Below are 144,179 nucleotides of genomic sequence, written 5' to 3' on the forward strand. Positions count from 1 at the left end.
TACTAAATAAGCCAGCAAGTTGCTCTTCAGTGACCTGAAAGAGGCGATTTTCGAAAGTGACTTCACCGAATCAGAATGAAACCGAAAAAAGGAAATCACTAAATGGTGCCACCGGTTAAACTTACATTATGATCAATATCAGAAACATATACTGTTTACCTAATACTATCATCTCGCTGAGCTCGAAAAGCTTTACCAACCAAATAGTACACAACAGCATATCAGAAAACCCAGTTACCATTGTTCTGCAACTAGTTGCTTCTTCAACCGCGTCTACCACCGAGTTTCGACCGTTTCAGCTTTCGGGGTTGAAGTCTTTTGACCATCGTCACCAGCCATTGGGGTTTCCCAGTTGAAAACACCACATACCCCATAATCAGTCCAAAAATAACTCCACATCCATATCCTAACACTACAACTTTCCATCCGAATTCAAACATTGAACCTGATGAAACATTTTGTTGTCTTGCTGGACGATGCTGTGTTTCACTTGGGTTGCACACTTTGGACAATGGAAATCCGCATAATCCCGAGTTTCCTAGATAGGACTCGTTTGAGAATGTATTGAATTGCTTCCCCTGTGGGATTAGTCCCTCAAGCTTATTGTATGAAAAGTTCAGGACTTCAAGGAATGTCAGATCCAACAATTTCTGCGAAATTCTGCAAGAAAGTTGATTTGAAGAGAGGTCTAACCATTCCAAGTTTGTCAAGGAACCGATCGATGATGGAATACATCCCATGAGATTGTTATGGGAGAAGTTGAGGCCTTCAAGCGACTTAAGCTTTCCAATGTTGCTTGGAATTTCCCCACTGAAATTGTTGTTGGACAGATCAATGGTGGTGAAGATGGTAAGAATTTTCTCCATCTTAATATAAATTCCTTTAATGGTAACCTTCACATCATTCTGATAGTAGTCGTGTTCAGGTCCCACATATTGCAGTTTCCGTAGTTCATCGCTGCCCACGCTCAACATAGCTTTTAAATTGTTGAAGAACCTCGTGGGCAATGAGCCTGTAAATTCATTGTGAGAGATGTCCATGATTCGCAACATAGGAAAGAAATGTTTGGCTTTAGAGCTGACTATGGCACCATGGAACTTGTTGGATCTTAAGATGAGAACCCGAAGCTTTGGAAGAGCTCCCAACCAGTGGGGAAACTGACCACCAATTTTGTTGTTACCAACATCAATAACTTCCAATTTTCTACAATTATGAAGAGAATGCGGCAACGATCCCTCCAATTGGTTCCCGTTCAGGGCAAGAGTCGTTAAGCTTCTACATTCGACAAATTTGATAGGGATTACCCCATGAAAGTTGTTCATCCGCAGATCTAACACCATCAACGAATCGCTGAAATTTCCCAAACATTGTGGAATTTTGCCATTCAAGTAGTTATTGGACAAGTCGATAACTGAAGTAAAGCTGTTGTTGCAGATTGAAGGAGGAATCTCTCCTGTGAACTTATTGTTCGAAATCAAAACAAAATCTGCCGAGTGCACTGCATCTGGAAGTGATCCTTGAAGTAAATTCGAGTGGAGATCAAGCACGGATAAGCTATTCCATGGATGAAATCCTTGGAAACTTGTGAGAAGGTTGTGTGAAAGATTCAGATATGACAACGTATCCTCTCCAAGTCCCCAAAACCACTTTGGAAGAGGTCCCTGAATTTTGTTGCTCGAAAGATCTAATCTTTCCACATACTTTGAATCTCTCAAGAATGCGGGGATTTCTCTTAGGTTGCATGAGGACAAAAATATGTGAGTAATCAAGGGGAAGGATAGATTCTGGTGTCTCTTAGGAAGGCTCAAGGAAAAGGTGTTGTATGAGAGATCAAGATAGGTAAGATTCTTGAGTTTTGAAATCACCTCTAGATCAAGAAAGCCACTCATGTTATTTGACGAAAGTAAGAGATTCTCCATGTGCAGAAGCCCAGAGAATGACCTTGGAATTGGGCCATGGAGCTTGTTGTTGCTCAGAACAACGTGAGATAGCTCTGATTTATTCACTTGGAAGTCATCAAGATGGCCGTCAAGTTGATTATAACTAAGATCCAGCACTCTTAATGATGGGATAGTAAACAAGGAAGAGGGTACTGTTCCAGTGAGTAAGTTATGAGATATGTCGAGAAAATCCAAGCCTGAATGACTACTTATGCTAGTTGGAATAGGACCCGTCAGTTGATTATTTGAAAACGAAACTGAAATAGGCTGTGTCAGGTTGAATAAAAAAACTGGCAACTGACCATTGAAATTGTTCATCATAAGATTTAGGACAGACAACTTGGTGAGATTAGTGAATGCATTTGGAATTTGACTAGTGAAGTTGTTATCTGAAAGATCTAAATAAGAAATATGTTGAAGTTTGCCAATTGAAAAGGGAAACTGACCTTTGAAATTCCCACTCGAGAGGTGAATATGAGTGATTTGTGTAAGGTTTCCAATGGATGCAGGAATAGATCCTGTGAAAGAACCTAGCAGAGTCAGGGACTTGAGCGACACTAAATTGCCAATGGAATGGGGCAATTCTCCGGAGCCATCAACATGCAAATGTTCCAAAAACTTCAAACCCCCAATAGAATCCGGTAATCCTCCTGAAAATTCTGTGGCAATTACTTCTAAGAACTTGAGGGGAGCAGTCCAATTAGACTTTGGAAAATGACCTCTCATCATAGGATTGTCCGATAGCTGGAGCGATTCCAAGTTTGGTAATTGGAATATATGAACCGGAAAATCTCCTCCATTAATTCCGCCCAGATAACACGAATGTAGATTGAGAGACACTAAAGAAGAAGACAATTTGGCCAGAGAATGAGGAGCAACATCATACATGTCCACCCCATCGAGCAACAATTCCCTTAAATTGGTCATGTTTCGAACCGATCTCTTCATAGCAGGATTGTCCACGTAGAGACCTAGATTGGAAGAGAGGTCAAGGGAAACAAGTTTGGATAAATGGGATATTTCTTGAGGGACCAAACCAGAAAGACCAGACCTAGATAAGTTGAGATGTGTCAAACTAGCCAGCTGCGAGATTGTTGAGGGGATTTCAGACATGCAAAAGGCGTTGCCAGCCAGGTTTAGCCATCGAAGATGAGAAAGGTGAAAAGGAGTGCCGCCGAAATTGATAGTGCCATAGAGCTGGCAATCCTGAAGGTGGAGGCCAATCACATTTCCGGTTACATTATCACAGGAAACTCCATCCCAGAAGCAACAATCACTTCCTTCCTTCCAAGAAACAATCTTTCTTGGTCCGCTCGTAAATGGATCTTCAACCGAACAGTTACTTAAAGAAATTGCAGTCTTGAATTGGAGCAATGCAAGGTTCTGATCAGGAGGGCACAAGTGTGATGAAGAAGAAGACAAAGAAGCAAACTGGGAGAGAAAAATTATCAAAATAAGAAAGTGGAGAAAGTTAAAGAGAAGCGGCATCAAGACTATCTCCATCTTCCCGTGAATTTAACAGTTGAGAAAGTGTGTTATGTATATAGTTTCTAATGAAAGTATATTTATAACCATTAACCATAAATAAAGTCTTCGATCGTAAGCTATCAAACAAAGAATACAAGTCAAAGTCTTTGTCTGCTTCTTTAATTGGTTTTCCTCCATGCAAATCTAATCGTCTTCTTCGGGTTGGAAGTTTATTTATTTCATTAATAAAATATTTAATAGACTTTTATTGGATAATTTATAAACCTTACGTACTCGGAGCTTGATGTTGATGCTTATTTCAAATGGTCTCCCGACTATATAGTGCGTTGTTTTGTTGAGTCTCCCGACTATTAAAAGTTACAAAATTGACTATAAGATGTTCGTTTTGTTGAGTCTCCACTATAAAAAGTTACAAAATGATCATCTAACTATCCATATATATTCCAAACTCATCTTTTTTCGTTAAAAAAATGATGGTAGTCTGAGCTAAATGTTAACATGTTGACTGAAATACGATAAAATCTAATTTCAGAACCGTTTGAACTATATTTTTACGGATCAACTCTTCGTTTACATGATGTCGTCGAGTCAATGCTTGAAACATTATATCACAAAGCAAATGCTTGAAAGCAACAGCGGTGTCAGTAGACATCATTAAGATATGATTTTATCAATTTTCAATTAGCATGTTAACGTCTAGCTCAGACGATTCTCAATGTTTTAACAAAAAAATGACAAGATTAGAACATATGAATAGTTGAATGACTTAACTTAGCATCACCCAATAATAAGATGACCGTTTTATAACTTTCAATATACTTTCAACATCTAATACTTAATTGGAGTGATTGACGGATAATTTATAAACCTTACAGTACTCAGAGCTTGAAGACCCGCCATATCTGTACAGTTCCTATGGAATCGTCTTCTTTGTGCTTTTAATTTGTTGTTTTCAATGAACATGAAGACCCGCCAGTTAACTTGAGCAATCCACGGCTAATTGAGATTTGATAGCAAAGATTATAAACGTTGTTATGTTATCATAGTTCAACACCACAAAATCAATCAATGATCCATCACACTGATATGGATATTATTTGTAAAATAGCTCCGTTGAGTCTCGTATCGGTTATAGAACCAATTCCTATAATTATGAAACCCATATGAGATACGGAGAAATAGACTATTCTTCTTTTTTAAATTTCGTTGATCAAGAGATGTTGAAGTTGCAGAAATTATTTGTATTGTACCCACTATTATCAACCAGGGGAAAATATGGAATGAGCATGGGTAATAATTCCATATTGATATGAACTAATCCATATGCTCCCCGTGGGTGTCTGGTAACCACATATGTAAGAGTATAATCGGCGATTTGACAGCAAAAGTAATAAGAAATCCAATATAGAATATTCTTTCTAGTGCGACAAGATATGATTGATTAACTAATGTTTTAAAATTTAATGTTGGTTCATTAGAACTGTTAGGTATGGCTCATAAATATACTAGTAAAGAGGACAGGAGATGGAGTGGAGTGAGCGAAGCGAACATCAACTGTCCTTACAAAGAAAGTCTCGTTGTGGGGTTACGAATTATGTGGGTTGGGGGTGCGGGGGCGCAGCCCCCGCGGTACGGTACAGGGTTAATTTTGTAATTATGTACCAGGGTTTTCTATTATAAATAGAGATGTAACCTAGACCTAAAATATCATTGAATAAAAAAAAAACTTCTAGCGCCGCCTAGGCACCGAGGACGTAAGCACATTGCCGAACCTCGTAAAATTCTCGTGTTCTTTTGTTTTCTTTACCCGTTTTCGTCAACAAGAACCGTATAAACCGATCCAAAACTCCTATTAATAGAAAAATGAAACCTCTGCAGTGTACAAAATAAATTTTATAGCCGAGTACAAACGTTTCTTCCCCCCTAACATAGATAGAAGTAGATAAACGAGAATTAATTCGAACTCCCACATGATGAAAAAAAAGTAAAAGGTCTCAGGAAGAAAATGATCCTATTTGAATTAAAACAACATCAGTAATAAATAAAATAATTTATTAAAGACATTTCTTGATTATGGAATGGTTTCAACGTGTGTTATGCCTTGAACCCTATACACTACACTAAACACGGAACACTTTAAACCCAGTAATTGTAGACTTTGCGCTAGTCCACTACGCAAACATCCGGAAATTCCTAATGTAATAACGTGACATTATGCATATGATGGATGTGATGGTGGTTTTAGACCCTACTGTACAAATAATTAATTGATCTAATGATATGAGACATTATATCCTTTAAGTAAAATCAGATGTTCGAGTCCAAACATTATAAATGGAGTAAATAGGGTTGAGAATGTCACTTTCATAATAAAATTCTACAATATTCGATCTGAATTAGTCGAATAATAAATCAACTACCTATAGCTATATATAAAAAAATTAGTAAAGGAGTTTATGAACTTATCTTTCATGTCCATGAATCGACATCAAAACAACTTAACGCATGTCGACCAAGAAAGGTAAAGCTTACATCACTCAGATACATACGTACATACGTACATATAAGTGTATATATATACACACACTCTTATATATATAAGTATGTATTTATAAATATATATTAGTACATAAGTATAACATATATAAGCATATATATTATAATATATATATATATATTTATAATATAAATATAAACTTAAACTTACACTTATACTTATGCTTGTGTACATAAGACTAATCAAATTATAATTTAATCAAGTTTAATTTTTTAAATAAAAAATATAATTATGAAAAAACTAAATTAAAAAAATATTATATATACATTATACATAGATTGATAAGGTGGCAAAATAATCAATTTTTTTTCTTAAAAGTTACATCACATTAACTGCTTCCTTTATCTTAAGCAAAAGAAAGTCAAAGATCCCCTCCAAAGATGAAGGCATCGACGATAAAACATAAAAAAAAAAAAAAAAAAATTATCGTCAAGCTTTTCAGATTTTAAAACATAAATTAGACTTGTATTTGGGCTTAATATATATATATATATAATCATATTAATTATTATAGTTTGTTTTAACTTTTAAAAAGTAATATTATTAGTTATCATAGTTTATTATAAAGTGAAAATAATTTCAGTGACCGAAAATGTCTTATAATATACGATTTTAACCAACTTTATTTAGATTTGCGAAAATAATCAATAAATTCGCAACGCGAACTCCAATTTCGCAACACAATTTCCAAATTCGCAACTTAAATTTCTTTTTCGCAACGTGATTTTCCAAATTCGCAACACAGAAGTCAAATTCGCAAAGCGCGTTTGTTTTCGCAACGTGAATTTTATTTTCAAATTTGAAACACAATATTAATTTCACAACACAAATGTAAATAATATATCCCGTAAATCGCAACACATAACCTAAAACCCTAAATCGTAAATCAATCCCATCTCCATATCTCACTCTCTACGACGACATCCCTCCCCATCTCCAGCGACATCCGTCCCCATCTCCGGCGACATCCGTCCCCATCTCCGACGACCCCCATCTATCTTCATCATCAAAATTCAGGTATTGAACAATATCAAAATCATTACACACGGGGTCTATTTCTTCTTCTGAAACATCATCAAAATCTGAGTATTGACCAAGATCAAAGTCCGAGAATTGACCAAGATCAAATTTCGAATACTGACTAGTACTCACATTTTTTTTCTGTTGGCTCATCATCGTCTAATTGGTCAATACAAAAACCGGAATTTGGTGCTGAAAGTTTATTGAGATTTGGATTAGGGAAAAGTTGTGGGTTTTGAGATTGTGTTTGGTATTGGAAATGTGGTGAAACAAAATTTTCTTGGTGATGAAATTGTGGTGGAACCATTAAATTTTGAGGTTGATAACAACATTGTACATTGTGAGCACCATAAACTGGGGCTGAAGAACTTAGTTGATTACTACCCTCTACTGATCCAACTTCACTACTTCTAGGTTCAACAACATACAATGTAACATCATCTTGCGAAACACTAATGTAAGTAATGAATCGTTCAATATCTTCATTGTCGGTTAACAAATAAACTTTACATTTTCTCTGATAAGATAGCCTAAATCCACTTAGAGGCTCTAAATTCAATTTCTTAGAAACACGTAACATTAGAGTTTCATAAGTTAACTTTTAATGACAGTTTTAGTTGAAGATTCATGGGTAAAGTCATTTATTGTAAAACACCATTAACATTCTCCCATGACCCTCCAAAACACAAATCTATCCAAACATGATCAACATTAGATGATTTCATTCTACAAATTGTAAATTAATTTACTAAACAAACGAGCTATAAACTAGATATCATCGCTAACTTAGAGAAAAACATACATTATTAAGTTGATAGTTGATAATTTGGGAGAGAAATCATTGAAAATTATATAGAAATAAAATTATGTAAAAAAAATTAGAGATGGGGAAGGATGTCGTTGGATATAGGAACGGATGTCGCCAGAGAGAGTGAGAGATGGAGATGGAATGAGTTACGATTTAGGGATTTAGGTTATGAGTTGTTGCTGCTGCGTAGTTTATATACCTAAAACATTTGTGTTGCAAAAATAAAAGCTGTTGTAAAATTAAAATTCGTGTTGCGAATTCGAAAATCGAGTTGTGAAAACAAAATTCGTGTTGCGAATTAGAAAATCTTGTTGCGAAAAGGAAACTTGTGTTGCGAAAAAGAAATTCGCGTTGCGAATTCAGAAATCGAGTTGAGAATTTGAAATTCCGTGTTGCGAATTTGGAAATCGCGTTGCGAAAAAGAAACTGATTTGTGAATTTGGAAATTGTGTTGCGAAATTGGAGTTCGCGTTGCGAATTTGTTGGTTATTTTCGCAAATCCAAAAAAAAAGTTGGTTAAAATCGTATATTATAAGGTATTTTCGGTCACTGAAGTTATTTTATCTATTATAATTTCAAAATCTCACATTTTCATCAATTGTAACTTTTAGGTAAATATCAAGTTAAATAAATATCATATCAGTTTAATAATAAGTCGAATTATTTACAGTTTGAGTCAATTATATATCATGTTCACAACATGTCAGGTTGATAACAGATTGAGTAATACCAATTATTTATCAGGTTAATCTCGGGTATATGTTCATAACAGTTGGATGCAGGTCGAGTTTAGTTATCATATTATCGGTTCGATTCAGGTTTAGATCATTCTCATATCGGTGTAGGTTGAGCTCAAATCTATAATTTCTAGGTCCAACTCAGGTTCAAACCAACATTAATTCGGACTCGAATTGATTTCGGATCACCATCACCTCAGGTCACAAATAATTTTAACTCAAGTCGATTTCAGTCAGTTTTACAGGTCGGATCATCTTTTTACATCCCCACCCTTACTTGCGCAAAGTTACTCGTATCAAGAAATGACTTTGTGTTGTATATAAGAATTTTTGACAATAGTTACCTATAGATTTGAATGAGCGGGACCTTTATTATTTCATGATATGATGCATAGTTTCACAGTTTTTAAATTTTAAAACTTTCATTTTCCTTTTCGATTGAGATTAATACTCATCTCTCCAAAACTTGGCATACTCTCTAATCAATCTCGTTTCATCTCATCACGAGTCAATGTCACGATTGATCATTCTACCTTACTCATTCATTGGGCAATTGACGTAAAATTAAACAATCAAAGAATTGCTCTGATATCACTTATCACATGATCACTTATCACATGATCACTTTTCTTTTTCTCAAAAGACATGTCTAATCGGACGTGCAATGCCATTAATTTTAAACTGCAAGATCTCTTTATTTATTGTATCCTTTTTATGTAGAATTAACGTCGTTCAACTCTCCCTAATATGGTATCCCCTCTTTTTAAGGTGTGTATATACATGTTTTATATTTTTTATGAAATATTTTTAATTCTAAAAAAACATAAATCATAATAAAATTTAAAATTTAAATATATTATTGCATCAAATTTATTAATTATCAGAACAGATAAATTTATTATTTTTTAGAAGACTGAAAAAATACTCTATAGTCATAGGGACTATTTACAAATTATACCCAAAATAAATTTAGTAACTCAAAATCGTAGGTGAGTCGGACTCGGATACTCCGATTGGATATCTATTTTCTTTTTGTACGTTCGATTCAACTTTCCACACGTCAAACCATCAAATCGAATCCAAAACCCTAATCAGCCTCTCTCTCCCTCTTTCTCTCCATTGAATATCGATGGCACCGAAGCGTTCAAACCACATTGAAGTCCCACCAGCTGCTTCTACTTCTGAAGAAGATGAGGAGGCTAACTCCGAGGACGAAGAGGTTGGATCTTCATCGGAGGACGAAGAAGACAACGATGAACCCCAAACCCAGTCTACTCCATTGATCCAAAAGAGCCCGCCTCCCAGGAAGCCCGAATCCGCAACAGCCGCTGTGGGGAACGAAGGGTCCGAGTCGGGATCCGGGTCCGAGTCGGAATCCGAATCCGAATCCGACACTGCCATGCCGAATGTCAGGCCTCTCGCGACGAAACCCATGGATGACGCGAACGTGAAGAAACCCAGATCCAACAACCCCTTGTCTTCTTCTCCCGTCAGAGCTTGTTCGTCGAAACGGCCCGGCGAGATGGAGCTGGATGCCAAGGAAGCGAACCGACCCAAGAAGAAAGCCGTGGAGGAAGGGGATAACACTGTGGCTTCCGCCGTCGAGGAGGTGAAAAAAACCGGCGAAGATGCGAAGAAGCAGCTTTTCCAGCGGTTATTCAGTGAAGACGACGAGATTGCTCTGTTGAAAGGTATGTTGGATTACTCTGCTAAAAGAGGAGTCGATCCTTGCGCTGATATGAATGCGTTTTATGATTTTGTTAAGAAATCGATTCATACCGATGTTACGAAAGCACAGTTGATGGATAAGATTAGAAGGTTGAAGAAAAAGTTTGAAAACAATGCTGGGAAAGGTAAAAAGGGCGAGGATCGAACTTTTTCTAAAGCCCATGAACAGAATGCTTTCGAGCTGTCGAAAAAGATTTGGGGCAAAGAAGGGATTAGTGGTAAAGTTGAGTCTTCAGCTGCTAAATCTAATGGGAAAACCAAGGCAAATAACAAGGCAGTGGTTGCATTGAGAGCAGAGTTGCATTCTTCACCTGATAAGAAAGTAAATGTCGGGGTACCGATGGAGGTCGATAAGGTGCCTAAGAGTACGGTGAGTAGTGTGTTCGATAAGAGGTTCGGTGTGTCGAGCTTGGAAGAGGAAGTTCTAAAGCATGGTTTAGATATGGTTGACAGCGAAAAGAAGGCAACTTTGGAGGCCAGATGGAGGAAATTGCAAATCTCAGAATTGGAGTTGTTCATTGAGCGAAGTGAATTGGTCAAGGAGCATGCCAAGTTGTTGCTGGAATGTTATAAGTCCGAAGACAGATAGAGAGCTAGTATAATAAGTGATCGACATTTTCATGTGCATTTTGAAGAATGTTAACTTGTTGCGCTTATTAGATAAGCTTGCTTTGAGTATCCAATTGTATGGTATCTGTGTTTTTTTCGGTTGCTTATATGCGTAATAGCAAGTACTTGAGCATATATTGTTATGTTTGGATTTGATTAATCTTTTTAATCTTGTTTTCTTTGAAGTGAATTTCTCTCATGATTTTTATTCCATCATATTTATGGTTTTATTCGAGAACAATGTTTCTAATGTTGTGCTTTTCAGGATGGTGGCTTCTGATGTTTGTCTTTGTGCAATTCTTTTCTTCCCTTATTTTCTTTGTTTACTTGAACTTGTGTGAACTGATCCTTTCATGAACATGCCATATTTTCCTTTTGATCCGATATGACTGTATTATGCCATGCTCCTCCTTATAGCCACAATTGTGTCTTCTTTCTCAAGAAACATGGTCTAGTCTAGTTTTCTTGTTCGTGCCGGGGACCTCGATGACAGTTTATCCCTCTGATTATCAATATGGTTTCTAAAATTGAATGCTACAAACATGTTCTCTTAGCTATATGAATGTGTCTGATAATTGTTGCATTCTCTGGTTTCGGTTTTATTCGATTGTAGTTCCATTTGTTTTGTCATGCTCTGGCATATTACATTGTATCTATATATGCAATATTTATCTCCCTGTCATTTTAAACCTTGAACCATATAGCTATGATGCAATCTGAAATGCCTTGGTTGTCTCCTTGTGATACTTCATGAACATCACATTTCAAGTTGAGGCTTTTGAAGGCGAACATTTTGGTTTGATTTTCTGGTGGCTATTTGTGTTAGATAATAAACGGGCAAAAAGGTATCAAATGTCCTTATATTTTTGAAAAAAATCAATGTGGTCCGTGTGTTATTTCTCTCTCTCAATATGACCATCCAACTCATAAAATAAATTCAATATGGTCATTTGACCACTTTTTTTCGTCGTTCACTGTTACGATGCAAATGTGCTAATTCACAGTGTTTACATGGCAGTTTAGGGTGGTAGATTAACATGGCGGATGACATGACAGATTGACTAAATTAGTTACTCAAACATGACAGATGAATTGTCACACATCAATATTGTGGATTGTAACGTTAGTATGGTAGACTGTCACGTAAGTGCCGTGAAATGACACACGAATATTGTAATGGTCAATAATGAAAAACGTGGTCAAAGGGTCACATTGGGTTTGTTTTAAGAGTTGGAGGTCATATTAAGAGAAAAAAATAATACGAGGATTACATTAAGGATTTTTCAAAAGTATACGAGAAAAAAATATGGTGTTCTGATGTTTGAACCATAGAAAATTAGTTTATATTTGATATGTTATTATTATAAACCGTATAATTTCATCTCCCTTTATGTAAAATGAAGAGAGAAGTAAAAGAACTGAAATCTTTATTGCTGGTAACAACTCATGAAACTCAACCTTAATCTCATCATCTGCAGTCAATAAATTTTCCAGGAAAATTCAAAAAAGAAAAACAGATGGAAAACAATGTAAACAAGGCGAAAACAGACACAATATTGCTTGCAAAAAACGTAGCAAAAATCGTTGCTTCACCTAATCTACTTATTCATGTCATTAAATTAAACCATTATTGAATCCCCTTAAGCAACCATTTTTAGAAACCGAGCTGTTCAGTTTCAATTTGTCTTAGCCATTTGCACGAGGAGCAACAGCATCGAGCTTTCGAGTTGCCTCGAATGACAAAATTTCTCTTTGCCACACATTGGTGATGAACATGTCCGTGCTCCTTTAACAACTACGTCGTCGCCGGAATCACTTTCTTCCTCGGCTATGGTGGCCAACGTTTGCATTAACGGACGCTTGGAAACATAGACAAACCGAGGAGGAGCGACTTCATTCTTGAACCGTTCGAGGTTCCGGGACTTACCCATTGTTGTTTCTTCCATCGGACAGGCGACAATACCAGCAGGTTAATGGATTGAAAATGGATGAGAGTGGGGGAGACAGGTAGGGGTGTAGAAGAAGGCTCGTATAGGGTCATAAAATGTGAAGATAAAGGTTGAGATAAGATAGAATGATTTATGGACTTCATAAGCACTAGAGGCTTTGAATTTATATAGCAAGAAATTTTAAAATGCAATATTTGTTTAAAGATAATTTTTAAATGATTGACATTAAACGATCATATTTCTACAATTTTAGTGTTCAAATTCAGGACCTCAAAGAATAATATCAATTCTTTTATTACTAAAATCACTCCATTCATACAATATAAGCAAGATTTGAGATGGAACCATGTCATTGGTTATTCCTCGTGCATCCAAGCAATGCCTTTACACGACATGTCTTGTCAATAGAAAACTGACAATTGAGATATTAATTATAAAATATATCGCATAAGATTGTTTTGGCCATGGGGAAGGGACCATATTTCCTTCGAGGAAAGGGCTTGTGTCACTCAACAACATCTCATAATATTTAGGGTAAATTATGTATTTAATATATAAATTATTAGTTTTAGTGCCTAAATTTTTTTTTTAAAATTCATATATAACATTTAGTTTACATTTCATTTTAGTACTCCGCCTTTAAACTTAACACATTTTGTACTTAAATTATCAATTTTGATCCGTTTTAATATCCGGATTTTCAATCTTTTCAAAACTTAACATTAAATTTTGAATGAGATACTAAAATGAAACAGAAACTAAAATTTTTAATGGCAGAATACTAAAATGAAACAAAAACTCTTTAGATATGATTTTGAAAAAAAAAATAGATACTAAACAAATAGTTTTTATATTAAACGCATAATTATCCAAATATTTATAATCATTTTTATTTCAAACGTTTAGAGTAAGGGTGTTTATTAACGGGTACTTGCATTTTCGGATATTTGATTCTTCGAGTAGTAGAAAATACAATATGTATCTTAATTCAAATTATATTATTTAAAAAATAATTCACATGAAAATATAATTCACATTATATTATTTAAAAAATAATTCACATGAAAAAAAAGTAAAACTAAAAAATCCAAAATGCATAATCCAAAGGCCAATTTTGATGGGACAAATGAAATACATTTTAGGTAAATTACACATTTAGTATCTAAATTATTAGTTTTGATCTGTTTTAGTATCTAAACTTTCAATTTTTTTAAAATCATACTTAAAGTTTAGTTTTTGTTTCATTTTAGTACTCTAGTTCAAAATTTAACGTTAAATTTTGAAAAAAATGAAAGTTTAGGTACTACTCGCGTTAAGTTTTTAACAGCAGTGTACTAAAATGAAACAAAAACTAAACGTTAGGAATGATTTTGAAAAAAAAAATGAAAGCTTAAGTACTAAAACAAATCAAAAGTGATAGTTTTAGTACTATGTATTTATAGTTTACCCATAAATTTTCTAATAGAAGACTGCCCAAAGCGCAATGGACATGTACTGCAATGTACAGAGATGAACCTTATTGCCAGACATGATTGCAGTATTGAACCGCAAGGACTGAACGGTTTTGAGTCTGGGCAATTTAGCTACCGTCCAAAGGAGGTGTTATAATGTGCCAATGGAGGACATAGGGACCAAAAATACTGTGGTTCAAAACTATGACTGCATCAACACGTCGTTTGGGAGGGCAAAAGAGGGGACCAAAGCCAATAGTGGGTGTCTTGGAATTGTCGATCAAAAGTTTTTGTGTTTTGGGTCTTATTTCAAGTTGTTTTCACCATTGCCGCCCTTTGAATGCTCATCGTGGAGCTTACTTTCCATGCATGTTGCAGTAAATGATACGTAGGGCAAAACTTTCAAGGACAATAACTCTAAGGTAAGAGAAGGAAAGTTGTTGCTATGTAACTTCTGATTTGTTGCTACAAATATAGTTCATTGATCTTATACAACTCTCTATTTTGTTGTCTGATCAAATGATGATTAACAATTGTATTAACGTAGCTTGATTTGGTGTGAGCGTGTGTTTCTTTTACAACTTTCGTCATGTTATTATATATTCTCTCAATTTAGTCATACTTTTAATAAATTAAAATAAATTTAATCCTCCAATCGAACGATCCCACATGTCATGCGAGTAAAGTTGTTAAAAAATAGTAGACCCGATTGAGTTGACCCATCGACCTGCGGACCTAGTTAAAAAAGGCAAAAGTTATGGGATAATGCTTCCCACTTTTTTTAATTACCAAGATAATGCACCCAAGGAATTATTTTCCAGGGACAGTAAACCGTGAAGACGTCGTGACATGTTGAAGACTGCTGGATTTCTACTCGTCTTCAAGCCACCACACAAACACAGTGAAGATGCGGTGTAATCCTTGCGTTTGGAGGGTGAAGACCCGGGGATTACTATACGTCTTCAAGCATTTCCTTGCCCCTGCAAACAGCCTGCACCACTGTCGCTTGTGCATCCTTCATGCATGCAGCACGGATACGGAAGGCTACGTCTGTGCAGCACAGTTGCCTGCAGCATGCCCGTGATGCACGTGAATGGGCATGCATGCAAAGTTGGCGGCATAAATAAAAAATTGCAGAAATTATTGGTTTGGTTTGATTGGGTTGGTGATTGTTTACTTACCTGGTGAAGGCATAAAAAATTGTGTAGTTGAAAGAGAAGAAAGAAATTGGGTGTTGAAGAAACCAGTGAAATAAAACAAGTGGGATATCAAGCACATTTATTTAGTTGGTAATTATCATTGTTTGGTGATCGGTATATTCGTTCAAAATATTGGGTCGTAAGTATAGTTTTTTTTTAAACTTCTTTTATTGTTATGTCTTAATTTATATTTTTTATTCAAATTAATTTAGGTTCAATTTTTTATGAGATTATTCAAATTAATTGTTATATCGTTTGAGATTATGATATTAAATTTTATCATATCTCAATCAGTAAGTTAATGTCAAACTCAGATTGTCGTCAATATTTTAACGGAAACTACTAGTTTAGAACATAATAAATAGTAAAATAATTTTTTTTATAAATTTTAATAGTCGAAAGATTTAATAAAATAACTTTTTATAATTTTTAATAATTGAGATACTAAATAAAATAATAATCTATTTATAGAGAAATATTACAAATTAAGTGGCTCTCCAAGTATGTAATATGTTCGTGGGAGTCTACATTTTATCTTCCACAATCCAATAAGTGGCCTTCCTCCTCCAATTCAAGATAACCAACAACAACCCCATTTCATCACAAATCAAGATCGTCCCTTTCTCTTCATCATCTCAATTCTCAATCAAATTTCAACCCAAAGTTTCAATCTTTCATCCATGGCTTCCCTTCAGCAACCATCAATCTCCCTTCAATCAAAGCTCCTCCCATCTTCCCAACTCCCTAGAGCTGTTCCCTCCCTCAACCTCTCCTTCTCAGCCACTTTCCCTTCCCTCAAACTCACCACCTCTCGCCCTCTCCACGGCGGCGCCAGAATGTCCGCCACAGCCGCTTCCAGCTACGCCACCGCTTTAGCCGACGTGGCCAAGTCAAACGATTCCCTCGAAACCACCAGCTCCGACGTCGAAAAAGTCGAGAAAGTCTTCTCCGACGCTCAAGTCCTCGATTTTTTCGCTAACCCCACCGTGGATATCATCAAGAAGCGTCAGGTCTTGGACGAGATCGTCAAATCATCGGAGCTTCAGCCTCACACTGCAAACTTCCTGAACATCCTGGTTGACGCCAAGAGGATTGACCTCATCAAAGAAATCGCCAAGGAGTTTGAGATGGTTTACAACAAGCTGACGGATACCGAGTTGGCCGTGGTGAGTTCGGTGGTGCCATTGGAGTCTCAGCATCTGGCTCAGATTGCTAAACAGGTGCAGAAGCTGACCGGTGCACAGAACGTAAGGATTAAAACCAAGATCGACCCAAGTTTGGTAGCTGGGTTTACAATCAGGTATGGGAATTCAGGGTCAAAATTGATTGACATGAGTGTTAAGAAGCAATTGGAGGAGATTGCTGCTCAGCTTGAAGTGGGCGATATTCAACTTGCTGTATGAGTTCTGCATTCGTTTGAGAATTTGGATTGAATAAACCTTTTTGTTATTATTGTAAGTGATATTGATACTCTTAATGTATGAACTTTTTCAAAGCTCAAGAGTGTTTGATCTAGGAGAACCTGTTAGTAATCACAGTCTTTTGAGGTTAAATGTAGCTAAAGGTGAAAACTTTGAACTGTATTTAGCTGTGGAGAATTTTTCAGTTGTCAGCCATGGATTTCTACTTGAAGGTACATAAACTTGGGGGTATGGAATCTATAGAAGTAAAGTTATCCTAATCTCACTTTCAGAACTAAGATCTTTAACGACCATTTAATTGTAATATTGAACAATTTCGTCACAGAAAATATGTCATTCTTGACAAATTTCTTTCAACACTTTCGAAATGTGTAATGGTGACTTATTTCTATTTAGTCACTCTTTAAGTAATAATTGTGACAAATTTAAGTGCATCACAAGTAACTCGTCACTAGTAGTGTTTTATTATGACAAAAGCATGTTGTCAAGTATCAATTAATCACTAATTAAATGTTTGAATCAACACTAACTTATTTTTTGTGAGAAAATTGTAATAGTGACAAAATATAAAATAGTTAATATTATTATTCATAATTGTGACGAAAATATTTTGTTACTGGTCTTAGTTAGTGATTTATGACGATAATTGTTTTTGTCACTACCGAAGTGAATAATTGTGCCGTATTTCTATTTGGTCATTAAAAAAAATGTTTCAATTGACACCAACTTCTTTTCACAGAAAACAATGTAATAGTTAAAACATATTAAGTGATCACTGTTATTATTTATAATTGTGACAATAATATTTTTTTACTAGTAAGTGTATCATTTTATTTTATTCTATTAAATATAATTTAAGAACACTTGTTATTATCATATTTAAATCTTAATATTTTTATGTTTATATTTTAAAACTAATCTAATTATTTTTTATATTTTCCATCCACAAACATATTTCATATGATAAATCATAAAATAATTCATTTAAATATTATAATTATAATTAATATATTTTCATAAAATTTAAAAAATAATTCCAACAATAGTTTAGCCTAAATATACTTTTTTTGTCAAAAGCTTATATTTCTTTCTTAGCATACTGGTTAGACGTTGCACTCTTTTCCTGAAGGTCTCAATGTCTAAATTTTCTTATTAATCTATTTATGTCAAAAAATGTAGTCACAAAAATCATAATTGTGACAAATTTCATTAAAGTCGCCACTAATATAATAGTGACGGGATTATTAGTGATGACAAGTGACGATTCAAAAATTGTCACTATGATATTCACCGACTAAATTTGATATTTTTAGTGGCAATTCTTAATATCACTTAAAATACATTTTCTTATTTGATATTTTTAGTGGCAATTCTTAATATCACTTAAAATACATTTTCTTATAGTGCCGATAAGATTTAAACTTAAATTTTGTTTTAGGCATTATCAAGTTTGTTATCATTCGAACCCAATAGACAAAAGTATGATTGATTAAGCTAATGGGTAACTGTATTCATGTCATGGGGTCTGGGTTAGGCTTCCTCTGGCCTATGAATCATATGCGAGGATTCTAGTGAGTCCCGAACAAGAAGGAAAAGGAAGTCAATGCAATATTGAAGTGAGGACCATTAGCTAGATAGATTCGAATTGATAAGGACACTAAAGTAGTTACTTAAAAGTCATTTCAATGCTTGAATTGGACACATGATAAATGGAAATGGAGAGCCGGTAGTGAAATGAAATTCATGCATAATGGGAATTTGATGGGAGAAGGAAGAGAAGCATGGAAGATGGTAACCAAGCCATAACACCAACCATGTGTGAGAGAGAGAGGCTTGTTTTTAGTTAATGCACATAGGAAAGCGTGGCCTGCATGCCTTGAATGCCATTCATTGATTGCACCCTCTACCTCACCTAAACCCCATTAATAAGGCCATTCATCCACAACACTACACATATAGTTTCCGAACCTAAACCCCATTAATAAGGCCATTCATCCACACCACTACACATATAGTTTCCGAGTAGAAGAAGGAGGAGGAAGAAGAAGGAGAAGGAGAAGGAGAAGGAGAAGGAGAAGGAGAAGGAGAAGGAGAAGAAGAGAATAATGGAGAAGAGTATTGAAAAGGGTAATGGTGTTCCTGCTGGTGCTGCTACAACAAGGTCTCCAATGGCTTTAATGGGGTTGTCTTCAAGAAATGGAAATGAAGAAGAAGAAATGAACACTAGCATGAGAACTACCGAGACCAAGCTGCGGTTGGTGCCCATGGCTTTAGGGGTTGCTGCACTCGTTGTGATGCTCAAGAACTCTCAGTCGAGTTTGGCTCGGTTTCCTACTCGGATCATGGAGCTTTCAGGTTCTTATTTGTACCCTTTTTCTCACTATATAAAGATAAGACATAGAATTTACTTAAAATTTTACAAATTCATATGATTCTCCGGTAAGTGACTAGATAAACAGCACCCACTGCACTTAACACTACCAAGAACTTGAGACTTCCTAAAGAGAAATAGGGCATTATAACCTTGAACCCAAGTCTTTCACTAAGGTGTTAAATAAAAGGGTAAATTATACGATTAGTACTAAATCACTTTTGATCTGCTTTAGTATCTAAACTTTCAAAAAAAAATTATATCTAAAGTTTAGTTTTTGTTTATTTTAGTACTCCCGTTCAAAATTTAAAGTTTAGGTATTAAGACAGACCAAAACTAATAGTTTAGGTACTAAATGCGTTAAGTTTTTAACAACAAGATACTAAAATGAAATGATAACTAAACGTTAGGTATGATTTTGAGAGAGAGAAAAGAAGAAAATTTAGGTACTAAAACGGACTAAAATTGATAGTTTAGGTGTTGAATACGTAGTTTACCTTAAATAAAAATCCACAAGGTCAATAAGGGGCCAACTATAGTTTATATACTATCCAATTTAGGGTTATTAAGGTGATCAAAATATTTTTTAACTTGATTTAATGTTAAAATTTTTATTTGATTTGAATTGATTTGTAATTTTATAAATTTGCCTAAATTTTTTTAAATGAAGTTGAAGTTATAAATATGACTCAGATAATTCGAAATTTTTATTAATCAGCTGATTGATTTTCAAGTATGAGTCAAGTTTCATAATTTTGATGATATATGTATATAAAATATGGAAAGAAATAAAGAAATACATGTGCATACCGTATATGATTTTAGAAAGTTATTTAAATTAGAATCAATTAGTATCATAATATTATAAATTTTTTTTTTGAAAAATGGTTACTTTGTATTAGAATTCACAAAGTACACCACCCCAAGGATCTCATTAAAAAACCTTTCTAATCCTAAGTAGAGGAAAAAGAGTGAACCTTGGGATGGAAGAAGGTCTAACATGAACCCTAGAACGACAAGAACAACAGCCGGGAACTACACCACTAGAACAGCCCGAAACATACTACATCAATGTAGCTACACACTACCCTCTGAATGAAATTCAAAAAGGAACTACACACATAACAACATACATACCATACCCCCACCCTACCACAATCCCCAATCCGACACAATATGGAACCAACACAAACTGACCGACAAAATGAGTGGAAGCCTAGCAGGGAACCAAACGCATACAACAAAACCATCGGATGAAATTGTCCGAGGTAGAAGGATCACACGACAAGATAGCGGCTAACATGAAACATCGATTTAACAATGAACTCCAATCGCACGAGCACCCTCTTCCTTGAGGCTCCAAACTGCACCACCGGACTCTAACAAGGCCACGGCAGAATAAAACTCCTAAAAAGAAAGGAATAAGCACTATGTTAACCGAAGATACGAAAACAAAAATCTAAATGATTTGACCTCACTTGAATTTTATAAACTCGATTCGACTAAAAAATTTAAATAAAATTTGAGTTATAAAATAAGATTCAGCTTGACTAACTCAATTCTTTTGACTTGATTCAACTGGATCAAATGCTTACTTTAGTTAAGACTTGCCATATATGTATAATGGTGAAAATGCTATTTTAGAAGGCTTGAAATTTTAAATTTAGATAATGGTAAAATTACATTTTTGGTCTTCATATAATGATAAAGTTTCAATTAAGTGTGAAAACGCTAATTTCCCATCATCACATTTAAAAGAATTAACTGGGGTTTCACCATTTTCAGGTATCTGGTGCATGCAAATGGAATTTGTGCAGGCTATTCCCTTCTTTCAGCTGTTATAGCAGCCAGGCCTCGTCCTCCACTATGCCTAGAGCTTGGACTTTCTTCCTCCTCGAACAGGTCATCTAATTCAACTCATTTCTCATTAATCAAACCAACCATTTATCAGCTAAAACCTCATAATGGATGTTTTTCATCTGGTTTTTTATGTTCCTGCAGATTCTAACGTACGTAATCCTGGCTGCGGCCGCCGTTTCATCGGAGGTGCTTTACTTGGCGAACAAAGGGGACTCGGCCATCACATGGAGTGCTGCTTGTGGCTCATTTGCCGGTTTCTGTCACAAAGCCACAACGTCTGTGATCATCACATTTGTCACGGTGCTTTGCTATGCGGCGCTGTCACTGGTCTCTTCCTATAGGCTTTTCACCAAGTTCGATGCTCCGGTGAACTACATCAGCAAGAAGATTGAAACCACCGTCTTCCATGGTTGATTTATAATGTTATTATTACTGATGACTTTACTTAGTTTCACATAAGGACTGTAATAAAAAAATAAGTGTTTATGCCATATGCCATGGAATAATAACAGTGTTTACAAAGATGATATGAAATCTGAATAGTTTAGAATAATTTCTAAAAAAAAATATTTAGATTTTGGATGAGGGCTTCTCTTTCAAGACATGGCTCCTTAAGCCAGGAATATGGACATTCACAATGTAATCCTTCCAGTCTATTCTTTTCACATCATATCCAAATTTCTTCTTCTCCTCTTCCGACATGCTTTCTATCAAACCTCGGGTTTTATTGTCATCCAACCTACCAATCATTTTTTGTAAATGAACTTAATTCCTTGGATGGTTAATACAGTTAAAATATGCATACTTTTTATCAACAAATATGGGGTTGTATCAGCAAGTATGAAAGGCGTAGGGCAAGTAAATGGGCAATGATATTTTGCTTCTCATACTCTCAATCAACATCTCTCCCAGAGCCTTTGTAAACCCATAGGTATTCTGCCACTCATATTCTTTTTCCCTGTTTATTCAACACTTAAATTATTTTATATATTCAAGACAGGCATCATCACCTTATCAACCCTAATCGTTTCATCTTTGGAACCACTTCGTTGGGTTTGACAAGTTTCTTGTAATCCGAAGCCCACTTCGTCTCTTTCTCCAACACGGTTGTTACAGACAGAACACATACTTGTCTTCCCATGCTATCTGTCGGACTAAAACATTCCTTTTCCTCCATGAATCTTCCTTCTCTTGAATATCTTTTAGCAGAGCCTGAAAATTTTCTCATAACAAACAACGTTCCACTTTTAGATATCAAAAGAATAGCAAAATATATATTCTTTTCTTCATACCTGATGATGTATGCACGAAAAGCTCGATATTTCTGCACTTGCTGGCGAAATTCAATAGTTTGCAAGATCCCATTGCAGTTGCTTGAAGAGCAACATCGTATCTGCAAAATCATTTCACTTTGTTATTATCAAAATATATATCGTATCTTCCATGTCCGTTTTATGATCTAACCTTTGATCGAATGCTGTGTCACCTGTGATGTTGACAATGATTTGGACATGTTAGGCAATTTCAACAGCTAAATCTTGTAGTATCCCAAGAGTAGGATGGGCAACATCTCCGGCCACAGGAACTAATTTACTCCACATGAATGCTTCGTAGTGTTCCCCATGTTTTTGCTTTAGACACTTGAAAATCTCTATTTCCACAATCTAATTGAAAAAAGTGAATGATTCTCAAAATGGGAAAACTCCATATCCACAATCTATAAAAGCTATTGTTGAACATAGTATATACTTCTTGTTGGTAATGCTCAATCCCACATAGTATTGGAAACACTATTGGAAATAGTATTTAAGGCTTGGCTTTCCCACTTCCTTGTTGAGTGATAGAGAACAAGGGGACTCTCACGCACCGCCGCCGCCGTCCGTCCGTCTCGACACGGCTCGGCTCGTGGTCGTGGTAATACGTATCTTCGACACATCCGCTCGGATACTATATTTTTAGAGAAAATTCTTGAGGAATTTATCTTTGAAAGAAACAAATGGAAATATGTGAAAGATTTCAACTGATATTTATAAGCTACTGAGGACTGTTTAAATTTAAATGATAACAGCTGGTTTATGACAGTTATCAGAAATTAAACAGCTTTTCTTAAATTAAATCAAAAACGTTAAGATGTATCTGGACTGATTTCCAGCTTTGTACAGAGGAGACAAACTGTTAATATCAAGAGTTACAAGAGTTATTTGATTTAATTGCAGGGTTTACATGATATAATTTCGGGAGTTATAACAGCTGAATAATGATGCAATGAAGCTGGACTATTTTTGAGTCAGATTCATCTAGACGTTTCAGCTATTACAAAATAAGAGATTTAATCCTGAAATTTTATAGACGATTTTAACTCTATTTCTAGCCTATAAATAGAGGGTTATATTCAGCTTCTCAACTCACTCTCAACATTCAGAATTCACTCTCCAAGTATTTTCTAAATATTCTCTCTGTGTGCTTTCCGATAAGAAGAGCAATACCACCGGCAGTCCACTCCGATTTCGGGTGTACGGAATTCGGAGCGACCGTGTTAACCTCGGAGGACGGTCCGCCTACTGCAGCGATTACACACATCGGGGCGAATTCGTTTCTAAGGCAGTGGTTATACCACGACACAATTTACGAATCTGTTCCTTTTAATTACTGTTTATATTTTCAGTCAGTGCTAACGGTGTAGTTTTGCAGTATATTTTACCAACAGAACTTATAATATTTTTATCTTTGTATGCCTACTTTGTTTACAGGTTTTATGAGTAGTTTTAAGGTTACTAAAATTGCATGTGCATCAAGTAAAAAGTGAAGCTTTAAAGTTTCAAATGAAGTTATGAAAGTAGAAGCATATCTGAATGTGAAAAATGATAAACCCCCAGGCCTCAAAAATGGTCTGTTTTGGGCTCAGCTCTTTTCGGCCACAAATGTGTATGGTTAGAGTGTATGCTATTCAATTTGGATATGACCCTGATGTCATAAACTCTATTTGGTAGCAGTCCATTGACCATTTCTTAAACTCAGAGTTAATTATTGCAGAGTATGAAATTCTATAAGCTTTGGCCCCAAGTGATTCTAGATAGCTGAAGCAATTTTTAAGTTATAGTCATTCTGATAAGGGGTGTAAATGAACAAGGTGTTCCTATATATTTTTATTCATATTCGCGAACAAGTTCGTCTATCGACTCGTTTACAAGTCCGTTTACTCGGTTTCCCTTTCCCTTTTAATATTTATATTTCAAATATTGGTGAAAATAAGTATTAAATTAAACATAATGTAAACTTTGGAGTTAAAAGTATGAGGTGAAGGAATTTAAGGATTAGCGGCGAAATGTCATTATTTTCTTTGGCTTGCAAATAAAAAGAGAGTATTAGTTGCTAGACATTAAATGAAAATGTTCGCGAACACTAGACAAACAAAAATGAACGACTTCAAAAATAAATAACTGAATATGAGCACGATTCAAACATGAACGACTTCAAAAATAAATGAACATGAACATAATTTTATCCATTCAAACTCGGTTCATTTACCCCTTACTTTTGATAGAATGCCTATGCCATTGAACCGTTGCTTCCAAGGTATGTATTTCGTAGATTACTGCTTAATCTTAATCGTTGAAGTTCAAGTTTATTGTCTTTTACAAAATCCCGCATTAGTTTTTAGTATGTGGACTATGACTGCACATCATCAGCATGTAAAGCAAAAGATGCATATACCATAAATAAATGGCATATGAAACAAATATCTGAAGTGCTTATAGGAACTCATGATGAAGTGGTAAAAATGCATTAGACCTTAAGCAATTAGTGCCTATGAGTATTTTCCTTTCCATCTATTAATGATCAGTAGTAATTTGTGATGATGTATGTGTCCTCTGTTTACATTGAAATGATGTCTCTTTGGTCTGAGATCAAATCACTCATCCATGTGTTTGATAATATGCATGATAGAACTGTTCAATACTTTAGCCATGTAAACGCAAAGTAGTACCCATTGATGGTTGTAATCATGTTCTTCTTTAGCTTTGTTTTATTCTCATGAACAGACTTTGTGGAAAGATAAAACTATACTGAAATCTGGGGAATTTATGAACTTTCACTGCAGTTGCCATCATGCTTGCAGCCTTACACTTGCTGGAATGATGGCATTCTTCAAAATGAAGGCAATCATATTTGACTGAAAACATATTCCTTTTTTAATGGTTACACTTTAACCACCCATCGCCAAGATTTGTGTTTTGCAATAAAGTTATCCATGATGGTATGAAATGATAGTTATTGTGGGAACTGATATGGAAAGGACTATAAAATAGCAAAAAAAATAAAGTGAAGGTATAAAGCATCACTGATAGTTAAGAATACTCCACTTGCTGACAACATAGTGCATTCTAAAATTTAGAACTTTCATGATATTTAGTTCTTTGACACTAAAGTTATATGCCAATATTCCCTTTAGTTGAAAGTGTTCTATTCATACAACATGAACAAATGGTGTTATGTTCAACTTCTTTTACTTTGTTCAAACTTTACCTAATTCTATCTTTGGCAGGCTATGTTATTCGATCTGGGATGAATGTAAGAGTTCTCGTACTCGATTTTGTGTTTAATACATACATCGAACACGAATATTTTAAAGAAAAGCCTAAATCCTAAACCTTTTTGCTTCATTTAAAAGCTTTTTTACCTATTAAAAGTTGACTTGGTACTTGCATATATGTACTGTTGAATGCCTGTGTCAGCCATAGAATTGATGAAATAATGGGTTGAGTATCTTTCTATTAGGTGGGCATGTTTTGAGGATAAGAAAAATCCCACTTTAATGTTATTATTCAACATTTCTTTTTTGATCCTCCCCTCAAAGCAGCCTTGCACGCACTAAACTCCTCTCTGTTACCAGTAGGCTTAAAATAGGCCTTAAAGTTTCTTCGGTAGCATTAGGCATGAGAAAAAAACAATAACTTTGTTTTACGAAAATGGGAAATCATCTGCATGCGCTTCAACACCTGCAGTAGCACTCTTTCAAAGGCATATATTCTCTGAAGAAAAATCACCAACCTTGATCTTTCACCCATTTCATGGCATCAAAATTAATGTGTATTTATGTATTATTATTTTAATCCTGAACTTAGTTATCAGTGATTGAATGATTGTTCTACAATATACACCCTTCAACTTTTTTCAATGTCTCAGGCTCTTAAACAATACCTTATAACTTGTTTCAAGATTTTGTTCTTTGGCTTTGAAGAAAGGTATAATTGGAACCCATAACTTCTAGCATATAGAGAATTCTAGGCCTGTAAACGAACCGAACGCACACGAACGGAGGTATGTTCATGTTCATTCATTTAATAAATAAACGAACATAAACGAACACGAACATAAACGAATAATTTTTTTTGTTCATGTTCATTTATTAAGGAATATAACTTGTTCATGTTCGTTCATTTAATAAATAAACGAACATAAACGAACACTAACATAAACGAACACGAACATAAACGTTGGAGACCCTACCTAGGGGTGTAAATGAGCCGATTCGAGCTCGAGTATTGCTGAGCTCGACTCGAACTCGAAAACTTTCAAAGTCAGCTCGACTCGACTCGAAAACTCTCGAGCTTAAAATTATCGAGCTCGACTCAAAATATAATATTGAAACTCGACTCAAACTCGAAAAAGCTCGAACTCAAAAAAAAATTTAAGAGCTCGATTAAAACTCGAGACTCAAGCACGATTGAAGCTCGATTCTGAGCTCGATTAAAGGTCGATTCTGAGCTCGATTCTGAGCTCGATTCAAGCTCAACATTGCCCCAAGTGCAAAGATGCTTAAACCTATTCTCCCCCATCTTCTTTTATATAAGTTACCAACCCCGAGCTGCTTGTTTGCTACTGATGTGGGATTGCATAACGTTCCTCCACTTTCTTTCTTCCTCTCTCCTTCAACAACAGTCGAGATGAACACAAATTGTGTTTCATGTGATTGCCGACCTTAATCCTTGGGGATCAAACAAACATGTCCTTAGCTTCGTGCTATGTAGAAGTTGAAAATTGGGAGATGAGAGAAGTAGGTTGGTTTATTGTTCACACCAACTCATACATCAAAAACCATTCTTTCTGAGCTGGCTAAACTTCCATATCCGGATGGCGCACAAAATTTGTTTGATGAAACGCGTTAAAGAACTTCTCAACCTATGGAATAAGGCCTCACTATTATTGGGTTCTTGAGTTCAAAGTAAGTTGACTTGAGTTGCTGGTTGATCACTATTTACTTGTAAATTCAAATACTCCATTATATATGAAAGAAAATAAGATTATTTGAGTAGAAGAAACGGTGCTTAATACTTAACATCCCTTCCGGAATCCATCACATTTGGACTTGGTTTCGAAAGCAATCGGTTTCTGGGGACTCCTCTTTGCTCATCGGATAACCAACTGGTGACGTAGTCACATAGGGTTCCGGCGCAGTGGATGTTGACGGTGCTAGGTATGCAGCTTATGGATCGTTAAAAAATAACTAAACCATGTTAATATTATTGGGTTTTCCAAATAAAATTAGGTTAATTATGGAGTTGATCATCAGAATAACAGATTAATTAATATTTTTAAGATACTTACAAATTGGTCCCAAAATTGATTTAAGAAGATTGGGTTAAACATAAATGAATGAACATAAACGAACATAATCGAAATAACATAAACGAACATAACCGAGCGTAAATGAACGATCGAGACATATGTTCATGTTCGTTCATTTAATTAAATGAACACAAAATCTTGTTTATATTCGTTCATTTAATAAATAAACACACATAAACGAACTTCCCGCCGCTCGATTCATGAACAGTTCGCTGAACGTTCAGTTCATTTACAGGCCTATCCAAAACTATATATATCTGATGCATCATGGTCTGCTATAGTTTTTTTTAGGAAAAGAATGATGACTGGTGAGAAACAAACAGATATTTTTTTTGTATGCCTTGCTGTGTAGAATAAATGAGCCTTTCATTATTACAACATCTATGTCTGCTTCGCTGAATAATGAAAGGGTCCAACGGGTGGGTGGGCGGGTATCTAGCATGTGTCATCACTGTCCACCATTTCATTATAACACTGAGGGTCAGATTTGAATAAACAAAGCCAGTGGGTCTGATTAACAGAGAAGTCAGGTAATAATTAAATACCATTCATGGCGGATCCCAATTCCAAGGCCCCTCTTGTATTTATTAACCCACACCCTCTTCTGTTGTTTTCCATATGACCCTTTTGGCTTTTCGTTAAATATAGGCAAGCCTAACCCTATTACTGTTAAAAAAACAACAGGTTGTTACCATGTCACATGATAGATAGAACTTAACAATGTTGTCTTATCCTCGTGCTGATACATAATTTGAAAAAATAGGGCCTAATAGCCATAGTTGGTAGTTTTTATTTGTAAGTTTCCAACTATTTCTAGAAAAGCAGTTGATAATATAGAAAAAATAATAAACAACTTGCTGAAAACCTGTTATGATAGGGCCCATGACTTTTAACAGGTAGCATTTAGCATCCTCTCCTATTAGAAGACAAAACACCAAAAATAATTCCCTATCATGTGAAAGATAAACAAAAAAGTAGATGCTAGAGTTTAATTATATTCACATGCTTGAAATTACCTTGCACCTTCCAACATGTTTGATTGATTGAATGATGAAAGATGTTTCATCATTTGATGTAATCTTTAAGATTTTGCACTGATCCTTCCACTATAAGGAGCAAAAAATAAAGATTGATTAGACAGATAACAGTACCATTAAAGTGGGGGCAGCTGGTCAAGCTGTCATATAGCTAGATAGAGAATTTGAACACTGCATAAACACAGTTTCTTTCAATATATATATATAATGAGTGCAGAAAAGCATGTTGATGTCAAAATCATCTGGAGTTGTGATTTTTATAGGGACAAGAATTTTGCATGGTCCATTCCATTATTGGTGGTCCAAAATCTTTGCCCTCACCCTCTGCATATGCATGGTGAATTGTCTATCGGGACAGCACAATATGTTATTATCATGCATTTGTGATGCTGGACAAATAGTACCATACATATTGAGATGGCTGATTCTTTTGTAATGTCATCTTCAACTCCATGCTCATGTATTTGACAATGTTGGGATGTACAGCTTTGAAAGAAAGGGGGGAAAAGACAAAAGGAGACAGAAAATGGGGGTAATACAGATGAAAAGAACATAGTACAGACCATTTATCTTTTTTCTTGAAACCAGTCATTGCACTTACATCAGGAAATCACTTTAACATTTTTAGGTGTTGTAGCTGTAGTCTGTCCAATCCAATAATATTAGAGTATCCTATTCAATGCTTGTTAGGTCAATTAGTAAAGAGACTGCGACCACTCAAGTAAGATCTCTAACTCAAATATGGTGAATAAAATAAATAAATTTTATTGTAGTTTATTATCGGAACGAAATCTAACTCAACTCAACTTGAGACATTTGTGCTATTAGACATGAAGACCTGTGTTTGTTAGATATCATGTCTGCCAACTTTCCTTCACCCCAACAAAACTACGTGAATGATTTGTGGTTGGATTTTTACAATGGTTGCCTAAGGTTGACAAGATGGAACTATTTACAAACATCTTTTAGACAAAGCTTCCACGCATGAATAATGATAAAGAGAGGATATATATATATATATATATATATATATATATATATATATATAGAGAGAGAGAGAGAGAGAGAGAGAGAGAGAGAGAGAGAGAGAGAGAGAGAGAGAGAGAGAGAGTGAATCATGATGATTTTTACCCAAGGAGGAGGGAGTTTGGCTAGCATCCACAACCACCGAGATCCCTGTGGTCATAGGGCACATGGATTCATTGAGTTAGTGGATAAAGCTGATGTTTACACTTGCACAACAATCTATCTCATTTGCAATAAATAAGTGCCTTTTTCTCTAATCTTTAGCCTTACTCCACCCAATGGTGATCCTATGTATAAAAAAAGGTAGTCTCATGGCATTGGCAGGTCATTGAAATTCCCACATAAAGGGCATAAAATAAAAAAGGATGTCATTGTGTTAGATATGATTTCAAGGTGAATGGTTTAAGCACACTTCCTTTTGGGAGTTTGTGGGATGCCATGACCCACCAATTCCTTATCAAAAAGAAATTCATGTAACCCGGCACAATTCCTTGTTCAATCAAATTAGGGTTTTAAGAAACCCTAAAAAATTGCCATGATAACTTGAAAGCAAAAGTTCCCACTTCCCACCCAACAAATAAATGCCTTTGAACCTTTCAGGAAAAAAAATAACTGCCATTGAAGATTGGACCTCCTTTCTTTATGCTCCCTACCATTGACAATGAAGAAATGAGCTGTAAAATTAATTTTATTCCCATAAACTCCATTGTAATATTCCTTTGTTATTCTGAACATCAATATAATAAGCTTTTCTTTTCCCATATTTGTGACTCAAGTTTCTCACTTATTAAGAAATAATTCAATGGGGTCCATCCCTACTTTAATGACCTAACTTTGGTCTAACGATTATCATAATTCACAACTTATGAAATATGGATATATGGGGAATTTAAGGATGTGAAATCATGTAATCGTTCAAGTTTCATTCAGATTCTATTAGGTCATGTCAAATTGGATACAGGTCATGTCAGGTCAAATTGATGGTTCGACTCAGATCAGGTCGGGTCCAGGTCAAATCAATTCGGGTAATTTTTAAGTTGATTTTAACATCAGATTCAGTTTCGGTTTGAATCGAGTTAGATTCAGTTTGGATCGATGGTAGTTCAGGTCTGAAACAGTTAAATTCCTGGTCAATTCAGGTTTGGATGGACTTCAGGTCGGTTCTCGTTTAGATCGGGTGACATCATTGACAGACAAAATTCAGGTCGGATCTTACCGGGTACGAATTGACTTCAGGTCAGGTAATTTTTGGGTTAATTATTTTTGTGCTTTTCATGAACGACGAATTGTAATTTATAATTGTATATGTTGGAGTAAATTAATATATATATATATATACATATATAAATGATTGTGAGTAAAATTTAATAAAAATATAATTTTTAGGAATAAATTGAACAAAGAAGAAATTACAAACAAAAATATAAATAAATTAAACAACACACATGTATAAGGGATCAAATTGAAATATAAATAAGTATGGGCCAATTTGAAAAGCTCATATAATTTTAAGAACTAAATTGAACAAATATGAAATTACAAATTAAAATTTAACTAAATTACAGAACATGTAGGGACCAAATCCAAATAATTGTAAAATATAAAATTGGAATTAAAAAAATGAACTTAATTGCATTCATTTTAAAAGTTGAGGAAAAAATTAAAACAATTTAAATATATTATAATCTTCAATTTAATGTTATTTCCAAATAATTGTAAAATATAATGTTATATTTATGCGTATATTATACGTATATACTTATATAAGTATATATATATATAAACTAATATAAGTATATTATGCATACATTATAAGTATACATTAATACTATATACTATATATAAACTATAAACTATATTATATATAAACTATATATTAAACCCTAAATCATATATACTATAAATTGTATAGTTTATTTATATAATATATATAAACTATATACTATATATAAACTATGTTATATAAACTATATATAAATTATATATATACTATAAACTATATTATATAAACTATATATATACTTATAGTTTATATATAAATTATAAACTATAATGTATTATAATATATAATATATAATATAATTTTAATTATAATGTATTATAATATATAATATAAGTATAAAATAAGTATATAGTATATATTTGTGGGACTAAATTAAATAAATATAAAATTCCAAGTTGAAATTAAAATAAGTTAGGGGATTAAATTAAATTAATTTAAATTATGGAGACAAGGATACTATCTTCATAAAAGCACGGGCGCCCAAATTATTTAGTGTAAAAATACTATTTTATGATTTCTATTTTCACTTAATTAGTTCATTTTCTGATTTCTCTCTAGATTTCTTCTCTCGAAAAAAAACATTTCCAATCTCTCTAGAAAACACATTTTTCCCAGAATCTTTTCATTTTTTCGATCAAACCACAAAAATGAATTGTGTTATTCAGTTGCTCATTCCTAAAAAGTCCATTCGATCCAAAATAAACACAATTCTTCATTCCTTTTGTGTTTTTTGGATCAAAACACAAAAACCCATTTGTGTTCTTCATTTGTTCATCCTTAAAAACCCTATTCAATCCAAAATAAACACAAACCTTCCGTCGATTTCTGTTTTTTGGATCAAAACACAAACCCTAACCTTATTCTTCCCTAAATAACATATTCGATCCAAAATAAACACAAATCTTCCTTCGATTTCTGTTTTTCTCGATCAAAACATAAACCCTAATTCTAGTTATTCATTTATTATTCCCTAAATAACCCATCCGATCCAAAATAAACACAAATCTTCCTTCTGTTTTTGTTTTTCTCGATCAAAACACAAACTGTTAGGATTTTCGGAAGCTCGAAACGACAACCGGAACGATTTGCAAAGAGGGGTCGGAACGGTTTTGTGTTTAGGGAGTAAGGAGATTGAAAGATAGAGAATTGCACAGCGATTTATAGTGGTTCGACTTTCTCAATCAAAGTCTACGTCCACTACCTTAGCTCCTCACCAAGGATTTTCCAACAAATTCACTAATTTGTTCTTTCTTTTGAGGACAAAGAGATAACCTTACAACTCCCTAGTTTTTCCGGGCTAAACTAGAACCTTTCCCTAGCTTTTACACGGGCTAAGCTATAACCTTTCCCCTTTACAAAATGATAAAAGATGTAAACAATAAAACCTCTCTAAGGTAGGTGTTTACAAGAATTAAGCTCACAAGAACAAAATATTTACAAGAGAAAGATGAAATAAGAATGAAAAACTCTTCTCTTGTGTTTGATTACTTGGATAGTTGTTCTCTTTCTTCTTCAAGTGTCCTTAGCTTGTATTTATAGCTTGAAATGTGTTTGAAGTCATATCTAGCCGTTGGGGATGTTTTGGAGTCGTTTGGGAATGATTTTTCTGCAAAAATAGGCTGCCCAGAATGGGGGGAATCGGTACCCCTTCATAGGGAATCGATACCCCTTCATAATATTCAAATATTATGACCGTTGGGCTGATGAACAGTGAGGGAATCGGTACCCCCTTGGGGGGAATCGGTTCCCCCTTTTACATACTGGAATTTTTGAGCCTCGGGGTTACTGTTCAAACAGTGATTTACTGTTCAAATAGTAATTTACTGTTCAAATAGTAAATTACTATTCATAAAAACATTTTTGTGCTCAATTTTAAATTAAAAGAACTTTGAATTATTTTTGTAAATTTTGAATAAATTCAATTAAGTCCAAATACATTTTGTAAATTCAATTCAAGTCCAAAAACCATTTTGCCTTAAATTGTTATATCGAAACATAGTTCAACAATCTCCCCCTTTTTGATATATTTAAACATTTGAAAAAATATTTTTGGCAAAAACTCCCCCTTAATAAAATGTTTAATGAAAAAGATACTAGTTGTTGGAAAACATCAAAGCTATGACGGATAGATTCTCTATGATTGTCAACGATCTCAATGGATATGGAGAAGTAATCCCAAATGAGAAGCTTGTGAGGAAGATGATTTACTCTCTTCCAAAGGAGTGGCAATCAAAGAAGACAACCATTATCGAAGCAAGAAACCTAAAGTCTCTCACTCTCGACGAGCTAATTGGTTCCCTTCTCACTCATGAGATGATGGTGAAGGAAGATGAAGAAAGGGAAGAGAAGAAAAACATGAAGAAGAAGAAGAAGAATGAGGACGTAGGCATCAATGAAAGCTATCAAGATTCAAGTGATGAGGTGGGTGAAGACGATGATGAACAAAAAAAAGAGATGGTCAAGCTCTTGAAGGAACTCAAGAGATTCATGATTTCCAAGGAAGTGAAACATGAATCAACCAAGAAGAAGAGTCCCCCGGTATGTTTTGATTGTCAAAGAAAGGGGCATGTCATGTATGAATGTCATCTTCTAAAGAAAAAGGGGAAGAAGGCATTTGTTGCATCTTGGAGTGATGAAGATGATTCCAATGATGAAGATGAAGTAGTCAACCTATGCCTCATGACCACTCAAGAAGAATTCGAGGTATCTTCTAACTCAAATGAATTTAATTCATTTACTTTTGATGAGTTACAAGATGCTTATAATAGGTTGTATTTGGGATTTAAGACCATGAATTCCAAATATACGAAATTAATTTTAAAACTCAAAATTGAAAATAAATCAATTTTGAAAGCTAGAGTTGATTTTGAAAATCAAAATGAAATTTTGAAAAATGATTTAGAACTTTCAAAAATCAAAATAAATGATTTAGAAAAGAAAAATTTTGAGTTAGAAGTTAAGCTTAAAAGCTTAACAAAAGAAAAAGAATTAATTTCTAAAAACAATCTATTATGTTTAAAAATGGCAAAATGCTCACATTGCCATTATCATGGTCATATGAAACATACTTGTCCTTTGAAGAAAGGAAAACATTTTAAAATTAGGCAAGTATGGGTTCCAAAAGGAATAAGGGGCATTGTAACTAACGTTCAAGGATCCAAAGCAATTTGGATACCAAAATCTACTTAAATGTCTCTTGTAGGTGTGTGGAAGCAATTGTGATGAAAATGATGATATTCAAGATGCTCTAGCCACACATGAAAAAGGAATGGGTAACCTCTAAGCTTAATGCTTTTAATTTTGGTTATTTGGTTTCTCATTTGATTTTAAGCATGCATGAGTTTTGGTTTTAAATGATTATGCATCATTGTTTTAATCTCATGTATGTTAAAAAGATGATTATGATGAACATTTATTTTTGAGAATTTTTAGTTCATCATAATTAATTTTGGTCAAAATTGGTTTTAAATGCTAATGATATCTCTCTAACAATTGATATCAAATTTCAAACTACTTTGATTTTATAAATTTTAATTTTTGGCCTAAATTTGAATGTTTTTGCATGTGGTCTAAATGAAAATGATATCTCTCTAGCAATTGATATCAAATTTTTAAAATTGCATAACATTTTTGGAAAACTTTATGCAAATGCACTTAATTTTAGCAATTGGTATTAATATCAAATTTCAACAATTGGTATTGCATAAAGTATTTTAGACTTAGATATATTGAATTTCATGTGCTACAAACATGTTTGTTATTCTTTTTAGAAATTCAATATTTTGTTTAAGTGTCAAGATCTTAAAAACTTAATTTTGTTTGGAATACATTTATTGAGGGGGAGCTTTGATTTTTCAAATTATTTTTAAATGTAAAATTTACTACTTACTCTCCAAAGTTATTTTAAACTTCAAAGATCGAATTATTTTTGATATAACAAAAAGGGGGAGAAGTTTAGTTTGAAAAATTCAATTTCTTAATGAAAAAGGGGGAGTTTAACATTTTCATATGTTTTCCAACAACTAGTATCTTTTTCATTAAACATTTTATTAAGGGGGAGTTTTTGCCAAAAACATTTTGTAAATTCAATTCAAGTCCAAAAACCATTTTGCCTTAAATTGTTATATCGAAACATAGTTCAACACAAACCTTAACCCCTATTATTCATCTATTCTTCCCTAAATAAATTATTCGTTCCAAAATAAATACAACTCTTCCTTCGATTTCTATTTTTCTCGATCAAACACAAACCCTAACCCCTATCTTTATATGTTAATCCCTAAATAAACCATTCAATCTTTTATTGACCTTTTGTTATTTTTTGTTGACTCTTGACCATCTGTAAATCCTAAAATAAGGACAAAAAACCCTAACACCTCTTTTTCTTATTTTTGACTCTTGACTTTCTGTTATTCTTTGTTTCAATCTAACCTTTTGATTTTTTTTAAGGTTCGATGGATAGTCATTCTTATGAGTTAAACTTTCCAGGTATATTATTCTATTTTTTATTTTCTATTTTTTTATTTTTATTAAATATTCTAACAAATTATTTGTTTATTGTACAAGAGAATTACAAATAGATCAAACTGAGCAACGATCCCAAAGAGGTATATTCTTAAGAATTATGTTGTATATTCTGGTATTTTATTTCTTTTTTTTCGATTTCTATTTTTGTTCATTTATTTTCGGTTTATATTCTATTTTTTATATTTCTATTTTATAGACCATGAAAATATTGCTTTATATTTTTGTTTATATTATTTGAGTGTACTAATATAGAAGAAATGTGTTAATATTAAAAATGACATTAACTTATAATTATATCAATTAAAACAAATTTCTGTTTTTTATATTCTGCTGACCATGTAAATCTCTTATTTTTGTATTATATTGATTTATGTTTTTTATGTTTATGTTTATGTTTTATATTCTATTTTGTATTTTTTTATTTTTGTTTTATATTTGGTTTTATATTTTGTTTTTATTGTTTTTTATTGCTGTTTTTTATTTTATTTTCTGTTATAACAAATATCTATTGTTGTTATTTGTTTGAAGATGATATAAATGACCAACAGTCCACAGTAGTTGATGACATTATTACTAGTAAGAGGAAAGTTGCATCAGAATTTGGGAGAAGAACTTCTTCTGTTTGGAACCATTATACCTTCATCAAGCCTCCTGATTGTGGTATTTATGCCCAACGTAAGTATTGCAAACAAAAAAAGTATAAAGTTGATTCTTATATTGGTACATCTAACCCTAAAAGGCATATTGATAAATGTCAAGCTTATAAGGATTTCCTTGCTGAAAATCCTAGTATGGTAAGTTCTTTTGATAAAAATAGATATTGTTAATTGATTGCTGAGACTATTATGTGTCATGGTTATGCTTTGAGTATTGTTGAGCATGAAAAAGTTAGGGTTTTGCATCATTACCTTAATGTTAACGTGAAGGATATTTCGAGGTATACTATTACTAAGTATTGCATGTTAGAACATGACAAGCATAAGAAATACCTACTTGATTCAATGCATTCTATTTTAAGTCGAACCTGTTTTACATGTGATGGATGGTATGTATGCATTTCATGTTCTTATTTTGCTCTAACTACACACTATGTCGATAATAATTAGAAACCGTAGTCTAAAATACTTAATTTTTGTTGTTTTCCTCCACCACATGATTCTGAGTCAATTTTTAAGTTTGTGAAAAAATTATATGCGGGTGGGATCTTGAAAAAAAAGCTTTTACCATAACTCTTGACAATGCTTCTGTAAATGATAAAATGGTTAAAATACTTAGAGATGATTTGCATGTTATTTCTCCTCTTCCATGCAATGATAAGTATTTTCATATAAGGTGTGTGCCCACATTTTGAACTTGATAGTTTAAAAGGTTTGAAGGTAATTGATTCTTCTATTATTAAGTTACGAGAAATTGTTAAGTTTATTGATTCTTCTTATTCCCGACTTTGTGCCTTTGAATTAGATGTTAAAGACTGCAATTCTTCTTTTCATGGTAAATTATTAATAGATGTTCCCACTCGATGGAATTCTACTTATTTAATGATTCATAGGGAACTTGATGCTAAATTAACCATTAACTTGTTTGTGAATAAGGAAAATTACTTGGATATGATTACTGAATATGAGTGGGAAACTGTTCAAAGAATTTGTGATTTTCTTGAGCCATTTTATGAAATTACTACTATGTTATCTGGTTCTAGGTATCACACCTCTAACTTGTTTTTGGCCAATGTTGTTTCAATTGAAAAGTTGTTGTGTGATGCCCACAATGATTCTTGTGAAGGCATTTCTATAATGGTAGGACCCATGCTTAAATTACATGAGAAATATTGGTCTGATCATTTATTGATTTTGTCTATTGCTGTTTTGTTGGATCCTCGATATAAAATACAACTTTTGAAGGAGTTGTGTAGTGTTCTTTATGTAGAGGACGAGGTTCAATGAAGGGTAACTATCATATATAATGAGTTTGTTAATTTATATATATATAATTCAAAATATGCACTTTCTAGCTCTTCTTCTTCTGTCCAAAGTAACACATCTCTAGAGACAAGTGGGTCGAGTTCTTCCAATTGGCTTTGAACATTTAAAAAAATATGATCTATTTCAGGTCAATTTTTAACTTTTCATAAGTTTAATTATTTTAATTTTCTTATTTTGTTTTCATAATTATAAATTTTTTATTTATCTTTTCAGAGTTTGGATGCCAATTTAGTTGCTTCAATGACTGAAAAATTGGATGTTGATGCCTACCTTAATTTGCCTCTTATTCCCCGTAATGAAGAAGTTGAATTTTACATTTTGGAGTATTGAAAATCACAAAGTGTTTCTTATCCAGTACTCTCTCGCATGGCGAGAGATATATTGGTCATTTCAATTACTTCAGCTGCTTCTGAATCTTCATTTAGCATGGGTGGTTGAATTTTGAACAAGTTGAGAGTGAAACTCTTACCTAAAAATGTTGAGATTTTTATAACAACTCGAAATTGGTTGTATGGTTTTGAATCGGAAGACAACATTTAGATCATTTGAAATAATTAAAAGCTCGATGAAGAAATTTCTGGTAGTAAAGTCAAGCTTTCACGTAAAACTTCTGTTATAAGATCCGAGAGTTTAAATTTGTACATAAATTTATTTACTCCATTTAATTGTATTATGGTGTATTAAGTTGTAATAAATTTAATTTTTACATTTACACATTTTGTTTGTTTCAATATTTATAAAGTTGTTAAATCTTTAATCTCATATCTTAATATTATCATAACTAGAATCATGTTTAATATATGTAAGTTTTTAATTAAAAGTTGAAAAATGATTCATGAATCATTTAATAAGATTAATTTTATAGTTATAGTTACTTTTTTAATATTATTATCATAATATATATAAAAAGTAAATTTAGTAAAATAAAGTAAATTTAGTAATATAAAGTAAATTTAGTAATAATATTATCTTAATTACTAATTTGTTTTAAATTTATTATTAATTTTATCAATTTCAAGTCATTCATTTAATAAATTTTTTGAATATATATATAAGTTACAATTTATAAACATTAAAATTAAATACATTGATTTAATTATCATAGTTAATCACCTTTTAAAAAAATTATCATAGTTATTATTAAAAATTCATAATTTCTTCACTTCATTAATTGTAATTTACAGGTAAATACAAGTCAGATAAATATCAGTTCAGTTTAATAACAGGTTGAGTCAATTACAGATCAGGTTTATATCAGGTCAACTTGAAAACGGGTAGGGTAATAACAGTTATTTACCAAGTTAATCTCGAGTTTGGATTCATATCAGGTCGGATGCAGGTCGGGTTCAGTTTTCACATTATCAAGTTCAATTTGGGTTCAGGTCGTTCTCAGGTCGGGTGGATGTCAGATGCATGTCGTAAATTTCCAGGTCCAACTCGGGTTCATGTTAACACTAGTTCGGACTCGAATCTGTTTCGGTCTTAAGAGATAAATTCTTTTTAATACTATTTTATTATTTAAAAAGCTTCTAAAATTAAAAAAAATGAAAATATTTAGAGAAATTAGGAATGAAGAAAAGGGACATTTCATAATTCGAATGTCTCTTACGAAAGCTGCTCTCAATCTGGTATTGGGGACAGTCTACTATCTTACATCCCCTTACCCCATACATATGAGAAAAAGGGACAGCCAAAGAGGAAGGAAGAAAAGCAACAAAAATCAATTCCAAATGATGGAGGTAGTGAACAAAGTGAGTGCCCCTTTTACAAAGTTAGGGTTTCCATCAAAGGAGTGGTCCATTATACTTGTTGATTGGATCAATATTCTATGCTTTGTAGTGTCCATTGCTGTTCTTACCCCACACCCAACTGAGTAATTTTAGAATATGATTTTTTTTCTTTCTATTTTTATCAATGAAGAGGACAACTTATTTGACACATCAATTCATGATACTAAATCTTCAACACCTTTAAACAAATAAAAAATCTTTAAATAAATAATAAGGGTAAATTACATGTTTAGTACTTAAATTATCAGTTTTGGTCCATTTTAGTTCCTAAACTTTCAATTTTTTTTAATTATACCTAACGTTTAGTTTTTGTTTCATTTCAGTATCCCGTTAAAAATATAACGTTAGGTTTTTTATTATTATTACGTAGTCTATTATTAATTTTTATAATCAAAAGAGTTAATAGAAAAGGCGATATAATGCAGTGATTATTTATGTGTATTTTACCATGAAATATAACAATATAATAAGAATATTTGAGATTTAATAGAAGAAAAAAGTGTTTTGAAACGGTGCGTTTTTGGACTATGAAATACGAATGGGGAAGTGGGGACTAGTACTGCTAAAACAGCGGCAGAACAAACAACAGCGACATTTGCGCGCGTCTTACGTGTCAGCTTTTGCCTCACACGTTTCTTTTTCGGTCATCTCCCTCCTGGTTGACTCCACGCTTTTCTCGCGCGTCACCCTACGCTCCTATCTAACTTTTTAGCCTTTATTTTTCAAAGCATCTTCTTCCACTCTGTGTCGGGTAGATGCCCCTCAGTCTGTGGGTCCCACACTTGTTTCCCTTTTAACTTATTTTTTCTAACACGCGCCTCCCTAATTGTTTAAAAAAAATATTTATAAATGTAATTTTCCCTTTAAAATCTTAATCTTTGAGATGTTAATAACAAATAAAAAAACAAAGTAAATGAATTCAAATGATTTTTTATACAGATTTTTTAAAATTACAATAATTTAATCCAAATATTTAACAAAATTATTAAATTTCACTTATCTAATTCAAATTTTATTAAAATTTAGAATTAAAGTTATATATGGTCAAATTTTGATCAATTCAACACTCCATTAATAAAATCACATAGATATTAACAAATTAAATATAATTCTGATTATATAACGACTAACATTAAATAATCCAGTAACCTCCACAAAAACCTCTTCTCTCTGTCGAATGAGACACTTTACGAAATGATAAAAGAGTGGTGAACGAACCAAACAATCTGACAGACTGCTTTCACTATATAATTCTAATTATATCGGTAAACAAATTTTTTTATCAAAGAGATAATCTGACTATACGTGACCACCGATAAATCAATAAGAAACTAAATGTCGTAATGATTCTTGTGCGAACACCAAAACAACCACAAAATTATGCGAAAACGTACCAAAAATAATAAGAATTGTGTCACGAGCATAGAAAAATATGTCAAAAGGACGAACATTCTTATTCAAAATTAAAAAGACTAAAAAATAAAAGATATAATATAAAAAATAAGAGAATTAATAATCAATATTAATAGACGTTAAGATTTATGTATATTGAAAATGGTATGTGCCAATCTCTGCTCTGAATATTTATATTATCAATGAAATTTATTATTTATATGATAAATGAAATTTATTATGTATATTTGTTGAGATTTATATATGCTGGATTATATTTATGAAATCCATAATATTTAATAAAATATGATTTCGAATGTGATAAAATATTGAACTAATTAAATAGAAAAAGAATTAATCTAATTAATTACAAAATTTTGGAAAATCTAACATTTTTCTTGAATTGTGTGGGTATTTTTTGCGGGTATAATGAGTTTTTTTTTTGGGGGGGGGGGGGGGGGGGGCCTTATGCCATGTTAACATGGACACTAGCATCTTTAGAGGATTTACAAACGGGGCAAATATGAACCGACGACCCGCAAGTAGTACACAAGCACAAATGCCTGCATGGTAACAGCAGCACACACGATTCCACCTTCCCGCAATTCCTACACCACCGCCCGCCGGCGATGCCACCTTCCTCGGCGGTCTTTTCCGGGATGCACTGCTTCTCAACTTCCCAATGACTGCTTCCGCAACAAGACTGCTCGTCATCAACCTCGTCTCCAGCCGCTTCCGCCGCGGCAGCAGTCTCCTCTACGCCACGAGTACAAGCGGCGGCGAGGACTTGTTCTAGGTTTGTCCGTAGTGCGTTGGCCGTCGCTTCGTTGGTCTGAGCCATGTCTCGCCATATTTGATTCTCTATGCACAGCGACTTCACCCTTTCTTCGAGTGCCCAATTTAATTTCCTTATCTTCTCGATTTCTTCCTCTTTGGCTCTTAGCTTCTTCACTACACCGCCTTCGATTGCCTCCATTATCTTCCTCACTTGCCTCTTCCTTTTCTCCTCCATTTCCACTCTCATTCTCCCCATCTAAAAAACAAATTCCCAAATGCCATCAATATCAAAACATGAAGAAAAAAACAAACAAATTCCATCAATATTAGGCAAAACACTCACATGTTGGGAGACAAGATGGTCAATATCCAACTGTTGCTGCTCCATATGAACGGAAACATCATGACCCAGAAACGAAAACGGAGAGCAAGTTTTACTATTGTTGATATTGCCATGGGGTTGCTGAACAAGAGAAGGAAACGAAAGGATTGGATTAATGGAATCCCTTGAACGCTTTCTAGGTAACGGAAGAACATTGTTGTACGTCAAACTACTCTCTGATTTCATCACCGCCGCCGCTGCAGCTTTTTGATCTTTAACCAAAGAGTTATATAAAGGAAGCAACCCTTCCGCCTCCGTTGGAAAAACGTATCCCATCTCCGGCGGATACAGATTCCCGTTTGCTTCAATGGGATTCATCATTTCCCTGTAAACAAAGAACGATTTCAGAAGAATTTTCGTTGTTCAGAGAGTTTGGGTCTGTTTAAAACGAACCTGTTTCCTAAGAATTGAGGAGGGAAAAGAGTGAGATGCCTAGCTTCAACAGCCATGGAAATGATGGCGTTTGAGTTGGCTTTGCTTTGGCTTTTATGAAGGGTGAAATGAAAGGGTTATAGAGGGTGGTGGACCGGTGGTGGGGTTTATTTAGGTCGGTCCGGCTCGGTTTTTTTTAAATATATCTGTGGAGCAAAAATCTAAGGTTATATAAAAATGCAGATTTGTTTGTTGTTTTTGGTATTTTGCCTATTTTAGGATTTGTTTACCAAATTAACCTCTTATTCTCCCTCTTATTTCACTCCAATATGCAATTCAATCCAAATCAAATTATAAAATGTATGGCTTAATTATGCTCCAAATCCCTGTGCTCTTTTGTATTTGAAATGTAATCTCTCTAATTCTAAACAATATCATATTTAAAATTGAAAACCTTACAAATTTTATATTTAATATTTTTATTTGTTTATATAATATTTCATGTGTATAATATTGGTCATACGAATATTTTTGAAAGACATGGAATCCAGTTCAATTGAAGACTTTTGACAACATTATTAATCGAAATTAGATTGATAAATCAAGAGATAGAGGACTAAATTAGAGGAATAAAAATAGAATGAATTACTTTCAGATATATAAAAAATACAGGAACTAGGACTGAAATTAGACCAAACCTATAAATGTAGATTCTCGGTATTTTTTTAACTATGTAGGGGTATTTTAGGGATGTTGGTCCTAGAACCGGGTTTACCGCCTTATTCACTTAATTGGTTGTGATGGAAAGATTCAATAACAGACAGTCAGAGCCTCTGCCACGTAAGCATAGCGATGGGTGTTTTCTTTTTCCTTGATACCCTCTCCTGAAGGCTGAAACAACGTGAAAGAAAGGGCAGGGCTCCACTAGTACACGTGTGGGACAGGGTAAGTTAATAGGGTAAACTATGAGTTTAGTGTCTAAACTATTAGCTTTAATTAGTTTAGTATCTAAACTATCAATTTTGATCTATTTTAGTATTTAAATTTTTAATTTTTTTAAAACTATATTTAGCGTTTAGTTTTCATTTTAGTATCCGTCGTTAAAAATTTAACACATTTAGTATTTAAACTATTATTTTTGATTCATTTTAGTACCCAAACTTTCAATCTTTTCAAAATTTAACGTTAAATTTTGAACAGAGATACTGAAATGAAATAAAAATTAAATTTTTCAACGGCCGATACTAAAATAAAATAAAAACTAAAATTAAGTATGATTTTGAAAATTTTGAAAGTTTAAGTACTCAAACAGATCAAAACTGATAGTTTAGGTGCTAAACTAATTATTTATCCTAAGCTATAAGACGAGGACAAGCTACGCGTCCCACGCTCATACACTTCCCAGCGTGGCAAGTGATGGGGCCCACGTTGCAGATGATCAAATATAAGAAAAGACGCTAAATTCTGCATTATACTATTGAGGTTTTATTGGATCTTCGATATCTTAAATTTGAGTTTCGTTCTGTTTAAATCAAATGAATATTTTCAGTTAATTTTGTTTGAATTAAACCATTTATTGATATAATTATACATATCAATATTTATAAAAATTAAATATAATATAAAAAAATCTATAACTCGTGATACAATAAAAAAGCATAATTAGAAAACATATATTTAAAAAGTATTATTTAAAAGTTGAATTTTAATTTGATAATATCTATTATTTTTTTTACAGAACTCGATTAATCTGAATATAATAGAAATATATCTAAACTCGATCTTACATGTGATAGTTATATACAATAAGGCTGAAACATATGACCTTAATCTCACTACAAAGTCAAATGCCTCATTGGCTATAATACTAAATTCACGAAACTTAATTATAGGGACCAAAGTCTGAAAGTCAAAATAGTTTGGGGATTGGAGGCAAAATCAGACCGAGAGGCCTATGATTTTTTTTTATAAAAAAATAATTTATCTTGGCAATATGAGTCACATGTAGGCATATGTTGAGAATAGGTTTGGTTTAATTTGTAGGCATATGTCATTAACGTCTTTTTTTTTATACAATTCAATTAATTATAGGGTAAATTACATGGATGAATGGTCCCGATTATATGGTATTGGTTTATTAAGTCTATCGACTAGTAAAAGTTATAAAATGATCTTCCGACTGTAGAGTGTTGCTTTGTTGAGTTCATCGACTATCAAAAGTTACAAAATGGGCACACGACTATTCATTATGTTCCAAACTCGTCACCTTCTGCTAAAAATTTGACGGTATTATGTGTTGAACGTTGACTTGTTGTCTGTGACGTGATAAAATATGATCATGAAATCTCAAACAACTATCACATCTCATTCATCATGTTAGCGACTAGCTTAGACAACTGCCATTTTTTTAAACGGGAAAGGACGAGTTTGGAACATAATGAATAGTCGGATGACCATTTTGTAACTATTGATAGTCGGGAGACTCAACAAAGCAATATTCTATAGTCAGACAATTATTTTGTAACTTTTAATAGTCGATGAACTTAATAAATCAATATAGTCAGGGGATCATTTGTGTACTTTACCCTTAATTATATGAATTATCATAATTTCTTGAACCATAATATGACATATGTTTAAACGCATTGAAATTCGTTGTTGAAGATTGGAATTTGAGGGGAAAAGAATTTTCATAACAAAGTCTTGTTAAGATTGTTGTCTACTTAATTGTTTTTATGTTGAAGATTGGTATATTCTAAAGTATATTTATATTCTTTATTTGTATTGACAAATTGTTGCTTTGGATTTAAGATCATTTTTAATATAAAATAATATTAGAGTAAAGTATATAAATGGTTCCCGATTATAGTGTACTATTTTATTAAGTCTCTCGACTATTAAAAGTTATAAAATGATCCACCGACTATAGACTATTGCTTTATTAAATCCATCAACTATTAAAAGTTACATATGGTTACCTGACTACTCATTATATTTGAAACTCATATTTTTCATTAAAAAATTGACAGTTGTGTAAGTTGGACGTTAACTTAATGACTGAGATAAAGTTTTATTACATCATAGTTATCATGTTAACGTTTAGCCCATAATGCCGTCAAATTTTTAACCGAAAAGGACGAATTTGTAACATAATGAATAGTCGGATGATCATTTTATAACATTTAATAGTCAATAGACTCAATAAAGCAACACTCTATAGTTGAAAGACCATTTTGTAACTTTTAATAGTAAAATGAATTAATACAGCAAAACATTATAGTCGGGGACCATTCGAGTACTTTACCCATAATATTATTACAATTAGTATATGGGAAGAAATATGCTATGGTGTATAGTAACATAACGGTATTTTACTATAAATATCAAAATTTTAAAGATTCAAAGAGTTTGAAGCGCTCAATTTCTGTTTAAAAAATATAATAGGGTAAACTGTTTGTGTGATCATTAAATAATGATAGTATTTTTATTTTGGCCACTCAATTACTTTCTAAATAAAATTGCTAGTAATGTTACGTTTTGGTTCTATTTTAATCATTTGTTTTTTTTTTCTTTTTTATTGTTGACTAGACGAACACTATGACATTTAGGGATGGCCATGGACCCGAACCCAAATTGGATCAGTTTTTTTATTTAAAAAATTCAGTTTCGGGAAGGGTCGAGTCATGTTCTTTTAGAGATTACGTTTGGTTTTAGGTTTAAGGTGAAAAATATCCGACCCGATCTAAAAATATAATATTACCTTATATATTTAGGGATAATTACAATAGTACCCATATATATTTCAATTAAATCCTTATTTTATTGAATAAAATAATATTTTTTTAATAAATATATAATTTCTGATCGGGTTCTGATTTTATCTTAAAAAGTTAGATTGGATTTGGGTTGGATGGAGGGTGTATACTTTTCGGGTCAGGTCGTGTCGAGTGGAGGATGTATAATTTTCGGGCCAGGTCGGATTGCCCATGACATTACCTAATATAATGAAAGTTTTAATCCTAAAAAGTTATATATTCTATTAATTTTATCTTGATTTAAAATAACTAATACATTTATTTTAATTCTCAATATTTAAAACTTTATCAATTTACCTCATTTTCACATTCTTCTTCTCCACCATATATCCTTATTTATTTTTAGAAAATATGAACAACCATCTTATTGTATGTGTCACATGATAACAATAATGTACTAATTTTATGCTTCCAAGGCAAATCTCTATCTTCAAACTTAATATTTGAGCAATCTCTCTCTCTCTCTCTCTCTCTCTCTCTCTCTATATATATATATATATATATATATATATATATATATATAAATTGCAAGATTTTAATCAAGGAGACATCTTGGTTTTACTAAGCTAAGTTGCCAACTAATTTTCAGAGATTGTGCTGATTTTGTATTGCATGATTCAGATTTCAGACATCTTGGTGAGGGAAAATATATATATATTTTTCATCATTTAAAATAATATATTTTAATTTAAATAGATTATTAAATATTTAATTAACATCTACCCACATGGGTTTATATTCTTTACCGAACTAAATGGTGACCTTTCTTTGGTAGGGCAAACGTGACTGTCAACTTTGCATGAATAATGCAAACGGCAACCTAACAAAAATAAATAAATGGTTTCTGGGAGATTTCAAAGGAAGATATGGGACTGAAATGGCAATTTATTTATTTATTTATCACTTGCAACATCAATGACACGTTTCCCAACCAATTACTTAGATCATTTACGTTTATTTTTATCATCCTGTGCATGCCTGATGATGTCTGATCTGATCATTTCCCATGTGCATATTATCATACTCTCGTCCCACCTTCAAGACAAAGTCATTTTCCACATTCATTTCCCCTCACTAATCTGCTCACCCAAAACCAGTTCCCAATCGAAGGGACATGCGGTGACAATTGTCTTTTGAAAATTTAAATTTATCGTATATTTTAGATTTTTTTTCGTCTATGAAATTTTATAAATTCAAATTCATTCTCTTTAAAATTTGAAAAAACTAAATTCACCATTTGATATAAAATCATGTGTTCGTCCCGATCAATTACAGTCCACAGGCAGATTTGATCTCATCATTCATGAATTGGACCTGCAATTTTCTTTTCTCTTTCGTTTTCTTGTGTTCAAGGACAATCCATCATGAAATAAAAGAAAACAACAAACAGATGTCCAGCTGCTTTCAGATAATATTGCAGTACTGCATATTTTGACAGATTTTAATCATCATCATGTAGCTTCACAGCTATACCCTATATTCATTGTGTGACATTTTCATGACAATGTGCTGACAGCAAGCTTTTGTTTTTTTTCATGGATTATTTAAATTTGGAAAAATAAATAAATCTTTTATTCTTGTTGATGAGAACTTACTATATGGTGGAGGGAAATAAATAATTTGATGTATTTAAGTTTTGAGAGCATTTATCATATAGTTCGGTAGGTAGCCAAAGGCAAGCTAATTCATGAATATAAATGGACTGTACATCAACACTATTATGCTATGTAGGTCAATAGGTGGAGCTGGTGAAGGTGTTTTATTCACACATTGTAAAATAAAATGAATTAATTAATCATGTATATTTATTATTTTTTAAAATAATATTTTTAGTTCTTTTACTTTCCAAAAATTTAAAATTTGTATCGTTATCAATGGGCAATAAATTATCAAGTACTCAGATTATTCTATTTGACATTATATTGATGATGAGGTTGTAAATTCATTATCATTTTCTCTATGATTTGGTCATATTGTACATATATCATTTAGGTCAAAATTGAAATTATAAAACTCAAAAAATAAATGGACTAAAAATAATCAAATTAATTTATATGAACTAAATCTTCAACTTGTGCATAGTATGAGGACTAATGATAGAATTTGACACACATTTAAGTTAATGATCCATTGTTCCAAAAACAGATGGCTCTTATTCCTCCAATTTATTCTCTACAAACTGAAAACTGAAACAGTGGGATAACTTAAGAAACAAGAAAGAAATGAGCAAGGAACTTTGAGACAAAGGAGTGGAAAATTCCTAAAATCTAGGTCTTTACAGACAATGCATTTTTACAGACATGTTTAGTGACTTGTGTCTTATTTGCTAATTGAACAGTGAAGACCATTTCAGTTTATGAAGGTCTGGGGTCTCGGCAGGGCAGCCCTGCTGCTTGCGTCAGAAGGAAATCGAGATTGATTTCCGCAGAAATGTATGGCAAGAATTGTCCATTCAAGTAGAATTCGGATCCAGAGACAAAAAGATATCAGTAGAAAAGCTCGTGTCATGCATAATCTCCCAGCTGAGATCTTCCAAAACCAATTGTCATGAACAAAGCTCCTCGTGGATAATTGCGGGAAGGAAACTGCATGGTGGTTCCTGCAGACAAAAAATATTATATAAAACTCATTCCATTCACGACATTCAGAAGACCGTCGAAGGAAAAATACATCCGACGCACTTTAGTATATATGAATGCCGATTCAAAACTATTTTCATTAGTGTTCAAAATGCTCAATGATAAATCCAGCAAAATTCCCATGGTGTGAGTGTTGGATGCACGGTTAATGCCAATGTTGTCAAGGGCGCAAGAGGCGCACTCTAGGTGCTTAAACCCTTATGTTGCCTCGGGCACAAGGCGCAAAAAAGGGCCTAACCTGAGTGAAAAAAAATAAGTGGAAAAAAAAAGAAATTAAAGAGCATGCCTAGGCGCACTGTTCGCCTGATCAAATGGTTCTGGCCTGAAAGGGTCTGAGTCGCTTTTGTTGAATAGTGTGCAGGCGCGCTAGGCGCACGCCTTGACAACACTGGTTAATGCCAAGAACTTGAAAACTAAACTGCATTCGATGAATGCTTGCATGGCAATGAAATAAACAAGAGATGTACAGTTACAGTTTCCCGACTGTTGACTGGCCTGTCCTCCAGGTTCCGTCAGGCTTAATTCCATATCTTGAGTTGCGGTCCAACCAGGTTCATATGCTTCAAGAAAACCAATCTTAGCCTTATTAGGCAGATCGTGGGGGTGAACAAACGGCACTCCATGTGGCCATCCGATCTCCAGCACAAGGACTATCTAGCGCATGAATGTGATTCTCACACTCTTTTAGGTAACAAAACCGTAGTTTGATGCCCTTCTTATCCAAGATTTCCTGAACCCTTTCCTTGAGCACTCGTTGAGCCTCGAGCCGTAATCTCTTGGAAGGAGGCAGAGGTTTGCATCTCGTATTATTCTTCCTCCTTCTAATCAAGGGCTTCATGGACCCTGTACCAGCATTTCATTATCCAAGGACCTTCTGTTAACAACTTCTCCCTAAGGCTACATGGACACAAAAAATAACAGAAAAGATAATCCAACATCAAGAAGTCTCGGCAAACCAAACGGAAAAATGTTATGGTTTGGATCAAACTATTGAAACCCCTATCTCCCCCTTGTTGGACTTTTCAGCTACTGACACGTTGTATAAGAAAATACTGCATACGCATTGTGAAATACTGCTTACCATCTTGGGCTGTGGGGAAATTAAAGCTCGGGAAAGTGTTCCGATTAAAGAGTTGATCCGTTGGGTGAGATCTCTGCATGAAGTCATCCACCGGTACCGGAATCTGGAACTGAGCTTCAACCCCGTGACCAGCTGCTCTCATCTCCGAGCAACTGAGGCTGGTCATGGAATTGGGCATGAGTTTGAAAGCCAAAGAGCATCGTCCATACATGTTATCCCGAATATTATTAATCTCCATCCTATGCAATGCAGGATTGACATAACCTGCAGTAGCTTGATAAAGTGCCAGACCAGGATAAACAACAGCTTCTAGAGGACTAAGGTCCCCATCGACAATAAACCACCGACCATGAAAATCCCTTACATGCAAACCTGCTTTATCCGACTTAACGACAGATATCAAGCTTTTATCAACCTGGTGCTCGTGGTCAGGGAACATGATCAATTGTCCATCATCATGTGTTGTTAAATTGTGGTGTTGTGCCCCATGAAAAGAAGGCCTTGCATGACAGCACACCGATAACACCGAAGAAGATATCTCCCTGCTTCTTAACGGTACGTTATCGAGTATTTCAGTAAACGGCGAGCTGCGCAAATTCAAGTAATAGCTGATCGCATCAAGTATGCCTCGTGCTGCCTTACCAAGCAAGCCAAATATGTCAGGCAAACCACCCGGAGGAAACTCCATTCCATTCCCGGGCTCTAACAGAGTTAGGCCTGGCCTGAAATCGTAAGTTTCTTGCCAAAGCTGAGGATCGGCATAGTAACCAGACGTTTTACACCACTCACGAGAATCATTCGTGTGAATCATGTCTGCAGGTGGGTAAGCTTCCCTTTGATGGAAGTAAAAGCGAGCAGAATCCAAACCGGATCTCAAAAGGGCTCCATCCCTAGCTGGGAACTGAATGATGGAAGCAGAATACTGAGCAAACGATTGCGATAAAGTCGAGACCAAGAGCTTGTAAGAGTCCGAAGGAAGGCCCTCGGAGGTTACGAGATCAGTGAGCTTTACACGACCCAGAGATGGCAGGCCATCTTCACCGGCGATTAAATTCTTCCAATGTACCTACCAGCTATAAGCTACCTAAATTTTCAACAAACAATAAAGATCAGAAGTGGCATCACTCAAAGGCCATTAAGGCATCATCTAACCAAATCCAGAAGAAACCATATAACCCATCCTATCATAAACCATCAATCGTTCCATTTACTAAGAAATAACTCACACAAAATGAACTTGCTTTAAATTTTGAATTTTTATAATATATAGAAAAACCCAATTCATCAAATCAAAAACTAACAGAAACAAATACCCAGAAACTTGTATAAAACCCAAAAAATCAAATTTATTTATGAAAAAAAAAATTGCCTTTGGTTGAGTGAAAGCGCTTTCCTCCTTGTTCTACAGCGAACTGAAAGCTGAAATGCTAAAAAGCTGCGACTGCGAACAACAATTGAGAGTAAAAATAATAGAATTTCCTCGCGGAACAGAAAACAAAACAACACCATTTTTCTTTTCCTTTTTGTTTATTCATAAAAGGCTTAATAGAAAAAATAGCCCCTAAACTTTATTCTGATTACCATATTGGGAACAAAAATTCTTTGGTTAAATTATGTATTTAGTACCTAAATTATCAGTTTTGATCCGTCATAGTATCTCAACATTCAATTTTTTAAAAATCATACCTTATGTTTAATTTTTTTTTTCATTTTAGTATTCCGTTGTTAAAAATTAACTCGTTTAGTACCTAAAATATCAGTTATGGTCCGTTTTAGTACCTAAACTTTTAATTTTTCTAAATTTAACATAAGTTTTTAACAAAGCTCTTAAATAAAATAAAAACTAAATATTAAGTATATTTTTAAAAAAGTTAAAAGTTTAGGTACTAAAAGAACTAATGCTGGTAGTTTAGGTACTAATACATTGTTACCCAAATTCTTTTTTATGAATACTTCAGTAATGAGTAATTATCTTTTTTTTATATTATTTATGACTCTAATTATACTATGTGGGTTAATTATACTAAACGAACTTAAAGTGTTAAATTAGGTAATTTAAAGAATCTAGAAGGCTAAACCTAAAAATGTAGGCTCTAATATTAATTCTAATCAATTATTGAATAGAATAATCGAAATTGATCCTCGAACATTTTAATGCAGGGCCAAATTAAATTATTCTCTAAATTAAGGGACTAAAGTAAATTAAATTTAAAATAGAAGCTCTAATTGTAAGCCCTAATTAATTTTAATCAATTATTAAATCAAATAGATTTAACCCTCACACATTTAATGCGAGGACAAAATCGAATATCCCCTGAATTTTTTATTGTACATGGGTTGAGATGGGCTGGATTTTTGACCGACCCGAATTTTTGGGTAAAACTCACATTCGATCTAACTCGACACAAATGTATAGATATAAAAAAAAATCTTATTTTTATTCGATAAAATATAAACTTAAATAAAATAAATATAGAGAAAGAGGAATATTCAATGATCTTGGATGACTTTGAATATGGTATTAGAAGGGAACTGATGGGGAAGAAATTTCCAGTCCGTTACTGCAATAAAAGAGGGAAGAAAGAGTTGTTTACTAAATCACTGTTGTAAATTACTGAGGTTAACTCGACCTAGTAAAGTTACAGAGTTAAAACATACAATTTTGCAGCCTTAACTCCATTAAAATTTAGGGTCCCAAAAAGGGTTTTTCACTTTGGTTCTTCAGTGCTGGTTGAAGCTTCGGAACGCCTCCGCTTGGCTTCATTGTCGCCCAAATGCAATGAAACGCAAAGATCTTCATCGCAGCCGTTCCTTAACGATGCAAGATTTTCAGAGACGGCCTTGTCGGAGAAGTTTCTATGCAAGGGAGATCGCCCGATGAAGCTTGGAATAAACTGGTGCTCTATGCTAGGACCAGCACTGACACCGTCTTCCAAATGAAACTCGGTTTTTATAGTTGAAGGATTCGTTTCCGGGCTGTTGCAGTCTACTTCTAATGGGATATGCTGAATCTGAAAACCCAATGGCTCGAATTTGTTTTCGCTCTTGTCCTTTAGAACCCTTTCTGGAGTCGAGGAGTCCCCAACTATAGAGGCAATAGCTGCTGCCAAGACCGCTCTTTGTTCTTGCACTGCTTCTGTAAATAAAAGGAAATGAAAGTAACACATAAACCCAGATTACTCGCCTGGAGACGAAAATAACAAGATTTAAAAGTTCAATCATTGCGTCGAATACACATCATTCCGATTGTCCTAATCATCAAGGCATTTTTTTAGTATCGATAACGACTCTGAAGATGAAACGTGATATTAAAACGATGAAGTAAAAGAAGTGTTTCGAGAGAGGACAAACCTTTAAGCCCTTCCTCTGTAATGATGATGTCAAGCTCAAGGAGGTTGAGCAGTCGCCCAAGATCAACCCCACTGGTCCAATTTTCCGGTGGCTGTCCAACTTTTAGCTTAAGTCGACCCCGGTTTGCAGTTCCACCCCATATAATTCCTATTGGCCTCGGCTTCTCCCCGTTTTCACCTTTCATAATGATGAGGCTTCCACTATCCCCTTCAAGGTCAAAACTTTGCTGATTCTCGCCGACAACAAGAAAATCGGTTAAGAAGCATATGCCTTTCTCATCATTATATTCAAGGGCATAAGCTAATACCGTTCCCGAGGTTAAGCCAGAACTCCTTCCGACCTTCATAACTTGCTTACCAATAAGGCTACCGATTGAAGACTGCAAATCGATAACCTTGACATCACCGATCTCACCAACACCTTTAACGGATGTAGTAACAGTGGACATGTCAAAATCATTAGCAAACGGAATAAATGCGCCATCTGCTCTGACAAATGTTTCTGCAAGTTTATGTAATTGTTAGGGACACGATTGAAAGTCAGTTCAAGAAGTGAAAAATGCCGTACGGAGGGAAAACCTGCTGAGCAGATAAAATAGGAAACATGAAAGAACATAAGGAAAGAATAGTAACAAAAACCAGATATTGATGGTGGTATCGAACCAATAACCACCACCTCCCCTCCCCTAGTTCGAACTCGAGACCTACATGTTGAAGTTTTTAAGTTTCCTAGGGAAATAGAGCAAATGATGCATCAACCGGCCGATATACCATCCAAGAAAAAGTGGTAATTCCTCGCTTAACCAACTAGTTCGATGACTGAACAAAAGGAATCTCGATGAGATCCTGTTTCAATCGGGCCATAAATATATACCATATTCCAGATAGAGCGAAGCATTGACAAGATACATAAGCAATAAGATCTTGAGTCAAACAGGACACGAAATTTGAAAGAAAAGCAAGGTAAAAAAAGCATTTCGAAACAAATGCGAAATTAGTCAAACATGAAGGAAGCAAAGAACAAACCCTATCTGCCTACAAACCGATAAAAATGCATAACGGTGACCTGATTAAACCTTAACCAAACAATGTCATGAAGATTTTAATGAACCAATGGTATCGGATAGGTTTATTATTGGAATATATTCTGGAATACATGACTGCATTCTAGAATATGCAGTGACGTGTGTATGTGCTGCTGATGTGAGCGTTGTGTGTGAGTGAGTTGTTATAGCTGTTAAGAAATATTGGATTCTGTTATGAGTTGATTATAGAGGTTGAGTACACTTGAAGTTACAGCTTCTATATAAGCTGGTTGTAACGTAGTTAACAACGAGCTTAATGAATGTTATCAGAGGTTATTCATTGAATTCTATCTTCTCAACATTTATAAAGGAAACAGCAAAATGACATAGTTCAAAAGCTTCATTAAGATAACTTCAGAATAGTTTAGTTTGTTCATGTTGCAGCATAAGATTTCGAGGCAAAATCGAAAAGTGAATTAGTGCAATCCAAGTTTTTTTTTCTGAAGGTAGTGCAATTGAAGTTATCTTAAAATTCTTACCTGGGTTTATTCCGGCAAAAATGCCATACCAAAGATCGTCTGTTATGAATGAAGTAGCTCTCTCCACTGCACCAAGATATACACCGGGACCAAGTGTTGGAGGCAAAGGATGAAACATTTTTTGATTCGGATAATCCAAGTCAACTGCAACATGACGATTTGTGAGAAACCCAACCTGTCGGCTGCCAGTTTGACTTTTCACAATAGCACCCAAAGTCCCATAAGTTTCCTGGTTTGCTACCTGAGGGTACAAAAATGGTAATAGTTATGTGAAAATTCATACGAGACATTTACATATTTGTCAAATAAGACTTTCCGGAAGATGGTTTCTTTAGTCACTAATGATGAACACAAACATATTGTCCAGATATATAAACCAACATCTGATGAAAACGACAAGACTAATTCAAAGTTCAAAATATGTTCTACAGAAGAAAAAGAAACATTTAGACAAACCAACCTCGACCAAGTCTTCATTTCAAACAATTTAAGGCCAGAGTACACGACTCATTTTACTGTATTTCACTATGAAAGGTGATAAACTGATAACGTCCATGAGGTACATTTCAAGCCCATGGAATTGATTTGCACCATCCGTAAAAATAACAAAAGTGAAGCTTACTAGGTAATTTTAATCGCTGACGACATTATCATGTAGAACTAGATTGGAATGTAAAGCTTGCTTAGGATGATCAGAGTTCTCAAGCATGCTTGTACACCAAAAAGATTTACCAACTACCATAAAATGAAAAACATTACAAGGCAACTTGAGAATACCTGAGAACCTGAGCCAATATGCGGATCACCCCCACGCAAATCATCCACAATCTCCGTGTACAGCTGCTCTTTGGGTGCTGGCTCAGGCGCACCGAAATACGAGAACTCCACAACGTCCACATCACACCATACTCCTCCTGGCCCCTGATTAAAGGAGTTAATACTTATTTTACAAACATATCGAGCCTGAGCCCAACTGAAAGGGTTGAAGCAAGATAAAACCAGTGTGTAGTAATTAGGGAAAAGGTCAAAGAATAGGAGCAACAGAGGAAAAGGTGCAGGAGAGGAAGTAAAATCGAATAACCTCTAAGGCTGTAGGTAGACATTGGATGGGACTGAGCCATTGCTTATCAACTTTCCTGGAGACGAAAACGAGGATAGCCGGTATGTCGGTCAGCACACCCTTTTTAATACGGAAACCAATTGCAGTCCCGAGACTGTAGCATCTCAAAATCTTGCTATGAAACGCTCTTATGGTCATTAGTTCCAGCAACGTCGCTGCTTGTTGCCCTTTCGGCAACCAACCAAGAGTCGCAGGCAGAACTCCTTTCTGCAGATTAGAGAAATAGTCCGCCCTCTCTTCAGCAGCATCATTTAACCTGCTGGAGGTCGGCCACGAAAAGTAAGGAGCATTATTATCACTGTGCTGTCCAGCCGAGGCAAAAGGCTGAAGCGTCGGGGAACTAAACGAAGGAAGACGAGGATGACAGCAGCAGTTTCTTTCGGAATCCAAAGCCGATTCATCCGATGGTGTCGAACCGGAGCAACGCCCCCTCGTATTAAGCCTGGATTGGTCCATCGTTTAGACTAGCTAAACCGAAATTGCGGTGAAACACCTGGAAACCGATACAAATGACAACAACTCAAGATACAATTTCATTTCCTTTTAACCTTTTGAGAACGAACAAAACACAATTAAGAGCTGTTCATCTTGATCAAAGCGTTTAAACACTTACATGTGAAACTCTAAATCATATTCTAAAGAAATAAAATAATTCATCCAACAACAAACCATCAACAAACCCAATTTTAATAACACAAAAAAGAAACAAAAAATTAACAAAAACGAATACCCAGAAACCAAAATAAACAGAAAAACAAGAAGAAAAAAAGTGAAAGAAACTGATGGAGCTAACAAATGATTTCTTAAAAAAAATTGCCTTTGGTTGAGTGAAGAGCCGTCCTCCTTGTCCTACAGTGAGGCAATGAACTGAAAGCTGAAAGACTAAAGGATGCGACTTTGGAGCAACAAGAGAGGGAAAGGAGATGGAGAAATTCCTCGGGACAGCAAAAAACACCACTACTTTAATTTCTCCTCTCTGTCTCTCGCTCACTCTCTCTCTCTTGTGTAGGATAAAGTACATCATAGGTCCCTAAACTATGATCAAATAATTATTTTAGTCACAAATTTTAAAAATTACAACATAATTATTGGTCATAGTTTAAGAAATTAGGGTTACGTGTTTAGTACATAAACTAGCAATTCTAGTCCATTTTTCGTGTTTTAATTTTTAATATTTTAAAATTATAGCAAAAGTTTAATTTTTATTTTATTTTAGTAACCCACCATTAAAAACTTTAGTTTTTACTTTATTTTGTATTTTCATTCAAAATTTAACGCTAAGTTTTACAAAAAAAATAATAAAAGTTTGGGTGATAAACGCGTTAAATTTTTAACGGTGGGGTGCTAAAATAAAATAAAAACTAAATGTTACATATAATTTTAAAAAATTAAAAATTTAAGTACTAAAACATACTAAAATTAATAATTCAAGTATTTAATATATAACTTAACCATAAACTTATGGTGTAGTTTATCCATTTTTTAATAATATCAAATGATTTCAAAATAATACCTACGAAGGTTGGCCTGAGTGGAAGGGGTTCTGGTCTCTTAAGTAAGTGGTCTCAAGTTTGAACATTTGTGGATGCAGAAAAAAATACTTCACAAATACAATTATTTAAACTCTAAATTTTGAAAAAAAATAATATTCTATTTTATCGATAAAAGTATACATTTTCTGATATAAAAATCAAAAAAGGAAAGTGGTTATAAATATCGGAATTTAAATCTTATAAAAAGAAGATAATTCGCACAATAATATTAGTAGTTACGTAATTCACAAGTCAAAAGGAATGTCTTAAGGCCTTAAAAGCATGGGTAAATTACACGTTTAATATGTAAACTATCAGTTTTGATCCGTTTTAGTATTCAAATTTTCATTTTCTAAATCATACATAAAGTTTAGTTTTTATTTTATTTTAGTATCCCGTTCAAGATTAAACATTTTAGGTACTAAAATATACCAAAACTAATAGTTTAAGTACTAAACACGGTAAGTTTTAACTACATAGTACTAAACTGAAACAAAATCAAACATTACGTATAATTTTGAAAAAATTGAAAGTTTAAGTATCAAAATAAACCAAAACTAATAATTTAGATATCAAATACGAAATTTACCCTAAAAGCATTTTAGATGTGAAGAGAGGCCTCGTTCACAAGTTGATTTGTCGAGTAAATGGATCAATTTTAGAATCGAGATCAAGGACTTACAAAATATTTTTCTTAATCCTTATCTAATTACTAAATCAAACTGCAAGTACTAAACCAAACTATAAAATCATTATATTACTAATAAAAATAACATACTATAAAAATAACAACCAGATGATCTAGTATGATGAGGTATTAGATCTTTTAAGTAATATTAGGGGTTCGAATATTGGTGTTTACGAATGAAGTAAAATATGTTGAGAGGGTCGCATTCGACTCTGTAGTATCCGATCTGGATTAGTCGGTCATGACAAAATAATTGGACCGTCTATTAAAACTGCCAAACCTTGCTGGGGATCGAGGTCGCCTTGGAGGAGACAATGGAGAACGACCTCTGGCAGGAGAGGCTGGCCTGCGCCTAGGAGGTGTTTCACCACAACGACGAAATGGAGAATCTAGATGCCGACGTGGAGACTCTGGTGGTCTTATAGGAGATCTCCTTCGTGGTGACAGTGGGGGTTTCCGAAACATAACATGCAAGCTTCTCAACCGGGTATTCCGGGAATAGCTTACGGTCACTGCCGGACTCATCGGTGTTTCCATTGGCACAATCATTCGGCCACACACCATTCCCATACCCATAACTCTGATTCGTTTCGTGCAAATATTGAGTATAATCAAACTCATTACTATGACTCCTCATCAAGAGCTCTGTCGATTCCACAGCCGGCAACCTCCGGCTGGATTTCGACAACCGAAGTCGCTAGCTGGTGCCGTCTCGGACACATCCGACACTCTATAATGCTCTTTACATCCAGGACAAAACCCATCACCCGTTGCAATAGCATCTGTATAACAATCCTTACAAATCCTAAAACCACACTCACACGGGAACACATCTATGCCTTGCAGATTGGTCATCATCTTGCGACCGCATCCAGGTATTTCACAAAACGACCCTTCCGCAACCACTGTCACCGGATCAGAGTTGACAATCTTATTGGAGTGAGCATAAATCGTTTCGCATTCTTGATGTTCATCGTCACCGCCGCCGCCATCATTTCCGACATCTTTTCTTCCTCCTCCTCCTCTTATATGATCCCAAACACCACGACGACGATCTTCCCGAGCCGATTTCGATCTCAGGCCGCTATACGAGGATGGCCTCCCTAGTTGCATCGACAAGCACTTGCATTTCCCAAGTATGAGATTGATCTTTTTCATTGAATTCGTGTAGATGGAAGAAAATGACGAAGAGATGTTGGTGGATGAAAGGAGACTTGATTTACACTCTATGAAGGAGCAATGAAAATAGTACTTAAAAGGGTTGAATACATGGCTGGTGCTAAGTCTTTGTATTTCGGTGCTACGAAACAAAATAATTAGTGGGATCAAACTTACCAACCAAGCATTTTCATTAATTCAATTTAAATTAATTTATAAATGAATCGAATAATTTATAATTATATAAAAAAAACTAAGATAAGATCAATGAATACATTTAGGGTTTTGATCATACATTATTCACATTTTTATATATTCATAGGGAGGGTAATATTACCCGAATCCGACGGTTTTCAATCTGATCCGATCGAATCGGGTCGGATTTTTTTAAAAAAATGGGTTTGAGTTGGGTTGGATCGGATTTTTTAAGGAGTGAGGTTGGGTCGGGTTGGGTTCGGATGGAGGGTGAAAAAATCTGACCCGACCCCAGGATAATAATGTATTTCCTTAAAATTTTATTATTTTTTAATTAAATTCTTTTTTTATTGGGTCAAGTCGAGTCAAAGTCAGATGTATGATATATATATTTTGGATTGGATCGAGTGGATGATATAAAATTTTCTGGTCCGATCGGGTTCAGGTGGATGATACTTATTTTCGAATCGGATTGGATGGACCAAAAACCCGATCTTAATCCGACCCGTTGCCATCCCTATATATTTATGTGAAGTGAAAATATTGATAAGGTAATAAAATAAAACAAAAACAAAACTTTAGGGATAAATTTTAAAAAATGCAAAAATTTAACTATTAAAATATTTCAAAATCGATAGTTTAAATATTAAATATATAATTAGACCAATTTTAAATTATATATAAGGAGAGCTATATGCAATAGGTTCCAAAACTGTTTTCAATCAGCAGTTTCCCTCATCATCTTCTTCGACTGCCGCGGTAGTCTTCTTCGCTTTCTTTATCCTTTAAGAAGCCTAGAAATGCGAGAAATCCGAAAAGGAAAAATCCGCCTGACCAGTTGCCCCCACCGCCTCCCCCTCCGCCGCCGCCACCGTCATCATCACGGGGTGGAAACCCAGAATCACCATCATCCAGCTGCGGCGACTTCTCCTTTGCTGCATTTCAATAGAACATGTTAAGCCAGTTACGTTTTCTCGTAAAATTGTAAGGTGCTGTACTCGAAGCAAAAGGAACAACGAAGCTGCAAAGTTCAAGCCAATCGGCTATCTACGATATCATTGGTGAGGGAGTTCCTCATAGCCAGGGATCCATTCCCAGCTCCAGAATGATCAGGTGTTTATCACCAGGAAAATAGTACACCAAAACTACAGAAAAGAGTAACATAAAAATTGCTAGAGCTCCCGGTGAGATCTGGGATAACGGAAAATTGTACGCGAAATTACAGTCATCCTACTGAAGTTGATGGAGCATGAAAGTGAACGCACGCATCAACACACCATGGCTAAGTTTCTAAAACTAGAACGAGACGATACATGCCTATCATCATCCCTTTCGATTATTCAGGTATAATCACTTAGCCCACCATAACTTTCCCAACCACAATCAAACTTAAGGCAGGTGACTAAAATAACTGGAAAATCACAAAAATGATTACATATAATTAGGGGTGGGAATAGGCCAGGTCGGGCCAGACTTTAATAAGCCTAGGCCTGGCCTACAATGATTTGGGTAGGCTTGGGTCTGGCCTGTGGTCTGTCAAAGACTTTTATTTAGGCTTGGCCTGGGCCTGTTTAAAAACCTGGCCTGTTTAAAAGCCTGTTTAGTTTAAAAACCTGTTTAAAAGTGTTTAACAATAAACATTTAATATTTTCAGTTTAGCCATTAATTTTAGAGTATATCTCTATTAAATCACTCTAACTTAGTATATTTTACAAAGTAGTCACTCTAAATAGGCCGACCTATCAGACTTATAAGGTTTTTTAATAGGCCTAAGCCTGATTTATTTAGTTAAATAAGCTTTTAAAAAGATCTGGGCCTGACCTGTTTAGTTAAATAGATCAGGCCAGGCCAGGCTTTATACATGCCAGGCCCAGCCCCTGGAGGCCGGCCTGGCCACCCCTCCATATAACCAATTATAGCAAGCTATTTAAAGTGCATATGTTTGTTATTACAGTGAACAGGAGCTTGGGTGATCGTTGGTGCTTCCCGAGTAATGGTTTGAGTTTGCCCCGATGCACTGCATGTTGCATTCTGCGAGGAAAAGAAACCAAGTCAGAAAATCCAAATTCCAGCACCATCAAAAGTCCAGTTTGAGCACGTATAAAGCAACACACACATATGAACGCAAGTTTCAATCAGTTCCGCTGAATTCATTTCCGGCTTTACTGCTGTTTATGCAAGCAGATGGTGCATATATAAAGAGTTTTGTATTATGTTAAAGGAAATCAATTTTCTCGTAGCTACAGCGACAAACATACCAAAGCAGCAGCTGCACATATAATGGATAAATATTGGTTTCTACGTCTTCCAACAACAGGTTGTAAGTGCAAGCCAAGTCCCCTTGGCCGAATTCGTGCGGGAATTCCATCGGCACCACAGCAGCCATGGCGTTTAACTTGCTGCTCTAAACAATGTCCTGGCGAAAACAACGACGAAAATTATCATTAAAATATAAGAAATTCAATGAATGACAAAAGAAAATTCCAAGAAAACCAGCTAGAACAAGATCATACCTTTAGATAATGAAGGCGGCAAGGATGCAGTAACACTAGCAGTCAACATTTGCAGACAATAACAACAAAGGCTATTCGGATAAGAACAAAACCTGAACACATATGAAAGCTTGCATCTCTTAGATTATATCGAAATTTCAATATTCAAAAAAATGAAATCCCATAAAAAAATTCCATTTTCAGCACACATACATGGATTATATAATTAACAATCCTATACGCTAAAACTAAAAGCACCCAAAAGAAAACGAAATAAAAAAAATGACCCAATTCTTTTCTCTAATTAACAACAACAAAAACAACATAAAAGGGAAACATTGAAGTGATAAAACCGAATTAATTCATGGATTAAATCGAAATTGAAATGCCATTCATGGAATTGAATATAATAAAAGTTGCAAAAGGAAAAAAAATTGAAACCTTGAAGAAGCTGCTGGATACGATAGGCCAAAGAAAGCAAAGTTGCCGACTTTAAGAAGGAACGAGAACTGGGAATTGCAAAGAAGACGAAGAACGGGACTCAAATAAATGGCGCAGGGGTATAAGAATGCATACAATTTGCCGACTTTAATGGCTGCTGTTTTATGGACGTGGAAACTAGAAAATTGGGCATGGAGAAGCATAAGCCAATGGATCGGGGCTTGGATACAAAAGTTTATAAATTCGGATCTTTGGGTGAGCTTCCTTCTTCTCTCCCAAGGGTCTTTGGTTCGAATCCCATGTTTCCCTCTTTAGGTTCTTTTCTTTTCACAAGATGATGACATATGTCACCTTTTGATGGGTAGAAAATAAATATATTAAACTAAAATAAATTTAATCATCAAATTGAATGATGACACATGGCAACATCCGATTGAAAGATTAATTGTATTTTAATTTATTATAATTAGGACCAAATTGATAGAAATATAAGTAAGAGTGACCAAATATATAATTATACTAATTTTACTAACTGTCACGTCAACATGTTCGTTAATTGTTAACGACAAGTGACTTGATTGAATACATTTAAATAGTTGAGTGACTCTATTGAAAAATATTGAAAAATAGTAGTCAAAATGAAAATGTGTTATAGTTGGGTGGTCTTAGCTATAGTTTACCCATTAATGTTTGGAAAAACTACATGGGTGAACACTAAACTATAACCCCTTTTCATTTTGACCACTGACATTTCGATTCGATTAATTAGACTACCCAACTGTTTAAATGATACAATCAAGGCACTGACCGTTAATTTTTAATAGATGTGGTGACATGACAGTTAATAAAATTGGTATAATTATATACTTTGTCTTTAATATTTACACATTCTATTAATTTAGTTACAATTTTAATTCAATTAAATATATTTAACCCTCTAATCCGGAGGTGCCACATATCACTATAAGATTGAAAGGTGAATTTAATTAACTTTAATTAAATATATTTTTCCACCAATCAAGTGAAGACATGTGTCACCGCATGTGTAAAGAGAAAATATATTAGATGAGAAAGGGGCATCGGGGAATCAAACACACATGGGGAATCAAATACACACACTTATATATTTATATATATATATATATATATATAATTATTAAAACAAATCTAATAAATAAATAAATTATATTTCATATACATATTAAATTATAGTTAACGTAAGACTTAAAAATAAAAATGAGTTTGATATTTTTATTTAATTTTTTATAATTATTTTTAAATAATAATGTATAAATTATATTAAAATTATTTAGAAAATCCAAATCCTAATCAAGAAAATAAAAATAATTTAAATATTAAACTCATTTTCATTTTTAAGTCTTACATTAACTATAATTTAATATATATATATATATATATATATATATATTATTTGGTTTAAAATTTAATTAGATCTTGATAATTTAATGGATCTAGTGTGATTAAAAAATGATTGAGTATTAATTCTTAATAGAGTTGAGCTTACAATATGTATTTATTATATATAATATATTTAATATTTTTTGGCTAATTCGATTAATTAAGTTAATTAACTGATTTGAATCGAATTAACTGTTAAATATTGAAAAAAATAATTGTTCCACAACCGAACCAATTTAGTGGTCGATCGTTTTAACCGAATTAATTCAGTTCGGTCGATAAATTTGATTATAACCGGAAAATGAACACCCTTAGTATGTATGCATATTTTCTTTTGATTATCATTTAATAGTTTTGTAATAGTCTTATGTTAGTTTAACTATATTTTATATTAATTTATCGAATTTTAATGTATATTAATTTATTTGACTTTATTTAAATATCATAATTTAAAATTATAACATCATATTATGAAATATCTAGCTCCATTCTTATTCGGAGTTATAAAATTTTAGTGGTGCGAAATTAGATAATCAATAGAAAATACAAATAAAAATAAAGATTAATATGAATATGAATATTTATAAAATATATCATATTTTAATATTATATTAAGTATTCTTACAATATATATTTTTAAAAATAATTTGATTATAATTAGAGTTTAATTCTTCATTAATCATGTAAAATAAAATTTGCGGATTTTTTTTCCAGAATTTATGATTATATAATGATTATTTGAATTCAATTCTTATTCTATTTGATTTCAAATTTATTTGTAATTTTTAGGAATCCACAATACTTATGTTAGCTGACGTATACTCAACCAATAAATGTAAGGATAAATTACGGGTTTAATATCTAAATTATTAGTTTTAGTCTATTTTAATACTTAAATTTTTAATTTTTTTTAAAATTATACCTAAAGTTTAGTTTTTGTTTCATTTTAGTATATTTGTTCAAAATTTAATGTGAAATTTTGAAGAAAAAAACTTAAAGTTTAGGTATTAAAATGGATCATAGTTTATAGTTTAGGTAGTAAACACAATAATTGTTAATAGTAGGGTACTAAAATAAAATTAAAATTATATATTAAGTATGGTTTTGAAAAAAATAAAAGTTTAATTACTAAAATAGACAAAAACTGATAGTTTAGGTATTAAATACGTAATTTATCCTAAATTTAATTAATTAATTTAAAATTAAATATATAAAAAAATCAAATTTTTATTTTCATAAAAAGAAAACAAATTATTATTTTTATATTATATATAATTCAAATTTACTATCTTATATTATAACAACCTACCAAATAATTTAATCTAAAAAATTAGAAAATTTAAAGCCAGAAAAAACTGACAAAATTAAAAATAAGGATCTAAATCCTAATAATAAATAAATAAATAAATAATTAACCAACCCTTCGCTGTCTCTTCTTAAGGGTTCCTTTCTTTCATCAATTTGTCTCAATAATTTGGACTGGAAAAAAACCCTATTTCCTTAACAATGAATTAATGCTGCATAGATCTCTTTTTTATGCACTTTATCGTTGAATTCCATTTCTTTTATATTTTAAATTTCAGATTTCATTTTTTTTAAAACCGCTAGAGCGAAGATTCAGTTAAAATTTTCAAGTTTTGTTTCTGGGGTTTATCTATTGAGTGGCGATTTTAAATTGTTTATATAAATACAATGGATGCTTCTGAGAATCCTGGGCGATTTGGCGATACTTCAACAGGTTTGATATCCGACTCTTTTTCCTTTAATTTACTCAATTTATGCCTTTAATGGGATAGAATCAGCTATGGGTTTTGTTAGTTAGTTTGGTTTAAGCTAGAGTTTCTGGTTGTTTTAGATTTAAATTTTGAAGTCAAGAAGGTTTTTGGTACATATGGAGAACTACTGGGCCTTTGGCTACATAAAGAGTGGTAAATTGGTATTGCGATATCCCTTTAGGCATACAGTACAAGTGGCTTTTTTGGCGGCTGTTGTTTGATTGCTATTTGATTTTGAGACAAAGGAAAAATAATACCCATTTCTGTGGTTCCTATGATTGTCTGTGGTGAAAAGGGTGAATTATTTTTTGTGTTTCCTTTGCTTTATTTATTTTTTCTATGATGCAGGAGATACAGTATTTGATGCTTCGCAGTATACATTTTTCGGGAAAGATGTTCTCGAGGAAGTTGAATTGGGGGGATTAGATGAGGAGGAGGAGGAATTACCTGCAGTCGGACTTGATGATGAGGAGTTTTTGTTTGATCGAGATGAGGTTAATCATTAATGTTCTTGTTTCTTTTCATTTTTCTTTTGTGTTTTAGTTATTCTTGCGAATTTATGCCTAGCAGGATAAAATCAGTGGTTACTTGTTTGAAAAGAAAACTGCTCCCTTCCGAGTGAAGTGTTTCATTTGGCACATCTAACTATCTTAAAGCATATCGTTTTCCATATTTGATTTTAGCATAATATCCATGTGCTAGCTGCTTTAACTAATTTCTTTTTTATATTTGCAGGGTGAAGTTTTGAGATCCTTATCAGACATTGATGATCTTGCTAATACATTTTCAAAGGTTAATCCACTGCATAATTATTGTATTTTGCAACTAGTTAGATAATCAAATTTCTTTTCTCTCCTGAGGAATTACCCCTAATTCCACATTTACTGTTAGCTTTAGATCTTATCCCATTCTGAGTGATTTAATGGGATAAAACCTCGGCATTTATTGAAGTGCACCCATACTTTTGACTTTTGAGCTTGTATTTGTCTGGTTTCTTACAATACACAAGAAATATTTTACCAACTTCTTTTCATAATCATCTGCTAGCTTGCTAAGAATATTGATCCTCCAAACTTTTATTGTAACTCTAAATAAGGGCAGTAGCAGCTCTCAAAATCTTTGCTTGATATTGGGTTATTTTTTATAATCAGAAAAGTTAACTTATTAAATTTTATCTCCTTGTTTCTCCAAGTTCAAGATCAAATCTTTGTACTGTAAATAAGTCATAAAGGACGAGTTACTAGCGTTTTTCAAAAATATTTCTTAAATTATAAATCACTAGATGCATGCATGTAATTTAGTGGTTAGTACTAGCCTTTTCTTTAGCAATTGCTGATGCTAGCTTATTATGTTGTTGCAGTTGGACCCAGCTTTTAGTGGACCAAGAGGCTCGGGGATAATTGGTGATGGGGGATCCAGACAAAGTGAGTTTATTAATCTCATCACTTTCTTCTGTTAGTCAGTGGTTGATGATTGATGTTGTTGAGGTCCTATATTTTCTGGATTTGTTTCTTGCAGAAGTCTTTGATATGTTTTAGCATCAATGCTGATTGTTGAACTTTGATAAAAGCATCTTTTACCTGTTTAAAGTATCAACTAGCTGTATGTTTCCAAATTTTTAATGGACAGTTATGTTCAAGTTTGGGAAAACTATCATATGTCGATAGGAAAATAAGATATCTCGGTATCAAGTGGAAGATATATCTGGAATTGGAAATTATTTTAACTGTTTTTAGAGTGTTTTTGGTGGTGGTTATTCCATAGCTAGAATAAAAAGAAACGATAAAACGTTGGTTAGGTTTATCAAGATTATGATTGAGTTATTTGGTAGGAGCCCATTTGTTGTTACATTTGATTAGACTCCTATAAGGGTGTTCATCTATATACTTAGGTGCAGTGGACATGCTTTCCTTTTGAATGATTGAATGGTATAGTTTCCCATTGAAGACCATGAAGGCAGCTAATAGTTTTACTAAAAGTCTTGAATGTAGTTCCCTTTTTAATAGGGAGTTGGTGGCTAAGGGCAGAGTTTCAAATCGTGGTCGTTTTTCGGTCATTTCGGGTTTACCGAGATTACGGCCATAGCGGGCGCTATTGGGCGCTGTTGCGGGTATATCGGAAGGCAGCGCTACCGCGAAATCGCGAGTGCTATCGCGGTTGCGGACTTGAAACCCTGGTTAAGGGTTGCCTTAATTTTGTCTAGTATGCGTGTTTGTATCAGTTGTGTTAACTAGATCTGGAAATTTTGTATTTGCATATATCTTAAGCATCTGAGTCTGAACAATGAACCTCTCATCTTCAAACTGAACCTTTGTAGATGACATGAATTTATGGGATAGAATAATAGCTTGCTGATTGAATTGAAAATTTTTGATACTAGCATATTCCTGTTACGTGAATTGAAGAAATTCATTCTTGTGATGCTCACCTCAGTTGAAATCCATTCTGACAATGCTCACCCAAGCTAGTTGAAATTCCTTTTGCCATTGTTTCAGAATTTATTTTATGCTGATGTAAGCAAAGACTTAAGTAGGAATCAGATCATCCTGTAGACAAAATAATTTGTTGTGAATATAACATCTATGACCTTTTTATTTCATGATATTCATAATTTCATATTTTTAATCAGTTAAAATGTTTTTGGATTCAATTATTATTGGGATCTATATCACTAGTTCAGTTTTATTTTCATTATTGTGATTGGGTTGAGGCAATGAGTTGTGACATGTGCAAGGTGCACTTTTGGGGCCTCTTGCATTATCAGAGATTCAGAGTGAAAGGCACCGAGTCCACTCAAGCACGCTCTCACGAATATGATAATGCTTCTTTTTTTTAAATCTAATAAACATAATGTTAAAAATATGATCTGTACATAACCCTCATTAGTCATTACAAAGTTGAGTTCCTCTTTTAAAGGTGAATGCTCAGGAAATTTATTCCCTTTCCTAATGTGTTGATGGTGCTTTAATATTATCATAGCTATAATTAATTAATAGTACACTAGCTGAAGGTTTTCTTTGCTATCATTTTTAACAGATGATTGTGTGTAAATTGTACTAACTATTTTTGCTGTTGTAAATGAATAGTTAGGCAGTAAGACCCTGCATCATAGTGAAGGGACGACCAACTACACAGACCAACAGACATACATGCAAGATAATACCGTACCAATATTGACATTTTTCATTATGTTGTTGAAGGTTCATCTGCAGCCGAATGGACACATGGGGAGGAATTTCCTTGCTGGCTTGGTCAGCAGCCACTTGGAACTGAAAGTATTCCCGAAGGGAAACGCCGGTCAGCACAACCCTTGGCCAATTTGGACCCAAAGCATATCTACAGGACATCCTCATACCCCGAGCAGCAGCAGCTGCCGCCACAGCAGCAACATCAATACTGTCAAAATTTCTCTAGTGAACCGATTTTAGTTCCAAAACCTTCTTATACTTCATACTCTCCCCATGAGGGCAGATCTCCTCAGGCTTCACCGAACCAACATGCTGGACACCTAAATATTCCTTATATGGTTGGTGGGCCGCGGATGACATCTTTGCCAAACCTCTCTTCCTTCTCAAATTCTCAGCTTCAACCGCCAGGTTTATACCGTGGGCCACCTTTTCGTGGGAATATTCCTCAATTTGCTCCTGGCCTGTCTGTCAGTAATCTGCCGTCAAATCAATGGGGGAGCCAGGCAAAATTGTATGGAGATGATTCCAGTATTTTGAACAATATGTTGCAAAAACAGTTATCCCATCAAAATGGTTTGGTTCCTTCACAATTAATGCCACAGCTGCAGTCGCACCAGCAGAGATTGCAGCATCCTGATCAGCCTTCAGTTGGCCATTTTTCAGGGATTCAGTCACAACTATTTAATCCTCATCTTTCTCCTTCCCCATCTCAAATGAACATGGTTGATGCTATACTTGGTATTGGTGATCTGAGAGATCAAAGAGTCAAATCAGCTCAGAAGGGTAGGCAGAATCTACGGTTTTCACAGCAGGGCTTTGACAGTGGTAGACTGAAGAGCGGTTTTGGGTGGCCTAAGTTTAGATCCAAATACATGTCAACTGATGAGATTGAGGGCATTGTCAGAATGCAGCTTGTTGCAACCCACAGTAATGACCCCTACACGGATGATTATTACCACCAGGCTTGTCTTGCAAGAAAATCGGCTGGGGCAAAGTTGAGACATCATTTCTGCCCGACTCAGATTAGGGACCTTCCTCCCCTAGCACGTTCGAATTCTGAGCCTCATGCTTTTCTCCAGGCTGATGCTCTTGGGAGGATTCATTTCTCTTCGGTTCGCAGGCCTCGCCCTCTTCTTGAAGTTGACCCTCCTAATTCATCTGCTGTCACCAACAATGATAAAAAAGCTTCTGATATGCCCCTGGAACAGGAACCGATGCTTGCTGCTAGAGTTACAATAGAGGATGGTATATGCCTTCTTCTTGATGTAGATGATATTGATAGGTTTTTACAGTTTAATCAGTTGCAGGATGGTGGATCCCAACTGAGACAGAGACGACAGGCTTTCTTGGAGGAGCTGGCTACATCACTTCAGTTGGTTGACACACTTAGCAAGAATGGTCATACAGATGATCTTGCTCAGAAGGATGATCTTGTGTTTTTACGGATAGTTTCCCTCCCCAAAGGTCGGAAGCTACTTGCAAGGTTCCTTAAGCTTCTTCCTCCAGGTGGTGAGCTCATGCTAGTTGTCTGCATGTCCATTTTCCGTCATTTAAGGCTCTTGTTCGGAGTCCTTCCCTCTGATCCAGGACCCGCTGAAACTACTATTAACCTTGCAAGGGTTGTTTCCTCTTGTGTCCATGAAATGGATCTCCGTGCCCTCAGTGTCTGTCTTGCATCTGTTGTTTGTTCTTCAGAGAAGCCCCCTCTTCGTCCCATTGGAAGTCCTGCTGGAGATGAGGCTTCAATTATTCTGAAATCTGTTCTTGATAGGGCAACAAAAATCATGAATGATTCTAGAGCTGCTGGCAATTATAATATGACTAATCTACCCCTTTGGAAAGCTTCATTTGATGAATTCTTTAACCTCCTTACCAAGTATTGCATATACAAATACGATACCGTGATGCAGTCCTTGCGAATGCAGACCAAACCAAGTATGGCAATCGATGGATCAGGTGCTGCCAAAGCTATTAAAAGAGAAATGCCAGTTGATCTCTTACACGCATGTTTACCCCACCTTAGTGACCAGCAGAAAAAGCAGCTTTGGGATCTCACTCAACGGCCTATGCTTGTAGAACAGTCATGATACATGAACACTACCTAGAAGTTCAAATTCAAATGTGTTCGAGACGGAAACAATTGAAGTACACAATATGGAGCAAGTGATTCCAAGGGCTGAAAGGAATTCAATTAGCTATACCGTTCCACACAAATGTGGCCGTGATGGAGCATCGACTGTGGTTCAGGTGAAACACCAAAGATACTTTTCAAGTAAAAGTCAAATTTCTTTGAGAATTTAGTTTTATTACCTGGGTTTTCACTTTCATCCCTTCGTTTTGCAAAACATTGAAGCGGGGCTCATGTGTATTATGGTAGAAAAACTTGCTAGGACGTTTTCCCTTTCCTTTGGGTTCTCACCATATAATTGGAGCTTATTTTGATGCTCTGTTGTGAAATTTCTGGTATGGAGATGTTAGTTGGTTAGCATGTACAGGGTTTGGTACAGATAACATGTGTTCCGGCTATTATTTCCCGACAAGACTGGACAGATCCTGTATTGGTCTTCCTTGGCATAGTTAATGCTGCGCGATGCCAGCAGGCACACCAGTTATCGGCAATTGTAGCCCTAATAACGGTAACGTCGAAGCTTTTGTTTTGATCCTTTGAATTTATTGTTTTTAGTCCTTTTTGCTTCCCCCTCATTTTGTCAAAGAGAAGACTGTTATATATCAGTGCTGCATTTTTATATCGGTGATGATCCAAAGGCTCTCGTTCTTTGTTGCTAAGGTGTTGTTCCAAAACCATATTTGAACACTTTTTTAACACATCATATCCAAATTCTATATAATATGTGTACGTATGTTCAAAATTTGATGCAACTTTTACCAAAAGAGAAAGGGTAAATTGTGTTTAGTACTTAAACTATTAGTTTTGATCTGTTTTAGCATCTAAATTTTTAATTTTTTCAAAACTCATATTTAAAGTTTAGTTTTTGTTTCATTTTAGTATTATTGTTCAAAATCTTGGCAAAATAGCAGCTGCAGTAGCTCCTGCTGATCTCCATAGATGATTTGAGAAATCTTGCAGTGAGTTAAAGATTTTCATTTCTGAGATTCGGATTGGTCGACCAATAGAATCGATAAAGGGACCGGTCACGAAGTGTTGGTAGATTAAGTTAAACAAAGTAACTAGAAGGTTTGAAGAACAAGAACAGATGCGGTAGAAATTCAGGTCTGCTGTCTTGGACATTGAAGCATGCTTTGCCATGATTCCCAACATGGTGTTCACAACTATGTCTGCTGGAATCCACTTCAATAAACTCTTTCATTAAGACGACAACAAGGAGGAGGAGGAGGAGGAGGAAGAAGAAGAAAGGAAAAAGAAAGAATTCACTTACAATGTCAATACAACAACAATTGGGGTTTAGAGGAAAACCAGTTGGCTTCCCTTTACCATAGTACAGAATTAGAGGATCCACCATCCTTAAAGAAACAGTAAAAGATAGTTAATATAAGGCTTAAATATAAAACAAGTGTTCAAACTATACTATTTTTTATGAATATGTGTCTAAAGTATTTTTTTAACTCATTATGACGACTTGTCTATTCCCCGTCTCATTCATTACGTGGCTGGCTCTTCCTGATAACCTATCAACGAAGGTCCGTATGCCCTATTGGGGGATCATATTGATACTACTTGTCATGACCGTCTTGTAAATTTTGGTGACCCTATGCCATAACAGTAAAATAGACATTTTAAAACAAAAATATTAAATATATAAAGAAGTTCACTAATATTTTAAAATTTGGTGGCCCTATACCATAACAGTAAAATAGGCCTTGGACTTAAAAAATCTTGGACCAAACATCCTAAATATACATATATACAAAAGACTTAAAAAAATTTGGAGGTCCTTTCAAAAATTAGGCCCTATACGGTTGGGCAGCCCGCACAGGCCCAAAACCGACCCTGCTACTTGTATGCTTTGTGGTCACGGTATTGAGGATGGAGACTATCTCTTTGTTGAGTGTATTTTTGCTAGGCAAGTGTTGTAATAACCCGAAAATTTAAAAAATATATATATATTTAATTGGAATTTGAGGTTTTAATTGTATAAATTGTTGAAGGAAGTATATATGCAGGTTCCTCGGCTTTGTGCTTAGGGTCTTATTTGTTGTGTGGGCTGGGTGTATGGTTCTGGGGAACCTAGTGATGGGCTGGGGGTAGTGTTCATATTTTTAACGACATAATTGCATAAACTGATTTTACTAGAATATTTTTATCAGTATGTTTTTATATACACTGTATGGAGCACACTGGGCTTTTTAGCTCATTCTGTAGTTTTTACCCATTTTCAGATAACAGCAGACTGTAAACTATCAGATTTGGCATCAGGGGAGATCAACTACTTATTTTGTACGAACTTATATCTCTATATGTTTTTCAGTTATGTTTGGTGACATTATTTGCTATCGTTTTGGATATATCTGTATTATTAATATTTTGTTATGTATTATATCTAATGTATTATAAGATGTTTTAAATAAAAAAAATCTCTGAATAAGATATATGACCATTTAAGTTTAGGTCTTGTATTTCGCAGGCTTGTCATCCTCATTAGCCTAATTTTTTATGTCGTTGGGGAGATGGCCACATGATTTTTCATTGTATCAACGTTTTGCTTACTTGTATAGATAAAATTCTACACTTAGTCAAATAATAATAATATTTTTTTATTAAAATAAACTATTTATAAGTTGTGGATAGGTCACGGTAGGAAGTGTGCCGGTCCAATAATAAGTCACATCCTAATTTTTTGACACGATAACACTTAGAGAAACTTTGCCTAATTTGATTGGTGGATTAGTTGCTCTGTTTTGAAAATCGGACCAGATCGACCGGTTCAACCGGAAACTGTTGTTTAGTCCGATTCAATCTAAACCGGTTGAACCGCTATTAGTGAACCGGCCAAAATTGCTGAACCGTTCGAATCAGACCGGCTGAAAATCGAAAAAAACCGGAAAAACCGAGAAAAACCGGAATTTTTATTTTTTTATTTAAAAAAAAATTAAACCAAACAACGTCGTTTGTTAAACGATCCAAGTCGAACTCGAGTATTGCTGAGCTCGACTCGAACTTGAAAAATTTAAAAGTAAGCTCAATTCAACTCAAACGCACAAGCAAAAAATTATCAAGTTCAACTCAAACTCGAAATATAATATTGAAACTTGAACTAAAAAAAGGCTTGAACTCAAAAAAAAATTAGAAGCTCGATTGAAGCCTAAAATTCGAGCTTGATTGAAGTGAAAGAATAGTTATATAATTATAGTTATATAATTTTGTTATGATTTTTAACCCCAAATTTATTTTTTAATTATAGTTATATAATTATATTTATTATTTAATATGTTTTACCTTAAATATTATGTTGTAGTTAATTTGAATCATTTTGTTTCATTTGATTTTATGGTTTTTAACTTATATATATGTTATGACTTGCTTTGAATATGACTTGTGATATAAAAAATTATTTTTTATTAAATATTTTTGGTATTTTTATTTAATTTTTTAAATAATTATGACATCGTCCGGTTCTTCTGACCGGTCGGACAGATTCGACCGGTTGAATCAGTGAACCGGTAGCATGACCGGTTCGTTAACCGATCCAGTTCTGAAAACCATGATTAGTTGACAAATTTTCACAACGATACAAAAGAATATTGGTTTTTTTTTTGGTCACCAATAAACAATTAGGCATCAACACTTACTTGCATTTGCTTTGTAATTAAGTGACCACCATGGGCACCCGACACGTCTCATGCATTGCCCAATCTTTTGTCGCTTTGAACGCCTGTCTTCCTAGTTGTCATCTTGTTCCTTCCACCAATGAAAATCCTTTGACAACGCTCGTTTTGCTCTTCTTCCCCTTGCCGTTTTTGGACACAAGTGTCGACAGTTTTATATTAGGTTTCGGTTACATTAAAATTTAATAGAATAATAAGGAATCGATTATAGTGTCGTTTTGGGCTCCCGACCGCTGCAATCACTTGTTTTTTTTCCACCATAATCGTCATTTGATTTATGGGGTTCAATCGTTAAGTGTTCGGACGATTGGCCATCGTTGATATTTCAGTCGATTGACAAATGATTTTGGTTATCGGTGGTGGTGATGGATTGAAATTATAGTTTTTGTGATTTGAGGTTTTTTTATAATTTTTTAAAAATATATATATTTTTTATAAAATTAATATCTTTAAGTTGTTTTTTTAATAAATTATTTTTTAAATTTTATGTAGTTGACACGTGTCAAATAACAGTCAAATTTAACGACAGTTACGCTCCAGGTACCCAAAAATAACGTTAGAAATATTAGACACATATTTTTAACGAAAATTCTTTAGACACTAAAAATCAATTTAAAGTGTAATTTAAGCATTTAAAAGTTTATCAAGTCTTTTTTTTCATTGATGTTCTATTTATAGGGGAGACATGAGCCTTTCCCACCCTTCTTTAGTTACGTCCATGGTCGAGCCTCTCCCACTAATATATATGTTGGGTATGTTGGTAAAATACACCGTAAAAAGAAACTGTTAGCGTTGACTAGATAATCTAATAATAAAATAAATAGTAAAGAAAAAACCGCATCGTGATATGAAACAATTATCTTCTTTAGGCTTTCGTCTCCCAAGATTAACACGATTATTCTGAACAATTGTACACCCAAAAATTAGAATGAACTTACGGTGATATTGCTCTTCTCGTAACACCAAAGAATAAAAGCAAAGTATACAACCACAAGTCCAATCATACAATGATTGTGGCACACACATGTGAGAGAGTTGCTTCACTAAATTCACCAAGGGAATGTTATAGTTTCCCTTTAAATACCTTTCTAAAAGAATTTTCCTTCCCAATGTGGGATAAGTGTCGTTAATCCTTCGTGCACAATCAACAGGACCGGTGTAAGACGTTATCTTAAAATTAGACAAAATTTTAGATCAAGCGAAACTTTTTTAGACTCAAATCAAATAGCAGACGAAAAAGATATTATACTCAAATCGAGTTTGAATGGACCAAAAATTCAATACGACTAAATCTATGAGCATTCTTATTTATAAAAAAAAAACCTCTTTTAACAACATTTTTTTTTCATGTACAAGATTCAAACTTAAAACATCACTTCAAAATGTCAAATTACTTACTATTCTATCAGGTGAATGTTGTCCAAACGTAAAGTACAACGTAATGAAGAAACAAAACTAGAACAACTTAGGGTCAAACTTGGAAGATGAGCCATGAATGTTAAAAACGAACGTATTGGGAAATTTACTTAATTTGTCAAATAAAGTACACATCGACCATTCACTTTCAGTTGTTCCTTGATACCCCAAATTGCCCCAAGGTTTGTTCTGGTGTCACATATCATAAAATTATTGGTGGAAGAGTTCGTCAAGGACTTGAGTTTTGACCCAGTTTTGTTGATAAGTGTTTGCATTTGCCTTTTAACTTATCCTTGGAGATGTTGTTTTCGGTATTAATTATCGGGGTAAAGCATACCTAAAGTTTAGTTTTTCGTTTTATTTTAGTACTTGTTAAAAATTTTAGTTTTCGTTTCATTCTAATACCCCGTTCAAAACTTACTTTATGTTTTGAATAAATTAAGAAATTAGGTATTAAAACGGATAGTTTTGGTACTGAACGCGTTAAGTTTTTAATGATGGGGTACTAAAATGAAATGAAAACTAAACGTTAAAGATGGTTTTGAAAAAATTGTAAGTTTAGGTACTAAAACGAACCAGAACTGATAGCTTATATACTAAATGCGTAGTTTACCCTAGTTAGTATTTAGAGAGGGAGATTATGCTTTGTCTTTGGGCTTGGGTTGGAAATTGGAATATTGTTTTGGGTCAGTTATTTGTGGAGAAAACAATTAGTTTCATGTTAAAATTACTTTTATAATTCGGATTAATTCAATTTGGTCCCAATTTAATCTCTTTATAATTAAATTATAATGCATGCTTGTTGTTTTACATGATTTCTTCTATTATAGTTTATCATTTCCTTTTATCCTTTAAAGGTATTAATTTTGGGTATTATAGAGTGCTTTAATCTTTTTTACTCGTAATTAACATTCGAACCTAATTTCACCGTGATCTCAAATCTCATTCGTCCCACCCCAAACCCGAATTACAAAATAAAAAAAAAATCTTATAAAATCATATTAGATCAAATACAATACATAGATATTAAAATTAATATTTGTATAAAAATAAAACCTATATATATATATATATATATGGTATGCATTAGGGTCCATTTTATATTTTACCAAGTTGACTTTAATAATCCCCCTCTTCCTTCCTTCTCCATGCCTTATCTTGAACTATAAGAGCCATTGTTTTCTCATAAGCAAGCTTCAATCTTGGATGTAAAAGAGCACCCTTATTTCCCAGATTCTTCTCTCAAACTAAATCAAAACCCTAAAACGCAGAAAATGAGCAACATAAGCTTGGTGGAGGCCAAGCTGCCACCAGGGTTCAGGTTCCACCCTCGAGACCAAGAACTCGTCTGCGATTACTTGATGAAGAAGGTGGCTTCCACCGACACCTTGCGGCTCATGATCGAGGTCGACCTCAACAAGTGCGAGCCATGGGATATCCCCGGTAAGCCTTATTGAATATCAATTTTTTTCATTAGATTCGTGAGTTTTTCGAGTTCGGATCTCGGGTTTATTGAATATCATCTTTTGAAAATGATTGCATGAACCGATTAATCAAGTTATGTTCGTGTTCGTTCATGTGTTTCATTTTTCTGGGTTCCTAAGCTTTTGCTTTGTCATTATGGAAGGAGAGTTGTAGGATTGTTTTCTGCTTGCGTAATTTGCTTATGGAAATGTGATAGCAACTGGATCGACTATAAAGGGATATGTATTTAAGATATAATCTTTTCCTTTTTTTTTGTGGTAGGGAAGTAGGGATGGGTATGGATCATGATCCGGATTTTATTTCGATTCGATTTTAGATAATCGTTTTTTAAAGAAAAATTTGGATTTATGTTAATTCAAGTCGAAATATTTTTATAAGATAAGGTCTGATCGAATTCGGGTTTGAATTTAGAGCGAATATTTTTTGATCTAATATGTGAAAATAATAAAACTATTTTTTCATATTAGGTATAACTATAATAATATCTATCTCTCTATATATTTTTCAATAAGATCCTTATTTTATCTAATAAAAATATAATTATATATGTGTAAGATCGAATGCGTATTTTTACCTCAACAATTGAGTTAAATTTCGAATATAGTGGAGCTTCTTTAAACATGGGTCGAGTTAGATAATGAGTGAAAGAATATAATGTTTGAACTATATTCTCATAGACCAAAACACATTTATTTTTCTTAATTTTTTTAAAAAAAATTTGGAAAGTTGAATAAATTTTATCTGTTCAATGTTTTTTATGAGTTTTTTTTAAATGTTAAGTCTATTTTAAAAATATAATTTTAATTTTTAATATTCTTTAAAATAAACTCTTAAATTATTTTATTAAGATACATCATTATACCTTATATTTTGTTGTTGTAGTTGGTTATTATATGATGCACTTAGTTTACCCATCATATAAGTATTTTTCTATCAAACCCTAGACTTCATATTTTGATTATCTAAATTAACTTTAATTAAATTATAAAATATGTTTTTTAAAAATTAAATATATTTTAATATAAATACATATACACACAAAAATATATTTGAAGAGTGGGAGTGTTAATTATATATGGTGAGCCAAAAATCAAGTGATGTGTTGGTATGTATCTTACCTGAAAATTTAATATATATATATATATTATAATTAAAATCTTAAAATTATTAAAGGTATAATACCAAATTAGCCCTCAACTTTTACCAAAATTGTCATTTTGGATATTCTATTTTTTTTTAGCATTTTGGCCCCTAACTTTTTATTTTAGGGTAAAAATGCCCCTAACATTTGATAAAACAATTACTTTGGCCCTTATTTTTTTCTATAACGTTTTAACACTCAACGTTTTATTTTAGGTTAAAAATACCCTTATTTTGAAGAGTTATTTGTGTGTCAACTAATAGTTATTGTCTATAGAGGGAGGTTTTACCCTAAAATGAAACGCTAAGCCAAAATACTCCAAAAAAATATATAGGTCAAAATGATCATTTTGATAAACATCAAGAGTTATTTTTGGCATTATGCCATTATTAAAGTATTATATATTTAAAAAATATATAATACTACCATATAAAATATTTGATATATTTAATCATTTATTTTTAAATTGAATTAAATTATTATTTATTAGTTAAAACTTTAGATGATTATCTCGTCATCATATCTTTTAAATAATATAATATAACAATTTCATATTCCCCATTTTTTAATGAAATTGACAGCCTTGGCATTGTCCCAACTAAAAGCTGTGAAAGTGATTGAGATAATTATTAACTAATAACTATAAAAATGAATATAAATAAAAATATTAATAATCAATGAGTATTCTTAATTTCACCAAATCCACTAGACTTTTAATTCCCTGTTTTTCTACAAAGTCAAATTATTATTTTTATATTAAAAGTTAAAAAACAGTGGTGGAAAATGGAAATAAGTATTTTATTTTATTATTATTTTTATACGACCACTAATTTTTAATTTATTGATCTATTAATCCTAATCGGATACCGTAAAACGCCGTTATAGATTTTGATCTTTTGCGGCGTTTGTTCCAAAAACGTCGGTATAGATCTTGACATTTTGCGGCATTTGTTCTAAAAACGTTGTTATAGATCTTGACTTTTTGCAGCATTTGTTTAAAAAATATCGCTATATCTTGACCTATTGCGGTGTTTTTGTTCTCAAATGTTGCTAACGTTAGCGGCGTTGGTATGACCGATGCTTCTTGCGACGTTTTTGTTATCGTCGCTAGTGTTTTTAACGGTGTTAAAAATTTTTGTTATAGAAATAAAAAAATGCCGTTAAAACTCTGATTTGTTGTAGTGAGAAGATAAGTATTTTATTTTTGTATTTTGTAAAGGTTCAAACTTTTACATTTCACATAAACCACACGTGCAAGCAAAGCAACCCATTTTTGTCTTTTTGGTCAAATTACATTTATTATGTTAAATAATTATACATTAAGAGACAGAAATTGACCTTTCAACCGTAGAATTGTTTGATTGGGTCACCCGTTTTTATGTCACAGCTGGTGGTCAGTGAACGAACCTTTCGATGCTTCTGAATTTGGACTGCCACGTATTCATGAACCCTAATCAGTCCTCCTAATTATTTCAAGTGTCACAATATTTCTTTGGGTAAACTACACCATATATCATCGAATTTTAGACATTGTATCGTTTATACAGCTGAACTTTCAACTTTACCAATCATAACACTAAACTTTAATTTTCGTTTCAATTATACTATCGGGTCGTTAAATCGTCAACATCTGGATCAAAACGACATCGTTTTGGTGCGGTGTGTACGTCGACAACCGTTAGCCACATCTTAGTGTCGTTAAATTGTTAACAGTTCAATGATATAATTGAAATGAAAATCAAAGTTTAGTGCTATGATTGTAAATTGAAAGTTTAATGGTATAAATGATACAATGCCTAAAGTTTGATGGTATCTGGTGTAGTTTACCCTATTTCTTTTATTTTTTGTTAACTTTTTAAACACCATTTTACTTTTAAGAGATGACAACTCTTATGAGATTGAAACTACATAAACTTTTATAGTTTTATTAGATGTGTAATTTTGTACATTAATCTTGATTTTGTACAATTGAATACATCAAATTTTATTTTTATTCAATTTGTATAAACCACTAAGGCCGTTATCGGTATAACATATTTTTATGTTCACCTATTATATACAAAAACAATTATATTTATTAAATACAAAAGTAAGTCAATGTATTTATTTTTTAAAATGAGTATAATTGAATCTAAATTAAAGTTCTATGTATTGTAAACAATTAACCTAAAACTAAAACTAAAACTAAAACTGGGTAAAGTGCACGGATGATCCCTGATTATAGGATATTATTTTATTTGGTCCTTTGACTATTTAAATTTAAAAATGGTCCTCTGATTATAGAATGATGATTTGTTAAATTCCTTGAGTATTAAAAGTTATAAAATGGTCACTCAACTTTCTTATGTTCCAAACTCGTTCTTTTCCGTTGAAAATTTGACGGTTTTTTAAGCTGAACGTCAACATGATGACTGTGATATGATAGTCTTTCGAGATTCTAGGATCAGATTTTATCATATCACAAACAATAGGTTAACGTTCAGCTCAAAATACCGTCTATTTTTTAATAGAAAAGGACGAGTTTAGAACATAATGAATAGTTGAGTGATTGTTTTGTAACTTTTAATAGTCGAGGGACTCAACAAAGCAACACTCTATAGTCGAAAAACCATTTTGTAACTTATAATAATCGAGGGACTTAATAAATTAGTACCCTATAATCGGGGGACCATTTGTGTACTTTACCCATTAAAATTTCATTTGTATATTTACATAAAATCAAAGATCGTAAATCATATTGCACTAGAATTCGTTTATAATTTTGATTTGATTTATAGAATAAATGTATGGCCAGTGGCGAGCCACGGTCTGGTCGGGGTCACGTATTCACCTTAAAATTCGAATTTTCTTTGATTAGTTACTTATTTTATTGAGGTGTCCACCTTGAAATCTGAGTTTTCTTTTATCAGTTACTTATTTTATAGACGGTAGAATTTTATATTATTAACGTATGTACTCATCGTGAAAAAAATTCTGCATCCGTCATTGTGCACGACAGAAACGGCTGCAGTGGGAGGGAAAGAGTGGTATTTTTACAGCAAGATAGATAGAAAATATGCAACGGGACTGAGAAAAAATAGGGCAACATGCAGTGGGTACTGGAAGGCAACAGGGAAAGATAGGGAAATCCATAGCAATGGCAAGCTTGTAGGGATGAGGAAAACCTTGGTCTTCTACAAAGGCAGGGCTCCCAAAGGCACCAAAACTGATTGGGTCATGCGTGAATTCAGGCTTCAACATCACCTTTCTCCTCCCAACCTTTCTACTCTCAAGGTAATTATCTATCTTTATATACACACACATAGGGGATGGGCACGAACCTGAAACCGACGGATTCCGATACAACTCGATACAATCAGGTTGAATATTTTTAAAAGAATTCAGGTTCAGGTTTGATCGAGTTGGGCTTTTTAGTTAATATGTTCGGATTGGGTCAGATTCATGTTTAGGGTAAAAAATACTTGAGCCCGACTCGAAAAATAATATAAATCTACCTGACATTTTGAATCTTAAAACCCTAAACTCTGAACAAAACGAATGACGTTTAAATGAATAAGGTTATATAGTCTAGATTTTACACCGTATTAAATAATATATTTATAATTTGATGAAGTTTTTATATCAAATAATTTTATTCAGGGTAAAATACATAATGGTCTGTTGACTAAAGTTTTTCTTTATTAAGTTTTCCGACTATTAAAAGTTATAAAATAGTCATTCGACTATATAGAGTTACTTTGTTGAGTCCCTTAACTATTAAAAGTTAGAAATAGATTATTTTCCAAACTCGTCATTTATCGTTAAAAATTTGACGATTGTATGAGCTGTAGGTTGACCTATTAACTGAGATATGATAAAATTTGATCTCATAATCTTAAATGACTATCATGTCTCAGTCAGCATGTTACCGTCAAACTCAGATGACCATTAATTTTTTTAATGGAAAAGGACTAGTTTGAAACAGAATGAATAGTAGAGTAACCATTTTGTAACTTTTCATAGTCAATAGACTCAACAAAGCAACTCACTAAAGTTGAGGGACCATTTTGTAACTTTTAATAGTCAAGGAACTTAATAAAGTAGTATTACATAATCGAGGGATCATTTGTGTACTTTACCCTTTTATCTATTAGTTTTTTATACATATTACACGGTTCGTATATCAAATAATGTTATTAGTGTTCTGAAACACGTGTAGGAAGAATGGGTCTTGTGCCGAGTGTTCCATAAAACAAGAGAAACCGTTACAACCACCAACCCTAGAAGCATGGTAATCTGTTCCGACGATACAAGCTCTTCAACTCACCCACCGTTGATGGATCCTTACATAATCTCCGATCTAACTCGACCTAGCTCCGACGAGCAAGTGCCCTGCTTCTCCACCATGCTGTCGGCCCAAAACCAAAGCTTCAGCGACATGCAACTGCCGAGCATGTCGACCAAAACCCTAACATCATCATCGTCGTCATCAGCTGAACATCATCATCATCAACAACAAATAACCTCAGCTGCCATTAACAACATTACTTCTTGTTTAGATTCTTTCCCCGGTGACAAGACGGTCATAAAAGCCGTGTTGAACAATCTTAGCCAGTTGGATACTTATCTTAACGTCAAGGGATCGACGAGCTTCGACGAAGTTAGTTATTCAGACCAGAGCTACTTGTCTGGAATGTGGGACTGCCCAACATTTGGGATTAACTGATTATTTATAATAGCATGGTAATTAGGGTTTAGGGTTTCTTATAGTTTGTAAAAAAGTCAAAACTAATTTGGGGTAGCATCAAGTTCACCTATTCCTTTGAACATTATTTAAGATATATGTTGATCCTAAAGTGGAAAATTGTAATCAAAGTTCTTTGATCAAATATAGGGTTGTGATTTGTGAAAAGAGACCGATCGGGTTACAGTAACATAAAATTAATACCCCGATCGATCGGTTTAATTGTAGAACCATGGTGGCAACGCCATGCCTGTTGATGCAAAGCATGCATTTGATCCAGCATATTCAAAAGCATTGGCTTGAGCCTGTTTCTAGCTGGTGTAAGTTTGACATGAATGTACCATTTGATTCGAAGTCTACTCACCCAGAGCGATGATGACGTGATAGAGCTTAATGTATTCGGCGAACTTAGTGTCGCCGAATCGATTGCTATTGCTGGTATCGAGGCCATACAAGCAAGCAGAACTTGAAATCATATTTGGAGAGGGAGTAAGCCAATTGGTTAGTAATGCAATCAACAGGTTTACGTTCATCTGGATTTGCAAGTTCTATCTTTATTTCAACATTGAAAGAGCCTATAGGGATTCGTTTAGGATTGTGCTGAAATGATTGATGAAGTCAAAGAAGGCTCTTGGTACAGCTATGGTGACCATAGGTTTGCTTTCTGGCTTTCTTATGTGTTGATTGTATTGCAAGTTTGCCATAAATTCTGTTACATTTTGGGCAAGACAGAGACAGAGCACTACAATACTCGAGAGACAACCCTGATCTTCATGACGGAATCGGGAAGGTTCGGTACTTCATCCCTCCAATTGCATTATGTATCCATAGATTTTATCCGCATAAATGCAGAGAGTTCGGTCTAAGATCGTCGACAGAACTGAACATTTTAGCTCAACTCATCATGTCATGAGTTGCCTCTGCCTCCTCAAGATGAAGAAATGTATGAAGAGATATGATGATGGGATTGAAATCGCCTGCAGAGATAACCAGATTTCAGTTTCGCGTCTCGATTTTGCAACTTAGATCCGAGCCAACCTAAACATTACCTCATTAGCGAGCAAAAGCTAAATCATTCTCCATATCGATATGCGAAAGCTTACTTGTTGTTCAAGCTATCTTGATTAGAACATAATTACATCTTAGAGACAATAACACAAGTAGTATTACAAACAGAGATTGGTATCTATTGTGCCAAAGCACTTGTGTTGTAAACCAGAAGAGCTCCTCCGGCGAGAATTCCGGCTAGGGTAACCGCCCATATCACCAACCCGGTTTTCCCTGCAACATTGTTTTACACAACTTCTATTAGTTCCGATTATCAAGTTTGGTGATCGATTATCTCGAAAGTCTAAACCAATAAAAATATAATCATACCACCGGTGTAAACATCCCCGGCGGGAGACCAGTCATTGGGGTCGTAGATAGGGCTGTAGCCATCGACATTGGCACCATACTTGTTAACATACTGGTAAACACCCTTTTCCTACATGACAAGGTAATTGATCATTTGATCGGATATCGAATTCGGGTCAAACTCTAAACAGGAAAACAGAGACAAAGTGAGGCAATACTAAGCATCCCTGATATTAACCTTAGCTCTTCTCCGAGAAGCATCAACCCCGTCCTTCAACTTCAAGTCGACATTAATTCCTGCAAAATTCATGATTAAAATTTAACATTCGAAAACCACAAATATTATATATATATATATATATATATACATATATATATATATATATAATATTTGAAAGTAATTACCATAAGGCTTGTCAGTGTTGATCTTCTTCGCGACTTTACTGGCTTCAACCTTGAACGAAGAAGGAACCCTAGCAAGCGAAGGGACATCACCACCTCTGCTAAACCCTGGATTCTTTTCGAAGCTACTGAAACTCGGTTTAAGACTCACTGATGCCATAACCGAGGCATCCATTGTTTTCTCAGGGCAATGAGCGACTCACTCGGCGACTCGTAACAAACGGTATTCACCTTCTACAACATGCATAATCAATTTATATACTGTATTAAAGACGAAGATAGTGATTGTCATCTTGACACGTGGCACATGTACATGTATAATGCACCATTTGATTTGACTGATCCTTCACTCTTGAATCTTCCATTGTTTCTTTTAACAGATCAACAAAGCTGAAGAACTCTCAAGATATATCCAGAATCAACCTATCATGATTAGACATGCACCAAGTTATAAGCTTTTTTTTCAGTGTAGATATCATATTGAACGATCATTGAACATTGAGGACTAAACGTGATATTTACCGTTTAATTTATAAAGGCTACGGTATGACTTAAACAGGTTGAATAAAACTTAGGGTAGATTACTTATTTAGATCACTCAATTATTTTTATAATTTTGTTTTGATTATCTATAGTATACGTTATAATAAGATAATGCCAAGTCATCATTGAAAAATAGTTAATTACATTATATGCTCTCAAACTATAACTTTCGTTTATAACCCTGGTTTATTATCACGTTGATTTTCCCTGCTTTTGACCCTCGTATTGATTTGGATACATGGTTTGCGTTCGTCGATAGTTTTCTCACGTTGCTGACTTTGATTTGTAATTTATCGATGATCTTTCAATAACTTCATCCGCTTTTATGGTTCGTTTTTTGATGCAGTTAGATTTGTTCTTATCTTTATAGTTCGAGCAATTTGGTTAGGTTTTTGTGTCAATGGTTATGAAAAAATGTCATAATTATAATTTAATTTACGTATACAATTATGCTTGTAAATTTCGTTGTAATTCGAGTTTTTTTTCTATTTTTAGTAAAACTAGCAGCTTAATAATTAATAATGATGAATAAGGAGTAAAATTTTAAACTTTTAATTTCTATATCCTTTTACTATCATTTTTATTTGTATTTAGTATTTTTTTTTTCTATTTCTCAATCAGTTTAAACTCATAGAAAATGGAATGAAAATGAAGAAATGCAAAATTTTATAATTTAGAAAGAAAGATGTAGCAAATAATTGACCAAAATTTAGTTCAGAATAGAGCAAATTACGATTTTAGTACTTAAATTATCAGTTTTAATATATTTTAATATCTAAACTTTAATTTTTTTTAAAACTATACCTAATATTTAATTTTCATTTTATTTTAATACTCTACCTTTAAAAACTTAATGCGTTAGTGCCTAAACTATCAGTTTTAGTACCTAAATTTTTAGTTTCTTTTCAAATTTTAACGTTAAATTTTGAACGAATACTAAAATAAAATAAAAACTAAAATTTTTAACAATATAATACTAAAATAAAATAAAAATTAAACTTTTAATATACTTTAAAAAAATAAAAATTTAGATTATAAAATAGACTAAAACTAATAATTTAACTACTAAATGCGTATTATTTAATTTAACCTTTGAAATATTAGTACATTCGCTTTTCCCGAGTTGATTGATCAAGTCGGACGCGTCTGACAACGTACTTTCTTCTTCGTTTTCATACTTGAAAATTCTAAGGAAAATGTTTATCCACACCATGAACTCATTAATGAAGATTTTTTTAAAAGAATGAATTATCAATTAATAATAAAATTAAAACGGGAGTCAGTTTTAGGCAACTGTTGACACTCAACACGTAAATATAGAAGCGTAGTACTTTCACCTCGTTTCATGGACTTTGGATCCTCTCTTCCTTCTTTATTGTCTCTCCAACAACTCTGCATCTCCCTAGCATTCTTCAGGTCAAGTCAATTCCCCAAATTTGTGTTAATTTTCTGATTATCTTTCAGTTTTCTCTCTGGGTTTTTAATCCCTTATTGATGATCGATTAATTTCCCTTATGGGTTTTTATTCTAACTTGTTTTTCTTCATCCTTAGCTGATATGCTGATCTGGGTTTTGTTTCTTATCTGTTTTATTTTTGTTATTTTGATTGAACTTGGTTTAATTAGTTCATTAGTGGTAATGGTTTTAACGGGTACTTTTGTTTTTCCCTATCTTATTAAAATTTTCTGCTCTAATTTCCTTTCTCTTTGATGTTAAACGGCCAGATGAACATAACTTATGCATTTAGATCAAATTTAGTTTGAATCCAGGTGGTATTTATTTATTTTATTTTTATTGATTGCATTATCTTTGTAGGTTTAAGGAGTTGTTTATTGCTTATTAGGGATTTGATACACCAATGTTCGTTCTAATGGTGCTATTAGTTTTGTTGAATTGTTTATTAAGGTTTTACTTTTTTTCAATTTACTCGATTGCTAGAAATACGCAATGAGTTAGAATTGGCGACTCCGAATTCGGTGTCGGATCTCTAGTTTCACTAGTAAGCCTTACTGGGTGCCTAAATTTAGTAAGAAGCAAAGCTTCCAATGTTGCATTTGATTCTATAAGCCGACGAGTTCATAATATTCGCTGAATTTCCGGAATTCAACAAGCTTTTGGGAATTTAATATGACTTGTTAAGTCAGTGATGAATGAACTTGTTTGTATATGATGATATAGTGTCTAATATATGATTTAGGAACTTTAACTAATCGATGTTTCACAAGGTATAATATCTGTGATTCGATAACAATAGCTCGTTACGTGCATCAGAGTGACCCTTCATTGTGCACTATAGAAGGCAATGCTAATTGCTACCTTCTGAAAACTTGAGTTTCTTAAGCTTTTTTTTTTATAAATTTACTAAATTTATCAATTGTTATTGATTAGAAATATATAGAGAGAGAACTTCATCACTTTAGGGACTGTCATTGTCGGTTTTTTTGTCTTTATAATGAATAAACCCCTTGCATTATGCAATTAAAATATAATCATTGTAAAGAAATCGAAAGTTGTGATAGTACATTCATCGATAAAGCCATCCTAGGTCCCAGAATTTGGAAGATACTCCAGAAACCATTGGCTGCTTGATATTGCATTTTTCTTCTTCGTGTTTTCGAGTCATCTGCATCATTTTCCAACATACACTGAAATTTGGTCTGTTGGTTCTAATTTTAGCAGACAGTCTATGGATGACTGCTCCATGCCTGCCTTAGTGATTTTTGTTATTTGATTCCACTGTTTTATGAGCATGAAACTAAGTTCTTCTCACTGGTTTCCTTTTGGCAGGTCTGAAACTGCTCTGATTCAAAACATTGATCAAATATATAGGAAAACTTGTCAGTGGTGCGTTGTAAAGTTATGACTTGTTTTTCTTTTTTATGTCGTGGACGTAAAGATTCATCAAAAAACCATTCTTTTGGGGTTGATGAAGGTAAGTCAGAAGCCTTCTAATACTTGGAAAATCTTTTATGTTATCATGTTCAATTTAATGAAGTAAACCTCCTAATCTGCCTTCTTTTTTTCTTTTTCCCAGAGTTTGATGTTCACAACGTAAAATTTTACACATACAAAGAATTAAGAACCGCTACTGAAGATTTTAGCCCAGTCAATAAGATTGGTGAAGGAGGTTTTGGTTCTGTCTATAAGGTATTTATATGACGTTTCAACATATCGAGCATTGCTTGCTTGACCCTTTGATTTCTTGTCATCATTCTGTAAAAGGAACCTCATCATTATTGATTTTCAGGGCCAGCTCAAAAATGGAAATATCGCCGCCATAAAGGTTCTTTCAGCCGAATCAAGACAGGGAGTGAAAGAATTCGTGACAGAGATTAAGGTGATCTCCGAAATTGAGCATGAAAATTTAGTCAAGCTCTATGGCTGTTGTGTGGAAGATAATCACAGAATCTTAGTCTATAACTACCTCGAGAATAATAGCCTTTCCCAGACTCTTCTCGGTAATGTTTCAATCTTGTTCTATGCTTTTAGAGTTCGGTTTATTGAATTTGAGGGTATTTTTCATATCATAATACGTAGTAGTAAAACTATACATATATATATATATATATATATATATGTGTGTGTATATGTATGTATGATGTATCCAGTTTAAATCACATTGAAACTAAGAGCAGTTGAGCCCTTTTCTTTTACAGGTAGTGGTCACAGTAATATCCAGTTTAATTGGAAAACACGGTCCAAAATATGTATCGGGATTGCACGTGGGCTTGCTTTCCTTCATGAGGAAGTAAAGCCTTACATTGTTCATAGAGATATCAAAGCAAGCAATATTCTTCTCGACAGGGACCTAACACCCAAAATATCAGATTTCGGATTGGCGAAGCTTATTCCAGCAAACATGACCCACGTTAGCACTCGTGTGGCAGGAACAATGTAAGGCTCCGATATTCCTTCTAGTTTAATGGTAGTTTAAATGTATTTTTAGTTTTGGATTTGCGGTTAATACCATATTGCCATCCAAGTCACAATATTTTGGTGTTAAAAGTAGTAGCAATACCAGATTTCTATGTTACTAGGACTCGGTGTGAGAGTCGGAGACATGTATGTATCCGACAGGCGACATGTATGTCTCCGACAGGCGACATGGTTATATTCATTTTTTTTCTTCTAGGATTTTCATATATTTGGAGGGTCATATGTTCACACCCGTGTCTGAATGTGTCGATATGAATATCGACCATAAGTACTTGAAGAAAAATGAAGGGTCGGAGCACAATAGCAAAACTTAACTCCTTTTTCGTAAGGAGGATTCGTCATTCTGTGTATAGATATTTCCTCCATGGCAATAAGCATCTGCAAACATCATTTTTTTCCACTTCAAAGCTTTCAGGTTTCTGAAACGATCATTCGTGAAATCTGAAAGAAAGGAGAAACTGAGGCTACTTTGAAGAATTAGTGTCTAACATGCTTTTGCTTTCGAGAAGGTTAATATGACTTCAACAAAATCGAATTGAAGTTCGTTCCCTCTTTAAATTAGGTTCTAGTTCAAGCCATTGCTTATCAAATTTATTATATTAACTATGGGATCTGTGGCTGTAGTTAAAATTTACCAAATTAAGCATACATGATATTGGAGTTAAGTTTATAGTACTGTCACTGACATATTCATGATTTCAGAGGTTATCTCGCACCGGAGTATGCAGTAAGGGGGCAGCTGACGCGAAAAGCAGATATCTACGGTTTTGGCGTCCTCCTCATAGAAATAGTCACCGGGAGATGCAACACAAATACACGGCTGCCTGTAGGAGAACAATATCTCCTAGAACGGGTAGGGGTTCGAGTCTTTTCCATTATAGTTTAAAGTATAGTGTATTGCAATTATGTAAATGACAGAGCGTGGTATGGAAGTTACGAGACTTCCTTTCAGTTTTGCTCTGAGATCATCAAGCGAGATATATGTTGTAACTCATTGAAATATTATCGAAAGGTTTAGGGTTCATGACATGCTGGTCTCTTGTTGCAGACATGGGAACTTTACGAGCGAAGGGAGCTGGTTGCATTGATAGATGCTTTGGTGAATGGAGATTTTGATGCAGAGGAGGCTTGTAGGTACCTCAAGATCGGTCTTCTTTGCACCCAAGATGCTCCTAAGCTACGGCCATCTATGTCGTCGGTGGTCAAGATGCTAACCGGTGAGAAAGATGTCAATGAGAAGAAGATAACAAAACCCGGCTTGATTTCCGATTTTATAGACCTCAAAGTGCGAAGCTCCAACAAAACGAAGTCGGAGCCGAAGAACACATCTTATAGCGCTTTCTCTAGCTCGGACAAAGACAATTCGACCATGTCCCCAGGAACTGCAACTATGACCTTCAATACTCCGTATTACGACCGGAGCACTTAAACATCAACGCGAACAAAATGTCAACAATTTATTCATTTTTATATTGTTTTTGTATTTGTTTTTTTGAAGCCTTGCCAGTTTGTAAATTGTACAACAGTGTTTGCTCTTTCTTGTACTTGTAAAATAGCCGAACCCAAGCTCTTGTAAATGTTCATTGCTTGGTGACTTTGCAGTTATTCGAGGTGTATACGAGTCGGGTAGAGTTAGAATGGACTCATATATATATATATATATATATATATATATATATATATATATATATATATATATATATATATATATATATATATATATATATATATATATATATATAGGATAAAGTATATAAATGGTTCTCCTCTGATTATAGGGTGTTGTTTTATTAAGTTTTCCGAACATCAAAAGTTATAAATAATCCCCGAACATAGGATTTTACATTGTTGAGTATATCAACTATTAAAAGTTATAAAATGATCATCTGATTATTCATTATATTTCGAATTCGTCATTTTTCGTTAAAAAATTGACGATTGTCTGAGTTGAATGTTAGTAATATTGTTTGAGATATAATAAAAGTTGATCACAGAATCTTAAACGACTATCATATTTTAGACAACAAATTAACATTTGACATTAATTTTTTAACAAAAAGAGGGTGAATTTAGAACAATATAAATAATCGATTATCATTTTATAATTTTTAATAATTTAAACACTTAACAAAATAACATCCTATAATTAAGATATTATTTTATAACTTTTAATAATTAAATACTTAATAAAATAATATCTTATAATTAATACGATTTGTATAATGAAAATATTAATATCAAACTCGACTTTGAAATTCGGATCCCGTAGTAAAAACTATTTCGTCTCATGGCATCTACTTGTCATTCTCTATAATAAAAATAAATGAATTATATAATATATATACACTTCTTTATCATCTCATTCGCATTAATGAAAATAAATAATTTTCCTACCAGAAAAAACATATGAACAGAACACAAACATGGCAGGAGCATCTCATAGTCTCAACTCGTGTTGGTAAATTCATTATGTTGAAAACAAAAGTGGGGTCGTCAACCCCTCTGGTCTATGTCTAATTTTTAATTATGAACTAAGAAAATTGTCTAAAGGTTTAATGAACGATCCTTTCCAGCTTTCCTACTTGTCCGAGTTGAAGCTGAGTCGCTGAGTATGAGACAGAGTTAGCTTTCTCTTTTACACCTTTTTTCGAACTTTTCTTTTCAACTCAGAGCACTAGGCCCTATTTTTCACTTGCACTCAATTAATGGAGTACTGCTTTTACTCACCCCACCCAGCTCAACTCACCTAATCATTTGCCTTACTGTGCTTTGTATTTAGTGAAGTCCCAGATTTTTCAGAGTGAAAAAAGGGGCTTAATTTGCTTCAATCTTTTGTCCTTTTTATTTTCTTAAAAATCCCTTTTGTTTTTCCATAGCTTACATGTGAAGCAAAAAGTTTTGGGGTCGAATGAACCCAGCGTGATCGGACTTACTCTCTCAGCTGCAATCCCTTTGATGGGTATTTTGTGTTCCTTTCTTAAATCAAGCAAGTGGAATGAACAAATGGGTGTGTTTTAGTTCCTCTAAAAGCTTCAATCCCTGAAATGGGTGTTATTCCTCTCTCCATTTTCTTCGTAAAAATTTGATCTTTTTCGAGGGTGGATCTAAAAGTGGGGGCCCATGGAGGATTTAGGGTTTTTCAAGCAGGACTGGAAATGGTTGGAATCTCAGAAACATGTTTACTCCAAGGCGAAAACAGCTGTTGCTTGGTGTAGGGATAAAATGGTTGTTAATGGAGAGGCATTGGCCTATGGTTTGCAGTGGGTGTGTTGGTTTCGTCAAGTTTTCGAGGTTGGTTTTGCTTGTCATGATGTGGAGCTGTTTCCTCAGCTTCACTTCCATGTCTTGCTTGCTTTATGTGCTTTTGAGTATGGTAATGTACCAGTTCCATTCTCTTTAACTCTTTCGTGTTGTGTGCTTTTGCATTTTTACTTTTGGACACTTTTCAAGCTGATTGATCATTTTACATGTCTGCTTAGAATTTGAGTAGTTTCGATGCTTGATCTTTTGATGTTGAATTGATGTGTTAGGAGGTTAGATTCTTAGCAAAGATGATTGGATTTAGCTTAAAAGTTCCATTTCTAGAATGTTATGGTTGAGGTTGTGCTGATTGCTGAACTGTTGATTGGAAATCATACCCTGAAGTTCTCGTAAGAGATGTCGAAATGCTTTTGTATGATAATTCTTTTCGACTCTGAGATCCCTGGATATTATCCTCAACCATAAAACTGTCTCCATACTAATGTGTGGAGTGTTATTGAAGCTTTTTCGAACACTTAATCCCGAATGACCTCGAAAGTTAAAATTTGCTCTTTCCCAACCTGTAAGTTGTGTTATGCTGTCTGATCCCTTTTTCCTTGATGATCGAACATGAAATTGCAGGAGCAAAAGTTGCTAAGCAGTTGTTGATGGTCGATATTTGCTATTAAGTGATGCTTTTTCATTCCAACTTTAGTTTACTTCCTGCCATCGATTTTATCAATTTATAATTTGCAATTACCAATTTAAGAATGAAGCAGATGATCTGGTCTCACTTGTTTCAGGGAGCTGCTGGTGCTGCTGTACAGTACTTAGGTTACACGCCTGGCCTCTATATCGTAGGACTGTTCGGCATATTGGTATTATGGATGTATGCTAACTTTTGGATAACCGGAACACTTTTTATAGTTGTAGGTATGACTCGTTTCTTGCCCTATCAAACTAAATTTTCCCGTCAGTGATATCGTATCCATACTTTTTTGTTATTTCATTTTCATATCCACATATGACACGGAACAGGTCTACGTTGCCTGTGACATCCACAAAAATACCTTAAGCCATATGAAAATGAATTGTTGCTTTCGTTTTTTCGAACTTGTGCATGTAAGGATAGCATATAACTTCATTGACGGGCTTAATTGTATTTGCATTTCATCTGCTTTCGCTGCCTTTGTTGTTTTGCAATCTTTTAAGTTGATATATCTCTGCGCAGGTTATTTGTTCTCCGTAAGTCATGCGCGATTAATAGTTTTAATAGCGACCGTATACTCTGTTTATTGTGTCAAAGTTCGAGTTGGGTGGCATGGCGTTTTCCTATCAATGAACCTTGCGTTTTTGTCGAATGATGTGGTGAATTATTTGCTACAATGCTTCGATAATGCGAGTGAGAACACACATTTTGAAGATCAAAAGGAACCCAGATCAGTTATGGAAGATGATTTGCCTGGAGAGTGTGAATACTCTATTCCCACTGATGAACCTAAGAAGGTGCATCAATGCAAGTCATCGAGCAAATCTGCTACTACATCAATTATAAACCAAAAGGAGCTCACTGCAAAAAGGGTGGTCAAGGAAGAAACAAGTTCGACCGATGAAATGAAAAGAATATTAAATAGCACAGATCATTATGAAGCATTGGGGTTCCCTCGTCATGTAAAAATTGACGCCGGAATCATGAAAAAGGAATACCGAAAAAAGGTAGATGCTATCCTGATAGAAACCTTACACTTTTGATTTGTCAATTTCCACAATCTGTTATTAAAATTAGGAACCATTTTCGAAAGGAACCATCATTATGCCTTCTTTTGTTTTCCATATCTCTAGTATTCCCTAATTTTCTCGATTTATTTTCTGGGAATTCTATTTTGACAGGCCATGCTTGTACATCCTGACAAAACCATGGGAAGTCCTTTAGCAAGTGAGTCATTTAAGAAACTTCAATGTGCTTATGAGGTGAGTAACTATGTTCTCATTGTTCTTGTTATAGTCTTTGCATGGTTTTTCATTTTGAGTTCCGATTATCTCAAACGATAGTTGAACAATCTCAACGCTTCAAGAAATTATGGCTCATTTACACAGCTGCCGTTGTTGTCTATTTGCAGGTCCTTTCTGACTCCATGAAGAAGAGGGACTATGATGAGCAATTGAGAAAAGAAGAATCCAAGACTCGGAGTGTCTGTCAAAAGTCCCATAGCTCTACACGGCAGGTAATCTGATTTCTGTTCGCTCCTTTCCGTTTTTCTGATCACTAGAGTTGTTGAGTAAACTAATACCTTTTAACACTCCTTTCAGCAATCTACTTCAGATCATCGCTCCGAAGAATCAAGGCGTATACAGTGCACCAAGTGCGGTAATTCGCATATATGGGTGTGCAGGAACAAGGCCAAGGCTAGGTGGTGTCAAGTCAGACTTCCCAACTTTCTATTTGGCAAATTTGATCTTTGAAATATGTATGCAATATCTTTAGCATCAATAGAAGAATTACTATGATATTTCAATGTCCTCTTGCGCACAAAAAGAGAAGCACGAGCACGAACACGAACACATCTACAAACTCATTTACATGCATCTATATATTTCGTTAGCCCTAAATGCGTGCATTTCTTGAATTTCTGAGATTAGTTTTACCTTCAGGATTGCTGTCAATATCATCAAGCCAAAGATGGAGATGGATGGGTTGAGTACAAAGGTTCCTTGGTGTTCGATAGGCCTCAGAAGGTAAGTTCCTTGTTAGTCGGTGCAAAAACTTCGATCCATTTGATTTACTACATTGATTGTTTCGACTGTATTTGGTACCGTCATCAACTTGTGAATGTTTCACGTCACCGTCGATGATCTTAGCCCATATAAATTTTCCCCCGTCACGTTATTGTTAAACGGCTACTTAATGAATGGAAGACCCCAGAGAACGGTATTTTGATTCTGTTCGAGGAAGCAAGTTGAGTAGTTCTCTAAATAGTTCTTTACTGGATCTTAATCTAAGCACTTGCTGATTTAGGAGATAAAACCTTCGTCGGCCACAAGGAAAGCACCATCTGTCAACGTAGATAATATCGTGGCTAAATAGAGACGATATTTCCGTGCACTGTGCTTTGATTATTGTCATTGGATCATTCAAGTTAACATCTACTGTCATGCTTTGTCAAATGCCCGAGAATTTTCGGCCCCTTTCTTTCGTTAACCTTAGCTGTTCACTATGTTTGCTTGCTGTCTTATAGATGGAAATACCGCGTGCTTTTGTCTGCGCCGAGAGCAAGATCTTCGATGTTTCGGAATGGGCTATCTGTCAGGTCAGTGGTTCATGTTACATGCAAAACATGCATGTGCATGTATGCGTCAGAGTATGTGTGCGTATGTGAGCTGGCTTGCTAGTCATCTGGCTCGAATTATCTTCATCTCTATAGATCATTCTGATTTCCGAGGATCTGATAGGTTTTCGATGTATAACTTACAACCAGAAAACTAGGGGTCTGTAATGGATTGAAAAATGAAATAGTTTTAAAACTTATCAAATGGTTGTTGCAGGGAATGGCATGTAGACCGAACACACATCGACCTAGCTTCCATGTAAATATGGTTGGTGTGGAGAAGACCCAAAGATCAAAGTCGAGCCGATATCCATGGGACTTGGATACTGAAATGATCGACGAAGACGAAGAAGAATTCGAGTTATGGCTTCAGCAGGCCTTGGACTCTGGTCTCTTTTGCGAAACCTGTAAACGCAGAAAAAGCTGGAGCCCGTTTAAATTGCCTCAGAAGAAAAGTAAAAAGCAATGGCGAAGATCTTCGACCTGAAAATCCGAAAAAGGCATTTTACGAAGAATTTTTTTTTTCTCTTCTTTCCTACAAAAGAGAACATTTATCATCCTCCAACAAGGGAGGTATGGTGTTTGAAGGTGGATGCCAAAAAGAAAACATGGGTTGACCAGCAAAGATGGTTAAGTTCTCATCAAATTTCGAGATGAGATCGAAGCGTATAATCTGGTTGGTCTTTTTTCCAGCCATAGATTCAAGCTTTTTTGCTGCAAAAATCTGGATCGAAATCGATCTACGTGTGTATATTTATCACAATGTATGAAACATTGTTATGGTGGTATCATCTTGTATCCTGTTCTACATCCATGTTCGTATGTTCATGTTCCGTCATTGACTTCATTCACGAGTTGTTGTACGGAACGATGCCTTTTAAGGGAAATACGTAAAGATATTATGCATAGACACGGAAGTAATAGGCCAATGAGGTTTCTCCACGTTGCGGAAGGGGAACAAGCGGGAACTTCGAAGGCCAAGGATTTGATCGAAAAATTGTTGGTAAAGAACCCAAGCAAGAGACTAGGAATTAGGATGCACCAATGGTGCCAACGATATTAAACGTCACCCTTTCTTTGATGGCGTCAAGTGGCCGTTGATTAGGCGGTACAAGCCCCGACAGGCGGTGAGTGGGCACACCGAGGCTCTTCCGGTTCTCATCGGTAGTTGCAGTTGCTCAGCAACCACGGGATTGTTGAAGCAAACATAAACATTCCTTTCTTATCCTTTCTTACTGCATATGGCCAGCATGGGCTCGGCAAGGAAGTGGTGCAATTATTTCAAGAGAAGCATGCCGAGGATCGGACTTGTCCCTAACAATAAAACATTCCTTTGTCTTCTCACTGCTTGCAGTCATGCTGGCCTCTCGGACGAAGGGCGATACTACTTCGAGTCGAACCCGGAATTTCACACACTATGTCACCATTGTTGATCTTCTCGGTCGAGCCGGTAAAGCCAAGAGGTTTATACACGAAATGCCGATTGAACCTGCTTGCTCGGTGCATGTAGGATGCATAAGAATGTGGAAATGGACAGTTCTGCTGCCGAACAAGTTTTCAAGCTCGATCCTACCGATTCATAACCTCATGTCTTGCTCTTGAATATCTATTTATTATTTTCTTAATCGAATGACAATAAACGTATATATACCTACAAACACAACTACTCAAACCTGAAGAGCTTCGTTAAAAATCTCGCCACGAGCTTCAATTGCTCACGGGGATTCCCTATAAAAATTTAGAAGTTCTGAACAGAGAAATTTAATTTGCAATGGACGAATGGAGAACATGTGTTTACAAATTCCTATACACCAACCCAATAAATAAAAGGATAAAGTATAAAAATAGTCCCCCGACTATGAATATTACTTTATTAGGTCCTTCAACTATTAAAAGTTATAAAATGATTATTCGACTATTCATTATGTTTCAAAATCGTCATTTTCCATTAAAAATTGGTGGTTGTCTAAGTTGGATGTTAGCATGATCGTTGAGATATAATAGTCATTTGAGATTTCGAGATCAAATTTTATCATATCACATTCAGCATGTTAATGTTAAGCTCATAATACCGTTATTTTTTTTTGACGAAAAAGGAAGAGTTTGAAATATAATGAATAGTAGGGTGATCATTTTGTAATTTTTAATAGTCAAGGGAGTCAACAAAATAATACTCTATAGTTAAAGGAATATCAACAATTCTTTTACCACTGAGATCGTTTGGTTCGTGCGGGATTAATATCTTATTTGGTACCATAACTATAATAAATTAATTGTATATTTCTGTCTTCTATTAAAAAAACATTTTATGTTGTTGAGACTAATCACTTAATTATTATAGAAACATATAATTTAATTCATCGGGATCATAGCATTGAGTATTAAAGGTAAAATTAAAATTTGATCAATGAACTTAGTGATTTTGTCAATTCGATCCTTTCATGTGTTATCGGTGCAATTTCTTTCCGAACTTGGTAAATGGTAATGTTTCTCAACTTGATCCATAGTTTTTTTATATTATATGTGAGTTTTCTATTATATAGTTGAATGCTATTAGTTTTAGTCCATTTTAGTATTTAACCTTTCATTTTTTTCAAAATCATACCTAATATTTAATTTTTTGTTTCATTTTAGTACCCACCGTTAAAAACTTAATGTGTTTAGTACCTAAACTATCAGTTTCGGTCCGTTTTAGTACATAAACTTTCAAAAAAAAAATCAAAACCAAACTTTATGTATGGTTTTAAAAAAATCAAAGTTTAGGTACTAAAACAGACCAAAACTAATAGTTTATATACTAAATGCATAATTTACCTTAAAATATATCGATACAACTTATTAAATTAAATCTGAGTTAAACCTAAAATCTCTCATTGTCATAAACCGATTCATCATGGGCAAAGTTTACTTATTATTATCAAAGATTATTACAGAAAACGTAATGAATGAGCCATGTTAGTATGTTTCCCAAAGATGGTAAAAAGTTTGAAAAACAAAGGGACCCATGTTGGTAATAACAAAAAGGACTAAAATGCCTAACATCAAATATTTTAGAAATATTCATTTTAAAGAAAGATAAAGAATCAAAATAAAATATGAAAATAAATAAATAAAATTAAAAATGCATAATAATAAAATTATCCTAATATTTACACAAACAATCACTTTACTCCTTATCTTTTCTTTTGAGCATTTTAACCCCTAACGTTTTATTTTAGAGTAAAATATCCCTTATGTGGATGAAAATTGTTAGTAGACTAATAGTTAACGATTTCTATTGATGTGTCAGGTTCACGTGTGATGTAACACCATCAAAAAATATTTTAAAATATATTTTTCTAAGTGTATATGTAATTAATTATAATTATAATTTTCTCTAAAAATAGTTTTTTTGCTGAAGTGACGTCACCCATGGATTTACCACGTCCGTATGAGATATTGATGGTTAGTCAACTAACAATTTTCATCCTATTGTTATTATGCATTGTAAAAAAAAAGAAAATCAAAGGAAATAAATGGGTAAGGGAGAGACAAGTTTGAAAGCAATGCCCACTTGTGGACATAATCATTGTATGTTAGAAAGTTGAAACAATCTCACATCTATCCATTTCCCCACCCTTTTTGGCTACTCTCCCCATCTATATTCTAACCAACATAATTATGTATCAACCCTATTTGACTTTAGGGTTTCTTTGTTTGCCAAACCAACTACACCTAAAAGCACAATTATAGATCATAGATATAAAATATTATTTCAAAACCGAGTTATTTGTACATAATATTTGATACATCGAAGCCAACGAGTGTTGGTACAAGTGGTTGGAATTCGTATATAAATTTTAATTGAGTCTTAGGTATGCCCTGACCGTGTACTGGAGCCACCCCTGACCTAAATTTTTTTATACCAAAAAATATATTTGATACATTGAAAGTGAAGTTTTTATTTCTTCGTAGATGATAAATCCTAGATGTATAATTGTAAATCTAATAATTATTTATGAGTTATGAATCTTGAACCCTAACCCTAAAAGAGAAAAAATTATTTATGAGTTATGAATCTTAATTAAATTTAAATAAATTATTTATTTATTTAAATCTAATAATTGTAAATTAGTGTAAAATTTATTAATTTTAAACCTAGATGTATAATTATGTGAGACAGTCGAGACAAGTTTTAGTTTCCTTCGTGGAAAAGTTCGAATGGATGCATGCATATACATGCATAATAAAGATCATATACACACACACACACAAACATACGTCCTTTTCAAAATCTTTGCTAGATTTATGTAAAGTTGGTGATATATATATTCAAATGTAAATTTTCTCTTGAGATATTATTTATTTTTTACAAATAATTGAGGTGATTGGTTTGGTAAAACAAGTCATTATCGGAACAATGTAATTATACTAAATTATATATATATATATATATATATATATATATATATATATATATATATATATATATATATATATATATGATTTTAGGGTTTGACGTACCTTTCCAAAATTCACTTCTATTTGCTACTAACGTAGTGTAATTTTTCTTTCTTATTTGAAAATTTTTAAGGTAAGAATACAGTAGAGGTTTCTGTACTTTTATAGAAAAAAAAATTAATGTGGTCTTTCAATTCAGAAAACAAACCCAATGTGGTCATTTGACCAACATTTTTTGTCGTTGACCGTTACAGTACTGACGTGCTGGTTCATAGTGCTGACGTGGAGGTCCACGATGTTGACGGGACAATCTATCTATCATGTTTGAGTTACCAATTTAGCCAATTTACCATGTCATCCGCCATGTTAATATGTCACCATGGACTGCCATGTTAGCACCGTAGACCAGGAATTCAAATAGCGGAATGCAACCGTAATAGCGGCCGCTATTTCGCGGTACCGCCATCGTCCGAAACCGATATTAGTGAAAATTGCGGTGGGTAGCAGAATCACAACAATAGCAGTCCGTCGCGACCGCAATTTAATGTTTAACGGTAAATAGCATCGATAACGGGACATTATTCCAGTTATTCAACCATTATTTAAAAAAAGAACTTAAAAAGTTGAAATTTCATAAAAAAAAAAACGCAAGGAATATATTCCTTGCAGTCTACACTCTGCAAAAGCAAAAAAAAAATGGTTGCGAAAGCTAATTGAAAAGAAAGAAGAAAAACAAAAAATCTGCAAAACTGGTACAAAAGAAAGAAATCCAAAGTTTCAAACTCAATTTAAATGGTGTTGATGAACTGAATTAGCAGCACGTCAACCAAATTTCAAACAACCAATATAAAAAAAAGCTCTGTAAACTCAAAAAAAAGAGCAATCGAGCGTATCAAACAAGACTCACCATTTACCAAGGTAAAGATCAAACCGAGAAGGGAACAAGCCGAGAAGAAGTTGATTAGACCAAGAACGAACGAGCTTTGGCTTCCATTTGACAAGTTAAAAACTAAAAAATCAAGAAAATCAAAGTTTTTGATTAATTGTCTAGACAAAAATCCCTAGATCTAAGTTTAGAAGGATTAGAAAAAAAATCCCTAGATGAAGACAAGCCGGGAAGAGAACGCTCGATGAAATTCTCTCTCAAAAAAGGGAAAATTAAGTGAGAGTTGGGAAAATTATAGAGCTTCTGGAAATTTTGAAGTAAAAAAATAAAAATAATATTTATTTTTTAATTATTTTAAACAATTTCTAGAATATATTTTTAAGGAATATGTTAATTTGTCATCCTCCCACCTTTAAAAATTTATAATTTAATCCTTATTTTAGAATGTAAACTTTAGTTTTATTTAATATAATCCTAATTTCACTAATCTAAAATTCTTTAATTTAAATTTCTTTAACTTGATGTATATACGAATTTTACTTTTTATTGAATTGAAGCATGCCACCATGTACAGAAAAATTTCCAACTGAATGATTAGAAGGTGCACCAAGTAAAGATATAGGTTGGCACTTTGGAGATCCAGTTCCAAATTCGAAAGGAAATGTTGTATGTAAATTGTGTGGAAATGGTGTATGTAAACTTTGTGGAAAAGTTACAAAAGGAGGAATAACACGTTTTAAAGAGCACATTGCTCATAAAATCAGTGAAGTTGCACCATGCCCTAATGTTACTGGTATGTAATACTTTATAATTATTTTTTGACACATATTCTTTATAATTACTTTTAATGGTAACAACAAATATTATACATAATTAATAATGTGAATTCTATTTATTTGATTACATGTATCATTAGAGAAAGCATGATATAATTACTTAAGAAGCCAAGGAAAAGAAAATGGACAAAAGAAGGAGAATAGATGAATTCTTATCGTAATTAAGGGAAGAGGAAGATGAATTCATCGATGATGTTTCTTCTATGAGACAAGTCACTCGAGAAAGTATCCAATCACAACACGAGTGGCATAGAAGGTAAGAATTTAGACAAAGTATAGGTGGTTGGGGTAACGTTTATGAAGAATGGCGATCTTCTTCTCATGGATCATTTGGAAAATATCGTGGAGAAAAGTCCATCTCAAGCGAGACTGAATTTACTTTAAGGGGAACTATACCTGAATTTGTTAAAAGCAAGAGCTCAAGACAACCAAAGGTTAGTAAGTCTATTTTGAAGACATTGCGTAAAAAGATGGGTGAAGTAGTCTTGAAATTTTTAATATATGATCGACTTCCTTTCCAATTAGCAAGCTCACCTTGGTTATATAATTTAATTCAAGTATCAATGGAAGTTGGACAAGGTGTAAAGCTCCCAACATCTTATGAGATTTTCAGATGTGTATTTAACATCGGAGTATGAACAAGTTCTTGAATGGGTAAATGGATTAAAGATGCACTGGAAATAATTGAGTGCAACTCTGATGTGTGATGGTTGGACCAATAGTTTAAATCAAATGCAGATCATCAACTTCCTTGTTTACTGTAGTAAAATAATTATATTTTGGAAATTTGTGGATGTCTCGAGCGTTCGTAGTAGAGATGATGAATTATACTACAATTTGCTAGATAAAGTTGTTGAAGAAATTGGGTAAGAGTACAATATCCAAATAGTGACTGACAATGAAGCAACAATGAAAGCCGCTGGAAAAATATTAATGTTGAAAAGAAACCATCTTTATTGGACCTCATGTGCAACTAGCTGCTTAGATTTATGTCTTGAGGATATTGAAAAAAAGTCTAACATAGTAAAAGTATTAGAGGAAGCAAAGAAAGTGACTTGCTTCATATATAATCACATTTGGACCGTTGATTTGATGAAGAAATATACTCATGGTAAACAGATTCTTCGTCCCACTTTTACTCGATTCCCTATTCATTTCATACAACTTGATGAGATAACAAGGAAAAAACAAGGTCTGAGAAAAATGTTCAAGTCAAAGGTTAGTATTTTATAATTGGTTAATATTTAATGATTTTATTAGTTTCAATTTTTAAATAAGTTAAATTATGTTATTGCTTTTTCTTATAAAAATGTAGGAATTTAGAGAATCAAAATGGGGAAAATAAAAATCAGAACTGACTTACAAAGCCAAAAAAATTTATTTTGGGAAAAAAATCGTTGACATCATTAAAGTTTACAAACCTCTAGTCAAAGTGTTGAGATTTGTGGATAGTGATGAAAAACCAACCATGGGCTTTATTTATGAGGTCGTTGATAGATTCAAACGCGCAATTAAGGAAAATTGTCAATATTCCACCGAGTATGAAAGAATTATTAACAATAGGTGGAATTTTATGCATTTCGATCGACTTGCATTCAACTGGTAAGATAAAATATTTCATATAATTAAGAGTTATTTCCTCAATCATGAATTGAGCATATTCTTATAAATTGTGAATAGGTTATTTCCTCAATTCTCAATTTCAATATTAGAATGAATTGGCAGAAATATTATAAGGTACAAAATCAATGATTGAAAGATTAAAACCTTCTATTGATAATTAAATCATAATGGTTAATCAAGTTAGATTCAATTATTGTATTTGTAATTTAGTTAAATAATTTGAAATTGAATTATTTTTTTCATTTTTACTCAAACTTTTATTTATGCAGTTGTTACTATTTCGAAGTAAAGATGAGACATTCGGTACTCTACAAGCATGGAGAACTTGAAATCAAATGAATCCAACTAAATAGTTAATTAAATTATTTACTTTATATTATTTAATTGTATTGTACATTTTGATGTTAGTTTGAAATTTAAATAATATTATGCAGTTGAGTGATAAATGATATATGACACATGCACTACTGAATTACAATGATTAGCAATTAAAGTGTTTAGTCAAACAACTTCTACATCAAATTACAAACAAAACTAGAGCACATTAAGCTATATTCACACCAAATCAAGAACAGGTTGAAGTACAAAAAACTTGAGAAACTAGTGTTTACGTATTACAATATGAGGCTTAAAGTGAGGCATCAAAAAAGAATGAACATTGATGATATAAACGCTAGTTACAATCCTATCAGCCTTGATCACATCTTTGAAGATGTTGATCCAATATCAGAATGACTTCAGAAGAGAGAGAATACATTATTAGATTGTGAAAATACCGGTGTGTTGCCTGTGGATACCTCAAATGAAGAAATGAATGTTGACGATCAATCTCAACAACAACATTTATCCAATTCAAGTTCTAGTGCAATGCCAAGTCAGAGTGGTGGACTCGATGTTGGCGGTTTAAGTCCAATTGATGTCGATGACAAACAAATGGTGACGGAGGTGAAATTAGATCTTCTGATCGATGTGGAAAGGAATATGAGGTTCATATCGGTAGTGGACATTTTCGTGATAGGTCAGAATTTAGAGGAAATATGTAACCCCCTCAGACCGATGCGGGTAACCCGATCCGATCTGGAGTGTCACATTAGGGCCACCGGAGCTACCCACTGTAAAAATAGCAAAAAATTTAAAACTTTTCTTAAAACATGTAACATATAAAATCATTTATTAGTATTCAGAAATAAAACAGATTTTCATATTCGTATATAAAACAAAATACAATTACATGCCCCCTAATCACATGTATCATACTCTGAAAACAACGCCGGAAGAACTCCCTTACTGATGTCAATAGCTGCACTGGTACAATTCTTTTAACCTACAATATTGAGTAATAGAGTGAGCTTCGGAAAGCTCAATAATACAAAACTACCAGATGATGCTACATGACATGCAGATAAATGGGAAGCCATAATTTCCTTATTGAATCATACGTATACCAGTGGGCGGAATAATCTGGGGTTCCCTTAGAAGTTCATCGAGTAGAAGCCATGAATCTCAGTTCATAAGAAACCTTTCATACTATCACATTTTCATAAGGTCGAATAGTATGCCTAGTGTGTTCCATCAGTATTATAAAATCATAATAGGTACATAAATCAAATGATAGTTCTGTAAAATCCCATAAACCATACTGTAGTTGAGCTTTTTAAACTCGTATTTTAAAACCATCTTACAAAGAGTTAACCTAAGGGAACATCTTAGGGCCTGAGAGCCTACTTAAGATATATTTTGGGGTCGTGGGGCCTACCTAAGAATACATCTTAGGGCTGCAGGGCCTACACGAGAATGATCTCAGGGCCGCATAGCCTACCTAAGAGTCACATTAGGTCCATAAAAATTTTCCAGCTTGATCAGAGTTGTACTTTACAAATATGTATCTCCAAGATACAGTTTATACAATGATACAAATCCATAAGCCATCACCGTTAAGTCGATGCATCTATAAAACAGTAACCATAGATTGTAGTGTACCATATGTTAAAACAATAAAACAAATTTTCAAAATATAAGGAACACACTAGAGAATCCAATTACTTTTCAGATGCATTTTGTAGTTATCAATATGGATAACATGAACTTGTGCAATTTGATCGGATTCTAATAATAAGATCTTATTGAAGAGAATCGATTTCTAACCGATCTAATCAGACATTTCAGATTGATACTTTTAGAATTCCACTAAGTTTCTATATGCATCAGGAAAACATTCAGGAACTTTTATACAGAATAATTCTAAATTCAGATTTACTGCGAGTGATTCCATTACCCAAATAATCAGGGGTATTCAGGAATATACTTTTAATTCATAGGGTTTTAGCCCAATTGAACCAAATGAGGTATTCAAAATCTTTTCCTTCTGCGTTACTTGCGTTTTCCAACATGACCGAAGTGATTTTAGATGAAAATATAGAATCGAAGATTCAAGTCATTTACAATCTATGATTATCGATCATATTATCAAACAACTCGAGTTACACAACTCCTAAACTGATGCATGTCAACAAGTCAATTCATTATCCTTCCAGTGTATTCACTCTTTAATACCATAATGCAGATCCATAGATCATCCTCATAATCATCACTGAATAAATCTTTCAACGGTCTTTATTTCATTTCCACGTTTCAACAATATCAGGAAATACGGACGTACTTGATCCATGGCTCATAACCCATGAGGACAATTCATCATGTAAGTTCAACAGTGTTTCCAAACTCATCCAATCACCTATTTAATCCTCAGTCATTTATGTTACTTAGTTCGTTTAGTAAGCAAGTCTATCTCGATTACTTTAAAGTTTTCCAGAATAATTCAGACGTTTCTGAATTTCAAATACACATTGTACTTCATTTCAGTTCAATTTATTCATATAATAAAGTCACTCTGGTATTCATGGTTGATTTGACTCACGAATACCCACTTATTAGTACTGTATGTGCTCTAGAGTTGAGCTGAGCCAAGTACTTCCAGAATTATCATCGATCCAAATTTGAGAAGATGAACAAACATTCAAGTGGTACTTATATCATTCAGGTAATGATATAGCACTAATGTTGGTTGATCACTTAAGCTGCGTTCCATAACTTTTAAGAGCATTACAACATCCATGTTTATTTGGATTCCTTAATTAATCCAAAATATTTACTTATTCTAGGCCAATAGGGTATTTTGGTCATTTTGGTGCTCAACATTTTTCTATTCATTTCAAAGCTTGAGTATATCCATTCATTCCTGAGCTTTGTGACATTCTTGAGTCATTTCCATTCCAAGGGTATTTTGGTCATTTTACAAATCTAGAATATTTCAATCATTTCCTTCCGTTCGGTCTTATTATTTAATTCAAACTTATCATTTATGTCAGTCCCTTTGAACTATTCTGACAAAATATCACCATCGATAAATTATTATTCTTCACGTACTTACTCAAGTCGGAGATTTCCAAGTTAAATGCCTTCTCAGATATTACTAACGGATTATCAGAATTTTCCATACAAAAATAGGATCTCAACAATCAAATCAGTAATTTATCGGTTTAAAAACAAATTCCCATGTTACTTCCTCATTTAGAGTCAACTTGGACTATTTTTACCTCTCAAGGGCATTTTCGTAATTTCTTAATCAGATAATTTCAGTATTAACTCTTAACGAAAATAATTATACTTTAGAGATCCAATGGTTAATTGCTTTCCTGAACATTCTTTGATCTTGAAATGATTCCTTAACAGACTTATAGTATCTTATACAAACCCTTTTAGGGTTAAAAACCAATTATCCTAATTTTTTAAGCAAAACTAGCATTTCTTATGCACATCTGTAATTATATCAGATCAATATGTCTTTTCAGAGTTATTAACCAACTTCCAGGGATAATTCTTGTCATCCAAAAACATAAGGGTATTTTCGTAATTTTACCCTACCAGAGTATTCTCATAATTTCCCATCCAAGTACCTTTAACATTTAACCTTTAAAATATAAGTTACAAATTCATGGCTGATTTCTTTATCACAAATCACACAACTTATAATTTAATTCTAACATTCCCTCAATCTCTTATATTAATCATTCGATCTGAATTCAGTTATCGAATTTCTACCACATTCATATCGAGTGTATAATTATTCAACTCCATAAAAGTGACCAACATTATCTTATTCATGCATTTACCAATATCAACATGTTCCATAAAGCATAAAGAGGTATTAAAGTATTACCTCGATTTCCGTGAATACTGATCGACCATAAAAATTCCATTCGAACGCCTTTGATCTTCAATTCAACTTCCAATAATTCCTCAGATACATATCAACATAAATTATATAAAAAACGGAGCTTAATTACGATAAACGGATCGAATCGGGTGATAAATCAGTGAAAAACAGCTTACCGGGTTCAAATTTGGCGAAACGGACTTCGGATTCGGATTCAGGACGTCGAAAGCATATAATATGACTTTTCGGAAATTTGAAATTTTCAGTCAAAATCAAAATCAATGGGTTTGACTGCCAATATTGAGGTCTTCAGGTCCGAATTTCGAAAAACGGACTACGGAATCGGATTTGGAACGTCGAAAAATGTCAGGATAGGTATACTCGGTCAAAGTCAAAGGTCGTTTAATGCCCAGTCAAAGCCCGTTAAAGTTTTGGTCAACAGTGGTCAAAGCCGGTCAACGGGTCAGGTCGGGTCGGGTCAACGGGTCGGGTTGTAACCGGTCAAACCGGTCAAATCTGCTCCAAAACTGGTCAAACCGGTCATTTGGACCATCACCATGTGCAGTGGCGACGCGTGTGGGCAAGTGGGGCCCCTTTCGGCTGCCTAAAAATCATGGAAAAATTCTTAAAAATTATTTTAAGCGATTCTGAGATACTTACAAAGCTCGGTTCACAATTTTAAATGGCGGAGAGCTCGATTTCAACAAATCGGAAACTTTGACCGCTTCATCTCCTCACGCGCCGCCTTCGACAGAGACCAAGGATGACACCGGCAGACTCGGAACGATGCAAGAAACAGGATGGTGCGGGAGGTGTCGTAAACGGATCATCGGATCGTCGTGAATCGACGAAAAACCAATTGAAATCGAGTTATTACCGACGATACTTCCGATTGAAATTAACGACGAACGGCGACGATTCACGACGAAAGGTTTGAGGGGTTTTGTTTCTCACTCGACAACGAACACGATGGTGGTTTTGGTTCGTCGATCGGAGGTCGGACGGCGAGTAGATCGGAGTTGAAAGTTGTTGACCGGGAGAGGAATTATGAGTGTATTTCGTATTTCTAAAGAAATACACGGAGAAATGAGATTTATATTAACTCCTAAAGAAAAATGATAAAATCATGAGTTTAGCCACTGAATTTTCTATACTTCTTAAAATGGTATGTCAACTTTGAAATTTTACAATTTAATCCAATGTTTCTTTCAAAATACCAATTAAATCCAATACTTTATAATTTCTTAAAATTTAGCCCCTAAATTGGGGTGTTACAAAATATATCTATTGTATCTAGTAGAGAAAGAAGTGAATCTAAAGCTTCATCAAAAGGAAAAGGGAAAGGCACCAAAAAACATACTTATGAAAGTTCTTTTTTCCAGTAGGAGATCGACTTCTAGTAACCCTGAGTTTAGTGATTCATCTACTAGCACTCATGGTTTTTATCTACCGGGACAATCTTCATATTTTCAACTTTCACAGGGTTATTATCCACCATTTCCTCATTATGGTATGCCATATCATCCTCAAATGTACCCCTCTGCACCAATGTATCACCCATCTCCACATCATATGTATCCTCCTCCTTAAATATATCCTCCATCTTATTTATTTGAAAATCAAGGTGAAAATGTTACATTTTTTATATATATTTTTTGTCAAAGACCACAGAGATCAAGTGAAGATCACTCTCAAGGCAAAGGTGAAGGATCTGATATTCGTCGTCATTCCACTAATTGGTGAAACTACTACCACCCCATTTCTCAGGTATGTTTTACCTATCAAAAGAATATATTTCTCTATGTCATTTATTTAATTAATATTTTTAAAAATTTTAATTTATTTTATTTGATTGGTTTTAGACTAAAAGAGAGACATCCATAATGAAGATTCTTGAACATCTTAACATAGTTAGGTCGCATGAACTATGTCTTGTTTTAATTATTGTACATCATACTTTTATGTTATTGCTTTAATTATTGCATGAGGTATGTGTTGTTTTTCTTGCTTATAGTGTTGATATATATATATATATATATATATATATATGTCATTTTTTATTAAAAAATATTCTATAAGTCATTAAAAATGACTCCTTAACATCATAATTATAATTATTATGATTTTTGCTTTTTTTAATTTAAGATCTTTTCATGCAAGATTTATGTGTTCATATTTAAACTCTCGTTTCTTTAATCACTGTTTATCGTAACACTAGTATTAATTGAGCCCCTAAACTTGTAATTAATGATAGAAGAAAATAATGTGGAAGTATAAGGACTGATAGCCCATTTCACCAACAGTAAAACAATGAAACTGATTAAACAATTCCAACCGTAAATCGATCTAACTTTCTCTCTGGTTCACAGAAAAAGAAACAAAAGTGATTTTGTTTCCAGACAGAGACATTCACACAGACGGATCGAAAAAAAGAAAGAACAATAATCAATAATACACAACAAAAATGGATATATATACATACATACACATGTACATATATCATATATGTGTATATATATATTACATATTTACTTATACAACTCGACAAACAACATATAAAACAACGAAAACAAATGCCTGCAAAAAAGCATAATTGTTACATGTAATACCAAATCCAGTTCATGATGGCCCTCAAGCAAGCACTGAACCCTAAACAAGAAAGTGAAAGCTTTTATGATTCCTAATAATAATAAAAGAAACAGATAATTATTCGATACACTGAAGATAAAATTCTCAGACTCCATTAAAAAGCTCAGGAGGGATAGACAAGGAAGGAGAAGAAGAGATGGGCAGCAATGGGTTGGAAAAACAGGCAGATTCGGTTATAACAACAAGTACTGGACTGGGTTTTATTAGGTCAACTAAAGGTCTTACAAGGTCAAGAACAATATATATATATGTATGTGTATATATATATACATAAAGAAGGAAGGAAGAAAGAAAGCTCAGGTAGGATAGCACCAAATCACCATGAAGAATCCAGTACTGTCACATAATTAGGGTTGCCATGCACCAGTCCAAGCTCACCTGCAATGGAGAAAAAGATAAAATATTAGAGAATTTCAATCTAAATTGTTTAATATATATGTATAGGTTTGCTCCATTACAGTGTGGAAGCTTGTGGTTTGGTTTCTTGTTGCCTGAAAGCTTTTCTTTTTCATTTTCCTCCATGGTTTTGTGCAGATGAAGACAGGTTAAAGGAGGATGATGATAAGTAGAGGGACTGTTGTAGGAGAAAAGTGAGAGAGAGGAGGGTTAGGCTTTATATAAAAGCTGAAGAAGAAGGGGATTTCATGGTCAGTCCCATGGAGCCAACTACGTGGCAGATTGAGGTCCGTTGATTCAGCTTTAGTTCATTGTCGTCGAACCAGTATGTTTGTATATATATATTCTCTTACACGACTTTTAAACAATTTTCTGCTGATGGAGTTTTTTTAATTTGGTTTTTAGTTAATTATGTAATGATAAATGATTTGTATAGTTTAAATCTTTATTGATATTGAGCCTAAAGTTACAAATACAAATGTTATCACTTTAAGTGTTAAGGTTTAAAATTTCCTTGAATTTTTTTGTTAAGTCCAAATCCCTAATCCTAACCCACCGATGTCACCCTTACCGGCCACTGTCCTTGTTGTAGACGTAGTCATTTTCATCTTCCTAGTCATACATCTTCATACTTATCATTGATTGGTTGTCGGGATCGCGTGAGACGCAATATGCAGCGTAGGGTTCATCGGGGGTACAAACATCGATTGGCCATCGACTGGTCATGATTTCATAGGGTTATCGATCATTAGATGGAGGTGAGATCGGTGGGAGCTTCGTCAACAACAAAGGGCGGGCAGGTGGCGTGGGTTTAGGGGTTGAAAAGAGGTTTTTTCAAAGTTTTGGGACTTTTAAAGTATTTCAAATTTTTTGAGTTTTCTAATTGTAATTTTAAATAAAAAAAAAAATAAAATTACCCAAACATGACATGTGTCATTTAACGGCATAATTTAACTATAGTTACAGCCCGGACACCTAAAAATAACGTTTGTAACATTAGACACTTGGATGGTTCAAAAATATTTGAGTACCTATTTGAAAAAAAAATATAATTTGAACACCTTTTTTTATATAATTATGACTTTTTCTATTGTATTAAAGTTTATGTTGTATAGTTATAAAATTATATTGTATTATACTATAAGTAGAACCTCGAGTGCGGAGAGCGTGCGAGCAAAGTAAGCATCGGCATCACAGTCTCCTAAGAAACATTTGGTCAAAATACATATAATCACCTTCTTCCATTCCTTGGCCTGCGTTCTTCATTAATTAATACTCTATTTTTTTATCTCATGGATCTTCTCTATTTCCTCATTTTCATATTCAAATTTTATGAATAAGAAAACCCTAATTGTTTTATCTTTCTATACCCGACTTGAACTCGAACATAAGAGGGACGAGAGTAAAAGATTAGTTTATTTTTTAATTAATCTGAAGGATTATAAGGTAATATACGTTCGAAATACTTTCGATTATTTAACTATTAACATATAAATTCATATTCAGATGTCGTACTTAAACTGAGATCTCTACGGATAACAATAATCTCTTTTCCCGTCGAAATTGCTTGATTCGCAATTAATTTGTGTTTTAAATATGCTCTATGCAAGAACAAACCTACTTTGATCTCTCAACTTTTCTATTCAGCAACTCCAAAGTCATTGTTAGTTTCAATTACTCTTTAAGTCCCTATTAATTTTATAATCAATGAATCAACCTAGTTTGACTCATAACCTATATACTTTAATTACTTTTTAAGTCCATCAGTTTTGAAATCAAAGAAATTAATCCTTGCCCTCTAACTTTTATTTGAGATGTGATGTAAAATTGGATAGAGAGAATCAATCATTGAAACCAAATAGTATATATATATGTACGTCCGTAGCGCATTGGAGGTGCATGAAGGTGTTGCATTAGGCAACATGGAAATGGGTTTTGCCTGTATCAGATTGGGGAAGTTGATGTGAAACATGAGACCCTGAATTTTATAAGTTCAACTTCAGTCCACTAAAAAATTTCAAAATTCAAGTTCGTCCTCCCTAACATAAAATCATACGTCCGTCTTTACCTATATCATCTATCAAACCCCCTATTCCTTTAAAGACGGCCGGAGTGTGACTTTGCCAACCCGTACCTATTGAGCGTCTCTGATTAGTCGTTCAATTCTAATAATGTCGCTCTTCACCCAAATTTATCAGTAACCACATCCTTAATACCCCTCGATCTATCTCGGCGTACGATGCCTCTGAATAACTCATAGCTCCTAATAGCCAATGATACTTACGCTTAATGGTAAGGTGGCCCTAAGAACTTAGGAAATTTGAGGTTGAGTCTTATCCTTTATAAATTATATGTGAATTTTGTACGAATTTATTCGAATATAGGATCAAATATATTAATTAATTATTTTTTTTCCATTTCCTTTCATAGTGCCTTTAAGTCCAACTTGGAGCCTGTCGTGGTATAAGAGAGGCCCAAAAGGGTACAAAAAAAACTCTGCAAAGATTCTTGCAGACAAAATATTATTAATTCGAACTCTTGGTTGCTTGCGATTGGTGGCCCCACATACAATTTTACAGGTAAAATATTAGGATAGAGAAAAAAAATTCAGAATATAGAAAGGCAAATTAAAATACCAATCCTAATTTTTTAATTAAATATCATCTTTAATAATTTAGTTTTTGAATTAAAACTATTTTAGGTTACTTTTTATATTAACATTAATAGAATGTCTTACTTACATGATAGTGGATCATAATTTTCAAAGTTTATACTTTGGGAGTGTTCATCAAAGGTGTATGTATATATATATATATATATATATATATATATATAATTAATTTTAAAATAATACCATTTCATGTTGTCCGTCATGACTATAATATCGTTAACTATTTAATGATATTTTTATATCATTAGTTTATGATGATTATAAGGTTGTATTATTTTTAAAAATTAATTTATTTACAATGCACACGATGACCTGAGGCGTCATCAAGAATGGATTAATGGGAAATGGGTCATTGCTTCCAAGGTAATAATTCTTGAAAACCCTCGGAATCCACTTGGCCTAAGGGTTCTTATTGAGCCTTAATCTTGAAAACCAGCATCATAGGATCAAATACAAGGAATACTTGTTTACTTTCTTCCTTCCAGGACACTAGCTGAACTACCAAGAGATTCGCAGCCATTACGGATCGGTCATCGGCTACACCCGAACTTGTAAGTCTTATATAATGCGTGAACCATGTTAAATGTCAGTTCGGATCTTTAGAATATTATTAATCCATACTAATTTTAAAAAATTGAAATTAGAGGTGATTATTATTAGACTGAGATTCTATTGGAACAATATAATTTAGAGTTTAGGGATTAATTTAGAATCTAACTTATAGTTTAAGGATGTCTAATGTATTTAATCGATTAGTAAATGTTTAGCAGATTCTATCTCCATTGGAGGGTTTATCGTTAAACGCATTTTTATGCATCCCATTAGCGAAGTTTAAGGGACGACAATCTAATTTAAATTTAAAATACGATAATCTTGTAGCGCAACCAAAAATGAGATAAAAGTTATAACATTTTAGGCTCAACACAACTTAAAATGTTATATTCTTTCTAACATTTTAGTTTAAATCGAAAATGTTATATTCTTCGTAACATTTTAAGTTCAACCGAGAATATAACAAAAATAATCACATTTTAAGTTACGTTTAACCTAAAATAAGATATTTTTATCAAATTTTTAATTATACCTTAAAATCACTGATTTTTAGTCTTATATTAGATTATTGCAAAGCAGAATCACTCCCACCTCTACTCCTTTGGTCCTTCCCAACCAATTGCCAACTTTTATGGTCATTATCCTAATTTTCCCTTTTTAGATTTAATAAAAAATAGCTCTCCAAATTATATATATTTTCTCTTTTTAATCGGCAATAAATTGGTCTGCTGAGATGAGATATTAGTTTCCTTAAACAATGTCAAGGTTCAAATCCTGACATTTGTAAATGGAACAAATTGGGTTGGGAGGATATTCATCGTCCTCTGCAATACCCAATCTAGATTAGTCGGTCAATAAATCGGATATTATTAATTAATTTAAAAAATTATATATATTTTAATTTAAATTCTTGAAATTCTCTTCTTAAAGAAAAATACTTAATATTTTGTAATTATATTAAGATTAAATCATCAATTATTATCAAATAAATGTATAATATATTGTTAGTTTTTAAATTTTAAAAAATTTGAAATGTAAACTTTTTTAAAATGTTAAATCTCCTAAAATATCAAATCTCTGGACTTCATCTAACACAGATTAATCAACCACCATTATTCATTTCTTCTATGGTCGGATCCCAACCTATCTATCATATAAAAAGTTCTTAATTATTTAATAATGAACAGATAAATACTATGTAATCTGAGATATATAAAGATAATAAACATTTTTTTTTATCAATTGTTAATAATTATATCTTAAAATAATAAGAAAATAAAACATTTTATACATATTTTATTAAAAAATATTAAACACCTAACACGAATCGAGTGACCTCAATAATAAAAGAATTTTTGTTATTTTATGAGATCTTGTGTTCGAACACCGAAAATGTGAGAGGTGAACGATTTAATGTTAGATGATTAAGAGTTATTTTATAACAGATATCGTCTTTTACTTACTTCAGATTAATAAAAAAAAATCATACAACTAATGATAAGATGTTTAAAGAACAAAAACCTGAGTAATTAAAAGACAAACAAGTTTTAACCCTAAAATACCAATTCACGGAGTCTACAATTTGATCTAAAACATTGATAAAGTTGCACGATTTCTAAACCAAGCTAAGCTGTTCTCAGAACATTAACCGAATATTATGCATATTACCACATCGAACATGAAAATAGATTTTAAAGAGAGGAAAAGGAGAGAGCGAGAGAGAGAGAAATTGACCTAAATGACAGCCGCCATCACTGATCCTTTCATCAGCCCTATCGCTTGGGGGGCCTCTCATCAACATCCTCTCCGCCGTCATCGGAATCATCTTTGCTCGATCTCTTCCTCTTTGGCGGAGCTTCAATCTTTCCGCCACCTTCGTCGTCATCTTCTTCTTCCTCTTCTTCATCAGCGTCCACCTCACCGTTTTCTTCTGGATCGAAATCACTAGCGTCCTCTTCATCTTCGGCACGACCTACGGGCCGGACAAGGTATTCCGTTCCCATATCCTCCTGAAAGAAAACAGGTTAACAGAAAATCACGAAGAAAAAGATTAGCGAGACTAATTTTCTAGTATATTTTCCAAGTTGCCAAACATGGAAACATGTTTGGCTAACTGAGAAACAACAAAGGAATTAAATTTTTGTCAAAATATAAGAGTAGATCTAAAGCTCTAAACCATCCAAAGCACAAAAGAACGAATTTGAGTTTTGGATTTTGATACTGGCCATGAGCTATATGTTTATGGATCTGTGAAATAAAGGTGATCAAATAACTGTAAAAATCAAAGATACAATTAACGGAGAGAAAAATCGCTAGTTAGAAAATAGATCTGATGAAAACTGAAGAACCAGCAAAAACACTCGTCCTAGTGAAAAAAATCAAACAATTAGCCAAAATTATGTTAGAAAAACAATGGATCTGAACAGTTTCAGTTGTGGAAGACTTGGAAATACAAAAATTTTCAAAAGATTAACAGGTATTAAAGTAGATTTAACGAATTTACCTCTATAAATCAAGCAATTAGCCATAAAAAGCGTGGGAAAAAACAATAGATCTGAACAGTTTTAGCTGAAAAAATACTTGAAAATACAAAAAAAAATCAAATAATCACAACAATTAACTGTAATTAAGTTAGATTAAAAGAATTTACCTCCTCTTCACCTTCTCCATCGTCGTCACTGTTGTCGTCGTCGTCGTCATCTCCGTCACCTTCACCGTCTTCATCTTCATCTTCGTCATCTTCATCCTCTTCCTCGTCGTCATCCACTGAGTGGACCGGAGGACCACTGGAAGAGTGAATAACCTGCACTTCATCGTCTTCGTCGTCCTCTCCTTCGTCGTCTTCCTCTCCTTCGTCGTCTTCGTCATCCTCTCCGTCATCGTTGTCGTCTTCCTCTTCGCCGCCGTCCACTTCACTTTCATCTTCACCATCAGCCTCTTCTTCTTCTTCCTCTACCGCAGTCTTAATTTCATTTTCCTTCTCAAATTCCCTCTCCTCTTCCATCAACTTCATCTTTAGAAAAACTCGACCTAGAAAATTTTTCCCTCTATTTTCTTCCTCAATATTTTCAGAAATTACGAAGAGAGAGAGAGAGAGAGGAAGCTTGTTTGCTCTATCTACCAGTAGCTTCTGCAACGGGGATCTCAGCCGTTGAAACGGGAATTCACGCGGATTGATGACGTGGAGAGTGATCGAACGGTCTAAAGGAGAGAATTATGTATTTCTATGATAATTGATTCCTTGCGCGCGTCTTTTTCCACTTTTCTTCCTCAGCTGCTTCTCACGTGCGAAAAATTGTGTGTGTGGGAGGGGGGAACCAATGGGCTAGGGTTAACGGTTTGTCTTTTTAGGTAAATTTCGAGTTTAATACTTAAATTATCAGTTTTAGTCGATTTAGTATCTAAACTTTCATTTTTTCAAAATCATACCTAAAGTTTATGTACTAAAACTGATAATTTAGGTAAAAAAACGTTAAGTATTTAATGGCATATGTACTAAAATGAAATGAAAATTAAATATTAGATATAGTTTTTTTTAAAAAAAAATAAAAGTTTAAGTACTATCAAAATTAATAGTTTAGATATCAAATATACAATTTATCCATTTCTATTTCTTCGAAACCATTTCCATTGCTTTGCATTGGGCCCTTAAAATTGAAATCCATAGTTCAAAGGTTGAATCTCTTTTGAGAATATTCATGGCCCAAAATAGATAAAATTATAGATAAAAATTAAAAGTTTATTTAATTCCGATATTAGTATAGGATCTTTTTATGTCATCCACTTACACTTAGGGTGCGTTTGGTTCACGGAATGTAAGATTACCAATGGGAATGTAAGATTACCAGGAAATAGGATTACAAGGAATATTATATTTTGTGTTTGGTTGGCTTAGCAGGAATGTAAGATTACCGTGTTTGGTTAAAGGAATAAAAGATTATTGAAATGTATATTTGACCAAATTGTCCTTATTATATATTTGTATAATATTACAAGTTGAAAAATATTTATATATTTTCTTTAAAAATTTACCTGAACTTCATATAAAATTTTAATTATATACTTTTTTTGTAAATCTATAATAATTTAAGGATAAATTTGTAATTTAACATTCGTAGAATTTTTATTATTCAATGACAGAAGAATGATGTTTTTGAAAAAAAATAAAAATTTAAAGACATTTTAATCCAAAACACCGGTAATCCAATAATACATAAGGAAAGGGAGGTAATGACATTCCCGGTAATATACCCAAAAAAATCTACTATTGGTAATCTTACATTACCGGGAATGGGATTCCCGGGCTAACCAAACGTGGGAATGTGGATTCCATTCCCATGGGAATCCAACATTCCCCCATCCAAACACCCCCTTAGGGATGGGCATAGGACTTGAATCGGACAGGTTCCGACCCGATACGACCTGATTTGGTCGGATTTAAAAATAAAAAAATAGGGTTCGGGTCGAGTTTTTTTAAGTGTGCATTTCGAGTCGGTTCGTGTTTATGGTGAAAATATCCGACCTGATCCGACCCGAAAAAATATATGATTTTATATTATATATTTAGGTATAATTTTAATAATACTCCTCTCTATATAATTTTTTTTCAATTAAGTCACTGTTTTTATTGAATAAAAATAACATTTTATTATTATTTCGGGTCGGTCAGATTTTTAAGTTATATTTCAGGTCGGGTTAGGTGAAATTTTATTTTGGTCGGATGGACCAGAAACCCGACCAAACCCATGCCCATCCCTACATCCACCTCGATTCAAAATTTAAGAATGTTTTACCCGATTCAAAATTCAATCATTTTTTATAGGTAAAAACTCACTCTTGCACTCAATATATATATATATATAATTTTTATTTTTATTAGATAAAATAAAGTCCTGATAAAAAATATAGAAATGTATCATAATAATTATCTCTCAATATATAAAAATTTATTATACTATTATTTTCGGATTAGAACAATTTTACCCTAAATCAAAATTTGACCGAAATATTTAAAACGAAAAGAAAAAAAATAGTCTTACAAGATGGGTCAGAAGCTTCAAATTTGGTCAAATGCCTCTCTCTATACCATAATAATACTCCAAGCCACTTCCCATCATTCAATTCTTCCTCAAATAATATAATATATGATATAAGAGAAATTGAACTGCGAGTATGCCAGAATGAGATTTTATCTAAACACAGAGATCCCATAACAAAATCAGTATCAGATAAGCCAATGTGCAGGCAAATTATTGAGAACCATATGACCAAGGATTTACATGGTAATTTAACTCACCCCCCTAAACATCACATACCATAGACATAAACAAGGGATAGATCACCACCAAAATTATACTCCATTGATCACTCTTAGTAGGCTACAAATGAAACACCATTGCACCCTTTTACCCAGAAAATCTTCCCGGCTTTTCCTTCGCTTCTAAACCCGCAACCTGCTCGACTAAACTGAACATAAGAAAGTGGATCAGAGATAGGTTTTTCGTAAGATTACAATTCTGTTGTTTAAAGTGATAAAAGAGTTTCAGAATGAACAACATATCGAAATGCATATATTGAACTGTTTTGCCACTATAACTGTTACGTACTAGGGAGATACGGAATGTGCTTGATCTCGAAAGCTTGCGGATGAGTTCCCCGAGAACTGGAGTGAATTTGGACTCCCACTACTGCCGCTGCTGGCAACGGAGATCCTTGGTGAGTTGTCGGTGTGCCTCCGGGCGACTTTCCTGTGTAGAAAGAACGAAAAGAAAACGATCTAGTCAATATTGACAGTTTGGATACCTTGATCAATCACCTTTTACCAGTAACTCTAAAGTCGAAACCTAAAGCATCGTAAATCTAATCTAATCATGCAAGCCAAGGATTTGCATGGTAGTGAATCCAAAACATTACCTTGAAACAGCATGACAAGACAAAAAATGACAGTAAACACCATGGCAAACATGTTGCTGCTGCTAGAAGATGTTGGTTTGGTGGCACTAGCAGATTTCAATTTCTTCAAGGCTCCCATCCGTTTGATCCTCGCACGCTTCAACCTCGCGAGTTCTGCGATCTCCCTAATTAGTTTAAGGTCAGCTGCATCCAACGATGGGGCTCTTGGTGGCCTAGGAGGTTTAGAAGGTTTCTTGTTACCCAATCTTTTACGTTTCTCCTTCACTAACATATTCTCCTTAGCATCTTTACTATCTTGTCCCTTCACATCCATGCTCTTCATGGAATTCTCTGCATTAACCCTACCGGAATTCGAAGCACCGCCGGACAAAGACACTCTATTATCCAACCCCTCGGCGGAACCGCCTTCCACGACCTTGGCAAGCAACGGTTGTCCGACAGTTGTGATTTCATTTCCGAGGCCGAGTTCTAAATCTGTAAACCTAGAAGCCATTTCATCCATGGAAACACACTCCAGAATCTAAATTCCCAGTCCTGAAATCTTAAACTTTGGGAATGCGAACAAGAAACTTCAACTTGAAGAAGCAAAGATGGTAACTTTCAAGCTTTAAACTCACACAACAACAGCTTTCAACAAGCCTTAATATCAAACTCTGCATCCATCAACAGAATACAAAAATCTCAATAGATAAATCCCAAATGCCAACAAAAACACCAATCCAAGCTGGAATATAATCAAAGAGGATCAAAAGGACAAATATTTCGTATATACAAAAGCAATACAAATAAAAAACAATTGAAACCCAGAAAAGATACCAATCAAAACCCAACATTCATCGCAACCAAATAAAGAAAAGAGCATCGTTGATCAAACAAAATACCTTGGAAAATAAAGCATGAAGAACCCAGATCCGACGCTAAGTGGAAAAGGCCAGAAAACGAGTTGGAAATGGATGCGATGTAAAGATATAAGAGATTTGGATTCAAAAACGCGCACACACACAGGGAAAGGAGAAGATGGAACTTGGAAATTGGTTGAATTAAGTGAGAGATTGAACGGAATGGTAACTTATTTTTCTCTGTAAGCAAGCAGAGAGAAAAGAGCTACCATTATTCTGGGTATTGTTTAGATTTAAATACGAAATCGCACCGACACATGGCACTCCCCACCGGTGGGCTTCCCCCTTCGTTTTCTCCTTTAAGCACACTTTCGTGGCCATCAATGCTCTTCTTTTCTTTGGTCTTTTCTAATCTCTCCATCTTCGGCACATTTTTGTGATGCTTATTGTAGGTTTAATTGTGGGTTTAATCCCTCTCCTACATTAAAATATAGATTTAGTTATTTTATTACTATTAGGGTAAAGTGTATAACTAGTCCTCGACTATGGGATGATGCTTTGACGAGTCTTTCTACTATTAAAAGTTAAAAGATAGTCCTCTAACTATAAAATATTACTTTGTTGAGTCACTTGACTATTAAAAGTTACAAAATGATCACTCAACTATTCATTATATTTCAAACTTGTCATTTTCTGTTAAAATTTGATGGCAATATGAGTTGAGCGTTAATTTGTTGAGTGTGATATGATAAAATATTATTCCAAAATCTCAAACGACTATCATATCTCAGTCATCATGTTAACTTTCAACTAGAACAACAATCAAACTTTAAAAAAAAAAATGATGAGTTTGAAACATAATAAATAATCAAATGACTATTTTGTAAATTTTAATAGTTTAATGACTTAACAAAACATAGTCAGAGGACCATTTGTACACTTTACCCTTATTATTATTGGTTTAATTTAGAAACAATAAATTAAAATATTTTTTTTCAAGTGCTTAGTTTTTTACAAAAGAAAGATAAAATATTCACTTTTTTCATATAAACTACTATCTTTAATGATGTTTTCGGGAAAAAATATTCATATTTCTTATGGTAAAGAGTAGAGCTGGGTATATGGGTTAAAGCTCGCGGGCTACCTGTTTAACCCGTGATCTGTGCGGGTTTTGAACATCAAAAATTGAAACTCGTTTAAATTGCGGGTTTTTTAGTCCGGACCGTTAAACCCTTAGGTTTAATAGGTATAACCGAGGGTAGCCCATGAAGCCCGCAATAGTCCGTTTAATTTAAAATTTATAAAATTTTAGAGAAAATAAACTTAAAGAATTTTATAGAAAAATAAAATAAATTACCTATAAATATGATGTTACTTATAACCATTGTAGTTCTTAAATTTATTAGGGCATTTGTCATAATTCTACTACTACTTTATATTTTTTTTTCATTTACAATGTATCAAAATATTCTTCATTAAAAAAAAATAAAAATTAAAAGATTTATAGAGTATTTTAGTCTTATAAAATTTACATCATTATCACTTTGGTATTTAAAGATTTTTTTATTTAATTTTGACATTTATTTATTTCATGAAGTATGTTATCTATTTCGTTCTTTAATTATAAAAAGTCACGTTATATTATAATAATATATATCACATGACACGTAATATTTGGATTAAAAATAAGAAAGAAAAGTAAAAGAAAAAATTGAAAACATATTTTTCAACTTTTAAAGGCTTTTACAAAAAAAAATTGATAGATTTGTATAATGTTTGACTTTGTTGAATTTTTCTGTTTGAATTTCTGCTTCCAGACACTTTTGTGTCTTCATATTATAGAATTAAATAATTGTGTTTTATAAAAGTATAATGTGATTATTATTGTTTGTTTTTTAATTTGGTGATATAAGTGAATATTGTTTTTTTTAATTTGAGTTTAAGTAATTATATCGTTATATATATTAATGATTAAAAAAATTAAAAAATATTATTTTATAATCATTTCCGACTATTTAAAATAAAATTTAAATATTATTTATTTTTTTTTGACGGTGCTACCTTCCTTTTCAAATTACTGGATCATTTTTAAAGGTGTAGCAAGTTAGAACATTATTTTTTATTGCATTTAAAATATTTAAAATTATTTTTATTTAACGGGTCGCGGGTAAACCTGTTTAACCCGCGAGTTAAATGGACGAACCGCGGACCTTAGAATTCAAAACCGTTTATAATTGCAGGCTTTTTAAACCGCTCTGTTTAAACTCGCACCGTCAAAACCAGTAAGGTAAACGGACGGCGTGTACCCACCTCTAGTAAAAGTTGGAATAACATTTTTAGAATACAAATTTATGTCATCATTTCAATAATAAGAATAATAATGTTATCAATCTAAACTTGGGGATTGCATTATTATAAAAACTAAACTAAATAAATAATGAACAAACTATTTCTATTAATAATTTTTTATTTTAATTGAATTGATATGATTTCGCAGTGGCAGCCATCCATTGAACATGGGTTTTAATAAAATATGTAAAGCAAAAGGGAAGAACATCAATCATTTTTTAACCCAACACGTTGCTTTCAATAATAATTTGTGATTTATCGAACAAAAATATTGTATTAAAACATCCTTATTCAATGATATACTAATATCAAACTTTTTAAATTAGTGTAATACAAATATCAACACTAATAGTATTTTGGGTAAATTACACATTTAATATTTGAACTATCAGTTTTGATTCTTTTTAATACTTAAACTTTTAATTTTTTCAAAATCATACCTGAAGTTTAGTTTTTATTTCGTTTTAATACCCGCTGTTAAAAACTTTAATTTTTGTTTCATTTTAATATCTTGTTCAAAATTTAACTTTAAATTTTGAAGAAAATTACAAGTTTAGGTACTAAAACGGACCAAAATTGATATTTTAGATACTAAATGCATTAAGCTTTTTACAGGGTACTGAAATGAAATAAAAACTAAACTTTAGATATTATTTAAAAAAATAAAAAAAAATTAGATACTAAAATAGACCAAAACTGATATAGCAAAATCATTATTAATAGATAAAGTAAATGTAGTTTTCTTATGTGCTAATGGGAGTACGTTTTATGTGTGCAATTATAAGCAATTAGGCCATTCAAATACACATTTAGACTAGAACCCAAGGACCGAACCCTTAAGTGATCTGAATTCGAACAATTTAATCTCTCTCTCTCTCTATATATATAGATTTATATATATTTAAAATCATATACAAAGACTACTTTGTAATTTAAGAAATAAAATGTGAAAGTGTAAATTAAGTTAAGAATAAGACACTAACATTTGATGATAGCAGCACCACTTGATGGCTTTGAGGCGAAAACATAGAGACCAAGGTCATTCCTGTTGATCGTACCTTTGTCAATCCTAGATTTGTAGAATTGGTCCTGGCATGTAATCAAAATGTCAACTTTCTTTTCTATGTCCGTAAAATGCAAACGAAAACGTAACACTGCCGATATTATACCGTCAAATTGGAGATGAATTGAGGTACGATACTCTCTTTAACCAAGGCCACCGCGCAACCACCCCAGCCGGCTCCGGTCAACCTTGCTCCTAGTGCACCGTTATTTCTGCAAACGTTTACTAGTTCCTCCAACTCCGGGCAGCTAGTTAAATAAAGAAGGAAAGATAATCATGTGGACTAGCCGTCATACAAAGTATTTTCACGGAACATCGAAGATCTTCCATGTTCCATGAAAATAGAACCATAGAGTGAAAAGTTGTATCATGCATAAGGAGTGATGTATATTGACGGACTCTAAAGTCTAAACATATTGTGATTGTCGTACCTGCATTCATAAAGAACACTACAGCTGTAATGGCTTTCGTTCATCAGATCACCGAGCTTCTTCAGCTTTTCTTCCTCGCTACAGTATGAGTTATGAAATTAATAAAAATAGCAAAATGAGTTTAGTTGGCCGGGAAAATGTTCGATAAATTTTCAGCCCTAATCAATACAATCATATATTGAAATGTTCCCCAAGAACTCCAATCAGCTGAGGTTCAGTCTCCAGGCACAGGAATATATCTCCATTGCACCAGTAAAAAATCACCTTAGGGGAATATTAAGGAGTTGTATTCCTTGAAAATTTTACGAGAATTTGCGGAAAACTATAGCTATTGAAGTCACCTTAAGTTCGATGCCACAGTATCCTTGAACACATGAACTCGGTTGGCTTCAGAGTACACATGAGCAGCTCTCTTGAAAGTAGGATAAAGTGAACAATGAATACAATAACATAAAGCGTAAACTACGCATTTAGTACCTAAACTATCGGTTTTAGTTCATTTTAGTACCTGAGCTTTCATATTTTTCAAAATCATACCTAACGTTTAGTTTTCATTTCATTTTAGTACCCTCCATTAAAAACTTGAAGCGTTTAGCACTTAAACTATCAGTTTTGATTCATTTTAGTACCTAAACTTTCAATCTTTTCAAAACTTAACATTAAATTTTGAACGAGATACTAAAATGAAACAAAAACTAAAGTTTTTAATGAATGGATACTAAAATGAAACAGAAACTAAACTTTAGGTATGGTTTTGAAAAAATTGAAAATTTTTGTACTAAAATAGACTATAATTGATAGTTTAGGTATTAAATGCATAATTTACCCTAATATAAATTATGATATTGATTTAAAAAAGGGTAAATTACAAATTTGGTAACTGAACTTTACTCTTTCTCCTATTTCACTCACGGTACTTTATATCTTTTCAATTTCTTCACTGAGCTTAATACATTGGGTTTTTTTGTCACTAAGCCGTTTTCTCACTAACAGTGTTATAAATGGGCTTTTATATAGATGCAAAAAGACATTGTTTTGGTGAAAATTTTGTTTTTTAAAACGATATCGTTTTAACGCCGTTAACTATTTAACGACGGAGTGACCAAAATATTCCAATGTATTAAGTTCAGTGAGTAAATTGAAAACTTTTAAAGTACAGTTAGCAAAATAGGAGAAAGAGTAAAATTTAGTTTAGAGATGAAATTCGTAATTTACCCTTTAAAAAACAGTTCTGTGCCTATGAGAAGTACCTGATGCAACTTGAAGTGCTTGGCTGCTTTTAGCACATCCAAAGAAGTTGGATTATCACCCAAGATTGATGGAAGATCCTTCTCGGTGATTTTCTCAATTTCTTCAGAGGTATATGGCTCGTCCTTCAAATATTCCTGCAGCAAAAAGGTAAAAATATAGTTTCAAATGATGGAAGATAAATATCATCAACTGAGACGTAACGAATAAATAAAAAAACACAAGAACATTGTGGAGGAAGAAAAAAAGAGATAGAAACCTTGACAGCAAGCATAGGATCATTAGAACTGAGACCTTTGGCAAATTGAACACATAACCCTTCAACATCAGAAAGAGTTTTGACTTTTTTTATTGCCTCTTGGGACTTCATTCCCAGCTTTATACTGAGCAAGATCTGGAATTTCGGAAAGGCGAAAGAAAAATGCACATTGTGAGTATTCCCAAAACAAGGATAAGAAAAACACCCATGAGGCACGAGAATCCCACAAAAGTGCAATCTCAATATCCTCACTTTTCACTCATCCTCTTATCCTCTCTCCACTGACACAAACATGCTTGAATGTCAGATAAGGAAATGTAGCTTACAGCAGCCAATCGACATTCAACAACTCTGTTATTATAATTTGTAGCAGCTGTAACAGCTTTTTGAGATTCTGCCAATGAATGAGCTATTACAAAGGTACCTCCAGCAGGGAGCTTCACATCAGTTGCACGAATGGGATTGAAATCAATTAGCTGAGCAAACCCATTTTTGGCCATCACAGAGATTGACTGCAACAATGGAACATGTAACGAATGGTGAACATTTTCAGCTTGATAAACACATGATGACTCAGGAAAATCGAATTACACATGTAAGAAGGTAGAAAAAGTATAACCTGGTCCATCCCACCAGACTGTGTTCCAATGTGCCGTTCACAATCACATGTAACTTGGGCAATTTCGTTCTGTCAAGAGAATGTACATTAAAATTTCAGAATTGGACTTGTGATTACCAAAGTGAAGATAACATACCTTTGGAAAGTTAACACCAAAAGCAGCCATGATAGCAATTGTGGATGAGCAAACAAAAGCTGTAGAGCTTGACAGACCGGAGCCTAGAATGAAAATGCACGATGAGAGTCGAGTTTTCTATAGGATCATACAAGCACCATCATGTGAAGGTAAACTTCTATTAATTTAGAATAGAAGTCTCAGTCTACTTGTAAGTGATGTAAAAGAATACCTGTAGGAACTGTTCCATCAATAAGTACATCAAGTCCAACTAGCTCACCGGAATCTACTCCTTTTGACTTGGCATATTCATAATAGCCTTTATACCTGGGGAATGTGGGAAATACTCGCATCATCATTTTGCAAGGTATCATAGAAACATATCAACAGTAAAAATCTATGCCATTTTATAAAGAAGTTCCACATGTGTGGCAAAGAATAAATACCAACTTCAAATTAAAAAAAAACATAAAAGGTACAAAAGAATTCAATATCTCACCCACAAAGGAAATAGTGACCCCATCTATGGTTCTTCAAGTCAATTGCCTGAAGAATCATGCATGGTTTAATGCAACCAGGAAATGGATGTTAAATACATGAACTCTCAAAGAAATAATTAGCAAGTTACATAATCATTTCAATAACCACAAGAAATTGTTGTGGAAAGAAGAGTCAAACCTGGTTAGGATCAGCAGGATAAGTACAAATAGCGTACTTATCATTGACATTAGCAATTCGGAGAAGCTTTTCAGCCTCTCCTTTGTGGCGCTTTCGGATTGCCACAATAGTGTCTTGCTGGATTGCCATCGGCAACACCGAGTATCCTTCGTAGTCAATATGTTCTCCAATCAAGTTGACTCTCCCTACATGTAAAATAGCCATTGGAGATCAAGGAATTCAAAAATCACCAGTATTCACAGTTAAATTAAACTGTCTATTTTTCTCACGATGCTGATCAGCAAACAATCAATTCGAAGTCAAACTAAACAGCATCTAACCATAACATATTATACACACAAGCATTTAAGAGAGAACCACTTACACTAATGGAAAAAAAAATAGCAAACAAATTGTTAGATTTTTAAAAAATTGATTCAAAATTCAACATTCGCGATCAACATGAAATCTAACTATGAAAAGAACATATACATACGAACATACAAAAGCAGACCTGGAGATCGAGCGAAGACCTCAGGAAGGTGGCCGAAAACTTCAAGAAACTTCGATTTCAAATTTTCGAATCGAAGCTTAGCTTCTTCGAGCTGAGATCCTTCACCGTAGACCGGTTCAAGTGAAGAATAAATAGGAACCGGAAGCTCAGCGTGATTCGCCATTGTTCTCTCTCTCTCTCTCTCTCTATCCCCCCTTGATCACCGCTGTTTTGTTTTTCTTTCAGTAATTACTCACTTTTTCTCTCTCTTTTTTTCATCTTACGTGGCCGATACGCGACATTCCCATTGGATAAAATAGTAAATATATGAAAGGATAAATTACATATTTATTACTTAAACTATCAATTTTATTCATTTAATATCTAAACTTTTAAATTTTCAAAAATATACTTAACATTTAATTTTTATTTCATTTTAATATCTTATTATTGAAAACTTAACAATGGATGATTTACAAATGACACGTTTTCATGGATAAATTACATCATTCATCACTTAATTATCTTCTAACTCCTATTTTGCATCATTCACCATGCAATTATCTTCTCACTCTTATTTTACATCATTTACCACTCAATTATCTTCTCACCGAATATTTATTGAACGACAAAATTCCTTGTGATCATTGATAGTTATAAAAAAAACGAAGATATGATTTAAATATTTATTTTCCAATGAAATCAAAATTTAAAAAAAAAGTAAAAAGCGAAATTATCAATTCGATTAAAAAAATTACCTCAATTGCTTATGTTTTGACAATAAAATCAATTTCACCCGAAGAAATTACTGCAGTTGTTGGAATACTAATGAAACAGTTATAACCCACCAAAGTTGGAAAAAAGAAATGGGCAGACAAATAAATAAATAAAAACACAAACCCCTAACTATATCATAGTAAAAACAGCTGTTACATATGATGTCCAAAACTCCCACCAACATAATTGTGTTTCTCACTTCACTTAACCCAGCAATGGAGGAAAGTGTAGATATGGAGAGAGACCACGGAGCGAAATTCTCGATCAATCGAGAAATAAACGGATGAAATTTCGACCAGAACATAAAAAAACAGGGGGTAGCAGCATGCTTTCCTCCAGCTATATCGAACAATGGTATCTCTAAGTTCATGAATCCTTGGTTGCGGAAGAAGTAGCGGTTTGACGGATTTGTCGTTGATGAACATCCCAGTTATACACACGAGCGATAGTTACCTGCTTAAAGGTAATAAACAACTACGAACCAAAAACCAACTCATGCCGACAAAATACAGATGCTGAGCATGTACTACCTGAGTTATGGTCACTTGATCCCTCAAGAACTGCAAATCAGCTATAAGAACTTCCAGGCTTGCTTTAGCGTTTTCCAAATTCTTTTTCAGTAGCGAAGTGGCCTGCACATGAAGAAGTTAATATAATTACTTTACTCTTTTTCTGTTAAGCACGCGAGCAGTTAGTGACCAGTTACGACTTTTGCACCTCTTCGCATGAATATTCCAACATGACATTTGCTCCCAGCCATAAACAAACTGAATCGTTATCCTGAATGCGAGCCCGTGAATATATGCCTTCAGAGACTTCAAAATCAGCAATAAAGGCCTATACAAGCCCGTGTAATTAAGCACAATATGAATGTCTCGTACAAGCATCGTAGGATTTGAGATCTTCACACCTAATTAAGCACAATATGAATGTCTCGTACAATTCAATCCTCATCACCAAAGCACAACACTTAGATTATATTCGACATAAGATAGAAATAAACAGAACTCATAAGTTAAATCATTTCTATAATACCCAAAATTCCAAAAAGAAATGAAGAATAAATACTTCTTTAAGCAGAAGAACCGCAATGTAAAAGTCTAAGATATCAGAAAAATACGAACCTCGCCAGTACCCTTCTTAGCTTGTAAAGTGGCAACCACGTCCAAGCATTTATCAATATCTGGAATTTTTGCCTGATGACCACAATAACAAAGCATATTAGTCATGTAACCTTGTGACATGTCACCATCTTTAAGCATGTCTCCATCTTTAAGCAACATATATTAAGCATGAACGAGGATATCTAGCCTGGTTGAATCTTTGGGAGGGAATGAACATATATTAACCCAAGTACCCAACATAAATTAGAACATAACATGGTACACATAAAAGCTTACTTCCATTCAGTATCTAAGACGGAAAGGTAAAAAGTCAGATATATTTTCAGCCTGATCCTCGGACTCTACAATTTTTTTATATAACTGCATCCGACTGATGTCTAACACGTGATATGACCTCCAAGAGTCCTCCATATACATGAAACCCATACAAAAGTCTGCCCATACGCATGCCAAATACATGGCAAAATTTTACACTTACTGTTTACTGCCTTGCCTAATCCCACGTTCCCTCTACCTTGAAATTAAAGTGATATTGAAACGGTTTTGGTTTTTGCGATAACCCCATGTTTCCGCTATCGTGTCATGCATGGTTGAGAGTGAGGAGCATTTTCCACATGATGTGAACATGGGATGGTGGAGGTTGGTATTTGATGGGGAACCACCACTATAAATAGGACTCGCCTATAGGTCTCTAAGCACATAAAACACAAGCAATTCATTTAGCGTAACTATAACATCTAGTGAGGTTCTGGAGTGCTGGGAAGGCTTTGATGGTTTCACTTTTTTGTGCAGCTACATTCGACGCGCTTAATGGTGATGTAACCACATCTCAAATCGTAGCATTCGATCTAGACAATGACTGGACGTATTTATGTTCGGTCTTTTTTTATGTGTTTATGCTCTTTCTATCCTTACACCTACACCCAAGTCCGGGTAACATGGCTTTTAGCAGTCAAAGCCTACACAGAAAGCGTGAAATACCAAGGCAAATTCTACTATTAGACGTTAACAAGTCAACTTCTTTCCAATAATATCATTATTTCACAAAACAACATTCAAAAGGAAATTGTATGAACTAACAAGCATTTTCCCAATCAAACTCACAACACTTTGCCATGGACCCCTGACACAGGAGCTTATATCTTTACAATACTTACTAATTTCAGTTTTGTTAAATATTAGAGATATTTTAGATGGCTATGATTATAAGTTTCCTTTATGCTTTCAATCTAAGGCTAAGATCTTAATACAATATACCTGAAGATCTCGTTGCTGAGCAAGAAGTTTCATCTCAACCAACTTATACTGCTGAAGCCTGCAAATTCAATAAGCTACAGCCAAATAAGCCTAGGATCTTAAATCCCAACTAAATACAAAAACAAAATAGAACTCAAACTTTAAAAAATTGAGAATTAAAGGAGGGACCTTTCTTGCAGAAAAGCGAGGGCGGAGTCGACTTTGAGGCCAGTTTGAGAGAGTTAAGTCTCGACATCTTCTACGAACTGAGCTCCGGGGATTCCTCTCCTCTCCTCTCCGTCTTCGTTTTGGGGGATTCCGTTGAAGACGAAGACGCAGCAGCCGCCATATTTCGATTGCTTTTCCCGATTGAGGAGGTGAAGACCAGAGGGAGAAAAAAATCACGCCGCCGATCCGTACAGTGCGAGCTTTCACATGGGCCTTTGGGTTCGTTGTTGTTCGAGTGTCTGAGCCAAGGGGGAACGGAGCTTGGGTTTTTGAAAGTGGAGATGAAGACACACCGTAAAAGGTCAAGTGAGATTGCGATTGTGAGAGAAATTGAGAAGAAATGATGCAAGCAGGACGACGTCGTTTAGAAGGTGGAAGGGACAAAGGAGCGCAATTGAAGATGGGCTAAATTTTCGACCTGCGTTATATGTTGGTTTTCTCTTTTTTTTCAGGCTAAGAAGCTGTTTATTTGTCTTTTAATATAATTATTCAGTGCTGAATGTTGAACGGTTTAATATTCTATGCGTTTGTTTCTCACGTTTAAATGATTCAGTGTTGACTGATTCAACAAAACAGTACTAAATGATTCAGCACAAAAGTACATTCTGAATGATTCAAAGCCATTATCAAACAACATGTCACATTCAGAATTAATTCATACAGAGTCTCTAAATCATTCAGTATTTGAATCATTCAGCGTTTAATCATTCTGAAATAAACAAATAGCTACTAATTATAGAATGCCAATAGAATCTTGGATAAACTATTTAGTACCAAATTATTAGTTTTGATTTGTTTTAATATTTAAATTTTTATTTTTTTAAAATCTTACCTAACGTTTAGATTTCATTTCATTTTAGTATCCTTCATTAAAAACTTAATACGTTTAATGCATAAACTATCAATTTTTATCTGTTTAAGTACATATATTTTTAATTTTTTTCAAAACTTAACATTAAATTTTGAACGAGTACAAAAGTGAAACAAAAACTAAAACTTTTAATAGTGGTGTACTAAAACAAAAACTAAACTTTAAATATAATTTTAAAAAAAATTATTTAGTAAAATAAACCAAAACTAATAGTTTAGTACTAAACGCGTAATTTACCTTATGATGAAAGGAACGATTAGAACATATAAATTTGATAATTGTATTTTTTTAATGGAGAGTGAAATTTTATTTTGAAAATTTAGAGACTATCTTTTTTCATAAAAAATTGAAGATATTAGTTTTTTAATAATGTGTCTAATAGGGTCGATATGACGTTATTACTTTAATAACCCAAAAATGTTTATTTGAAGAATATCTCCCACATAGTATTAGTTAGAAAAATATTCTCAAATTGTCTATATAAGATTATCTTACATTCTACAAAAACGTGTTTAATAGACCCATGTATTTTATTGGGCGGAGATCCAAGATATACAGGCGGAGAGAGATATACGACGGTCAAGACAACGCCTAAGGCATGAGTATTTTATCTTATGGAAGGGACAATCCGAATGTGAAGGGAGTTGGGAACATGCCGAGGGACTTTGACAATTCAAAAACAAAATAGACCAATTTCACATCAAACATGACAAGGGCGACACTGTAACCAGTGGGAGAAAATGTCACGAACCAAAGTCCCATCAACTTTTTCAAATGAACTCATCTAATTTTGGATAAAGACAATAATAAAAATATGAAACTCGGTTTTTATAATACGCAAAAAATCATTTTACGTGAATAGTTTGGGATGTTTTTCTTATCTAATTTTGTTTGGAAAATCCTGGTAAATAAATGAAATTATGGGATTTTTTAAAATAATAGCGTCATTTGATATAGAGTAAAAAAATTTCCAATAACGATGAATCAATAAATATATTTGAGGGTTAACACATATATAAATAATAAAATTTTTTAATGAGATAGATACGTAAAATTTTAAAGTAAACATTATCAATAATACGAAGAATTAACTTAAAATTTTAGAGGTTTTTTAGATCTAACACTGCCCAACTCAATATAATATTACAATTATTTTTATATATTTAAGTAAAACAACAATAATAACTCTTTCTAAAATATTTTATAATTTAATTATTTTATTTGATAAGATTAAACTTATACACATAAATATAGATCGAGTTGAACGTAAATTTTGAGTGTCGGTAAAATAGAAAAATGGGCTTTAAGCTTTCTTGTCAAGATGCTCTTCAACATCCATTCTAAGACGAATTTATTGAAAAAGAACAATGAACCCTAACACAACAAACAGCTCCCATTGGTCGTGCTTTAACCCTGATTCCACCCTAACACAACATAGAACCCTAATTCTGTGCGCATTTGAAGATTTGGGATAATTCCTTCATGGGGATAAACCAAAAGCTTCCACGGATAATGGGTCCAAACAAAAGCTACACAGCCAAGCCTTTGAAAACACAAGAAACCCAGCAATTAGAGCTTGTAAATCATGTTGTCCCAGAAAATAAATTGTTGAAGAAAGTTTCCATCTTCAATTTGCAATCGACTGATGATCTGTCAGCTTGTTCTTTATTCTCTGCTGAATGAAACGAAGACAAAGTTTTGTAGTAACAAATGTAGATTCAATCACATAAACCAAGCACGAAATCGAACCATAAATGGCCCTAGATCAAAACAACAACGGCAAGTGGTGCCATAACAACCTTACCGGAACACAGAGAGTTGTACCTATAGAGCTATCAAGTGAAACTACAGTCATGGGTATGGTATAGATCGCCGTTAATCAAAGAGTCAATTCAAAACGACAACTTAAACCAGACCCAGACCGTGATTTCACTTAACAAGCTTTTCAAAGCAAAAACGAAGCTTAAGTATCAGACAAGCTTTCTAGGCTGCAATTTCCATCAAGAAAGCAGTTCCTATGAAACTGCTCAGAGCCCAGTGCATATCTCATCATCTACATCAGCATCTACTAGGGTTCATAATAAAAATTTAAAAAAGACGAAGTATTTTGTTTATGAGAAGAGGGATCCTCAGTGGATTTGCTTATGGATGTCATCAAACAAAAAGATCAGGTCTCAAAGATTTCATGCCATCATTGGAGCCCAACAATGAAATTAAAAAGTTTGTAAAAATTGGAGATAGAGAAGAAGGAGAAGGAGAAGAAGAAGAAGAAAATAGATTTTGCAGGATCTAAATTCGCTGCGCCTGGTAAAGTTCTAAGGCGAAGTGACTCAACTTACCCGCAAATAATCTATGCCTCCCTAAATTGAAAAATATTGATGAGCTAAATTCCCTGAAACAATGATTTATGAGATTAAAGGGAAACCCATCGAGAGACAAGTTACTCAGATTGAAATTTTCTCCGAAAATTTTGAAGAGAAAATTTGGCTAATGACTATAGAAAGAGGCAGAGTGGAAGAGGATATATAATGGTGAAGGAGGATTAGGGTTTTTTGAAGGAAATGAGAGTAGATACCGAAAATGTCCTTGCATATCGCTCTATATTACCAAAATCACGAGCCGTTTTGTAAGGCATCCTCGGGCTCAGCCCATAGGGTTTCACCATGACAAAAAAAAGGCAATGGCCCAAAACATTAAGTTGCCAATCTCTATGATGAACCAAAACAAATTATCAGATTTATAGAAGTTTCAAAAATTTAAGGGTAAAATACATATTTAATATCTAAACTATTAGTTTTGACCTATATTAGTATTTAAACTTTCATTCTTTTCAAAATTATACCTAACATTTAGTTTTTATTTCATTTTAATACACACTGTTAAAAACTTAATGCATTAACTAAACTATAAATTTTGGTCCGTTTTAGTACCTAATTATAAATTTTGAACGAGATACTAAAATGAAAAAAAAACTAAACTTTAGGTATAGTTTTAAAAAAATTAAAAGTTTAAGTATTAAAAAGGATCAAAACTAATAATTTAAGTACTAAACATGTAATTTACCCAAAATTAATTTTATTGATTATAAAATATACCTTAAATATGTATTGATTCCACCAGCCAAAAAAGATAATTAAAAAGTAGGTTTAATGATGTGCATAGGTTATGTTGGGTCAGACTTTTTATCCAAAATTTACTAGAGAATTATATTTTTTTTATGTGTCATGTAATACCCAAAATTTGATTAGTGACTAAAATATAAAATTAGAAAAAGTTTAAGGATTGAAAAATGTAATTTTCAAAAGTTATGTATTTTGGCCCATAAATGAATAACTCACTTCAAAAATAATGTTTTCATGGGAATCGGAATTTTATTAGAAAATTGTGTAAAAAGATATGAAAAGATAAAGTTTGATAAAATATTCGGAAAATCGGATCCAATCGAGAATTTAGGAAAATTTGCAGTATGGCGGAAAAAGGTTAGAAATAGTATTTGTTTTATTTTATAATAGTGAAATTTGACACGAATCTTTGGAATTTAGATTGATTTTTCATATTAAACTGAAATTGTTAATTACGGTGACTAGTTTGTAATTGTTTTAAAATTATAAAGGTAAAATGAAAAAGTATGAGATATTTTGTTCAAGTTTGACTTGGAAAATGATAAAAATAAAGATGATAGGGACAAAAGTTTCGAAACTTTTACAAGAGTTTCGAAAATTTCTAAGATAGTTTCCCAAAAAATTTCGATACTTTTCAAGAGTTTCGAAACTTTTCATAAAGTTTCGATACTTTGGCTCCAACGGTTATATTTCTCAATGACTCTTTTGAAGAGTCTCGAAACTTTCCCAAAGTTTTGAAACTTTGTGTGCAGAAAGTCTTTCAATGGCTCCAAACCTTCCCAAACGGCTATAAATGGCTATTAACTCATTCCAACATATTAAAACTAGTTGAGGACACTTGAATACGGTTATACAACATCTATCCAAGCATTGATCATCAAGAGAAAAAATTTATTCTTTATTCTTTATTTTCTCTTGTAAATAGTGTGTTTTAGTGAGCTAAATTGTGTAAACACCTACCTTGTAAGGATTTTTCTTGTTTACATCTCTCTACCTTTGTAAAGGGGTTTTGGTTATAATTTAGCGAAGTGAAAAATTAGGGAGTTGTAAAGGTTACTCTTGATCCTTGAAAAAGAAAGAACAAATTAGTGAATTTGTTGGAAAATCCTAAGTGAGGAGTTTAGTTAATGGATGTAGACTTCATTGAGGGAGTTGAACCACTATAAATCATTGTGCAATTTTTCTTATCTTTTTACTCCTTACTCCCTAAACTTCAAAAAACTAATTTACCCCCTCTTGGCATATTTCGATTGATCGAACGAGCTTCATCGAACCTAACAGTTTAGTTTTTGATCATTTCAGTATTACAGTTTAAAATTTAACAGTAAGTTTTTGGGGGAAATGAAAGATTAAGTACTAAAACAGGCCTAAAATGATAGTTTAAGTACTAAATGCGTAAAGTTTTTAAAGACGGATATTAAAATGAAACAAAAAATAAATTTTAAGTATGATTTTAAGAATAATGAAAGGTTAAGTATTAAAACGAACTAAAACTGATAATTTAGATACTAAATGTATAGTTTACCCTATATTTTATCCGATATTTTTTCCAAGGGCCCAATGGTTTTCTCAAGTTACATAGGCCGTTTTTCGTATATTGGCCTTAAAATCCTGCAAATTTGTATCAATCTTCAGCTAAAGTAGCCAAACTCATCAATTAGCTATGATCCAATTGACGAAGGATTTGATCTAGACTTCGTCTCTTCGGTAGTGGAGGTGCTGAAACTCGGGTGGATCAACGAATTAGGGTTTTAGCTTTCTTCTTCTAGCTGGTCTCTCTCCAGTCACTAAAGCAAAACAGCAAGCAAATGGAAGCCGGAGATGATGGAGTCGTTGACTCCAAGGATTTGCAACAGCAAAGCAAAGCCTTCGATAAACTCACCGACCGTGTTGAAGATCGCCAGCTCGATTCTTCTCGTGCCCAATCGGTACGCTTTATGATATAAATTCACTTTCTCCTTTTCTTTTTGTAGAATTTTTAATGCCGTTTTTTGTTTGCTCATGGGTTTGGTTTTGATTTGTTAGGCCATGGCATCGATTGCAGCCTCTGCTGAAGCTGAAAAGAATGCTATGAGATTGAGGTTTGAGTTAATTTCCTTTTTATTGATTCAATTTCTGTAGTTTTCTGGTAAAAAAATAGTTGATACTTTGGTCGAATTGACTTGAAAATTTGATCGTTTATTTAGAATTTTAGTCCAATTAGATGAATTTTGAGATTTCGTTAAAGCATAGAGAGGGATTGGAATGTTTTTGCCTGATAAAAAAAGGTAAACTACGCATTTAGTACCTAAACTATTAGTTTTGGCATGTTTTAGTATTTAAACTTTCAATTAAAAAAAAAGATTTAGTTTTTGTTTCATTTTAGTACCCGCCATTAAAAACTTAACATGTATAGTATCTAAACTACCAATTTTGTCCGTTTTAGTACCTAAACTCTCAAATTTTTTTAAAAATTAATGTTAAAATTTGAACTGGAGTACTAAAATGGAACAAAAAACTAAACTTTAGTAATGATTATGAAAAAAAAATATAAGTTTAGGTACTAAAACTGATAGTTTAGGTACTAGACGTGTATTTTACCAAGAAAGTTTGTTTGGCTTGGAATCTATTGAATATCACTTTGCTTTTTGTTCTGTCATTAACGAATAAGAAAGATGGCTCCAATATCCGGCTCATATTCGGATATGGGTACGGGATATAATGAATCTATAACCTTTCCGAGGACCTTCGGACAAATCCATGCCGGATAGGCGGATACATGCTCGTACGATTAAACCTGAGTGTGGATAACATAGATTGGAAGCTTGTTATCTATTTTTCTTCTAGTTACATCAGATTGGATGCTGATGAGTTTGATATCATACAATGGATCATCGCAGTCGATGGATGATCCTGTTTTATTTCAGTTTGCAATTTAAAGCTTCCTTTTCATCTTTCTCTTTTCAACATCATAATCCTTTCATCCTTTCTCGTCCACTTATTTACGGAACCCCTAAATCTCATTGCCGAATCATAACATGTAGGCCTTTTCGAAATGAAAGATTCGGTGCTGTAGTTTCTTCGATTCCCAAGTTCTTGAGTCGTGATTGCTCCGTAATTACTCGTTTTGGTTATCCTAATGCAAATTTCTTGAATGAACTTCTTTGTCAATGCTCATCCTCTATTACTTATCTAAAGAGAGCATTACATTTTTGTTCCATACAGAGAGAAAGAATTAGCTGCTGTTAAGATCAATGCGGCTGAAGTGGACATCATTGCTAACGAATTAGAGGTTGGATATATATATATATATATATATATGTTTCTTTTCATCGATGTTATATGCCAAAGATTCTGATACACTTGTTTTTATCCTTTGCACTGGAAAAAACCTAGTTGGACAAGAAGGTGGCTGAGAGAACACTCCGTGAGCACAAGGGCGATGCCGTCGCTGCCATTCGGTCCTTGCTTCACTAGATTGAGCCGGTGACGAATTTTGATATTTCTCGATTTTTTTTGGCAGTTTCATTTATAAGATGTAGATCATTGCAATAAAAATGGTTGTCCCTTGTTCCCATATGTAATGGGGTAAGGGGAGGTAAGATAGTAGGTTGTCCCCAACACCAGGTTAAAAGCAGTTTCCGTAGAAGACCTCCGAATTATGAAATACCTTCCGTGGGACTCGATCCCACGACCTCAAGGTTAAGATCATTGCAATCTAAACATAAATAGCTCCATCGCTGCCGTTATCACTGCAAACCGGTTGGAATCGTTTGAACTTGGTTTTGAACGTAATGGCTTTTATGCTTATTGGTTTCCCATTCTGATATACATGTGCTTTACTTTTGCTTTAGCTGTTTGTGCATGTATGTTTCTACTTACAGCATTTTCTTTCATTCAAATTATGAAATATTGTAGTATAAAGAACACATGAGATCGCTTAAATTATCTTTTTATGAATGAACTTCTAAAATAGTTATTAAATTTATCGAACGCTTAAATTAAACGTAAGGAGCCGGTAAATACATACAAGTTATCAAGCAAATGCAGTGACACACTCCAGTTAACAACCTCTTAGGGTTGTCCAATCGGTCGGTTCAGTTAACCAATTAAACCGAATTACCCAAATATCATTAATCGAATCTTTTTTACCTTTGATTGTTAACCGAACCGAATTTTTTGGAAATTTTTTTAATCGAACCGAACAAAGTTCGGTTAATTTGGTCGGATAACCAAATTAATCGAAATTTATAAATAATATATATTATCTACTAAATATTTAATATTTTCGGTTAATTGCGTTAATTCGATTAAAACCGAAATTTAAACACTCTGCTAAGTAATATATAAATAATATATTAAATATTTAATAATTTCGGTTAATTATGTTAATTCAATTAATCAACGAATTTCGAATCGAATTAACCGTTAACCGACCGAACCAAAATTTGACCGATGATTTACTGAAAATTTTTTGGTTTGATCGGTTTTAACTAGGGGTGTGCAAATCCGGGTACCTGGATTTTCGGGTACCCGAAACTTCCGGGTCGACGATTTCTCGGCCCGTGTCCCGACCCGGATGTTACGGGTACCCGGATTTTGCAGGTACCCGGTAATCGGGTACCCGATACCCGGTTTTTAATTTTTTATTTTCAAATTATTAATTAAAAAAAATATATACACAAATTTAAATGTTCGAAACTTCGAATTACATACTCTAATATCCGAACATAAAATTTAAAAGTTCAAAATACAAAATATAATAATTCATAATATAAATAATTCATTATATTTTATATAATTATATATAAAAAAATAAAAAATAATAAAACTAACCGGGTACTCGGGTAACCGGGTATCCGGAAAAACTAGATTTTGTGACCCGGGCCCGATCCGGGAAATATCGGGTCGGGTACCCGACCCGGCCGGGTAATTTTTTTTAGAGAATTACCCGATTTTTTTAAATCCAGATCGGCGGGTCGGCGGGTCGGCGGATCGAGTCAATCGAGTCGGATAATTTTGCACACCCCTAGTTTTAACCGATTAGTGACCTTCTCTCTCATTTGCAATATTTTCCGTATCAATCAGTGAACATTTTCACCATCATTGGACCATCTAGAGTTCATGTCAGATACCGTGGTAGAGAATAGAAATGGATCTCTGATGGTGTTTGTTTGAAAGCAAACTTACCCGATCAAACCGATGGATCTTGCTAGCACAAAGAGCCGGTTAAGATATCCGATTTCAACTATCTCATAATCTCTTGCTTGGTGAACATTCCACTACCAGCAAGGAGATCCAAGAAAAGACACCCGATGGCACCAAAACGACGTAGTTTTGGTGTGGTATATTATATTAATAACAGTTAGTCATGTTATTAGTTTGTTACTGATTTAACGACGAAATCATATAATTGAATATAAAATTAAAATTCAATGTTCTAATTTATAATTTTTAAAAATTTAATTATATAAATATATCAACAGATAAAATTTAATGATATCTGAAATAATTTTCCGAATAAATTAATAGCTAAAAACAGGGAGAAATCGGAGGTCGACTCAACATTTTGATCGAAAATCCAAAGTCTAATATTAGGCAGTTAATTGTAATAATAGAAACAAAACTACCCAAAATCCCAACAGCTTTACAATCCCATGCAAACTAAAAATATTACCTTTCCGGTACCTGTAAAAACCACCATTTTTCCAGGCATAACAAGTATATATATCATATACTTCTCTTATAATCTCCGGTCTCTCTCTCTGTGAATATCCGCCGGTTCAGAATCATGGCAGACGCCGCGAGAGAGGTAGAGGATGTCAAGTCGTCGGACCGGCCATTCGGCGGAGCCAAAGGCAATTATAATAACAACGGTTCATCGAATCAACCGCAGTCGTCCGACGGAGGTGAGATTCCGGATCAGGCTCCGCCGCAGACGGCGAACGATTTGACGGTGAGTAAGGAAGAGATCGACAAGTATAAGATTTACGGTTACAATAAATGCAACATGAAATTGGGCGTGGGAGACGCGGAGGCGAAGAGGCAACGCCGCATGGTGAAGTATAACTCTTACGCCGCCGAGAGCAAACTGAAATCGACGTTGATGAACTGGTTTCATTGGTCGAAGAACAAGTGAATAAGGGAAGGAGAATCAATGGGGAAGAAGGGAAATTTTTGTGAAATAATATTTATTAATATCGTTGATCGGAAGTGGCTGTGACGATGGATTCAAGAATGCATGTGTTTTATGTTGTTGGGATCCATTTGGCCATTTTGTCCACGTTTAATGCTCTATTTGTGCAATTGTGCTTTTTTTTTAATTAACGAAGAAATGAATTCTAAAAAAATATTGAGAGATCGAAATCGTCTATCCGACTCGCTGATGCGTTAGGTCTAATATCATATAATTAAGTAAATTTTGAGTTCGAGTATTTGTGAATGTAAAATAAAAAGAAATTAATGGGAGATTCATCCACCACATCTAGGTGTATAACTTGAGTGTTGGGAAATAAACGAGAACAAGTAATTTCCCTATAACCAGATTAGTGAGAATACGAAATAAAAGCGAAAAAGTAATACCCGAAATTGATAACGGAGTTCAGCCAATTTTGCATACGTCTTCGGGCTGCTGCAGATCTTTTACTAAGAGAGAAATTTTACAGGTGTTTACAAAACACTCACTACTCACAAGAAAGCTCTTTAGTATTGGGAGAAAGAAATGACTTTTGGGATGATTTTGAAGCTAAATGAGCTAGGGTATTTATAGTTGAAACTTAGGGATTAATCTTGTAATTAACCCTATTTCTATTTCAAAAAAATAATGCCTAACTTTGAATTCTAATTTGCAACAGCCGGCTGCCATCAACTTTCAATAATGTTGGCTGCCATCTAGAATATTCAACAATCTCCCACTTGAAGACTGATTTTAATCTGTCTTCACACCTCGATCAATGCATCAACTTTTCTAGTCTTGTTATTCTAGCATGCCAACTGAAGTTGAACACAACTTTAGTTTTTCCGTGGTCACCGTCTTTGTCAACATGTCTGCCGGATTTTGAGCTCCACTAATATTTTCAAGTTTCAAAATCTCATCTTCCAGAAGAGACCGAATAAAATGATATCTCAATTGTATGTGCTTCGTCCTGGAATGAAAAGACGGATTTTTTGCTAGATGGACAGCACTTTGACTGTCGCAATACAAGACATTGTTTTCTTGTTTCTTGCCTAACTCTTCCAAGAAACTTTGGAGCCAAACCATCTCCTTGCTGGCTTCTGTAACAGCGACATATTCTGCTTCAGTTGTGGAGAGAGCAACTATCTTATGTAGTTGAGAAACCCAACTCACTGCAGTTCCTCCGAGAGTATAGACATACCCTGTAGTGCTTCTTCTGATATCGACATTTCCGGCTAAGTCAGCATCTACATAGCCTGTCAGTATCGTATCTTAACCTTTGAAACAAAGTGCTTTGTTTGTGGTACCCTGCAGATATCTGAGGATCCATTTGACTGCTTCCCAGTGTACTTTGTCTGGATTATTCATGTACCTGCTAACAATATCTGGTCTAGTACAAACCATGGCATACATGAGACTTCCAATTGCTGAGGCATACAGCACCTTCACCATGTGTGCTCGTTCTTCCTCCGTCTTTGGTTTGAAGAGTCTGAAATGAACACCTAAAGGTGTACTTACTGGTTTAACATCTTGCATGTTGAACCTAGAGAGTACTTTGTTGATGTACTCAGCCTGTGATAACATCAAAGTCCCCGACTTTGTGTCACTCTTGATCCTCATCCCAAGAATCTACTTTGCAGCGCCCAGATCCTTCATAGTAAACTACTTCGACAATTTTTGCTTCAAGTTTATAATATCTTACATATCTGAGCCTGCAACGAGCATGTCATCAACATACAACAATAA

General features: G+C 33.7%; 13 protein-coding genes, 1 long non-coding RNA gene, 2 other non-coding genes and 5 pseudogenes across 16 annotated transcripts; 8 read left to right on the forward strand and 13 right to left on the reverse strand.

The window, feature by feature from the left end:
* Positions 1–263: 263 nt before the first annotated feature.
* LOC120159214 (receptor-like protein 6) lies at positions 264–3,443 on the reverse strand. The gene has a single exon (XM_039169851.1). It carries the CDS (start codon positions 3,441–3,443, stop codon positions 264–266), a length of 3,180 nt encoding a protein of 1,059 aa, XP_039025782.1.
* Positions 3,444–9,597: 6,154 nt separating this feature from the next.
* On the forward strand, positions 9,598–11,077 carry LOC120159099 (GLABROUS1 enhancer-binding protein-like). The gene has a single exon (XM_039169767.1). It carries the CDS (start codon positions 9,680–9,682, stop codon positions 10,865–10,867), a length of 1,188 nt encoding a protein of 395 aa, XP_039025698.1. The 5' UTR covers positions 9,598–9,679; the 3' UTR covers positions 10,868–11,077.
* Positions 11,078–16,034: 4,957 nt separating this feature from the next.
* On the forward strand, positions 16,035–27,185 carry LOC120159245 (ATP synthase subunit delta, chloroplastic-like). The gene is made up of 3 exons (XM_039169886.1): positions 16,035–16,900; positions 19,553–19,557; positions 27,174–27,185. Exon 1 carries the CDS (start codon positions 16,167–16,169, stop codon positions 16,887–16,889), a length of 723 nt encoding a protein of 240 aa, XP_039025817.1. The 5' UTR covers positions 16,035–16,166; the 3' UTR covers positions 16,890–16,900; positions 19,553–19,557; positions 27,174–27,185.
* LOC120159246 lies at positions 18,999–21,645 on the forward strand (annotated as a pseudogene).
* A 14,439-nt stretch (positions 27,186–41,624) lies between the features above and the next one.
* LOC120159158 (probable BOI-related E3 ubiquitin-protein ligase 3) lies at positions 41,625–49,092 on the reverse strand. Its single transcript, XM_039169814.1, has 4 exons — positions 48,887–49,092; positions 42,858–42,917; positions 42,426–42,789; positions 41,625–42,338 (listed from the first exon to the last, which is right to left on the reverse strand). Exons 2-4 carry the CDS (start codon positions 42,911–42,913, stop codon positions 41,772–41,774), a joined length of 987 nt encoding a protein of 328 aa, XP_039025745.1. The 5' UTR covers positions 42,914–42,917; positions 48,887–49,092; the 3' UTR covers positions 41,625–41,771.
* An 8-nt stretch (positions 49,093–49,100) lies between these two features.
* On the reverse strand, positions 49,101–51,578 carry LOC120159216 (annotated as a pseudogene).
* A 1,325-nt stretch (positions 51,579–52,903) lies between these two features.
* LOC120159157 (protein NARROW LEAF 1-like) lies at positions 52,904–57,363 on the reverse strand. Its single transcript, XM_039169813.1, has 6 exons — positions 57,223–57,363; positions 56,367–56,898; positions 56,063–56,206; positions 55,286–55,526; positions 53,723–54,223; positions 52,904–53,507 (listed from the first exon to the last, which is right to left on the reverse strand). Exons 2-6 carry the CDS (start codon positions 56,859–56,861, stop codon positions 53,080–53,082), a joined length of 1,809 nt encoding a protein of 602 aa, XP_039025744.1. The 5' UTR covers positions 56,862–56,898; positions 57,223–57,363; the 3' UTR covers positions 52,904–53,079.
* Positions 57,364–60,686: 3,323 nt separating this feature from the next.
* LOC120159160 lies at positions 60,687–63,143 on the reverse strand. The gene is made up of 5 exons (XM_039169815.1): positions 62,912–63,143; positions 62,492–62,583; positions 62,237–62,394; positions 61,931–62,009; positions 60,687–60,913 (listed from the first exon to the last, which is right to left on the reverse strand). The coding sequence occupies exons 1-5, from the start codon at positions 63,112–63,114 to the stop codon at positions 60,717–60,719; spliced, it is 729 nt and encodes a 242-aa protein (XP_039025746.1). The 5' UTR covers positions 63,115–63,143; the 3' UTR covers positions 60,687–60,716.
* Positions 63,144–65,929: 2,786 nt separating this feature from the next.
* On the forward strand, positions 65,930–72,042 carry LOC120159156 (protein PAT1 homolog). The gene is made up of 5 exons (XM_039169811.1): positions 65,930–66,068; positions 66,454–66,599; positions 66,841–66,897; positions 67,466–67,529; positions 69,306–72,042. The coding sequence occupies exons 1-5, from the start codon at positions 66,023–66,025 to the stop codon at positions 71,378–71,380; spliced, it is 2,388 nt and encodes a 795-aa protein (XP_039025742.1). The 5' UTR covers positions 65,930–66,022; the 3' UTR covers positions 71,381–72,042.
* A 5,641-nt stretch (positions 72,043–77,683) lies between these two features.
* On the forward strand, positions 77,684–84,031 carry LOC120159159 (annotated as a pseudogene).
* A 954-nt stretch (positions 84,032–84,985) lies between these two features.
* LOC120159217 (photosystem II 10 kDa polypeptide, chloroplastic-like) lies at positions 84,986–85,796 on the reverse strand. Its single transcript, XM_039169852.1, has 4 exons — positions 85,625–85,796; positions 85,458–85,516; positions 85,248–85,349; positions 84,986–85,151 (listed from the first exon to the last, which is right to left on the reverse strand). Exons 1-4 carry the CDS (start codon positions 85,794–85,796, stop codon positions 85,050–85,052), a joined length of 435 nt encoding a protein of 144 aa, XP_039025783.1. The 3' UTR covers positions 84,986–85,049.
* Positions 85,797–88,794: 2,998 nt separating this feature from the next.
* LOC120159052 (cold-responsive protein kinase 1-like) lies at positions 88,795–91,675 on the forward strand. Its single transcript, XM_039169726.1, has 6 exons — positions 88,795–89,096; positions 89,199–89,311; positions 89,412–89,622; positions 89,821–90,058; positions 90,803–90,953; positions 91,149–91,675. The coding sequence occupies exons 1-6, from the start codon at positions 89,024–89,026 to the stop codon at positions 91,527–91,529; spliced, it is 1,167 nt and encodes a 388-aa protein (XP_039025657.1). The 5' UTR covers positions 88,795–89,023; the 3' UTR covers positions 91,530–91,675.
* A 1,046-nt stretch (positions 91,676–92,721) lies between these two features.
* On the forward strand, positions 92,722–97,429 carry LOC120159066 (annotated as a pseudogene).
* A 19,035-nt stretch (positions 97,430–116,464) lies between these two features.
* LOC120159244 (prostatic spermine-binding protein-like) lies at positions 116,465–118,136 on the reverse strand. Its single transcript, XM_039169885.1, has 2 exons — positions 117,586–118,136; positions 116,465–116,944 (listed from the first exon to the last, which is right to left on the reverse strand). The coding sequence occupies exons 1-2, from the start codon at positions 117,946–117,948 to the stop codon at positions 116,708–116,710; spliced, it is 600 nt and encodes a 199-aa protein (XP_039025816.1). The 5' UTR covers positions 117,949–118,136; the 3' UTR covers positions 116,465–116,707.
* A 2,064-nt stretch (positions 118,137–120,200) lies between these two features.
* Positions 120,201–122,068, reverse strand: LOC120159049. The gene is made up of 4 exons (XM_039169725.1): positions 121,730–122,068; positions 120,849–121,501; positions 120,542–120,682; positions 120,201–120,401 (listed from the first exon to the last, which is right to left on the reverse strand). The coding sequence occupies exons 2-4, from the start codon at positions 121,348–121,350 to the stop codon at positions 120,397–120,399; spliced, it is 648 nt and encodes a 215-aa protein (XP_039025656.1). The 5' UTR covers positions 121,351–121,501; positions 121,730–122,068; the 3' UTR covers positions 120,201–120,396.
* Positions 122,069–124,979: 2,911 nt separating this feature from the next.
* Positions 124,980–129,136, reverse strand: LOC120159048 (galactokinase-like). Its single transcript, XM_039169724.1, has 13 exons — positions 128,943–129,136; positions 128,450–128,634; positions 128,271–128,317; positions 128,004–128,098; positions 127,793–127,875; positions 127,657–127,725; positions 127,364–127,549; positions 127,038–127,172; positions 126,781–126,915; positions 125,872–125,942; positions 125,531–125,608; positions 125,206–125,347; positions 124,980–125,125 (listed from the first exon to the last, which is right to left on the reverse strand). The coding sequence occupies exons 1-13, from the start codon at positions 129,103–129,105 to the stop codon at positions 125,015–125,017; spliced, it is 1,500 nt and encodes a 499-aa protein (XP_039025655.1). The 5' UTR covers positions 129,106–129,136; the 3' UTR covers positions 124,980–125,014.
* A 668-nt stretch (positions 129,137–129,804) lies between these two features.
* On the reverse strand, positions 129,805–132,601 carry LOC120159050 (annotated as a pseudogene).
* A 1,855-nt stretch (positions 132,602–134,456) lies between these two features.
* On the reverse strand, positions 134,457–135,654 carry LOC120159098. The gene is made up of 2 exons (XR_005519321.1): positions 135,497–135,654; positions 134,457–134,829 (listed from the first exon to the last, which is right to left on the reverse strand). It is a non-coding gene; the product is annotated as an uncharacterized LOC120159098 (long non-coding RNA).
* LOC120159249 lies at positions 135,125–135,214 on the reverse strand. The gene has a single exon (XR_005519332.1). It is a non-coding gene; the product is annotated as a small nucleolar RNA snoR118 (small nucleolar RNA).
* Positions 135,283–135,356, reverse strand: LOC120159248. Its single transcript, XR_005519331.1, has one exon. It is a non-coding gene; the product is annotated as a small nucleolar RNA R66 (small nucleolar RNA).
* Positions 135,655–137,956: 2,302 nt separating the features above from the next.
* On the forward strand, positions 137,957–139,777 carry LOC120159042 (huntingtin-interacting protein K-like). Its single transcript, XM_039169717.1, has 4 exons — positions 137,957–138,207; positions 138,305–138,360; positions 139,484–139,550; positions 139,655–139,777. The coding sequence occupies exons 1-4, from the start codon at positions 138,088–138,090 to the stop codon at positions 139,733–139,735; spliced, it is 324 nt and encodes a 107-aa protein (XP_039025648.1). The 5' UTR covers positions 137,957–138,087; the 3' UTR covers positions 139,736–139,777.
* Positions 139,778–144,179: the final 4,402 nt, after the last annotated feature.

The sequence above is a fragment of the Hibiscus syriacus genome, unplaced genomic scaffold, assembly GCF_006381635.1.
Source record: "Hibiscus syriacus cultivar Baekdansim isolate YM2019G1 unplaced genomic scaffold, ASM638163v2 tig00111342_pilon, whole genome shotgun sequence".
In the NCBI taxonomy this organism is placed as follows: domain Eukaryota; kingdom Viridiplantae; phylum Streptophyta; class Magnoliopsida; order Malvales; family Malvaceae; genus Hibiscus; species Hibiscus syriacus.

What these genes read in the sequence shown, in the direction of transcription:
- LOC120159214 (XM_039169851.1), bottom strand. Translation starts at nt 3,443, where the DNA reads ATGGAGATAGTCTTGATGCCGCTTCTCTTTAACTTTCTCCACTTTCTT.
- LOC120159048 (XM_039169724.1), bottom strand. Translation starts at nt 129,105, where the DNA reads ATGGCGAATCACGCTGAGCTTCCGGTTCCTATTTATTCTTCACTTGAA. An exon ending in TTGAATGTCGATTGGCTGCT is followed by an intron (nt 127,173 to 127,363) that starts GTAAGCTACATT and finishes CCGAAATTCCAG; the next exon opens with ATCTTGCTCAGTATAAAGCT. An exon ending in AGTGTTCTTTATGAATGCAG is followed by an intron (nt 125,348 to 125,530) that starts GTACGACAATCA and finishes TTATTTAACTAG; the next exon opens with CTGCCCGGAGTTGGAGGAAC.
- LOC120159160 (XM_039169815.1), bottom strand. Translation starts at nt 63,114, where the DNA reads ATGCTTCTCCATGCCCAATTTTCTAGTTTCCACGTCCATAAAACAGCA. An exon ending in TATGTGCAGCTGCTGCTTTG is followed by an intron (nt 62,010 to 62,236) that starts GTATGTTTGTCG and finishes TTTTCCTCGCAG; the next exon opens with AATGCAACATGCAGTGCATC. An exon ending in CACCCAAGCTCCTGTTCACT is followed by an intron (nt 60,914 to 61,930) that starts GTAATAACAAAC and finishes ATTGAAATGCAG; the next exon opens with CAAAGGAGAAGTCGCCGCAG.
- LOC120159158 (XM_039169814.1), bottom strand. Translation starts at nt 42,913, where the DNA reads ATGGCTGTTGAAGCTAGGCATCTCACTCTTTTCCCTCCTCAATTCTTA. An exon ending in CCTCAATTCTTAGGAAACAG is followed by an intron (nt 42,790 to 42,857) that starts GTTCGTTTTAAA and finishes CTTTGTTTACAG; the next exon opens with GGAAATGATGAATCCCATTG. An exon ending in ACCATCTTGTCTCCCAACAT is followed by an intron (nt 42,339 to 42,425) that starts GTGAGTGTTTTG and finishes TTTGTTTTTTAG; the next exon opens with ATGGGGAGAATGAGAGTGGA.
- LOC120159042 (XM_039169717.1), top strand. Translation starts at nt 138,088, where the DNA reads ATGGAAGCCGGAGATGATGGAGTCGTTGACTCCAAGGATTTGCAACAG. An exon ending in AAGAATGCTATGAGATTGAG is followed by an intron (nt 138,361 to 139,483) that starts GTTTGAGTTAAT and finishes TGTTCCATACAG; the next exon opens with AGAGAAAGAATTAGCTGCTG. An exon ending in TCATTGCTAACGAATTAGAG is followed by an intron (nt 139,551 to 139,654) that starts GTTGGATATATA and finishes GAAAAAACCTAG; the next exon opens with TTGGACAAGAAGGTGGCTGA.
- LOC120159099 (XM_039169767.1), top strand. Translation starts at nt 9,680, where the DNA reads ATGGCACCGAAGCGTTCAAACCACATTGAAGTCCCACCAGCTGCTTCT.
- LOC120159049 (XM_039169725.1), bottom strand. Translation starts at nt 121,350, where the DNA reads ATGGATGAAATGGCTTCTAGGTTTACAGATTTAGAACTCGGCCTCGGA. An exon ending in TCTTGTCATGCTGTTTCAAG is followed by an intron (nt 120,683 to 120,848) that starts GTAATGTTTTGG and finishes CTTTCTACACAG; the next exon opens with GAAAGTCGCCCGGAGGCACA.
- LOC120159157 (XM_039169813.1), bottom strand. Translation starts at nt 56,861, where the DNA reads ATGGACCAATCCAGGCTTAATACGAGGGGGCGTTGCTCCGGTTCGACA. An exon ending in ATATTGGCTCAGGTTCTCAG is followed by an intron (nt 55,527 to 56,062) that starts GTATTCTCAAGT and finishes TTGTACCCTCAG; the next exon opens with GTAGCAAACCAGGAAACTTA. An exon ending in TTTTGCCGGAATAAACCCAG is followed by an intron (nt 54,224 to 55,285) that starts GTAAGAATTTTA and finishes ATAAACTTGCAG; the next exon opens with AAACATTTGTCAGAGCAGAT.
- LOC120159245 (XM_039169886.1), top strand. Translation starts at nt 16,167, where the DNA reads ATGGCTTCCCTTCAGCAACCATCAATCTCCCTTCAATCAAAGCTCCTC.
- LOC120159052 (XM_039169726.1), top strand. Translation starts at nt 89,024, where the DNA reads ATGACTTGTTTTTCTTTTTTATGTCGTGGACGTAAAGATTCATCAAAA. An exon ending in CCTTTCCCAGACTCTTCTCG is followed by an intron (nt 89,623 to 89,820) that starts GTAATGTTTCAA and finishes TTTCTTTTACAG; the next exon opens with GTAGTGGTCACAGTAATATC. An exon ending in AACAATATCTCCTAGAACGG is followed by an intron (nt 90,954 to 91,148) that starts GTAGGGGTTCGA and finishes CTCTTGTTGCAG; the next exon opens with ACATGGGAACTTTACGAGCG.
- LOC120159244 (XM_039169885.1), bottom strand. Translation starts at nt 117,948, where the DNA reads ATGAAGTTGATGGAAGAGGAGAGGGAATTTGAGAAGGAAAATGAAATT. An exon ending in ATGGAGAAGGTGAAGAGGAG is followed by an intron (nt 116,945 to 117,585) that starts GTAAATTCTTTT and finishes GTTTTCTTTCAG; the next exon opens with GAGGATATGGGAACGGAATA.
- LOC120159217 (XM_039169852.1), bottom strand. Translation starts at nt 85,796, where the DNA reads ATGGATGCCTCGGTTATGGCATCAGTGAGTCTTAAACCGAGTTTCAGT. An exon ending in CAACACTGACAAGCCTTATG is followed by an intron (nt 85,517 to 85,624) that starts GTAATTACTTTC and finishes TGAATTTTGCAG; the next exon opens with GAATTAATGTCGACTTGAAG. An exon ending in CTCCCGCCGGGGATGTTTAC is followed by an intron (nt 85,152 to 85,247) that starts ACCGGTGGTATG and finishes GTGTAAAACAAT; the next exon opens with GTTGCAGGGAAAACCGGGTT.
- LOC120159156 (XM_039169811.1), top strand. Translation starts at nt 66,023, where the DNA reads ATGGATGCTTCTGAGAATCCTGGGCGATTTGGCGATACTTCAACAG. An exon ending in TTTTGTTTGATCGAGATGAG is followed by an intron (nt 66,600 to 66,840) that starts GTTAATCATTAA and finishes TTATATTTGCAG; the next exon opens with GGTGAAGTTTTGAGATCCTT. An exon ending in TGATGGGGGATCCAGACAAA is followed by an intron (nt 67,530 to 69,305) that starts GTGAGTTTATTA and finishes ATGTTGTTGAAG; the next exon opens with GTTCATCTGCAGCCGAATGG.